Genomic DNA, 144,179 nt, shown 5'->3' with positions numbered 1-144,179 from the left:
GTGTGAGTGTGCTATTTCTACTTTGGGAGATTTTCTTTGGTACCTAGTAAATGAAAAATTTTAATATCTGCTACATCGAAAATTGAAAAGAAGGCCCATTTTATTTCAGGATATGGTAGATTTCCTTTACTTGATTTTTCAGCTGGAAGTGATTTTTAAATACTTAGTTTTATCAGGTAATGCAACCAGTTATCTTATTCTATCTCCCACCTTCTCTTCCCTTATCTTATCCATTTTTACTTGTCATATAATTTCTACATTATTTCTACATTGTTAGAACATATAACATTTACATTCTATCACTCTGATAAATTTGTTTACTCTTGAATTCAAGGGTTAAATACAGTGTTTACCACTAGTCTTTTGCCTGTTTCTTATTTTAGATATTATATATGTGTTTGATCCTTCTTTATTAATCATCATTGAATGAATTGAGTTTTCATGACAGGAAATGAATTGGTAAGAAATTTATGATGATATTTGGGGAGGGGTGACGAGATAATAAAGAGCCAGAATAGTATTCCAGACTAGGTGGCTCTTTTAACTCAAAGGTCCCTTCTGCTCTGCTGCCAGAGAAGCAGACTATTTCTTGCAAATATTTTTTGTATGTGTGGTTCTGAATTTACCTCCCCTGCTTCATTGAACCAAAGTGAACTGAGGAAAACTTCTGAAGCCAGCTGGTTCATCCACTTCCTAAAGTTGCCTTGAAAAGATTTAAAGGTGTGCTTTACTCTTCAAGTGTGGTCCTCATCTTTAGGGGCTGTGAACCCTATAATTAGGTCTTTCTTATTATTATTTAGAATTGCATCCTAATGTACTACATCCTAATTAATGTTTGGCCTATGTAATCTGTACTAGATTAAGACAAGTTAGCTGTGACTTAAAATCTCCCATTTCAAGTTTGTTTTGTCTATTTCTCCTCTAATTTTCTGTGTTTTCAGCTTTGCAAATGTTGCTATATTATAAAAAGTCATATATGTTGTTAACTCTTATGTCTTCATTTTGAGTTGTATCTTTTTTTGTTTGTTTTTTTTTAAAATTTATTTATTTATTTTCGGCTGTGTTGGGTCTTCGTTGCTGTGTGAGGGCTTTCTCTAGTTGCGGCAAGTGGGGGCCACTCTTCATCGCGGTGCGTGGGCCTCTCACTGTCGTGGCCTCTCCCGTTGCGGAGCACAGGCTCCAGACGCGCAGGCTCAGTAGTTGTGGTTCACGGGCCCAGTTGCTCCGCGGCATGTGGGATCTTCCCAGACCAGGGCTCGAACCCGTGTCCCCTGCATTTGCAGGCAGATTCTTAACCACTGCGCCACCAGGGAAACCCCTGTATCTTTTAGAATTTTAAGGTTCTCTACTTTTCCCATGATGCTCTTTTGCACCGATTTTCACCATGTCCAAAAGTAATAATTGCCTTTGCTTTTGTCTGTGTGTATACTTTTGCCCATCTGTTTGTTTTCAAAACTTCTTGATCATTTTGACATAACATTTATTTATTACAAAGCTGTGGTTTACTTTGTGATATAATCAGATATGTTTTTTAAAATATGAGCTAAACTCATTTATATTTATTAATTTGAAAATGAATCAACATATCAACTGTTTCCCTTACCTTTATGAAGCATCCTGGTTGGTACTCTTTGAAATCTGCTGTTTTTGCCACTTGTGAAACCTCTTCCAAGGAGATGTCTGTCCTCTTCCTCTCACTTTGCTCCTGCCCCATTGGTAGCCCTTACAATATATAGCAATTATAATTAGCTCCTAGTTTAATCAAAATGAAGTTTGTGTTTTGTTTTTACACAGGTTTGAACCTATTTTCTTTTATTTTAAAATAAGTAATACATGCATGTGATGCAAAATTCAAAAGTTTTACAACTTTTCACATTATTCCTTGCAGTCCCAATAGTACAGAGATTCCATATATCTTTTATCCAGTTTCTCTCAATGATAACAGTTTCAAAACTATAGTATATCACAACCAGGATATTGACATGCATACAGTTCATATACAGAACATTTCCATCAATATATTTAACCCTTGAATTGCCATTTTATAGTCACACTTACTTCCCTCCCACCCCCCATCCCTGCTTAACCCCTGGCAATCACTAATCTGCTTTCCATTTCTAAAATTTTTTCAGTTCAAAAAGTCATTTAAATGGAATTATACAGTAATTGACCTGTTGGGATTGGCTTTTCTTCCCTCAGCCAGTTCTTGCAGCATATTTCTCTGGAGATCTATCCCAGTTTTGCCTGTATCAATATTTTGCTGTTGAGTAATGTTCCCTGGTATGGGCGTATCAAAGTTTCATGCTTTTTTTTTTTTTTTTTTTTTTTCAGGCAAGGACTTACTGGGGCCTCAGCTGCACGTTTCATGCTTTTAGGGAAATCTGAGCTGTTTCCAGTTTGGGGCTGTTACAAATAAAGCTGCTATAAATATTTGTGTGCAGCTTTTTGTTGGAACATGTCTTTATTTCTTTGGAATAAATGCCCAGGAGTGTAATTATTGGGTTGGACAGTAGTTACTTGTTTAATTCTTGATGAAGCTGTCAAACTGTTTCCCAGAATTGGCTGTACCACTTTATATTCTCACCAGCATTTCATGATTATCCAGTTTCTCTGCATCCTCCAGCATTGGTATTGCCACATTTCTTTTTTTTTTTTAGTCATTCTGATAAGGGTATAGTGACATTTTATGTCTCTACTTACACCTCAGGGAGGAGGGTTTATTACTCGTTGATGAGAAAGAAAATTTTGGCTTCCTCCTTGGTGTTCTCTGTTACTACCCAAGTGGAGATGTTGGATCATCTTGTTACAGCCTCTTAAAGTGGAAGTGTAGGCTCTCTACTTTCCCTTGGCTAACAAGAGGTGGGCTGAACCACAGTTTGTTTGTTTTCTGTGTGGTTTTTTTTGGGGGGGGGCACTACACTTTAGTGGTTATTGTCTAAAATATCTCTGTCTTTCTGGGCTGCTCCTTAACGAGTTCTCTGCTATAGAGAACAATTTTTGTTGTGTATTTTCTCTTCTGTTCCTATATGACTTTCAAGGATGCCACCTTATTCAGCTCCTAGTCTAAGATCTATGAGGCAAAAAGAAAACCCAGGAAAATCACCACCATGTCATTCCTTGGGTCCCAAGTTCATAGCCTGTCTATCTTCTCTTCACCTTTCAGAGATTTTTTTGTTTGTTTTTTAAATTTTATTCAATGTTTTAGTTGTTTTTAATGGGAGAAATGAGGAAAAATATGTCTATTACATCTTCTGGTAGCACATCGATTTTTTAAATTGTTAAAAAATCAAATTATATTTTATTATTATTTTTATTAAATTATATTTGATGTATAATATCATGTTAGTTTCAGGTGTACAACATAGTGATTCAACATTTAAATACATTACAAAAATCACCATGGGGGCTTCCCTGGTGGCGCAGTGGTTGAGAATCTGCCTGCCAATGCAGGGGACACGGGTTCGAGCCCTGGTCTGGGAAGATCCCACATGCCGCTGAGCAACTGGGCCCGTGAGCCACAATTACTGAGCCTGCGCACCTGGAGCCTATGCTCCGCAACAAGAGAGGCCGCGATAGTGAGAGGCCCGCGCACCGCGATGAAGAGTGGTCCCCACTTGCCGCAACTAGAGAAAGCCCTCGCACAGAAATGAAGACTCAACACAGTCATAAATAAATAAATAAATAAAATAAAAAAGAACGTGAATTTCTAAAAAAAAAAAAAAAAAAATCACCATGATAAGTCTAGTTACCTCTTGGACTCATACAAATTTACTACAATATTATTGACCATATTCCTTAGGTTGTATATTACATCTCCATGACTTATTTATTTTATAATTCCCTCTGCACTGGGACCCAGAGTGTGCGAGATATTGCATGCACTTTTTAGAGCAGAGGCTCTATTTCCTATAGCCCTCTTGTTCTCCTGAAATTAAACCCCACTGGTTTTCAAAGTCAGACATCCTGGGGGCTCATTTCCTGGTATAGAACCCCAGGGCTGGGAAGCCCAATGTGGGGCTCAGACTCCTTGCTCCTTGGAGAGGACCTCTACTGTTGTGATATTCCTCCCATTTGTGGGTTGCCGACCTGGGGGTATGCATTCTTACTAGACTGTGTCTTCACCCCTCCTACTGTTCTCACGGTGGCTCTTTCTTTATATCTTCAGTTGTGTAAAATCTTTTCTGCTAGTCTTCAGGTCATTCTCATAGACAGTTGCTCTGTAAGTAGTTGTAATTTTGGTGTCCCCGTGGGAGGAGATGAGTTCAGGTGCCATCTTGATTCCACCCCCACCCCATATATGTTTATTATTTCTGAAACAAAGGTTCCTTTATGTATGTCTAGGTTTTGTCTTGTTTTGTTTTTGTTTTTGTTTTTTATAGTAAGCTACACCAGTGGTGTCTTTTTTTTTTTTTTAATTTTTATTTATTTATTTATTTATTTTTGGCTGTGTTAGGTCTTCGTTTCTGTGCAAGGGTTTTCTCTAGTTGCAGCGAGTGGGGGCCACTCTTCATCACGGTGCACGGGCCTCTCACTATCATGGCCTCTCTTGTTGCGGAGCACACGCTCCAGACACACAGGCTCAGTAGTTGTGGCTCACGGGCCCAGTTGCTCCGCAGCATGTGGGATCTTCCCAGTATGTCTAGGTTTTACTGTTATCTATCTGGTATCATATCCCTAAGGAACTTTGTTATACATTTCTTGTTGTGCTGATTTGATAGTGACAAATTCTCTCACCTTTTTTTTTTTATATGAAAATGTCTTTATTTTGCCTTTATATTTGAAAAGTAGTGTTACTGGATAAGGAATATTAAGTTAACTTTTCCCCGCAGCTATGTGAAGGACTTATTCATTTGTTTTAGGGTTTGTGTTGTTTTTGATAAGAAGTTAATGGGCATTCTTATTACTCTCTTCAATATGCAATGCTTCTTTTTATTCTTTGTCTCTTTTTAAAATTTTCTTTTTAAATTTGGTTTGAGCAATTGACTACATTATGCTTATGTGTGTTGTTCATTGTGTTGACCCCAGTTTTGTTTCATTCAAATTCTTGGGTATTTAGATTTATGGCTTCCATCAAATTTGTAAAGTTTGGGGCTGTTATATATGTTTAAATATTTGTTTTGCCAAAATGTCTCTCTCTCATTCCTATCTTTCTAGAACTTCAGTCGTTTGTTATACTGTTTGATATTATCCCTCAGATTACTGAGGTTCTTTCCAAATTATTTTCAGTCTTTAATTCTCTTTATGCCTCAGTTTGGATAAATTTTTTTTTGCTTTGCCGTCAGGTAATTTATTTTTTGTTCTTTAGTGCTTATTCTTCTGTAAGCCCTTCCATTAATTTTTATTAAATATCAGATTTTGTACCTTTCAGGTGTAGAATTTCCATTTGGTTACCTTTTTTGTATTGTTTTTCCATCTCTCTGTTGAGATTAACTATACATTCACTCATTATTTGAGTGTATTGATAGCCCACAATTTAATGACTTTGTTTGATAATTTCCAACATTTGTGTTAGCTAGGAATGTTTTTATTTTCTGAAGGAAAGAGTAAGACATACCTAGAACAGAGAAGTAAGCCTATGACATCAAGATTAGTGTTTGGCCAGAGTTAATTGAAACTATACATATTTCTGTGTCTCCTTTTCTAAGTATCTCCCTGTTTTCTGTACCCTGCCCTGAAAAATCATGCCACCTCCACAGCACTGAGATCTAACCTTTGTTTTTTTCTAAATAGCAAGATCCATAATCCCTGAGCTCCATTTCTCTGTGCTTAGCTTGGAAAGTGCTGCCAGGCAGAAAGTCATTACACTTGTGGGGCAAAACTCATGTGTTTTCTTCTTGCAAGGTTTATGGAATAAAAACTTTGCACAGTCTGTTATTAATTTCCTGAACACAATAGTTTCATATATTTTGTCCTTTGTTTAGTTGCTTATGAAAGAAGATAAGTCAGATATCTATTAATTCACCATGACCAGAACAAAAAGATGACCCCACTCTGGAGGTTGTAATTTAACTTTTAATCCATTTTAGTCCATTTTATTTTATGATGATTTCCTGAAAAGGAATAAGGAAACTACAGATCTTTGCAAAATATTTGTCCCAGAAGTCTTAGTAATTTCTTAATTTGTTAATTTAAGAATATTTATTGGGTACCTGGCATGTTCCATCAATATCTCATGTGATGGAGAAGTAATGAAGAATAACCCAGTTATGTTCATCTCCCCATTGAGTTTTAGAAAATATCAAGAGATGTTGCTAGAAATATAGGCAAAAAATGAAATAATCTGTATGCTTTGGAAAGGCTATACTTAATAATCTTAAAGTTATAGATAGGCAATGAAGACATTTGAGACCATATTCACATGGGAGGGTAGGGGTTGCCTGGAAAGTTCTATGGTCAATGGAAGACTGTGTTGACACACATAAGTAGCAGGTATCATGTGTTTGCTTCCTTTTATCCTTTTTTGAAGAAATGGTTGGGCCTTGGGCAAAACTAAAGGAACAGAGGGTAATTGGATAGTGCCAAGGGGGTCCAGGTTCTGTGTACTGACATGGGATAGGACTGAGAGTGTCTGTGCTATGGATAAAAATAAGAAATATAAATCAAGATCAGCTAAATTTAGAATGGGGGCCTGGACCTAGTAAATATGTGATACTTATGGTGAGTCATTGATGCCAAGAAAGCTCCAGGGCTATGGGTATGCATATGGGGGGCCTGGAAATAAATTGGTAGGGGATCATACAAACTTAATTTAGTCATCACTCACTTATGATATTTCCCCCCATCTCTCTGCTTCTTACTCTTTTTTTTTTTTTTCTGCTTCTTACTCTTATGTGAAGGTTGGGGCATGGCATAGCATGCTCATTTCAAGAGTGTGCATGCTGTGGAATGGACTTTGACAATGGAATTATTAGTTGGAGCTCCAGGGGTGGGACCATGGGAGTTAGGGGAAGGCTATGTAAGTGGCAGTGAAAGTATGATCATCTCAGCCTGCTTACTCTTTTTTGCAAGATACCCAGGGATTATGTTCAAATCCAGAAAGGAGTGCCTGGGCAGGAAACCTTTGATAGTAGTACAGATGAAAGATGTGCAGAAACAAGTAGTCATTTTCAAACTGGTGCAGAATTCCAAACAAACTATGGTGAAAGCTAAAGTAGGAATGGGGCAGAAGGGATAAGGAAAGCAAGAATGGCTTGGAGTATAAACTGAAAAGATGTGTTGAATGATTGAATTTGGAGAGTGATAAAGGGGTAGACACTCAAACTTGAACGTCTGACTGATGTCATTTATTAAAATTAACGTATATAGGCAAAAGTCAAAGTTTGGTACTAATATATTGAGTTCCATTTAGAAGTTGTTTAGTGCAGTTGTGAGACAGTTAAATGAAAATGTTCAGAAAATGACATTGAAGAGAATCACTTGATTCAGCAATAAAGATTTGAATGTCATCAGCATGTGTATATCACAGACTTTAAGGAGAGGACCATGAATTAAATCTTGCAGGACACTGATTTTCAAAAGTTAGGTGGAGGAAGATAACACTACCTAGGAAATTTAGAGTAAGGTAATAAAGTGAGGCAAATAACAAGAAAACAAAAGCTGAGGGAATTCATCAACACTAAACCTGCCTTACAGAAATGTTGAAAGGAGCTCTTCTACCAGAAACAAAAAGGCCAAAATATACAAAACGATGAGTGGGGTGATAAGTAGACACAAACAGAAAACTGCAAATTTATATCAGAAAAGGTTTTTAAACACTCCATTACAGAATAAATGTTAAAGGGATAAATAAAAGAAAACAGAGTTACAGAATCAGAGAACAAACAGGTGGTTGCCAGAGGGAAAGGGGTCGGAGGAGGAAAGAAATAGGTGAAGGAGATAAGAGCTACAAGCTTCCAGTTACAAAATCAATGAGTCAGGGGTATGAAATGTACAGTGTGGGGAATGTAATCAATAACCCTGTAATATCTTTGTATGGTGACATATTATAACTAGACTTATGGTAGTGATCGTTTAAAAAGGTACAGAAGTATCAAATCACTATATTGTATAACACGAACTAGCATAGTGTTGTAGGTCAATTATACTTCAAAAACAAAGAGAGAAAGAAAACAGTTAACAATGTCAATACTGCAGAGGAATCAAATATGATCAGAACTTAAAAGTTTCCGTTATAAATTGTAATTAGTGTGTGACGTTTAACCCTGCTACAGCAGTTTCACTGATGGGTGGGAAAAAACATCCAGATTACAGTGACTTGAAGACTAAATGAATGGTAATAAAAAGGGTAAAAATGACTATAGACACTTTTGTCATCTCACTTCATTATTAATTAGGTAATGGTTCTTTGCTGCTTTTTTAACTGGTTTTAATTTTAAGATCAAAGCTACTTAAACGTGTTTATATCTTCAAGAATCAGTAGAGGGGAAGAATGTAAGGAAATAGGAAGACAGGTCTCTGAAAAGGTACATCCAGAGTGAAGAATAACACCTCTTTTACTGAAATAGGAGGAAAAATAAAATAGAGTGATTTTTGATGTACATATACATATATGTGGGTGGCAGAAGAAAAAGTTGATGGGATTCTTGTCATCTTAGATGACAGAAAAGTCACCTTTTTTTCTGAAGTAAAATTAAAGGTATCTGCTAAAAGTGAAACTGAGGTGTGAGTGTCTTAAGGAGACTGGGGAAAGTTTGGAACGGCTTCAGCAGGAATTAAAGAGGAAGCAGAACAGATGTGCATGGACAGGATTGATGGTCATAACCAAGGTCCCAACTGAAGCTGGGAACTACAGTCCTACAGAAGTTTTAATCCACTCAGTTGTCTTTTATTTTTTTCTCAATGTTCCTTATACTAGGTAAAGAAGGAAATAGGTAGGCAGTTGGTATGATAAAGGGTTTCGATTTTTGTTGGGGAAATTTGGAAGGGATTAAAATGTGAAAAGATAATTTATGGAAATTGTTAATGATGTCAAATGCTACAGAAACATCATGGCACACGAGAGTTTGCAACAGCCCTTCTACTGACCCAACCCATGAGATTTTAAAACGTTCATGTTCCCCAAAATGACAGCAGAATCTTTATTATAGCATGCTGCTTACTGCCTGTCTTCCCAATAGCAATAACACAGTATCTTTTTTTATATCTTTTTATTGATATTCACACATAAAAGTGGGAAATTACTTTCATTTAGACATTTTAGTCTGAAAATGAAAGAGAAATATTTTATATACTGTTATTAATCTTATCTTAGCTCTGGTTCTGATAATTTAAATTTAATCTTCATTTCTCTTTATATTTGTAAGTAACACTTACTTTATCATCTTGTTATTTTCACCTCAGCTGAATATGCTCACAAGGCTGTCTTAAAAAGTATAAGATTTATGTTTGGATGGTCCACACACTATATTGAAATTTTCACTTATTGTTACTTAGTATGCTCATTACAACAGCTCTTAGAAGTATTTATTACTTTATGGATGGATAAGCAGTCTTACAGGCTTAATAACTTGTCTAGGATTGCAGCATTTTTAAATAATAATGGCAGTAATCAAGCCCAATCTTTTCGTTGCTGAAGTCAATGCTCTTTCAACTGTATCCTACCCACTGCCCTTCATTTTGCATTGTCATCATGTATTATCTTTTAATAACAATAAGTGATTTGGAAAATCCTTACCACATATTTCTCTCCAAGATTCTTCTTAACATTTGGTTTCTATGCTGAGTGCTTCAGCCCTCCTGCATATGAACCACCCCCTTCCTAATTCCTGTTCCCCAATTCCTAGTGGCAGGTATTGAGGCAACACAATTGAGACCCAAAACTCTATAAACAAAAGTTTTAGAATACACTTTTAGAATAAAAGTGATAATTTTTCACAAACATGTCAGAACTTGGGCTTATAAACATTTACGACCATTTCACCTTAAAAATCCAATACATTTGAATTTTAAAGATTAAGTCATTTTTAAAAACAATTTGGATCTCCTTATTTGAAATTCTCTTCTAAGCCTCCAATACATAGTTTTAATTTCCTTCAATGGTGGCATATCTGTATTTTTCTTTTAAGGGAGAGGTTATTTTTGAAAGCGTCACTCTTTCAGATATAATAGCTTATATTTATTGAGGTCATACTATTTGTCAAACAGACTGCTCAGCACTTGACATTTTTTGAACTTTAAAAAATTTAATCCTCACCGCAATCTAGATATCAACACTATTATTGTGGACTTCCTTTTACAGTTCAACAACAGACATAGAGAGAGTAAGTAATTTTTCACAGAGCTACTGACACAATGAAGCTAGAACTTAAACTCAGGCCTCTCCAGTTAAAAACCCTAGACTTTTCGTTCATTCTGCATGCCATCTCTCAGAATGGAAATCTTTTAGAGCAGTCCCAAAATGTTTTCAGACTGATAACACTTTGAGATAAGTGCAGGTTCTGAAGGTAACTACTCCAGAGAAGGATATATTCTTGTATGTAAATATTTCAGTGGATTTTTGAAAAATATTGACATAGATCCTTTACAAAGATATTCATTTTGCTTTTAGTATTTACCAGCTATGAGAAGGCTTACAATTCCAAAGTTAATAAATCAAGAGTTAAGGAAATGAGTTGGATTTGATGGGTTTGGGGGATTGTGAGGGAGGTATTTATTTCTCCCCTTATTAGGTTACTAGCTGTGATAGGTTTATAACTGTACTACAGTAGAAAAAAATACTTTATAAGAAATAATTGCCATTATTGAGGGATTAATATATTTTAAAATATAAATTAGAATGTTTTCCAGAAAGGCCTGCCTTCTTTTGTTAAATGGTTGAAGGGTTAACAAATATTTAGAAAATATCTATATTTGTAAATAATGTATTTGGTAAGTTTCACTCTTAAGCAATGGGAAGAAAAAAGAACCTGATGTAAGCTAAATAAGAATGTCCTATTACAGACAATTATTTTCTCTAATCTTTAAGGTCAAAGGAAACAAAATTTAGATGGAGGGCTATTAAGTAAATTGCTTATAGTTAATTGATACAGCTGTCAAGGTAAATCATTTTAGTCTTTGTGTTATATTTTAAAAAGGTAGCTGTAATGGTTACATATTTTTATATTAAAATAATACAATAAATCTTGATAATGTAAAAGTGTAAGCAAAGGGACGCCATTAAAATTCTTTTCCGATTGGAGAATACTTAATTGGGCACTGTCTTTGCCTAAAAGCTTTGTGATAATTCTAAACACAAGATTTTATTATGATTATTTTTATTCTATAAGTGCCTGAAAGTGTAGTGGTTTGCCAATGCAGAAACAGAGCTCTAAGATTACAAAAGAAAGCCATTTTTTTAAAGATTGTGCTGAGGGAGGTAAATTTTGAATAGAAGAAAAATTACTGAATATGTCAATAAACGTCATTCTACAGTGGGCTCAAATGATAGCTTTAGCCATGCAGAAGGCAACCTGATGCCAAACTCAGTGTGCAATTTTTATTTGCAGTGTGCAATTATCTGGATTTTCCATCTCTGTCTTAACTGGAAATGATTGTATGTATAAAATATGTCACAGATTATGATGATTTGATTTTGTTTTTAAATTTTGTTAGAATAAATACTGTGTACTTTAGCTAATATAGAGTCATTCAAACTCCTTGAGGCATATAATACACATATCCTTAATAAACAAAAAATGAAATTATAGGGCAACGTTTTCTTAAACATTTATGAAGTCTGTTTAAACAAAAATAACAAGTTGGTCTACTGTGGAGCTGTAGTTTGTATCTCCACATCTTAAACCATGAACAATCATTGTTAGATAGCAGTATCTGAAAGTTAGGGAAAAATTCGTATTTGTTTCTTTTGAATTTCTTTTTTTTTAATGAGTTAGTAGTGTCTGCGGTACCCATGGCTGATGTAAACCTGACAGAATTCTCAACTCATTTAGATACTGTCTCAATAGGCAAACAATGCCTGCTGGGAGTGATGATTAAAAAGTAACAACAGAAGTGGAACAGACATGGACAAACCAAATTTATAATGGGAACTGTCCTGACGTTGGGCTCTTCTGTCCTTGGAGAGAACATAGTGCTTTAATTATACCGTATCTTTGTTTGAGTGATAGCCTTACTAGAGAGGCAGCACAGATGAAGGAGTGGTGAACAAATCTCCCTCTCATCGTGTGCCCACAGCAGCAACTGTAAGAGACACAGTCCTGAGAATGAATAGCACGAACCATGCCTCTCAAGCTGTTAGGTGTTATTTATAAGGAAAGAAGGAGGTGATTACCTCATGCACACTGATAGGAAGTGGGACAGTGAAGGAGGAGAGTTATCCCTATAATACACAACTATTTTATGACTCTCAGATTCCTAATTCCATGGATTTTGTAATCGATGAGAAAATTAAACCTGGGGTTGCCCCTGAGATAGAGTCTGCATTTTGGAATTCATCTCAGAAACAAAGAATTACTGATTTCATTTTTACTTCCCAAGATACATTGACATCAGAGCCATGATTTAAAAAAATATATTACAGATAGAAAAAGAAAATTTCAGTTTGGGGCTGATTCCCTTATTCCACAGCCTCAGTTTGAGGCTGATTCCCTTATTCCAGAAGTGGACTGTCTGAAGTAACTAGCATTTCTGTTGAAAATCATTGAAGAATATATGGGTGTTTTTCCCAAGAAGAAAAAGAAAAATGAAGTTTTAGGATCAAAAAAATGATTTACAAAGTGATCCTCACAATACATAGAAGACAATAACTTTTGACTAAATGCACTTGAAGTGTGTGAATGTCAACATCTTTTCCTGAACATTGAGAAATACAAATTTATGAACATTTTATAAAAAGCACTTTTCTTTCTTTTGTGAAGCTTAGAATAACTACCTCTTTATTAAGATACTATATCAATAAACTTTAACACAATTATACTATTATGTTTACCTTCCTGACCTTAGTAAATTCATAGTGATTTATATTAAGAAACATTTAAAATTTTTATAATATCAAAGGTTATCTCTAATCTCTTCAGATCAAATTCAAACCCTCTCACTGAGTAAAGGATAAACAGAGAAAATATGTAAAATAATGTCACTTCGACATGATTGAATTAGGTTTAAAATTATAATCTGAGATCAAAAAGCAAAATAAAACATGTACACCCTTTTTCATATGACAGAAACAGGTCTGTTCTTGCACAAACAAGACAAAAATGGTTTCCGTAGGAACAAGACATCATGTGAAAGCTCTCAAAACAGATCCCCCTTCCAGAGAGTTTCTTTTTGAGCCTCTGCTTGTAGATAAGCTTGCATGGAAAATCAGCCATTGCCTCTCTCAAAGCTGACAGGTAAGCTCAAGCAGGTAGAGAAAGATGCCAACAGGTAATAGCATATGCATCACTCAGGCATGCTTCTATGTCAGAAATGATTTGTGTCAATTTGTTCCCAAACTTAACAACCTTTAAGTCCAATTGTATTTTAAAAAGAAAAAAAAAATAATGAGAAGAAAATATCTTTGAGCTTTGTCTTCAGCAATACATGTAAGACATGGGGTGGGGGAGGATTCTGAGACAAACGCTTCTGAGTACTTATTTGAAAGGTTTTCACTAAAACAAAAGTAGGAAGGCTCTGCATGGTAGCTGACAACCATTGTGGGTGGCAGGAGTCTTTTGAGTGAAATAAAATCTAGCTGGTGGGATAAATGGGGATTTTATAGTGCCTTAACTGTAGGGAAGTTAGTGGACATTCGTCAAGCTAGGTTAATGGTTGGTGACTGGAAAATGGTTTAAGGTAATTTCCTAAATGGCAAGCTATAGTAGGTGTAGATTTGTATAAATTGCAAAATGAATTAAAGTGCTCCTTTTTTGGGCCATGTGCATATTTTCTCATGATTTGTTTTGAATCCCTTAGATCAGTAGCTGCAAAATTATATCCATTCAGTGTGGACCCTGGGAAATACTTGAGAAGAGCAATAGAATTAAATGGACTTCCGCAGTTAAGCCAGATTGGGCAGTGCCTTTATTTCCTCATGTTTAATTTGTCTGTTTGCCATAAGGTCAAAAGCACAATACATTTGGGAAAAAAATATATCAGAAATGGCAGGAGAAGAGAAACAGTTTAAGGTAAAGTAAGGTGGTGTGGATTTAGATTAGAGATACAGCATCCTATTTTATACTTGACATTAACTGATCTAAGAGAGCTATGAGGGTGGGGCTGGGGGAGGTGGAGTGCCAGGCTGTAAGAGAGGGTTTGATTGACATGCAGTCCCACATGCATATACACTGCTGGATTTCAAATCAACAGCTCAACACAGTAGAAATAGGTATTATTTTGCTATCTACCAGAGAAAAATTATGATTTTCAAACTAGCTAGGAGATATAACAATCATTAATATCCAATGTTAAATATTTTAAAAATCAATAGATATGAAGAGTGAATAGTAGTTATGTATAAAATCACATATTCTTTTATCTTTCTATGTATGCCTGAAGTCAATAGCAAGTTTCTTCTATTTATATATCAATTAGACTAATAGTGTTTCTACTGATAAAGGTAATACAGTAAATATAATTGGGACTTTATCAAATGTGAACTCCATTAGGATAGGTAATGTTTTTCTCTTTTTTCTTTACTTGCAGTTTCCTGAGCACCTACAAAAGGTTTGGTACAGGATGTTTCATTGAGTGTTTACTAATTAATTAACTAGACATATAACATGACTCTACACATACCTGAAATAAGTGCTACTATCATTTTCATCTTGCATTTAGTATTGTTTCTTTCCTATTTCTACCGCATGTAGAAATTTGTATCACATGTGGCTGTGTAACTATAGACAGCTTTCTATGATTGGGTTTGGTTGTTGCTACTGTTATGTTCCCAAAGGCAGAGACAGGCATGGATTAACTTTTCTTTGGATCTCCAGTTTCTAATAAAGTATATCCTATAGTCAGCACTTAATAAATGAATGCATTGAGTATTACAAGTATGTATTTCTTTTTTTAAAAAATAAATTTATTTATTTATTTATTTTTGTCTATGTTGGGTCTTCATTGCTGAGTGCAGGCTTTCCCTAGTTGTGGTGAGCAGGGGCTGCTCTTCACTGCGGTGTGCGGGTTTCTCGTTGCGGTGGCTTATCTTGTTGTGGAGCACGGGCTCTAGGTGGGTGGGCTTCAGTAGTTGTGGCACGTGGGCTCAGTAGTTGTGGTGCATGGGCTTAGTTGCTCTGTGGCATGTGGGATCTTCCTGGACCAGGGCTTGAACTGTGTCCCCTGCACTGGCAGGCGGATTCCCAAAAGCTGCGCCACCAGGGAAGCCCCTACAAGTATGTATTTCTGATTCCAAAGTAGAATATAATCTTTTAGAATTCAGATGGTGTATATTAAAAAAAAAAAAATAGTGGCTAAGAATATAGACTTTGAGGTCAAATGAGAGTATTCACAGTCAGGTTTTTGCCACTTAGTAGATGGGTAGCATTGAGCAAGTTAATTAAATTATTAAGTCTTCATTTTTTAATCTAAATCATTGGATTATAATAATATCTATATAAAAATCTTGTAAAGGAATAAATAAGGTAATATATGTAAAATGCATAGGCTACTGCCTGGCAAGTAGTAAGTGTTCAATTCCTATTAGCTTACATAATACCTGTGCTCAGATGGATCTGGCATAAAATCTACAACATTACTTCTTATTAGTTGCATGAATTTAGAGAGGTTACTGAGCCCCTCTGAGCCTGTTTTCCCCTTTGTAAGATAATCAATAGTAAAGAAAAATTATCAGTAGTGAAGAAAATATTCTATTATATTTTAGGCCTGCAATGCATTGTAGCTGTCATGCTGAGTGCCTGTGTCTCCTTTACTTTTCTCTTTGACCATAGAGCATGCCAGTACTTTTTCCTGTTTGTTCTGGCTGCCTTCTTAGGATGAGACAACCTCGGAGAGCATTTCAGATTCTCAACTCAAAGGTGACCTTTGTGTTAGAGATGTAACATGTTTGTCATTCAAGCTTCTACAGCTTTGTTGAATGCTGGGTTTATTGTTTTTTCCTCTTCTTTTCCTTCTTTCATTAAAGTCGAGAGTGTTGATCATGTTTAGGAGCAAACAAGGGAAGCCAAGTGAGGAATGCTAATTTAGTGTACACTGAACTGAGTACCTCAAACTACAATTACTGCCCCAACCAGACAAACAAACAAACAACAACAGTGTAGGTATTGCTGAACTATATCAATGGTTAAGAAATACACTATATTTCAGAATATTTAAATAAATATTTACATGTGGTTGATTAGTTCATGTGTTTGCATACAGCATAGGCCTAAAATATGTTAAAGGAACAAAGTATTCTCATGAATTTTCCTGCTTAATTAATTGATGGATGGATAGGATGGTATATGGTTGAGAATCTATTCCTTACAGTTATCATGCCTCCTCTTAGAGCCAAAAATACTACTAGGATCATGATAGGACTCATTTCTTCATGACATTGGTACCTGATATATTTTCATTATAAACCAAGTATTTCAGAAATACCTGACCAGAAGTCAAGGTGTTGCCTGCCTGAGAAAATCATGGGGCTTCCCTGGTGGCGCAGTGGTTGAGAATCTGCCTGCCAATACAGGGGACACGGGTTCGAGCCCTGTTCCGGGAAGATCCCACATGCCGCAGAGCAACTGGGCCCGTGAACCACAACTACTGAGCCTGCGCGTCTGGAGCCTGTGCTCCGCAACAAGAGAGGCTGTGATAATGAGAGGCCCGCGCACCGTGATGAAGAGTGGCCCCCGCCTGCCGCAACTAGAGAAAGCCCTTGCACAGAAACAACGACCCAACACAGCCATAAATAAATAAATAAATAAATAAATAAAATTTTTAAAAAAAAGAAAAACAAAGAAGCTACATTTAAAAAAAAAAAAGAAAGAAGATCATGGAGGATGTGCCTTCTCCCTTCCCCCAGTTATGTCTGGTCCCAGCAAGCATTCAAAGATCCATACTGTTATTTTCATGGGTATAATTATTGAACACAGCTATACCAGGTTTCCAAAATCTCAAGTCACCCCTTGGTACAAAGGTTTAGACTGGTTAACCTTTCAGAAACTTAAAGCATCAAAGAATCTTCTTAATGCAGCAATGGATGCTCAAAAGCAAACAGAGGGGGAAAATGTAGCAATGAGCAGCTGTGTAGGAAATTCACAGAGTGGAATATAAGCAATATTGGACATTGGTGACTAAAAGTAGAAGCATTAAGTCTCAAGTCATATCCTGAAAACAAGCAAACCAGTACAAATTAGCTTTAGCACATACATGAGGAGCACTTCAGAGAAGAAGGATTATTAGAAAATAAAATTAACATAAAGCTTGGAAGAATCTGACTTCCCCATTTTACAGATCAAGTAACAGAGTTAGCACTTCATGGTCTTGTCAAAGGTTCAGATCTAATTTATCAGTGAGGATTTAACTAGATTTCAGTTCTTTTATTACCTATATTCTTAGTGAATTAGGAGAAGGGAAAGAAACGGACAAGAGATTAACAGAACTATCACAAGGCCTGACTATATTCAATAAGCTCTGTCCCTTCTTAAATGTGTCAATTCTTCCTTTTGACCATGGCCAGCTTGCAGAAACCCAGTTCACAGCAATTGTCTTTGAAGCAATTCATTCCACCTCACAGCTGGGACACTAAACTGTTTTTCTTTAAGCAAAGTTTATTGATATAATTTATAATTGAGTGCTCTGTTTCTCTAACTGTTTTGAAGTCAAAGACATAAAGGGACAACAGATTCAGAGTGCTTTTTAAGGACTGCTACTCAAATTTCTAGTTTATTCTTTGGCTCCCTTCTAGTGGATGACCACCTTTATGTATATATAGTCTTGTTAGGAAGAATCATTTGACTCTATTTTGTGGGAAAAGTATTTGCCTGCCTCATTTTTTATTGCTAGATTATTATGTCCATTAAAGAGAAGCATAGTTTTGCTATAACCACAACCTCTTAAACTTAATACTTCAATTTAAATGTGTCAAGCTTAATTTTTTTTTTTTTTAATTTTTGAATTTTATTTTATTTTTTTTTTATACAGCAGGTCCTTATTAGTCATCAATTTTATACACATCAGTGTATACATGTCAATCCCAATCGCCCAATTCAGCACACCACCACCCCCACACCCCCTGCTTTCCCCCCTTGCTGTCCATACGTTTGTTCTCTACATCTGTGTCTCAATTTCTGCCCCGCAAACCAGTTCATCTGTACCATTTTTCTAGGTTCCACATATATGCGCTAACATATGATATTTGTTTTTCTCTTTCTGACTTACTTCACTCTGTATGACAGTCTCTAGATCCATCCACGTCTCTACAAATGACCCAATTTCGTTCCTTTTTATGGCTGAGTAATATTCCATTGTATATATGTACCACCTCTTCTTTATCCATTCATCTGTCAATGGGCATTTAGGTTGCTTCCATGACCTGGCTATTGTAAATAGTGCTGCAATGAACATTGGGGTGCATGTGTCTCTGAATTATGGTTTTCTCAGGGTATATGCCCAGTAGTGGGATTGCTGGGTCATATGGTAATTCTATTTTTAGTTTTTTAAGGAACCTCCATACTGTTCTCCATAGTGGCTGTATCAATTTACATTCCCACCAACAGTGCAAGAGGGTTCCCTTTTCTCCACACCCTCTCCAGCATTTGTTGTTTGTAGATTTTCTGATGATGCCCATTCTAATTGGTGTGAGGTGATACCTCACTGTCGTTTTGACTTGCATTTCTCAAATAATTAGTGATGTTGAGCAGCTTTTCATGTGCTTCTTGGCCATCTGTATGTCTTCTTCAGAGAAATGTCTATTTAGGTCTTCTGCCCATTTTTGGATTGGGTTGTTTGTTTCTTTAATATTGAGCTGCATGAGCTCTTTATATATTTTGGAGATTAATCCTTTGTCCGTTGATTCGTTTGCAAATATTTTCTCCCATTCTGAGGGTTGTCTTTTCGTCTTGTTTATGGTTTCCTTTGCTGTGCAAAAGCTTTGAAGTTTCATTAGGTCCCATTTGTTTATTTTGGTTTTTATTTCCATTACTCTAGGAGGTGGATCAAAAAAGATCTTACTGTGATTTATGTCAAAGAGTGTTCTTCCTATGTTTTCCTCTAAGAGTTTTATAGTGTCCGGTCTTAACATTTACGTCTCTAATCCATTTTGAGTTTATTTTTGTGTATGGTGTTAGGTAGTGTTCTAACATGTAGCTGTCCAGTTTTCCCAGCACCACTTATTGAAGAGACTGTCTTTTCTGCATTGCATATCCTTACCTCCTTTGTCATAGATTAGTTGACCATAGGTGCGTGGGTTTATCTCTGGGTTTTCTATCTTGTTCCATTGATCTATGTTTCTGTTTTTGTGCCAGTACCATATTGTCTTGATTACTATAGCTTTGTAGTATAGTCTGAAGTCAGGGAGTCTGATTCCTCCAGCTCTGTTTTTTTCCTTCCAGACTGCTTTGGCTATTCGGGGTCTTTTGTGTCTCCAAACAAATTTGAAGATTTTTTGTTCTAGTTCTGTGAAAAATGCCATTGGTAATTTGATAGGGATTGCATTGAATCTGTAGATTGCTTTGGGAAGTAGAGTCATTTTCACAATGTTGATTCTCCCAATCCAAGAACATGGTATATCTCTCTATCTGTTGGTATCATCTTTAATTTCTTTCATCAGTGTCCTATAGTTTTCTGCATACAGTCCTTTTGTCTCCCTAGGTAGGTTTATTCCTAGGTATTTTATTCTTTTTGATGCAGTGACAAATGGGATCATTTCCTTAATTTCTCTTTCTGATTTTTCATTGGTAGTGTATAGGAATGCAAGAGATTTCTGTGCATTAATTTAGTATCCTGCAACTTTACCAGATTCATTGATTAGCTCTAGTAGTTTTCTGGTGGCATCTTTAGGATTCTCTATGTATAGTATCATGTCATCTGCAAACAGTGACAGTTTTTTTTTTTTTTAAACATCTTTATTGAAGTATAATTGCCTTACAATAGTGTGTTAGCTTCTGCTTTATAACAAAGTGAATCAGTTATACATATACAATATGTTCCCATTTCTCTTCCCTCTTGCATCTCCCTCCCTCCCACCCTCCCCATCCCACCCCTCTAGGTGGTCACAAAGCACCAAGCTGATCTCCCTGTGCTGTGCGGCTGCTTCCCGCTAGGTATCTATTTTACATTTGGTAGTGTACATATGTCCATGACACTCTCTTACCCTGTCACATCTCACCCCACCCCCTCCCCATATCCTCAAGTCCATTCTCTAGTAGGTCTGTGTCTTTATTCCCGTCTTGCCACTAGGTTCTTCATGGCCTTTTTTTTTTTTTTTTCCCTTAGATTCCGTATATATGTGTTAGCATACTGTATTTGTTTTTCTCTTTCTGACTTACTTCACTCTGTATGACAGACTCTAACTCCATCCACCTCATTACAAATACCTCCATTTCATTTCTTTTTATGGCTGAGTAATATTCCATTGTATATATGTGCCACATCTTCTTCATCCATTCATCTGTCGATGGACATTTAGGTTGCTTCCATGTCCTGGCTATTGTAAATAGAGCTGCAATGAACATTTTGGTACATGACTCTTTTTGACCTATGGTTTTCTCAGGGTATATGCCCAGTAGTGGGATTGCTTGGTCGTATGGTAGTTCTATTTGTAGTTTTTTAAGGAACCTCCATACTGTTCTCCATAGTGGCTGTATCCATTTACATTCCCACCAACAGTGCAAGAGTGTTCCCTTTCCTCCACACCCTCTCCAGCATTTATTGTTTCTAGATTTTTTGATGATGGCCATTCTGACCGGTGTGAGATGATATCTCATTGTAGTTTTGATTTGCATTTCTCTAATGATTAATGATGTTGAGCATTCTTTCATGTGTCTGTAGGCCATCTGTATATCTTCTTTGGAGAAATGTCTATTTAGATCTTCTGCCCATTTTTGGATTGGGTTGTTCGTTTTTTTGTTATTGAGCTGCATGAGCTGCTTGTAAATCTTGGAGATTAATCCTTTGTCAGTTGCTTCATTTGCAAATATTTTCTCCCATTCTGAGGGTTGTCTTTTGGTCTTGTTTATGGTTTCCTTTGCTGTGCAAAAGCTTTTCAGTTTCATTAGGTCCCATTTGTTTATTTGTGTTCTTATTTCCATTTCTCTGGGAGCTGGGTCAAAAAGAATCTTGCTGTGATGTATGTCATAGAGTGTTCTGCCTATGTTTTCCTCTAAGAGTTTGATAGTGTCTGCCCTTACACTTAGGTCTTTAATCCATTTTGAGTTTATTTTTGAGCATGGTGTCAAGGAGTGTTCTAATTTCATACTTTTACATGTTCCTGTCCAATTTTCCCAGCACCACTTATTGAAGAGGCTGTCTTTTCTCCACTGTATATGCTTGCCTCCTTTATCAAAGATAAGTTGACCATATGTGTGTGGGTTTATCTCTGGGCTTTCTATCCTGTTCCATTGATCTATATTTCTGTTTTTGTGCCAGTACCAAACTGTCTTGATTACTGAAGCTTTGTAATATAGTCTGAAGTCAGGGAGCCTGATTCCCCCAGCTCCATTTTTCGTTCTCAAGATGGCTTTGGCTATTCGCGGTCTTTTGTGTTTCCATACAAATTGTGAAATTTTTTGTTCTAGTTCTGTGAAAAATGCCAGTGGTAGTTTGATAGGGATTGCATTGAATCTGTAGATTGCTTTGGGAAGTAGAGTCATTTTCACAATGTTGATTCTTCCAATCCAGGAACATGGTATATCTCTCCATCTATTTGTATCATCTTTAATTTCTTTCATCAGTGTCTTACAATTTTCTGCATACAGGTCTTTTGTCTCCTTAGGTAGGTTTATTCCTAGATATTTTATTCTTTTTGTTGCAGTGGTAAATGGGAGTGTTTTCTTAATTTCACTTTCAGATTTTTCGTCATTAGTGTATAGAAATGCAAGAGATTTCTGTGCATTAATTTTGTATCCTGCTACTTTACCAAATTCATTGATTAGCTCTAGGAGTTTTCTGGTAGCATCTTTAGGATTCTCTATGTATAGTATCATGTCATCTGCAAATAGTGACAGCTTTACTTCTTCTTTTCCGATTTGGATTCCTTTTATTTCTTTGTCTTCTCTGATTGCTGTGGCTAGGACTTCCAGAACTATGTTGAATAATAGTGGTGAGAGTGGGCAACCTTGTCTTGTTCCTGATCTTAGTGGAAATGGTTTCAGTTTTTCACCATTGAGGAAAATGTTGGCTGTGGGTTTGTCATATATGGCCTTTATTATGTTGAGGAAAGTTCCCTCTATGCCTACTTTCTGCAGGGCTTTTATCATAAATGGGTGTTGAATTTTGTCGAAAGCTTTCTCTGCATCTATTGAGATGATCATATGGTTTTTCTCCTTCAATTTGTTAATATGGTGTATCACGTTGATTGATTTGCGTATATTGAAGAATCCTTGCATTCCTGGGATAAACCCCACTTGATCATGGTGTATGATCCTTTTAATGTGCTGTTGGATTCTGTTTGCTAGTATTTTGTTGAGGATTTTTGCATCTATGTTCATCAGTGATATTGGCCTGTAGTTTTCTTTCTTTGTGACATCTTTGTCTGGTTTTGGTATCAGGGTGATGGTGGCCTCGTAGAATGAGTTTGGGAGTGTTCCTCCCTCTGCAATATTTTGGAAGAGTTTGAGAAGGATAGGTGTTAGCTCTTCTCTAAATGTTTGATAGAATTCACCTGTGAAGCCATCTGGTCCTGGGCTTTTGTTTGTTGGAAGGTTTTTAATCACAGTTTCAATTTCAGTGCTTGTGATTGGTCTGTTCATATTTTCTATTTCTTCCTGGTTCAGTCTCGGCAGTTTGTGCATTTCTAAGAATCTGTCCATTTCTTCCAGGTTGTCCATTTTATTGGCATATAGTTGCTTGTAGTAATCTCTCATGATCTTTTGTATTTCTGCAGTGTCAGTGGTTACTTCTTTTTCATTTCTAATTCTATTGATCTGAGTCTTCTCCCTTTTTCTCTTGATGAGTCTGGCTAATGGTTTATCAATTTTGTTTATCTTCTCAAAGAACCAGCTTTTAGTTTCATTGATTTTTGCTATTGTTTCCTTCATTTCTTTTTCATTTATTTCTGACCTGATCTTTATAATTTCTTTCCTTCTGCTGGCTTTGGGGTTTTTTTGTTCTTCTTTCTCTAAATGCTTTAGGTGCAAGGTTAGGTTGTTTATTTGAGATGTTTCCTGTTTCTTGAGATAGGCTTGTATTGCTATAAACTTCCCTCTTAGCACTGCTTTTGCTGCGTCCCATAGGTTTTGGGTCGTCGTGTCTCCGTTGTCATATGTTTCTAGGTATTTTTTGATTTCCCCTTTGATTTCTTCAGTAATCACTTCGTTTTTAAGTAATGTATTGTGTAGCCTCCATGTGTTTGTATTTTTTACAGATCTTTTCCTGTAATTGATATCTAGTCTCATAGCGTTGTGGTCGGAAAAGATACTTGATACGATTTCAATTTTCTTAAATTTACCAAGGCTTGATTTGTGACCCAAGATATGATCTATCCTGGAGAATGTTCCATGAGCACTTGAGAAAAATGTGTATTCTGTTGTTTTTGGGTGGAATGTCCTATAAATATCAATTAAGTCCATCTTGTTTAATGTATCATTTAAAGTTTGTGTTTCCTTATTTATTTTCATTTTGGATGATCTGTCCATTGGTGAAAGTGGGGTGTTAAAGTCCCCTACTATGATTGTGTTGCTGTCAATTTCCCCTTTTATCGCTGTTAGTATTTGCCTTATGTATTGAGGTGCTCCTATGTTGGGTGCATAAATATTTACAATTGTTATACCTTCCTCTTGGATCGATCCCTTGATCATTATATAGTGTCCTTCTTTGTCTCTTGTAATAGTCTTTATTTTAAAGTCTATTTTGTCTGATATGAGAATTGCTACTCCAGCTTTCTTTTGATTTCCATTTGCATGGAATATCTTTTTCCATCCCCTCACTTTCAGTCTGTATGTGTCTCTAGGTCTGAAGTGGGTCTCTTGTAGACAGCATATATATGGGTCTTGTTTTTGTATCCATTCAGCCAGCCTGTGTCTTTTGGTGGGAGCATTTAATCCATTTACATTCAAGGTAATTATCGATATGTATGTTCCTATTCCCATTTTCTTAAATGTATTGGGTTTGTTATTGTAGGTGTTTTCCTTCTCTTGTTTCTTGCCTAGAGAAGTTCCTTTAGCATTTGTTGTAAAGCTGGTTTGGTGGTGCTGAACTCTCTCAGCTTTTGCTTGTCTGTAAAGGTTTTAATTTCTCCATCGAATCTGAATGAGATCCTTGCTGGGTAGAGTAATCTTGGTTGTAGGTTTTTCTCCTTCATCACTTTAAGTATATCCTGCCACTCCCTTCTGGCTTGCAGAGTTTCTGCTGATAGATCAGATGTTAACCTTATGGGGATTCCCTTGTGTGTTATTTGTTGTTTTTCCCTTGCTGCCTTTAATATGTTTTCCTTATATTTAATTTTTGACAGTTTGATTAATATGTGTCTTGGCGTGTTCCTGCTTGGGTTTATCCTGTATGGGACTCTCTGTGCTTCCAGGACTTGATTAACTATTTCCTTTCCCATATTAGGGAAGTTTTCAACTATAATCTCTTCAAAAATTTTTTCAGTCCCTTTCTTTTTCTCTTCTTCTTCTGGTACCCCTATAATTCGAATGTTGGAGCGTTTAATGTTGTCCCAGAGGTCCCTGAGACTGTCCTCAGTTCTTTTCATTCTTTTTTCTTTATCCTGCTCTGTAGTAGTTATTTCCACCATTTTATCTTTCAGGTCACTTATCCTTTCTTCTGCCTCAGTTATTCTACTATTGATCCCATCTAGAGTATTCTTAATTTCATTTATTGTGTTCTTCATCATTGCTTGGTTCCTCTTTAGTTCTTCTACATCCTTGTTAAATGTTTCTTGCATTTTGTCTATTCTATTTCCAAGATTTTGGATCATCCTTACTATCATTATTCTGAATTCTTTTTCAGGTAGACTACCTATTTCCTCTTCATTTGTTAAGTCCAGTGTGTTTTGAGCCTGCTCCTTCATCTGCTGTGTGTTTTTCTGTCGTCTCATTTTGCCTATCTTACTGTGTTTGGGGTCTCCTTTTCACAGGCTGCAGGTTCGTAGTTCCCGTTGTTTTTGGTATCTGTCCCCAGTGGCTAAGGTTGGTTCAGTGGGTTGTGTAGGCTTCCTGGTGGAGGGGACTAGTGCCTGAGTTCTGGTGGATGAGGCTAGATCTTGTCTTTCTGGTGGGCACGTCCACGTCTGGTGGTGTATTTTGGGGTGTCTGTGGCCTTATTATGATTTTAGGCAGCCTCTCTGCTAATGGATGGGGTTGTGTTCCTGTCTAGCTAGTTGTTTGGCATAGGGTGTCCAGCACTGTAGCTTGCTGGTCGTTGGGTGAAGCTGGGTCTTGATGTTGAGATGGAGATCTCTGGGAGATTTTTGCCGTTTGGTATTACGTGGAGCTGGGAGGTCTCTTGTGGACCAGTGTTCTGAAGTTGGCTCTCCCACCTCAGAGGCACGGCCCTGATGCCTGGCTGGAGCACCAAGAGCCTTTCGTCCACACAGCTCAGAGTAAAAGGGAGAAAAAATAGAAAGAAAGAAAGAAAGAGGCTATAATATAGTGAAGTAAAATAAAGCTATTGTAAAGCAAAGCTATACAGACAAAATCTCACCCAGAAGCATATACATATACACTCACAAAAAAAAGGAAAAGGGGAAAAATTAATATCTCCTGCTCCCAAAGTCCACCTCCTGAATTTGGGATGATTCGTTGTCTGTTCAGGTATTCAGCAGATGCAGGTACATCAAGTTGTTTGTGGAGCTTTAATCCGCTGCTTCTGAGGCTGCTGGGAGAGATTTCCCCTTCTCTTCCCTGTTCACACAGCTCCTGGGGTTCAGCTTTGGATTTGGACCCGCCTCTGCGTGTAGGTCGCCTGAGGGCGTCTGTTCCCCGCCCAGACAGGACCGGGTTAAAGGAGCAGCTGCTTCGGGGGCTCTGGCTCACCCAGGCCGCGGGGAGGGAGGGGTACGGAGGAGGCGGGGCGAGCCTGCGGCGGCCGAGGCCGGCGTGACGTTGCACCAGCTCGAGGCGCGCAGTGCGTTCTCCCGGGGATGTTGTCCCCGGATCCCGGGACCCTGGCAGTGGCGGGCTGCACAGGCTCCCGGGAGGGGCGGTGTGGAGAGTGACCTGTGCTCACACACAGGCTTTTTGGATGCGGCAGCAGCAGCCCCAGCGTCTCACGCCCGTCTCTGGGGTCCGCGCTGATCGCCGCGGCTCGCGCCCTTCTCTGGAGTTCGTTTAGGCGGCGCTCTGAATCCCCTCTCCTTGCGCGCAGCGAAACTAAGAGGCAAGAAAAAGTCTCTTGCCTCTTCAGCAGCTGCAGACTTTTTCCCGGACCCACTTCCGGCTACCTGTGGTGCACTAAACCCTTCAGGCTGTGTTCACGCCGCCAGCCCCAGTCGTCTCCCTGCGATCCGACCGAAGCCGAGCCTCAGCTCCCAGCCCCGCCCGCCCCGGCGGGTGAGCAGACAAGCCTCTCGGGCTGCTGAGTGCTACTCGGCGCCGAGCCTCTGTGCGGGAATCTCTCCGTTTTTTCCTCTGCGCCCCTGTTGCTGTGGGATCCGCGCTGATAGCTGCGGCTCGCGCCAGTCTCTGAAGTTCGTTTAGGCGGCGCTCTGAATCCCCTCTCCTTGCGCACCAGGAAACACAGAGGGAAGAAAAATTCTCTTGCCTCTTCGGCAGCTGCAGACTTTTTCCCCGGACTCCCTCCCGGCTAGCTGTGGTGCGCTAACCCCTTCAGGCTGTGTTCACGCCGCCAGCCCCAGTCCTCTCCCTGCGATCCAACCGAAGCCCGAGCCTCAGCTCCCAGCCCCGCCCGCCCCGGCGGGGAAGCAGACAAGCCTCTCGGGCTGGTGAGTGCTGCTCGGCGCCGATCCTCCGTGCGGGAACCTCTCCGCTTTGCCCTCCGCACCCCTGTGGCTGCGCTCTCCTCTGTGGCTCCAAAGCTTCCCCGCTCCGCCACCCACAGTCTCCGCCCGTGAAGGGGCTTCCTAGTGCGTGGAAACCTTTCCTCCTTCACAGCTCCCTCCCACTGGTGCAGGTGCCGTCCCTATTCTTTTGTCTCTGTTATTTCTTTTTTCTTTTGCCCTACCCAAGTACGGGGGGAGTTTCTTGCCTTTTTGGAGGTCGGACGTTTTCTGCCAGCATTCAGTGGGTGTTCTGTAGGAGCAGTTCCACGTGTAGATGTATTTCTACTGTATATGTGGGAAGGAAGGTGATCTCCGCGTCTTACTCTTCCGCCATCTTCTCCCTCCTTCAAGCTTAATTTTTAATATTGTCTTTTAACATTCAGGAAAAGAAAAATTATGCTCTTACACATGCTTGTTTAAAATATCATGATATTACCTTAATTTTCAATTTTCTTCAGCGTTATTCATTTTCTGGTAAGACTGCTAATATTGCATCACCTTTGCATTCTGCTCTACATCTTACAAAGTTCCTTCATATAATATATGATTTAAGTTTTATACTGGTATGCCAAGGTAAACAGGCAGCTGTCATCATCTGCATTATAGTTAAAGAAACCAAATTTAAGAGTTGGGGCTTTCCAAAAGTCACACAGCCAACGGAAAGGATAAAGTGTTGAAAATTAGGTCTTTGGATTTTATGCCTTATTTATTTTCAGCACATTGTTCTAAAATAACAAAGGAGATGACGCAGATGCCTTTAAAAAAAATCCTCCAATGGTTTACTTTTTAACCCTGTAGTTACCATCTTAAGAAAACTGACATCATAACTGGTTATGTGTGATGTATCCTTGCTAAAGCTTGTCTTTTGATTTTATGGGGTTTCTTCCTCTAAAAGTAGAGGAGAGACTCATAAAATGTGTGTAATGCTCATTGTGGTTGAAAGGCAAAGTTTATAAATCAAATAAAAATAGCGTGCAAAATCATCTTACATTGAGAATAATAAAGGATGAGTTTAATTGTTGCAGAATTACGACGTCAGCAATACATTGGAAAGATTATAGGAAGAACCAGTTTCCTGTTCTCATGAATAAATGGCTGCTTTGAATAGTTTGTTTGGTGCCTAGAAAGGAGTGTGGAAGCATCCAGTTAGTTTCATGCTGTGTAATATTGAGTAATGGATGATAGCATGGTAGTTTTCACTGTGATTATGAAAGAAGAGGTTTCTTCCACAGTGGAGTGCTATTCCGTGAGGGAGGTGGATGAGTCATTTTCTTATACCTAGTGATGAACAATGGACTTAAAAATGAGACTCTTTGCACTTAGAGAACAACAATAACAACAATATGAAGTACAGTTGAAACAACTTTGGAAAAGAGACTAAGCCTCAGGTTATTTAACAACAGTGGATTAGAAGTACTGATGGTTTATATGCTATATTTATTAATGATTTGGAAGAGGAAGTAGATATTAAGTTGGTAAAATTTGTCTATTATACTAAGTTGTCTCTGAGAGTAAACACTTTGGATGATTGTGAGAAACTTCAGATGGAGTATTAGATAGCATGCTCCCAGAAAATATTAGATGGGCCTAAAATAATGTGTGTCATTAAAAAAATAGCCTCATTTATATATGCAGACACTTTCAACCTTCTGACCATTCAATCAGTCCCTGTGGGAGCTAGAGTCAAATAGGTGTTTAAAGTGTGACAATAATGAAAATCAACAATACTTTGTAAGAAATTCATAATTCAGATGACAGCTGCCATAATTCTATGATCTCACCTCTCAAAAGGAGTGCCCTTTTTTATATGTGATTATTTCATCTGAGAAAAACCAGAGAGAGTAGGTGTTTCAAGTTAAGAGAAACACATAATGTTAAAAGATGGTTGCAAGCCAATTATAAACCATTTGTAAATATCATACTTATTTGGTGATAGCAAATATTCTTGAGTGAGATATTGTGTTCAATACTATAAAAAAACAATGTGAGCAAATTTTTATCATATTGTCCTAAATATTTAATCAAAAGACTACTTAATTCAAACTAAAATTAAATTATTAGACTAAAAAACTGTCCCCTCTTACCATGAAATAAAATTTTGAGAGAGATTTGGCACCCCACAATGATGAACTACATTTATTTTTTAAACATATTTAATCAGGTGACCAACTGTTTGAAAGTATCAGTCAAATGTGAGTTTAAGAAAGGTCTCTCTCATACACACAGAATTACAATTAGTACATTGACTCATTATATTTTCACTTGCCTGCCCTCTCTTAGGTTTTAAACAATCTTGTCTGGATAGATTACCATTTAACTGTGTACACAGGTTCAGGTAAGGATGAATTCTATGAGCAGTATTGGGAATATGGTGTGTGTCAGAAACTGCTTTGTTCTGGGAATACAAGACTAGGTCCTTGCTCAGACCATAAGATGCTAATCATATTTCAATGTAATACAATAAGGGCTCCAAGATACACAGATGTTTTAGGATGCTTTGGAAACCCAGGGACAATACTACTTAACTCATTCTAAAGTAAAGTATGGGAAGATATTTGGAGAGAGTAAAAGTGAAGTTAAAATTTGAAATATGGGTTGGATATTTCAAGTTAAAAGTGGGTATATATATTCTATGTGAACTTCATGAGGTGAAGAACAATGCAGTGTGTGTTACATAACTCCAAATGGAATTTATATTTATTTATATATTATATTTATTATATTATGATTGTATGAAATGTACATCTGTGTATGCAGGTGTGTGTATTTGTAGATTTGTAGAGGTGTGTGTGGGTGTGTGAGGTATGAACTGGAGTGGGGATTGAGAGAGGTTTCTAAGATACAGTTTTGTCATTTGTGGAGGGGAAAACGCTTAAAATACTTTGGACCCTTCATGATAAATGTTCTCTCCTCTCAACACACTCTTGTAAATTTGAATCCAGAGAGCCTTAATAGGCTTGTTTTATCCGATCTTGACTGCTGTGAAATAGTCTCAGACCTGAAACGTGGAATATATCAAAAAGCCTCTTTTGTTCATTTCAGGATGAAGGTCACATCCATATTAATTGCCCTTATAGTGAAACCTTCCTAGAGGCCACCTGTCAGAACATCTGGAGCTTGTGTTGCTGCCGTTTCCAACACGGCACCATTTCCATCTCTACTCTGACTTCAAAGACCCATCAAGGTTGATGGTAAGGATCTGGGAAGGGACATGGCAGAGATTTACTGGCCCAGGCTCAGTTCTCTCCTAGAATTCTAAAATTCTTTTTTCTGTTTCCGGACCTAGCAAAAGACAGGTCATTTAAATTTGATATTTTCCAAAATATCACAGATACTTACTAAAAAAAAGAATATTAATAGATTTTCCAGGTTTCCCCTCAGGTTTTAGATTGAACATGAATCCATATGATCTGTTTTACATATCAGTGAAATAAACAGCATCACTTCAGGGATATCACTGTACATTTAGGTTAAGTTTGAATATTGTGACCTTCGTCTTTTTTTGAATTACAGGGAAGAAAAGAAATATTACATATAAGATGTCATTGGGCATTATAGGTCCCCATCCAGAATCCAAACTCAGACCCAGCAAGTGGAAGTATCTGAAGATATACCTGTGAGACTGAATCTCTCAGGGTGGGGTCACATCTTTATAGCTTTAATTTGTGGGAAACAATAGCTTAAGTTACTGACAAAGAAAAGGGCTTCAAAGTCACTACTGACATGTTTTTCATTGGAGTCCTCCCAAAGAATTTAATTCCTCTCCTACTTGGCTAAACCTGCTGTGTTCTTAATTCTCCTTATTTACTTATTTCAAACTTGTTGTGAGTGCATGTGGTGTAGGGAAGAAGAATTAGTCATTGATGAAATAAGTGTGGAAAACAAGGGGTATTCAGGTAAGGAGGTTTCTTTGCTCCAAGATTTCTCATAGTGTTTGATGTGTTAATACCCAAAGAAAACCTTAAAGAGAGGTGTGGTTTGGAGGAATAGTTACTGATCATATTTTCTTACCCTATCTGATTTTTTATTTGTATTTTTTCTTTGTTTTTGTTTTCCAAAGCATTTCATAGAACATGCTTTAGGAAATGCTGGCCTAGGCTATGATATTCAAATAGATTCTTTTCATGTGGTTCTCAGTACCTGTTAGCATCCTGCTGGAGACAACCTCATCAATGAGTCTACCTCCACACAAGACCAGTCCTGACCCCTCTTTGTGAACCCTATCTTGGCCCATATTTTTTTCTTTTTTACAACCTTGCCTAAACCCTGGACCAGCATTCTGCCTGTGGTCTAAGTTTCTCACTGACCCAGGTGTTCTACTTGTATTACATTGGGTGAGGAGACAGATAATAAATGGATAGAATAGTATGCTGAATGGTGATCACTGCTATAGAGAAAAATAAAGAAGAATAAGTAGTAAAAGAAGTGAAGGACGAGTTATTATTTTATGTAAGGAGGCCAGAAATGACTTCTCTATTTAGGTGATATTTGGACAGAGAGCTACTAGGGGTACCTAAGTGAACTGATGATAACAGATGAAAGTAGATTAGATGGGACTGATGGTAACTTTGAGTGCAACGTTTTTTGGTTTTTTGTTTTTTCAGAACCACCATTACTCTCCATTTGAAAATCCCTAGCAGTAAGGTATATCATTATTTTCATAGTTCAAGTTCATTTATTTGGAAAGGTATGGATATGTCTTTCCCTCTTTAAAAAATGCATCAAGCCATTAACAAAATGCTAGTTGGTATCACTCTGATTTTTTTCAATAGAGCTTTAAGTCTAAACTTAAGCTATTCATAAAAGGAAGAATTTCTTAGCTCAGTGTATGCTTTTCTAAGCACTCATAACTCTAAGAATAGTTGCAGTCCAATTGCATAGTTTCTATTACATAACAGGTTTCTTCTCTGAATCAGCATCACCTTTATATCTTGCTGAACTGACATATGCATTCTTGAAGAAAATTTGATCTTCCCCTAGTTTTCTTCTTAAGAAAACCAGAGTCCACCTGTCTATCATTACTAATTTCTCCTATTTTGAACATTCTCATATTTTAAAGTAATAATAATAACAGCTCAGTTTACAGGTCTCATTACAATTTTATGTAACGTTTCATCAAATTAACTTCTACAACAAGCTTATAATTAATATATTTTTGAACAATTACTCTGAGCTGGTGCTGTCCAAGGTGCTGAGTATACAGAGTAATGCAGATAAGACTTTCTTTCAAGGTGTTTACATCCTAGAGTAGAAAATAACCAAACCACATGAGGTACTATTGATTTTTCTGTTCTATAGGTGAAGGAACTAAGGCAGATTGAACTTAGGTTTACTCCACTTTAGATCCTGTGATTTTCGTAGTTGTCATTTCTGCATTTTATCAAGGGAAATAGGGAAACTCATCAATAAAAAGAGTTCAATGAAGTATTGGTCCATATTTTGTGGCATGATGCCAAGTTCTGGAATCAACATTTCTCATTTCTCATAAGTTTACTCTCCAGCATTAGCTTGGAAAAAAAACACTTTGGGTACTGCTTAAAAGAAAGATTTTCAGCTCTGTCTTCAGACAGTAGGTCTGTGATAATCTGCATTTAAAAAAATTTCTTGAGTGAGTCTGATGCAGATGACTTGTGAGCCCAGCTTTGTGAAATGTATTTGATAGTAGTAAGGTCTGCAAAATGTTAAGGGAGACCGTCAGTAATTAAGCTAATGGGTCCATCAGACGAGACAGGCATGAACAGGGCCAAGAAAGTGCAGCATCAAAGAGAGCTCTTGATGAGTTAGAACACTGAAAAGGTAAGGATGCAACCTTGACCTTGACATTTTTTTAATCTCAGACAGTACTAGTTGATTTGTGTCTGTTGATCTATGTCCAAAGTCCAGTCGCTGGGCTCAGGACTCCATTGGATTTCATCACTCAGGGGATCCTCAGTTCCCTGCTCATCAGAGACACAATCATCATAAGCCTTGAACAAACCTCTTCCTAAACCTGGAGAACAGGTCATGACCACATTACTTTTAATGTCAATGACCACAGACTAATTTTAAATAAAGTGTAAGCATCCTGTTTTTATCCAATTCTAAGGGTTAGAAATTTTCAAGCATCACAGGCTTTGAAGAAGATGGCATACACAAAAATAAGAGAAACATTCAGGATTTTAAAAAAAAAAAAAACATTATAATGATCTCTTTGAATTCACTTGAGACATAATCCATAAACCTAAATATATTATTTAGTGTATTACATTGAATGCAAATACTTTTTTTGCTTATAAAATGTTCTTTGTTGACTTCATTCTAAATGGAAAAAGTCAGAAGAAAAATGTATTGAAGACAATTTGAAAGATTTGTGCTGCTCTAAAGTCTCTTTCGTAGATAAGTAGTAACTTATTCATAACTTCAAGGTTTTATATCAGGCCAGAGCAAATTCTTTGTGCAAATTTTAAATGACATTTAATTACACTGTTTTTTGGAGGCAAGCGGATTTTTAAATTCAGGTAGTTTACTTTATTGGTCTTTTGTCTTTGTATAGTTTGAGGAAAAGGATAGGCCCATTGTTTTTTTTTTTTTTTTCCTGTCTCTTGAGAGGGAATGATTTCTAGAAACTATTCATTTCAAAGATCTTTTGTCATGCTTCTACTGCAGCTAAGTCTTGAGAACTCCTTTTACAGACACCAGGGAAGAGTGTTGAAGAGGAATCTACTGACAATCCAAAAGCTCACTGAAGTCACCTTTTTTAGCATCAATGTCTGAAGGGTCTGATCTAGCAACAAGCTAATCGAAATAAATGAATCCTGCTAGTGAATTAATGTGCTTTTAACTGGAATTCACTCTTTTTAAATAATGTTGCTGCTTCTGTGGCCTAATAACTTGATACAAATTATGAGAATTACAAATTTTGGCAGAACAGCAGGTGTTTTGGGGAAACTCCCAAATCTCATCACATAGTTGACATCTCATTTAACTTATGGCAAGATTTAGAAGTGATTTTGAATATGTCAGTGTGTCCACTGGTGTTTCTTAAGAGCTTTAGAAAACCTTAAGCGTATATTTTCAGTGATTTAAAGGGGAGGAATAAGTGCTGATAATTTCATTTCATCTCATCTATGATTCTCTTGTTCTTTGAAAAAACAAAAAACAAGTATTTCCCCTATATTCTGGTAGTTATATCTTAGTATCTTTCTCTCCTGCTCTGTCTTTCAATTATGAATTTCTTGGGGCTTTTGTCACAGTACTTACTTCATAGATGCTTAACAGATATTTGCTGAATGGATGAGTGGATGAATTAATAGGAAATTTAGTTTGTGATTGCACAGAAATAATTTGTCTGTGGAAGGAACGAGGCAAAGAGGAGAAATGCACAGTAAAAGACTTCTTGGGACACATAATCTGGAAACAGGGTGAAAGCATGCCTAATCACCAGCCCCTGCTTTCATCGCATGTGCAGTGACCAGGTAGAAAAATCCACCGCATGTGCCATCACGAGGCCAGGGGTGCGGTTTGCAGGTCTTACACTTAATAACTGTTTGACCTTGGAAAAGACACTTTAATTCCTATTCCTCATTTTAAATATAGGTCTTTGTATAAAGCTACTCTCACAGACTCATGATAATGAAAGGCACGGACCATTCTGTTTGAACCTTTTAGCCCTTCTTCCCAAATAGCCAGCTGACCTATATCCTGTGCTTTGGGAGGAGGGTAATGATTTTATTTTAAAACTTTGAAGACATATTTCCTGAGTATCTGTCTGGAAGCCCTGCGATTCACTCAGGCTTAACTTACAAAGTGGCAGATCTCTCCCTTCAGGGCAAACACATCCACTGGCTGCTGTGTTTACAAAACCAGTGAAGGCATATTCCTCTTTCTCCTTTAAAGTTTATTCATGCCTCCACGTGCTCAAGGAGGCATGACTAAGCTGCATGGCATGAGGAAGTCTCAGGAAGTAGAAGTCTTTTAATAGCTATAGAGCCTAGTTCTAGCAATACAGATAGATTAAAGTAGCACAGCTCTTATCATTTATTTTGTGCATATAAAGGTAATTTTTACATATAAAAATGGAACCTTCCTCTATCAGGCAGCATCCAGGCACATTTTCACATTATTTAGCTGCATAAGTACTGAACTGAGAATCAGGAACTGTGGGTTTGGTTTATGTCTCTGACTTGTTTTTTTGACTTTGACTTAGCCCATGACTGACTATGAGGAAAAAAAAAGCATAACAAAAACTCGGTATGCTTAATAATGATCAAGTATGTACCACTTCCACTTCCATCAAAAAGAAAAGAAAAAAAAAAAAAAAAGAAAAGAAAAAAAAATCCCACAGTCTCTGAATTCATTTTACTCCTTTAGCAGCTTTTACTCAATTTAAAACTTCAAAAGCCAAAAGGGTAATATTTTTTAAACATAAATTTGATCATGCTTAAAAGTCTCTGATAATTCTGACACTGCATTGCCTATCGGAATAACTCCTAAACCCCATAGAATGGCATTCAAAGCCCTTCACAAATCTTGCCTCAGCCTACCTCAGAACTGAGCAAACATGGACAGAGCAGGGTCATTCTCTTTCTTCCCTCATCTCTTAACCCCCTGCCTTTCTCTCCTCTACCCTCTGTACTTGTTACGTTGAACTACTCTCTGTCCAGGAAACATTTCAAGCATCTCCTTCATACTTTCTTTGCTGATGCTGTTCCTTCAGCTTAGAATGTCCTTCCCTTTTATACCCCTTTTTTTACAGATGACCCAGAAAAACTCTTTCCTATAGCTTTCTCTTACATTTCTCTCCTTCCCCAGAAATACATGTTCCCTCAGTCATATGTAAGCTGCCATAATAGTGTGTATATAACTACATTGTTGTATTTAATGCACTTTAATGTAATTTTTACCTGTGTGTTTCCCTTGCTAGACTTTGAGATCTTTAAGATCAAGGAATATTTCTTGTTTATTTTTAATTTTCTTGTGCCTTCCACAGTTCTTATTTGTACTAAGTGACCACTCAATATTTGATGGATGGTACTGAATTTCTGGTAATTATTTTAATGTTGTTTTTGTTTGTTTTTAGCAGAATTGAGACAATGGAACTGATTTGAGACAATTGTGATTCCAGCAAAAAGTCACAATTTAATTGGTACTTTTCAGTATGAGGTAAACATAGTATTAATACTAAAAACTACCTTTCTTGAATGCTCACTATGTACTTGGCACTATGCTCATGATTTTAGTATTATTTAACTCAATCCATTTATTATATCTGAAAGTGAGTATTGTCTCAATTTGCGGTTGAGGAAAATGAAGCTGAGAGGGGACAAATTGGTTGATCAAGATATCAGAGTTAATTAATGGTATAGCCTGGGTTGGAATTCAAGCTTATTTGGTTCCAATCTATATGAATCCTCCTCAATTCCTCTCTATTCTTTACTCTCCATATCCAATGCATTGGCAAGTCTTGTTGATACTACCTCTCTGGATAAAGTCCCAAGTCCATGTGTTTTTGCCCATCTCTATTTTAGTCCTAACTACCATCATTTCTTACCTAGACTATGGTAGTAACCTCATCACTGATCTACCTGTACTTACTCTTGCTCCTTACTCCACATCTTATTCTTTACTCATTCCTAGAATATTTAAAACACACACACACCCAGAGACACAGATATTCCCATGTTACCTTCTGCTTAAAGCCTTCCAGTGGTTTCCTACGGAGATTACAATAAAATACAAGGCCTATGTAAACTGGCCCCAGCCTTTGTCCCTGACCTCATGTCATGTTATCTTGCTCTTACACAGAATTCTCCAGTTGCACGGGCCTCCTGCTTGTTTCTCAAATCTTTCAGCCGTGTTCTTATCTCAGGGCATTTGTACTTGCTGTGCCCTCTGCTTGCAAAGCTCCTCCTCTAGGAAACTCCATGGTTGGATCTTACTAATCATTTAGGTGTCAGAGAGGCTTCTCAGATATATATAACAATTCTACAACCTCCATTACTTTCTGTCATGTTACTGTTTTTTAATCTTTTTGGCACTTATTGCTTTTTGAAATCATCTAATTTATTTACTCTTTCTTCCCATAAGAATCAAATCTCAGGATGGCAGAGATTTTGCTAGTACTCTTCACTGCTCTAACCCCAAACCTAGTCAAAAAACATATTTCAAATTATTTCATGCCATTGATAGGTAGGGTTATAAAAAAACACACACTTGATTTCCAGTTGCAATTTTCAAGCTGATTTGGACGTCTGAATCATTTTCTTCTATCTATGCTATATTGGAAAAGGAAGTCAAACAGGCCTGATCTAAAATTCTAGTTCCACCATTTACCGAGTTTGTGATGTTGGGCTCTTTGACTCAATTTCTTTATCAAAAGACTTCCTAAACATAGTATGACAATCTGACAAATGACTGGCATACTGCCTGACACTCAATATTTCAGAGCTATTTTTATGTGTAATATCACAAAAGAGATTCAAATAAGTACCAAAGCCTAGTCCTGGAAAGATAGCCAAGGAAGGCTCAGGGGTGAAGTAAAGGGGCAAGCTGGGTTGAAAGGATTTCTATAGAGAATAGAATAATAAATTTTAAGCAGTGAGAACTGTGCTATTAAGGACACATGTGTGGAAAATGAAAGACTTCTTTGGTGTATTAAGGGTAAAAAAGTTTTACCAGATTAGAAGACTTTATTTAGAGTATAACTTAAAAGATACTTATGGGAAATATGGCAAAAAATGAGGCAGAAATCAGGGAGATTCTTAATTCTTATGCTAATCTACCTACAACTTGGAGTTTGCTAATGTGCTTTATTTTACAAAAGAAAAGAACCTGAATTTTGCAAATTACTATATCCATATATTAATTTAGTTTCTGCATTCACATGAATATACTATATTGTATTATCATTGCCATGGTAGTAAATAACTAATTTTGTTATAAGTATTATAAATAAATTATAACCATTAAAAATATTATATATATCATATATAAAATATGTATTATGTGGTTGTTTGTGTACATATACATGTATACTAGCCATGAATAAATGATGAGTTATAGTTGTTGGGGGAACATATATCTTGAATCTGCAAATCCAAGACTGAATCCCTTGAATAAATATTCAGATTCAATTGTACTTAATTCATTGTTAACTGGAATATCAGTTCATACAGTTTCCATGGATACTGTTTCATTTTTTGACTCAAATCAGGTACTGTTAAACACAATTTATGAATTGTTTATATTTTAGGAAAAATTATCAATTAATAAGATCTGTTGTTTTATATTTTTATTTCTTTTTCCCCTCCCTAAGAAATAGAATAGATACAATAATTTTAGTTGCAGTATTTTTAAAGAAAATATTTGGATTAAATTTTTGGTGATCAGGTTGGGGAGTAGAGAAAGGGAAAAAAGGGATTAACTAGATTATAGGGTCTCCCTAGGTGCCAGATACTGTGCCAGGTATTTTCACACATTATTTTAATTCAGCTTTTATAGCTCTGATGACATGAACACAATTATAAGCTTAAAAAGATAATGAGTGTCTGAATTCAGAGGCAAGGATCCATATAAGCCTTTCAGGCTGTGTTGTTTTGTTTTGTTTTGTTTTCCTGAATGATCAATTCAGGCAATGTACTAGTACTGTTTCATACAGTCTTAGAAAAAGACTTAGAAAAAATTAGAAATTGATACTGAGACAGGTGGTTATTCCAAAGGTATCAGAGACATACAAATATCTGGGTTTAAATATCCCTAGGAAAAAGACATTGAGCAGTGTTGAGGAATATAATCAGAATACCTGGAGATAACTGCTGATTCTGCCTCTGACGTTAGTCAAGTCACTGCATCAGAGGCTCAATATCTTGATTTAGAATAAAGGTTTATTAGGTAGAATAATGGCTAAATTGCTGCAAAAGCACCTATAAATATAGTGGTTGCAGTGCAATAGAAATTTATTTCTCATCCTAAAAATTTTGCTCTAGGAAGAATTCAGGGACCTGCGTTTCTTACACACTTTTGCTCCACTATCACCTAAGGGATTTTTCACACCTTCTTGGTTGTAGTTATGTTCTTATGTTGATACCATGTCTGAGCTCCAGACTGTAAAAAAAAAGGGGGTGGGGGGAATGGAGTCTAGGGCAAACCATTTCCCTTTCAAGCATCTGTGGTGTCCTTTGCATTCATTATTTCTTTTTTCATTCCATTGGTGAGAACTTAGTCATTTGACCATACTGAGTTACTAAAGAGACTAGGAATTGTTAGACTAATTGGATGGTCATATGTCCCAATAAAACTTAATAGTTGTAGAAGAAGGGACTAATTGACTTGGGGTGACAATATGCAGTCTACCACTACAGAGCTGATAGTTCTCTCATTGACTTGTAAAGGCAAGGAATTTCTAGCAGGCACCAAGAACAAATGCCTAACTATTTCTTGCTTTTTAGGAGGCAAGACACTTCTGCCTCAAGACGACATTTCTGGGGTGTATATATATATATATATACACACTATTTTAAAATCTCTTTTATTTTAGAAAAATCATTTCACTAAAAAGGATTTGTCCTCTTCACCCTCTCTACATCCAAGGTCATATTTTACAGTTGTATGACTCCTGGTAGGCAGTGTACTGAAATGGTTCTGTAGTATTTGCAGAGCTGTGGTCAATTTCCCCAACATTATCTGGTATGTGTTGGCAACTGTCCCCATCCCCACCCCCAATTGCTTACACAGTGAAGTTACAGTTAGCTAATTACTTTCATTTAGCCAATTGTTTTTGTAAAGCCTGAGTTAGAGACAAAACCTGTAGGTTTCCTCTTGATGGATAAAATTTTGCTTTTGATAATGGGTATTAACTATAGTGAAAAACAAATAATCTCAAATATTAAATATGACTTTATTCCAAGTATTTCTACTTATATAATAATTCTAAGTAATCATACATAACACTAGTACATGTATTAGACATGTACTGTGCAGTTTTTCAGCTTTCATAGTCATTTTATATGTGGTCAACTCTAAATTTTAGTGTAATCAAGTTTTCTTTTAAAATATATATTAAAATAAATGTGACACATGAAATTTAACCAATACAAACATAATGCAATGGAAAAGACTTTTGTTACCCCAGACTTCAGCAGTACAGCTCAAAGATAGATAATTTTAATAGTTTGGTGGTTTCCAGTACAGAAAAGTTTCATGCTTAGATATGCATTTCTGTCATCTTTAATGAACATGGAGGAATATACCACTGGCATTGTTCCATACCTTGTTTTTTTTTTTCATTTAATCACACATATTCTAGTGCAACAAGATTTAATCCAGTTTACCTGAAGGGCTACATTATTTCATTGTATAGATGTACCATCATTTATGTAATTAGTCTGTATTAATACGCTTCTAGATTGTTTCCAGATGTTTGCTACTATGCATAGACCTACCATTTACATCCTTGTGCATAAATATTTTCTACATGTACAAATATACTTGTAGGAGAGATTCTTAGAAGATTTATTGTTACAAAGTTTTGTTTTACTCTCTGAATTTTTTTTTGTTTTCGTTGTTTGCTTAAAATTTGAGAGGAGTTTTAAAAATACAAAGTAATATAATAAGATATAATACAACATTGCATGTGTGTGCAAATCTATTTATCTATGTAGGTATACCCATATTTACATAATTTTTATTCCTTTGTCTTTATCTACCTCCTGTAAATTCCAGTACAGAGTGCTTCTACCACCACCTCACCCCTAACTTGGTAAACATTGCTTATGGCTGATTGCTCCCAGGGGTATAGTTTCCATCTAGGAATTCCTTTATGCAGTCACCCATTCCTGAAACACTCAACTGTTTACATTTTTATGTGCCTGTCCCAGGACCTAGCCTCACTCTTCAAGTTTGGCTGGGATAGCAACGTTTTAACTGTCTTCTTCATTCTCCAAGATATTCTTCTCTTTTAAATAAGGGAGAGAATGAGAATAAGTCCTTTGTAGTTCTTCAGTATGATCCTATTTTTACCTTAAAAAAAAATTCTTGCATTCTTTCTTAGTTTTCAGCAAGTATTCAGATTTTTCATCTTTTTTTTTTAATATATTTGTTGGTCACTTTCTTGGGAACCTGAAAATGAATCACATTCTATAGTGATTTTGAAGATAGAAACCAGTTTTTAACTCTCCTAGTGACTGCCTTAAATTTTAAAGTGAATGTGTCCAATGTATATCAAATAATCACGTTGTACACTTTAAATATCATATTATACCTCAATAAATCTGGAAAAAAAAAGTGAATGTGTCCAATTCAACATAGTTCCCTAGTTACCAAAGCAAAAAACAAAATAACTACTTTTGACTCATATTCATGTAGAATAGTTTATTTGATATACTCTTCTGTGGCCCTCCACATAATTCTCAGATTTTTAACCTATAAATCCACATTATTCTATTTTTTTTAAACATCTTTATTGGAGTATGATTACTTTACAATGGTGTGTTAGTTTCTGCTGTGTCACAAAGTGAATCAGCTATACATATACATACATCCCCAATATCTCCTCCCTCTTGCCTCTCTTTCCACCCCCCCCCCCCATCCTACCCCTCTAGGTGGTCACAAAGTACTGAGCTGATCTCCCTGTGCCATTTTACATTTGGTAGTGTATATATGTCCATGCCACTCTCTCACTTCGTCCCAGCTTACACTTCCCCCTCCCCATGTCCACAAGTCCATTCTCTACGTCTGCATCTTTATTCCTGTCCTTCCCCTAGGTTCTTCAGAACTTTTTTTTTTTGATTCCATATATATGTGTTAGCATATGGTATTTATTTTTCTCTTTCTGACTTACTTCACTCTGTATGACAGACTCTACGTCCAACCACCTCACTACAAATTACTCTATTTCATTCCTTTTTATGGCTGAGTAATATTCCATTGTATATATGTGCCACATCTTCATTTTTTTTTAACATCTTTATTGGAGTATAATTGCTTCATAATGGTGTGTTAGTTTCTGCTTTATAACAAAGTAAATCAGTTATACATATACATATGTTACCATATCTCTTCCCTCTTGCATCTCCCTCCCTCCCACCCTCCCTATCCCACCCCTCTAGGTGGTGACAAAGCACCGAGTTGATCTCCCTGTGCTATGCGGCTGCTTCCCACTAGCTATCTATTTTACATTTGGTAAAGTATATATGTCCATGCCACTCTCTCACTTTGTCACAGCTTACACTTCCCCCTCCCCATATCCTCAAGTTCATTCTTTAGTAGGTCTGTGTCTTTATTCCCGTCTTGCCCCTAGGTTCTTCATGACCTTTTTTTTTTTTTTTTTCTTAGATTCCATATATATGTGTTAGCATACAGAATTTGTTTTTCTCTTTCTGACTTACTTCACTCTGTATGACAGACTCTAGGTCCATCCACCTCACTACAAATAACTCAATTTAGTTTCTTTTTATGACTGAATAATATTCCATTGTATATATATGCCACATCTTCTTTATCCATTCATCAGTTGATGGACACTTAGGTTGCTTCCATGTCCTGGCTATTGTAAATAGAGCTGCAATGAACATTGTGGTACATGACTCTTTTTGAATTATGGTTTTCTCAGGGTATATGCCCAGTAGTGGGACTGCTGGATAGTATGGTACTTCTATTTTTAGTTTTTTAAGGAACGTCCATACTGTTCTCCATAGTGGCTTTATCAATTTACATTCCCACCAACAGTGCAAGAGGGTTCACTTTTCTCCACACCTTCTCCAGCATTAATTGTTTGTAGATTTCTTGATGATGGCCATTCTGACCAGTGTGAGATGATATCTCATTGTAGTTTTGATTTCCATTTCTCTAATGATTAATGATGTTGAGCATTCTTTCATGTGTTTGTTGGCATTCTGTATATCTTCTTTGGAGAAATGTCTGTTTAGGTCTTCTGCCCATTTTTGGATTGGGTTGTTTGTTTTTTTGATATTGAGCTGCATGAGCTGCTTGTAAATTTTGGAGGTTAATCCTCTGTCAGTTGCTTCATTTGCAAATATTTTCTCCCATTCTGAGGGTTGTCTTTTCGTCTACTTTATGGTTTCCTTTGCTGTGCAAAAGCTTTTAAGTTTCATTAGGTCCCATTTGTTTATTTGTGTTTTTATTTCCATTTCTCTAGGAGGTGAGTCAAAAAGGATCTTGCTGTGATTTATGTCATAGAGTGTTCTGCCTATGTTTTCCTCTAAGAGTTTTGTAGTGTCTGGTCTTACATTTAGGTCTTTAATCCATTTTGAGTTTATTTTTGTGTATGGTGTTAAGGAGTGATCTAATTTCATACTTTTACATGTACCTGTCCAGTTTTCCCAGCACCACTTATTGAAAAGGCTGTGTTTTCTCCACTGTATATTCTTGCCTCCTTTATCAAAGATAAGTTTACCATATGTGCGTGGGTTTATCTCTGGGCTTTCTATCTTGTTCCATTGATCTATATTTCTGTTTTTGTGCCAGTACCATACTGTCTTGATTACTGTAGCTTTGTAGTATAGTCTGAAGTCAGGGAGCCTGATTCTCCCAGCTCTGTTTTTCTTTCTCAAGATTGCTTTGGCTATTCGGAGTCTTTTGTGTCTCCATACAAATTTTGAAATTTTTTGTTCTAGTTCTGTGAAAAATGCCAGTGGTAGTTTGATAGGGATTGCATTGAATCTGTAGTTTGCTTTGGGTAGTAGAGTCATTTTCACAATGTTGATTCTTCCAATCCAAGAACATGGTATATCTCTCCATCTATTTGTATCATCTTTAATTTCTTTCATGAGTGTCTTATAATTTTCTGCATACAGGTCTTTTCTCTCCTTAGGTAGATTTATTCCTAGATATTTTATTCTTTTTTGTTGCAATGATAAACGGCAGTGTTTTCTTAATTTCTCTTTCAGATTTTTCATCATTCGTGTATAGAAATGCAAGAGATTTCTGTGCATTAATTGTATATCCTGCTACTTTACTAAAGTCATTGATTAGCTCTAGTAGTTTTCTGGTAGCATCTTTAGGATTCTCTATGTATAGTATCATGCCATCTTCAAACAGTGACAGCTTTACTTCTTCTTTTCCAATTTGGATCCCTTTTATTTCTTTTTCTTCTCTGATTGCTGTGGCTAAAACTTCCAAAACTATGTTGAATAATAGTGGTGAGAGTGGGCTACCTTGTCTTGTTCCTGATCTTAGTGGAAATGGTTTCAGTTTTCACCATTGAGGATGATGTTGGCTGTGGGTTTGTCATATATGGCCTTTGTTATGTTGAGGAAATTTCCCTCTATGCCTACTTTCTGCAGGGTTTTTATCATAAATAGGTGTTATATTTTGTTGAAAGCTTTCTCTGCATCGATTGAGATGATCATATGGTTTTTCTCCTTCATTTTGTTAATATGGTGTATCACATTGATTGATTTGTGTATATTGAATAATCCTTGCATTCCTGGGATAAACCCCACTTGATCATGGTGTATGATCCTTTTAATGTGCTGTTGGATTCTGTTTGCTAGTACTTTGTTGAGGATTTTTGCATCTATCTTCATCAGTGTTATTGACCTGTAGTTTTCTTTCTTTGTGACATCTTTGTCTGGTTTTAGTATCAGAGTGATGGTGGCCTCCTAGAATGAGTTTGGGAGTGTTCCTCCCTCTGCTATATTTTGGAAGATTTTGAGAAGGATAGACGTTAGCTCTTCTCTAAATGTTTGAAAGAATTCCCCTGTGAAGCCATCTAGTCCTGGGCTTTTGTTTGTTGGAAGATTTTAAATCACAGTTTCAATTTCAGTGCTTGTGTTTGGTCTGTTCATATTTTCTATTTCTTCCTGGCTCAGTCTCAGAAGGTTGTGCATTTCTAAGAACTTGTCTATTTCTTCCAGGTTGTCCATTTTATTGGCATATAGTTGCTTGTAGTTATCTCTCATGATCCTTTGTATTTCTGCAGTGTCAGTTGTTACTTCTCCTTTTTCATTTCTAATTCTATTGATATGAGTCTTCTTCCTTTTTCTCTTGATGAGTCTGGCTAATGGTTTATCCATTTTGTTTATCTTCTCAAAGAACCAGCTTTTAGTTTTATTGATCTCTGCTATTGTTTCTTCAGTTCTTTTTCATTTATTTCTGATCTGATCTTTCTGAGTTCTTTCCTTCTGCTAACTTTGGGATTTTTTGTTCTTCTTTCTCTAATTGCTTTAAGTGTAAGGGTAGGTTGTTTATTTGAGATGTTTCTTGTTTCTTAAGGTAGGATTGTATTGCTATAAACTTCCCTCTTATAACTGCTTTTGCTGCATCCCATTGGTTTTGGGTCATCGTGTTTTCATTGTCATTTGTTTCTAGGTATTTTTTGATTTCCTCTTTGATTTCTTCAGTGATCTCTTGGTTATTATGTAGTGTATTGTTTAGCCTCCATATGCTTGTATTTTTTACAGATTTTTTCCTGTAATTGATATCTAGTCTCATGGCATTGTGGTTGGAAAAGATACTTGATACGATTTCAAATTTCTTAAATTTACCAAGGCTGGATTTGTGACCCAAGATATGATCTATCCTGGAGAATGTTCCATGAGCACTTGAGAAGAATGCGTATTCTGTTGTTTTTGGATGGAAGGTCCTATAAATAGCAATTAAGTCCATCTTGTTTAATGTATCATTTAAAGCTTGTGTTTCCTTTTTTATTTTCATTTTGGATGATCTGTCCATTGGTGAAAGTGGGTGTTAAAGTCTCCTACTATGATTGTATTATTGTTGATTTCCCCTTTTATGCCTGTTAGTATTTGCCTTATGTATTGAGTTGCTCCTATGTTGGGTGCATAAATATTTACAATTGTTATATCTTCTTCTTGGATCAATCCCTTGATCATTATGTAGTGTCCTTCTTTGTCTCTTGTAATAATCTTTATTTTAAAGTACATTTTGTCTGATATGAGAATTGCTACTCTAGCTTTCTTTTGATTTCCATTTGCATGGAATATCTTTTTCCATCCCCTCACTTTCAGTCTGTATGTGTCCCTAGGTCTGAAGTGGATCTCTTGTAGACACCATATATATATATAGGTATTGTTTTTGTATCCATTCAGCCAGTCTATGTCTTTTAGTTGGAGCATTTAATCCATTTACATTTAAGGTAATTATCGATATGTATGTTCCTATTCCCATTTTCTTAATTGTTTTGGGTTTGTTATTGTAGGTCTTTTCCTTCTGTTGTGTTTCCTGCCTAGAGAAGTTCCTTTAGCATTTGTTGTAAAGCTGGTTTGGTGGTGCTGAATTCTGTTAGCTTTTGCTTGTCTGTAAAGTTTTTAATTTCTCCATCAAATCTGAATGAGATCCTTGCTGGGTAGAGTAATCTTGGTTGTAGTTTTTTCCCCTTCATCACTTTAAATATGTCCTGCCACTGCCTTCCGGCTTCCAGAGTTTCTGCTGAAAGATCAGCTGTTAACCTTATGGGGAGTCCATTGTGTGTTATTTGTTGTTTTCCCCTTGCTGCTTTTAATATTTTTTTCTTTGTATTTTATTTTTGATAGTTTGATTAATATGTCTTGGAGCGTTTCTAGTTGGATTAATCCTGTATGAGACTCTCTGTGCTTCCTGGACTTGATTAACTATTTCCTTTCCCATATTAGGGAAGTTTTCAACTATAATCTCTTTAAATATTTTCTCAGTCACTTTCTTTTTCTCTTCTTCCTCTGGGACCCCTATAATTCAAATGTTGGTGCATTTAATGTTGTCCCAGAGGTCTCTGAGACTGTCCTCAGTTCTTTTCATTCTGTTTTCTTTATTCTGCTCTGCTGAATAGTAGTCATTTTGCTTAACTTACTGTATTTGGGGTCTCCTTTTCACAGGCTGCAGGTTTGTAGTTCCCATTGTTTTTGGTGTCTGCCCCCAGTGGCTAAGGTTGGTTCATTGGCTTGTGTAGGCTTACTGGTGGAGGGGACTAGTGCCTGTGTTCTGGTGGATGAGGCTGGATCTTGTCCTTCTGGTGTACATGTCTGTGTGCGGTGTTGTGTTGTCATGTCTGTGACCTTATTATGATTTTAGGCAGCCTCTTTGCTAATGGGTGGGGTTGTGTTCCTGTCTTGCTAGTTGTTTGTCATAGGGTGTCCAGCACTGTAGCTTGCTGGTCTTTGAGTGAAGCTGGGTCTTGACATTGAGATGGAGATCTCTGGGAGATTTTCGCCATTTGATATTACGTGGAGCTGGGAGCTCTCTTTTGGACCAGTGTCCTGAAGTTGGCTCTCCCACCTCAGAGGCTCAGCCCTGACACCTGGCTGGAGCACCAAGAGCCTTTCATCCACATGGCTCAGAATAAAAGGGATAAAAAATGAAAGAAAGAAAGAAGAAAGAAAGAAAGAAGATAAAATAAAATAAAATAAAAAGTTATTAAAATAAAAAATAATTATTAAGAAAAAACATTTTTTAAAGTAAAAAAAAAAAAAAGAAAAATAGATGGACAGAACCCTAGGGCAAATGGTAAAAACAAAGCTATAGAGAGAAAATCACACACAGACACATACACATACACACTCACAAAAAGAGAAAGAAGGACAAAAATATATATCTTTGCTCCCAAAGTCCACATCCTCAATTTGGATGATTCGTTGTCTATTCAGGTATTCCACAGATATGGGTACATCAAATTGATTGTGGAGATTTAATCTGCTGCTCCTGAGGCTGCTGGGAGAGATTTCTCTTTCTCCTCTTTGTTCGCACAGCTTCCAGGGTTCAGCTTTGGATGTGGCCCTGCCTCTGCTTGTAGGTTGCCTGAGGGCATCTGTTCTTCGCTCAGACAGGACGGGGTTAAAAGAGCAGCTGATTCAGGGGCTCTGGCTCACTCAGGCCGGGGGGAAGGGAGGGGTACGGATGCAGGGCGAGCCTGCAGCGGCAGAGGCCTGCATGACATTGCACCAGCCTGAGGCGCGCCATGTGTTTTCCCACAGAAGTTGTCCCTGGATCACGAGACCCTGGCAGTCGCAGGCTGTACAGGCTCCTGGGAGGGGAGGTGTGGATAGTGACCTGTGTTTGCTCACAGGCTTCTTGGTGGCGGTAGCAGCAGCCTTAGCATCTCATGCTCGTCTCTGGAGCTCCTTTAAGCAGCGCTCTTAATCCCCTCTCCTTGCGCACCAGGAAACAAAGAGGGAAGAAAAAGTCTCTTTCCTCTTAGGCAGCTCCAGACCTTTCCCCGGACTCCCTCCCGGCTAGCCATGGCGCTCTAACCCCTTCAGGCTGTGTTCACGCAGCCCACCCCAGTCCTCTCCCTGCGATCCGACCAAAGCCCCAGCCTCAGCTCCCAGCCCCTGCCCGCCCCAGCGGGTGAGCAGACAAGCCTCTCGGGCTGGTGAGTGCTGGTTGGCACTGTTCCTCTGTGCGGGAATCTCTCTGCTTTGCCCTCTGCACCCCTGTTGCTGAGCTCTCCTCCGTGGCTCTGAAGCTCCTCCCCTCCACCACCCACAGTCTCCGCCCATGAAGGGGCTTCCTAGTGTGTAGAATCCTTTCCTCCTTCACAGTTCCCTCCCAGATGTGCAGGTCCCGTCTCTATTCTTTTGTCTCTGTTTTTTCTATTTTTTTTTTGCCCTACCCAGGTACATGGGGAGTTTCTTGCCTTTTGGGAAGTCTGAGGTCTTCTGCCAGTGTTCAGTAGGTGTTCTATAGGAGTTGTTCCACATGTAGATGTATTTCTGATGTATTTGTGGAGAGGAAGGTGATCTCTGCGTGTTACTCTTCTGCCATCTTTAAGCTCCTCCCTTTCCCTTACATTTTATCTTAATTTTTAATGTATCATACTTTTTTTCCTCTCTCTGTTGAAAGCTTTCCATTGGAAATATCAATTAGATGTACCATATTTTCTTCTTTCAATTTATTTGTTTTTTTTTTTTTTTTCTGCTATTCTCTTATATAATATAAGCCATTTCTGGGCAAGACACAAAAGAGGGTATGGGATTTTTCTCCTCTGGTTAACTTAGTGGATGGAAAGAACATCTTTTTCTATTCCAAGAGTGCTTCTACTACTGTTACGCTAAGCTAAACCACTCACTATTTGTTGTAGATAAACTCCATCACCCACACTCCAGCAATAGACTTGCTCAGTATTTTTAAAATTTCAGGCATTGTACTCATACAGGGAGAGTCATGTTACAGCTGCTGAAACTACATGGTTTGGGCCATGAGTAATGGCCAGACACTAGCCAACTGGTCTGCACCTATTGGTGTTTCCTGACCACTCTTCCCATGCACCCCCTCTGGTTTGCCTACTGCCTCTTTTGCTGTTACTGTTTTACTGCTATATCAGGTAAGGTGGACATCTATTGTGTCAAGTGTTGAGGAGAGCTGCTAGTGCTTCTGATTCATGGTTATGACCTTTTGGGTAGCTATTTAGTAATGCCCCCCAACACTACCACCATTTGGAGAGTGCTAGTTGGAAAATATGAGCTGAATGCTTACCTTTAATGGCAAGGATGCCCACTAAAGAACCTTTCCAAATTACATTGCTAAGCTCTGGACAACCTAAAGCAGTGAGAGAATAAGGAAAAGAGATGGTTAAAATTCGCAACTGCAACCAGTCAATCGTCTTTGGCCCTTTTTCATGCCTGGTTGGGTACCTGCTAACGTTCCTTCTTAAGCTTCCTAAGCTTTCTAAGCTTGGATTTCTCAGTTTTTATGGCCATATCTGAGTATGGATATGCATTAACTAAACTTGCTGTATTATTTTTGAACTCAGTGGTTTTTTATGAAGTTAGAAGACTACAGCTGATACTCAGTGCATTATTTTTCCTTGATGCCAGTAAATCTCAGATAGTGCCCTGTCTGAGTATCTTTTTCTGGTTCTACCCGCCCTACCCAACCTAGGATAGAGTTTCCTGTTTTCGCCATATACACTGTGCTTATCTCAAAATTAACATTTAAAACACTGAATGTTTCTGCCTCTTGAAATGGGTAGTATGGTCCTTGATGGAACAAAACAGTACCACTCAAGTGCATACATAGCATCAACCAAATTTCCCAACACAAAGTTGGCTAAATGATTTCCCTACCAAACATCTCCGGGAAGATAAATGGCAAATTATCGCAGGACAAATAGGTGTCAACCATTTTATGAAAAATCCTGAAACAGAGAATTTATTGTTTTCAAATCTATGATTTTGAGAGCTGGAAAATATTCTTTTTTCTTAATTTTCAAGTTGCATAACTTATATCTGCTTAAGGAAGTAGCACAGCATATACTTACTTATCTTTGCTTCTAAAGGCTTATCTGAAAATCATGCTGCAAGAATGGGAAGTGTGGTTAATGGCTGCTTCCTACAGGGATAAACCAAACCTAGTTAGAAGAAACAGAATAAAAATAAACAGATTTAACAGATACTGTTCCTGAGAGGAAAATTTAAAGTAAACTTTATTAAAATCAACTCTTGTTGTTAAAACTGGAGAAGAATTATTATACATAAAGATGAGAAGGAATAGAAAGCTATGAAAAGGAATCAAAACCATGCAATGTTCAGGGATGTATTTACTTACCTCAGTCTAAATTGCCAAGTAAGGGGAGGAAATAAGAATTTTAAAATAGCAACCTTCAACTTGGCAATTCTCCATGTGAATTTTGACTAAATTTGTTCTGAAAGTAGAACAAACTGATTTTTCCAAGTGTATTTGATTTTTGTCTGTGTAATACACATCCCATCCTCGTCCAGCTTCAGAAGATCTAAGGGAAATAAAGCTCTTAAAAAGTGTTAGGTATCTAAAGGCTATAGCATTAGCTTATACATGGTTCAATAAATTATATAAAATAAATACTTTTCTAAACAACTCTGACTCAACTGCTGCATTTGTACTAGATAACACTAAAAGAGTCTACAGTTGCTTCCACCCCATCACAATGTCTCAACCAATATTTAGTGAATATTATCTGACAATGACAATAATGATCTGTAACATGACTGGAAAGTCAATTTTTTAGAAGCTAATTGATCACTTTCAAATCCATGAATAAACTGCAACCACTTTTTTTCTGCAATAAAGCAAGTAAATCATCCAGATGTAGCTTTAGTTGTTGAACTAATGCTTTGATTTTGTTTGAATAAAATACTGCTGAAATTTTTAGGAGAAAGAAAATTATATAAATGAATGCAATATCTAGCCAGCAGCAACAATGTATATTAATGGAGATGATTATACAATTCACACTTCTCATTTCAGAGCATTGGTGCCTTAACAAAGTCCATCTAAAATGCTTACTGAAAAGGTAAAGTTTCAGATTTCTCTATTTGCTATATTCTTCTATTGCTAATACAAGTTTTGTTCTCTTTATTCTGCCCTCTCTGTTTATATTCAGAAGTGATAAATTTTCCCTGTTTTACATTTTATATTTGCTTTATCTATTTATTTGTATTCATTTTGCATGTAGAATGGGATAAGTCTATAGAATAATGCAGCTGATATTGATTTTATATTGCTATTGGGCATATACTGCATATGAAGGTTATCTGATCTCTAACTTAATCACAGGGAACTATTGTTAAAGGGAAAGCTTGCTTCGTAACAAGGAGAGACCTATGCCTTTGTGAAATTTATTTAACTATAAACCCATTATATAACATTAATACATAATTTTCTTATTTTCTGCCATAGTTAGATGAGATTTATTGTATATAGCTAATGAATTTGAGCAAAAGTGAATATATAAGTAAAGAAGTCTTTATGTGATATGACTTAAGCATATCTAGGTAAGCTATCAATGTCTTGATAATGTTGTGGATACACAGAAAATAATGAAAACATATTTCAGAGGAATACATTTTTATGCTATTTAAAATTAAAGTTATGGAAATAAAATAGCGTTATGTGTTAGTTCCACCACCTGAAGTAGTAGTTTGTTGAAGGCAGATGAAAAACTATATGTTAAAAAACTCACAAAAAAACTTCCTGCAACATTCCATGAATCTATGGCTATATTTATCTTCTTTTGTGCTTCATCTAGGCCAATAAAAAGAGATATATCATTTTCTCATTATAATGCCATATTCAAAGTACTCCATTTATATTTGTAATGTCTTTCATATCTATTTCTGTATGTAGTTTAATTGCATACTTGGGCTTTGTAGGCCAAGAAAAAGAAATAATTAAGGACAATAGAGTGCCCTACAGCTGACTAAATGTCTGTGTTTGAAATGGGCCAGTTAGCATAGAAAACAATAGGTCTTTGTGAAAAGACCTACAAGTGTAGTATATTCCTTTCGTTATTATTTAAACTAAACTTAAGATGGTATTTGCTCCTACTAATTGAGTTAAATAGATCTACTCCAAATCAACTTCACGATAAGTGATTAACTTTATTTTCCTTCTGGGATCACTTCTTGCCCATCTTTTATATAAAAAGTTGCCATGGCATATTTTAATATTACCTGCTTTAAATAGCCAGAAAATCTGGGATCATGTCTTACTCATCTCGCTACATTTTCACAACTTAGCTGAAGTTCCAGCATAGTCATGTATCAAAAAATGTTATGCATTCATCTTTGCACATAAATTATTTCCCCAGAAGACAATAAGATGCCGCTCATTGCAACAATTTTACCACATGTTTTTTTACATTCACTGAAATATTAACCAAGAAAGAATTTACTGAAGAGAAAAAATATTGAAGCAGCACTTTGTAATTATTGCCTCTTATGAAACTTTTCCAAAAAATCGTAATTTATCATTACATATTTTCATTTTTTAAAAAAATTAAGCATAGTCATTTCTTTGGTAAGCCCATTAAGTTATTTTATTTTCCCCCACAAAACTGTAAATGAATATTTTCTAGTTAAAAAAAGGAGTTTTGTCAGTAAATACAGAAGAAAGACAAACTATAGAAGAATCATTCAAAGTTGCACTCCACTTATAGCATTAATTGACATGACATAAATTACTGCCAGGAGTCTTAGAAAACTAGACAAATATGCTCAGAGAGAAAACAGAATTAGCAGTTGGCAGGATTACTGTATCAAATGGTACTTTGCCATCATGCACTATCAGTGGAATATAATATAGAAGAAAAATTAATAGCCCATATGTGTCTTAATAAATATATCAAATTAGGGTTGTCTAAAACAACTAATATCAAAAATATGAATCAGCACTAGGTATATGTTTGGAACCTATATAAGGTTCAAGGATTTATTTTTTAAGTTTTTATTTTGAAAGAATTTTAGATGTATAGAAGGTTTGCAAAGATTGTACAGCGAGCTCCCCTATATCTCAGTTTCCATCTCATATAACTATAATAAATTTATCAAAATTAGGAAAATCTTACTGGAAAGTGATATTAACTAAATTATACTTTATTCAGATTTCAGTCTTTATTTTTTCACTCCTGTCCCTTTTTATGTCCCAGCATACAATCCAGTTTACCACGTTGCTTTAAATAATCATTTCACCATAGTTTCCTTGAATCTGTGAAGGTTTCTCAGTCTTTACTTGTCCTTCACAACACTGACAGCTTTGAAGATTATTGGTCAGGTATTTTGTAGAACGTCTCTCAATTTGGGTCTGTTTAATGTTTTCCCATAATTAAACTGAGGTTAAAAATTTGGGGGAAGATTACGATAGAGGAGAAATGTCCTTCTCATTGCATGAGTATATGATTTCAACATGACTTCTTGCTGGTCATTTTAACCTTGTGGATATGGTTAACGTGATGTCTGCCAAATTTCTCCACTGTAATGTTATTACTTTTTCCTTTCCATATTCTATTTCTTAGAAGTCAGTCACTCATTCTATTCCACATTTAATGTGAGGGGAATTAAGCTCCACCTCTTGGAGGGAGAAGTATCAAAAATTTATGGATACAGGTTAAACAACCATAGTAATTTAGAAATATTTGCAGGGAGATACTCTGAGGTTATGAAACTATTCTGTTTTTCCTTAAAGTTTACTTGCTAATTATATCATTCATTTTTGGAATTTGCCTGAAGCAATTATTACTGTGGTGTTTTAATGGTGATTTTTCTATTTCCCTCATTTCTTCTACATTTATTACTTGGAACTCATCTGTAAAGATTTTTCCCTTTCCTCTATTTTTTATTCAATGATTTATTTATATCAGTATGCACTCATGTACAATTGACCTTTGAACAAAATGAGTTCGAATTGTGCGGGTCCATTTACAGGCAGATTTTTTTCAGTAGTAAATACTATAGTAGTACTACACTATCCCCGGTTGGTTGAATCTGCGAACGTGGAACCTCAGATACCTAGAAACCATGAATATGGAGGGCCAACTATAAGTTATACGCAGATTTTCAATTTAGAGCTGGTGTCCCTAAGCCCCTAGTTGTTCTAGGGTAATTGTATATTTATTTTATTCTTTGAATTATAATACAATACTATAATGAGTTATTTTGCTCATTAGATATTCCAGCTTTGGACATTGGGAGCAATTTCAGGTTGACTGCTGCATCCTTTTGAAATGTACTCAGTCTTTTTTTTTCCTTTTCAGTATTTTCTTATTCTTGACACTACAGGAGGCTGGGTTCATCTTGTATATTGCAAGTCACTGCCTTAGAATCAGCCATTGCTCTAAAGAGCCCTGCTCCTTTTATTGGCAATTGGAATTTTAGAATCCAAGGTCTTGGCACTAAGTGCACTCACTTCACTTGGGGAGTCACAGGTTCTAGGTCTCTCAGATGATAGAGTTAAGAAATATATACAGGGGCTTCCCTGGTGGCGCAGTGGTTGAGAGTCTGCCTGCTAATGCAGGGGACACGGGTTCGCGCCCTGGTCCGGGAAGATCCCACATGCCGCGGAGCAACTGGGCCCGTGAGCCACAATTACTGAGCCTGCGCGTCTGGAGCCTGTGCTCCCCAACGGGAGAGGCCGCGACAGTGAGAGGCCCGCGCACCGCTATGAAGAGTGGCCCCCGCTTGCCGCAACTAGAGAAAGCCCTCGCACAGAAACGAAGACCCAACACAGCCAAAAAATAAAAATAAATAAAAAAAAAAAAAAAAAAAAGAAATATATACAGGTATTCTAACCTATGTATATACTTAGATATATATGTATATGTATATACATATATATTTAATTCTGCATCTATTTATCTGTTAGTGTATTAAAATAAACATGAGTTCATGCTGATATATCCAACTTTAGTCCATTACCAAAGATAGGGTTCATTCAGGCTTTCCGCCTTGCTTATATATGTATTTATATAACTTTTTTCTCTGATTATGAGAAACCTAGTCCCCATCATGTACAATTTATTTATCTATTTTTTCAACCCTAGTATATATGTAAATTAATTTCAGAATTGGTAAATGAATCCCTGTGAGTAACAAATTTACCAACTAAAGTATACTGTTATTATAGAGTTTTATTTTTTTTAGTCTTCAGCCTTTATCTTGTCAAAACACTGTTTTCTAAAGTTACTTAGGTCATCCATCTCCCTCTTACCTTTCTGGAAGCTATGGACACATTTGTCATAGAGTTAGATTCCTTTGTCACATCTTAACATTCCATACAGTGATTGATATATCATGTTTCATTTTCTTTATAATTTACATAAATTTCATTGTTTGTGTTGTACTGCTCTATCAGTTTGAAAATGCATAGAGTCATGTACCCAGAATGAAAGTATCATACAAAACAGTTCCATCATCTAAAAATTCTCTGGTGTGGCCCTCTTTTACTCAGTTACTACCCAGTAAACCTCTGGCAATCACTGATCAGTCTTCCATCCCTATTGTTTTGTCTTTTCCAGAATGCCATGTAAGTGGAATGATACATTATGTAGCTTTGGAGTCTGGCTTCTTTCAAATAGCAAAATGCATTTAAGGTTAATTCATGTTGTTGTATGAACCAGTAGATCATTTTCTTAAGCCTGAGTAGTAATCCATTTTATAAATGTACAACAGTTTATTCATTCACCTCATTCACCTGTTGAAAGACACCTTGTGATTCTCAGACTTTGGGCATTATCAATAAAACTGCTATAAATATTCACATGCAGGTTTTATATTAACAGAAGGTTTCAATTCACTTAGGTAAATATCTAAGAGTGGGATTGCCAGACTGTTTGGTAAGTGTATGCTTAACATCACAGTGTAAAACTGTGAAGCCATTTTCTAAAGCGCCTGTATCATTTTGCATTCCCACGAGCAATGAATAAAAATTCCTGATACTCTGCACTGTATTTTCCCCAGAATTTCATATTGATAGTTTTCTCCTTAAAATTTTTTTTGTCCTTTTGAAGGTATGCTGTGATATATCATCGTGGCTTTAATTTATATTTCCTAACGAGCAATCACGTTCAGCATTTTTTCGTATGCTTATTGTTCATCTGTGTATCTCTTAGAGCAGTGTTTATTCAGATCTTTTGCCTATTATTTACCTTGAGTTTTGTGTGTGTGTTTTGTTTTTATTGTTGAGTTGTAAGTGTTCTTTTGTACTTTTGGATATAAGTCCTTTAGAATACAGGTGATTGGCAAATACATTCTCCCAATACGTGAGCTGTAGTTTTATTCTCTTACAAGTTTATTTTGCAAAGCAAAAGATTAGTCCAAACTATTGATATTTTCTCTGTGGATTGTGCTTTTGCTGGTATACCTAAACACTAATTATCAAATCCAGAGTCATGGCAGATTTTCTTCTATCTCTTCTTCTTGAAGTTGTATAGTTTTACATTTTATATTGAGGGCTAATGATCTATTTTGAGTTAACATTTGTATAAAGTATGAGACATGTATTGAAGTTCACTACTTTGCATATGAACACTTAGTTGGCTCACAACATTTGTTGAAAAGACTATACTTCCTCCATCAAATTGCTTGTGTATTTTGGTCAAAAATCAGTTGACTAAAAATATTGTCTTAATAACAAACATTTTAAAAATACATCACACAAGGCTCATCTGAGGAGAAGTCTGCAAAATATATGACCAGTACTCCTTGAAATTGTCAAGGTCATTATAAACAAGGAAAATTTGAGGAACTGTTACAGCCAAGAGAATCCTAAGAAGACACGACAACTAAATGTACTTGGGATCCTGGAAAAGAAATAGGACATATGGTAAAAAGTATGGAAAACTGAATAAACTATGGACTGCAGATAATAACAATATCTAGCAATACTGGTTCATGAATTGTGACAAATGTACCATTTAAGATGTTAATAACTGAGGAAACTGTGTGTGGAATAAATGGGAACTTTAAAATTATCTTTGTGATATTAAAATTGTTCTAAAATTAAAAGCTTATTTTAAATATGTAAAAGAAAATCAGTTGCCTATTTTTTTTCCTTCTCTTGAAAGATTATTTTTTAGAGAAATTTTAGGTTTACAACAAAATTAAGAGGAATGTTAGAGAGATTTTGAAATGCCCCTTGCTCCCTCACATGGTTAGCCTCACCCATTATCAACATCACTCACCAGAATGGTACACTTTATTGCAAAGGATGAACCTACGCTGACATCCCATAATAAGCCAAAGTTTAAGTTTACCTGAGGGCTCACTCTTGGTGGTGTGAATTCTATGGGTTTGGAGAAATGTTTAATGATATATATATATATATATATATATATATATATATATATATATCATACAGAGTATTTTTATTGCCCTAAAAATACTCTGTTCTCTGCCTATTCATTTCTTCCTGCACCAACCCTGGTAACCACTGGTCTTTTTATTGTTTCTGTAGTTTTGCCTTTTCCACAATATCATAGAGTTGGAATCACATAGTATGTAGCTTTTTCAGATTGGCTTCTTTCTCGTAGTCATACATATTTAAGTATCTTCTATGTCTTTTCATGGTTTGATAGATCGTTTCTTTCTAGTACTGAATAATATTTCATTGTATGGCTGTAAGACTATTTATGCATTCATCAGAAGTGAATGAAGAATATCTTGTGTGCTTCCAAGTTTGGAAATTATGAATAAAGCTGCTGTAAACATTCATGTGTGGGATTTTGTGTAGACATAAGTTTTCAATTCCTTTGGGTCAATACCAAGAAGCACAAACACTGGATGCTATGGTAAAATTATGTCTAATTTTGTAAGAAAACACCAGACTGTATTCCAAAGTGGCTGTACCATTGTGCATACATTCCCACCAGCCATGTATGAAAATTCCTTTTGCTCTACATTCTCATAAGCATCTGCCATTGTCAGTGTTCTTGATCTGGACATTCTAATAGCTGTGTAGTAGTATCTCATTGTTGCTTTAATTTGCATTGCACTGATGACTTTTAATGCAGAATACCTTTTCATATCCTTATTAGCCATATGTATGCATTCCTTTTTCTTGAGGTGTATATTAAGGTTATTGAACCATTTTCAGTAGAGTTGTTTGTCTTCTTATTGTTGAGCTTTAAGAGTTCTTTATATATTTTTGAATAACAGTCTTTTATCCCATGAGTCTTCTGCAAATATTTTCTTCCAGTCTGTGCCTTGTCTTCTGTTTATCTCGATACTGTCTTTTGCAGACCAGATGTTTTAATTTTAATATTATCAATTATTTCTTTCATGGATCCTGCCTTTCGTGCTGTATCTGAAAAGGCATTTTTAGTAAGCCTGTGCTTCTGGACTGTAAATATTACAAATGTTTCTCAGTATTTTTCTCTTCCCTTAAATGGGACAGGGTGGCTAGAATGGGCTGGAGTTGGGTGTTTCTTTTCCTCCAAGTCAGTTATGCCCTGATAATACCCCAGAAGGTTAGGTTCTGCTTAACTAGTTTCCCCTGAGGGTTGGCCTTGTTAAAAAGAACAGAGTGCTCTCTGATCAAAATGGTTCCTTTTCCCCTTCTCCTGCCAGAAGCCCAAGGGGATTTTCTCAAATATTTCCTTAGTTAAACTGGTGGAGCTCCTAGATGTAAATTTCACAATATTGTCCTGCTGGAGTTTTTAACTCTCAACATTATTCACACTGAGCTTCCAGCAATTCATCAATTCCAGTTCAGGTTTTCCTACCCCAACACTGGTTCCTGTGGTGGTTCAAGCTCATGAATCTGATCCCATGAGCCGTGACTCATTCTATTCCCCTGTCTGTTTCTCAATTCTTGGGGACAGCAGTTTGTCAGGTGTTCTCCTCTCTTATGGATCCAGGAAGAGTTGTTGCTTTTTCAGTGTGTTCAGCTTTTTACTATCTTTCAGATGGAGTGGCAGCTTCCAAATATTTAACATGTGGAGCCAGAAAATGGCAGTTCTGCCTATGTTTTCATGAGTCTATTCTTGACTTTTTTATTCTGTTCCATTGATCTATGTGTCTATACTTTCACCAAGACCATATCTTGATTACTTGATTACTGTAGCTTTATATTACATCTTGAAATCAGATAATGTGAATCCTCCAAAATGTTCCTCATTGTCAGAATTGTTTTAGTTTTTCTACTTCTTTCACATTTCCATATAAATTTTAGAATCATCCTGTACATAACTAACAAAATTCTAGCAAGGATTTTGTTTGGGATTGTGTTGAATATATGGATCAAAGTAAGGGAGAATTGGAATCTTAATAACACTGAGCTTTCCAATCCATGAACATTGTATGTATCTCCATTTTTTAGCTTTCCTTTGATTTCTTTCAGTAGTGCTTTGTTATTTTCAACACACTGATCTGCCACATGTTGTGTTAGTTATATCTAACTCCTTCATTCTTTGGTGCTATTATAAATGGATTTTTAAAACTATCAAACTCCATTTGTTCATTGCTGGCATCTAGAAATAGAATTGTTCTTTGTATATTGACCTTATATCTTATGGTCTTGCTAAACTCATAGTTATAGGAGATTTTTTATGAGTCTTTGGGATTTTTCTACATAGGCAATCATGTCCTTTGTAAATAGAGACAATTTTACTTCTTCATTTTTAACCTGTATACCTTTTTATTCTTGGCTAATTGCATGGATAGAACTTCCATTATGATGTTGAATATGAGTGAGGAGAAAGGAAATCTTTAACTTGGAGGGAAAGCATTCAGTATATTACCATTAAATATGATGTTACCTGTAGGTTTGTGGATGTCTTTTACCAAGTTAAAGAAGTTCCCTTTGATTCTTAGAATTTGGAGAATTAAATTTTTTTGTCATAAATAAGCATGGATTTTGCTAATGTTTTTTTCTGTCCCTAATGAGATGATCATAAGCATTTTTTTAAAATTTAGTCTGCTAATATGGTGAATTACATGGTGTATTAATTTGCTACATCTGCCATAACAAAACACCACAGGTTTAAACAACATAATTTTATTTTCTCACAGTTCCAGAGGCTGCAAGATCAAGATCAAGGTACTGACAAAGTTGGTTTCTCCTGAGGCCTCTTTCCTTAATTTTCAAATAGGCAACTTCTCTCTGTATCCTCACATACCCTTCTCTCTGTACATGCACATCTCTGATGTGTCTTCCTTTTCTTATAAGGACATCAGTCATATTGGATTAAGGTTCCATCCTTATGACCTTATTTAACCTTAATTACTTCTTAAAGGCCCTATCTCCAAATACAGTTACATAGATAGCTAAGACTTCAATACATGGATTGTGGGGACACCCAATTCAGTCCACAACCCATGACTTGGTTTCTAAATGTCAAATTAGCCTTGCTTTCCTGTGCTGAACTCCACCGGATTGTAATTTATTTTACCCTTCTTAATATATTGCTGAATTGGATTTGCTTATATATTGTTGTGAATTTTTGTGTCTATGTCCATGAGGGTTATTGTTCTATAGTTCTTGTCTTTGTCTGGTTTGGGTAGTAGGGTGAATCTGACCTTATAAAATGAGTTGGCAAGTATTCCCACCTCTTTTCCATTCAGGAAGAGACGTGTAGAATTGGTATTATTTATTATGTAAATGTTGGGTAGAATTCACCAGTGAAAGTATATGGTTCTAAATTTTCTTTTCTTTTTTTTTTTTTTGGAAGGTGTTTACTCTAATTAAATGGCTTCTTTATATATGACTGTTCAGATGATCTATTTCTTCTGGAATTTCTGATAATTTGTGTTTTTCATGTAAATTGTTGATTTTACAGAGCTAGAGTCATCTATAGTATCCACTTACTATGCTTTTAATGTCTGTGGGATCAGTAGTAAAGTCTCATATTTTCTTCCTGGTATTGGTAATTTGAATCTACTTTTTCTTTTCTGGGTTAACCTGGCCAGAGGTTCATTAACTTTATTGATCTTCTCAAATAATCAGCCTTTGGTTTTATTGATTTACTCTATTGTTTCTCTGTTTTATTTTTATTGAGATATAATTGACATATAACATTGTATTAGTTTCAGGTGTACAACATAATGATTCAATATATGTAAATATTGTGACACAGCAAACACAGTAAGTGTAGTTAACATCTGTCACCACATGTAGTTACAATATTTTTTTCTTGTGATAAGGATTAAGATCTCTCTTAGCAACTTGCAAATATATAATACAGTATTATTAACTATAGTCACCATGTTGTACATAATATCCCCAGGACCTACTTATTTTATAATTGGAAGTTTGTACCTTTTGACAACCTTCACCTATTTCATGCCCCTCCCATCCCCCACCTCTGGCAATCGCCAATCTGTTCTTTCTCTCTATCTATGAGTACAGGGTTTGGTTTAGTTTTTTTTTTTTTTTAGATTCCACAAATAAGTGAGATCATACAGTATTTGTCTCTCTCTGTTTGACTTATTTCACTTAGCATAATACACTTAGAGTCATTCCATGTTGTCACAAATGGCAGGATTCCCTTCCTTTTTATGGCTACATAATATTCCATTGTGTATATTATATATAGAATTTTGCATGGTATTTCCTTATCTATTCATCTATTGATGTACCTTTAGGTTGTTTCCATGTCCATTCCTTGGCTATTGTAAATAATACAGCAATAAACACCGGGTTGTAGATATCATTTTGAGTTAGTGTTTTCATTTCCTTTGGATAAATACCCAAAAGTGGAATTTTGAGATCATATGCTAGTCTAGTTTTAATTTTTTTAGAGACCAAATAGCTTTGGCTATTTGGAGTCTTTTATGGTTCCATACAAATTTTAGGATTGTTTGTGAAAAATACCATGGGAATTTCTGTGAAAAATGACATGGGAATTTTGATAGAGCTCGAATTGAATCTCTAGATTTCCTTGGGTAGTATGGACATTTTAACAATAGTAATTCTTCCAATCCATGAGCATGGACTATTTTTTCATTCATTTGTGTTTTCTTGTTGTATCTTCTTATTATGAAAAATTTCTTGCATCAACATCTTTTAGTTTTCAGTGTGCTGATTTTTCAACTCCTTGGTTCAACTTATTCCTAGGTATTTTATTCTTTTTGATACAGTTGTAAACGTGATTGTTTTCTTAACTTCCCTCTGATAGTTCATTATTAGAGTATAGAAATGCAACGGATTTCTGTATATTGATTTTGTGTCCTGCAACTTTACTGAATTTGTTAATCCATTCTTAGAGTTTTTTGGTGGAGTCTTTATGATTTTCTATATGTAATGTCATGTTATCCACAAACAGAGGCAGTTTTATTTCTTCTTTTTTGATTTGGTTGTCTTTTATTTCTTTGCCTTGACTAATTGTTCTGGCTAGCACTTCCAGTACTATGTTGCGTGAAAGTGGCAAGAGTGGGTATTCTTGTCTTGTTCCTGATCTTCACCATTGAGTATGATATTAGATGTGAACTTGTCATATATGACCTTTATTATGTTGATATACATTCCCTCTATACACAATTTGTTGAGTTTTTATCATAAATGTATGTTGAATATTGTCAAATGATTTTCTCATCTATTAGATCATATGAGTTTTAGCTTTCATTTTCTTAACATGGTAATTTTTAGGAGGAAAATTATAGATTCCCAGGATGTTGTATTATTAGTATAGAGATGTTCATTCATCCAATTTCCAACATGGTCACATCTCATGTAACTATAATAAATATTAAAACCAGGAAATTGACTTTGATATAATGTATATATGTATATAGTGCATACAGTTCATGCTATGTCATTTTTATCACAAGTATAGATTCATATAGCCATTACAGCAATAGATAGAAAAATAGTCAATGACCACCACAGAAATCTCTTTTGTGCAACTCCTTCCTGTATACTCAAATCTGCACCCTGCCCTGCAACATCCCTAACCCCTGACAACTGCTAATCTGTTCTCCATCTGTATAATTTTGTCACTTTCAGAATGTTATATAAATAAAATCATACAGTATATAACCTTTGAGATTTTTTTTTCACTCAGCATAATATGCATGAGATCATTATATTTGAGGTGAATTTCTTGTAAACAGCATTTGGTTGGATCGCTCATTTTTTAAAAATCTACTTTGACAATCTCTCTCTCTCTCTCTCTTTTTTTTTTTTTTTTTTTGATGTGGACCATTTTTAAAGTGTTTATTGAATTTGTTACAATATTGCTTTTTTTTTTTAATGTTTTGTTTTTTTGGCCCCGAAGCATGTGGGATCTTAGCTCCCCAACCAGGGATTGAACTCTCACTCCCTGCATTGGAAGGTGAAGTCTTAAGCACTGGACGGCCAGGGAAGTCCCAACAATCTCTTTTAATTGGTGCACTTAGACCATGTATATGTAATGTAATTATTGCCATGTTAGAACTTAATTTAGCCATTTATGTTTGTTTTTTGTTTGTTTGTTTGTTTTTCCTATCTTCTGTTGGTTACTTAAGTATATTTTAGTACTTTATTTTTACTTATCTATAGTGTTTTTCAGCATATCTCCTTGTATAGATTATTTAATGGTTGCTCTACATATCAAATTTCACATATAATACATAATATCACAGTCTACTGGTGTCAAAATTTTACCAGTTCAAGTTAAGTTTGGAAATCTTACCTCCTTTTCTGCCCCTTGACCTTCTCTTATTTATAATTGTCTTGATATATTTCATCTACATACTTGGAGAGCCATAACACAGAGTACTGAAATTTTTGTTTTAAACACCAAACATTTTAGTAAACTAAAGCAGAGAAGGATAGTCTATTATACTTATCCATATGTTTGCTCTTTACACTGGTCTTCCTTCCTGACATGCCAAGATGTCTTCCTTTATTATTTCCTTTGTGTTTAGAGAAATTATTTTATTTATCATTTTAAGTTAGGCCTGCTGGCAACAAATTCTTTTTACTTTTCCTTCATTTGAAATGTATTGATTCCCCCTTCTTTCCTGGAGGATATTTCAGTAAATATAGAATTCTAGATTGACAGCTGTTCTCTTTTAGCCCTTGAGAGATGTTGTCCATGTTTGCATATGACATGATACTATACATAGAGAATCCTAAAGATGCTACCAGAAAACAACTAAAGCTAATCAATGAATTTGGTAAAGTAACAGGATAGAAAATGAATGCACAGAAATCTCTTATATTCGTATGGACTAATGATGAAAAATCTGTAAGAGAAATTAAGGAAACACTCCCATTTACCATTGCAATAAAAAGAATAAAATACCTACGAATAGACCTACCTAAGGAGACAAAAGACCTGTATGCAAAAAACTATAAGACACTGATTAAAGGAATTAAAGACATTACAAACAGATATACCATGGAGAGATATATCATGTTCTTTGATTGGAAGAATCAACAATGTGAAAATGACTATACTACTCAAAGCAATCTACAGATTCAATGCAATCCCTATCAAACTACCAATGGCATTTTTCACAGAACTAGCACAAAAATTTTCACAATTTATATGGAAACACAAAAGACCCCGAATAGTCAAAGCAATCTTGAGAAAGAAAAATGGAGCTGGAGGAATCAGGCTACTGGACTTCAGACTATACTACAAAGCTACAGTAATTGAGACAGTATGCTCCTGGCACAAAAACAGAAATATAAATCAATGGAATGGACTAGAAAGCCCAGAGATAAACCAATGCACCTATGGTCACCTTATCTTTGATAAAGGAGACAAGAATATGCAATGGAGAAAAGACAGTCTCTTCAATAAGTGGTGCTGGGAAAACTGGACAGCTACATGTAAAAGAATGAAATTAGAACACTCCCTAACACCATAAACAAAAATAAACTCAAAATGGATTAAAGACCTAAATATAAGGCCAGACACTATCAAACTCTTAGAGGAAAACATAGGTAGAACACTCTATGATATAAATCACAGCAAGATCCTTTTTGACCCACCTCCTAGAGAAATGGAAATAAAAACAAAAATATACAAATGGGACCTAATGAAACTTAAAAGCTTTTGCACAGCAAAGGAAAACATAAACAAGACAAAAAGACAACCTGCAGACTGGGAGAAAATATTTGCTATCAAAGCAACTGACAAAGGATTAATCTCCAAAATTTACAAGCAGCTCAATATCAAAAAACAAACAACCCAATCCAAAATTGGGCAGAAGACTTAAATTGACATTTCTCCAAAGAAGATATACAGATTGCCAACAAACACAAGAAAGGATGGTCAATGTCACTAACCATTAGAGAAATGCAAATCAAAACTACAATGAGGTATCACCTCACACCAGTCAGAAGGGCCATCATCAAAAAATCTACAAACAATAAATGCTGGAGAGGGTGTGGAGAAAAGGGAACCCTCTTGCACTGTTGGTTGGAGTGTAAATTGATACAGCCACTATGGAGAACAGTATGGAGGTTCCTTAAAAATCTAAAAATAGAACAACCATACGACCCAGCAATCCCACTACTGGGCATAAACCCTGAGAAAACCATAGTTCAAAAAGAGTCATGTACTAAAATGTTCATTGCAGCTCTATTTCCAATAGCCAGGACATGGAAGCAACCTATGTGTTCATTGACAGGTGAATGGATAAAGAAGATATGGCAAATATATACAATGGAATATTACTCAGTCATAAAAAAACAAAATTGAGTTATTTGTAGTGAGGTGGATGGACCTAGAGTCTGTCATACGGAGTGAAGTAAGTCAGAAAGAGAAAAACAAATACCATATGCTAACAAATATATATGGTATCAAAAAAACCAAAAATGGTTCTGAAGAACCTAGGAGCATGACAGGAATAAAGACACACATGTAGAGAATGGACTTGAGGACATGGGGAGGGGGAAGGGTAAGCTGGGACAAAGATAGTGGCATGTACATATATACACTACCAAATGTAAAATAGATAGCTAGTGGGAAGCAGCTGCATAACACAGGGAGATCAGCTTGGTGCTTTGTGACCACCTAGAGGGGTGGGATAGGGAAGGGGTGGGGGAGATGAAAGAGGGAGGAAATATGGGGATATATGTTTATGTATAGCTCATTCACTTTGTTATAAAGCAGAAACTAACTCACCATTGTAAAGAAATTATACTCCAGTAAAAATGTTAAAAAAAAAAAATTGTTTGTGGTCAAACCATAAGTTCTTAACTTGAGTTATTTCTTTCAGTTTCTTTTTTCCTGTCATTCAGAAAGAGTGTAATATTGGTGTTGGCATCTATTAATTGTCCTTTCTCATTCAAGTTGAGATTTTCCTTGTTTTGGTATGATGAGGAATTTTTTTTGAAACCTGAAAATTTGAATATTATGTCATGATGTTCTAGATCTTATTTGAATCTTTGGTTTTAGCAGGACTCCTCTAACAATTCTGGCAAAGGAAATGTCTCTACCTCATAACTGCTAGGAGACCATGTTCCCAATGCAGCTTCCATTGACAATGCAAGGGGGTCTTCTTACCACTGGGTGGTGATAGTCCTGATTCTTCACTAGGCCTCTTCTGACATTATCCCAGCAGGGAGAGGGAGAAGTACCTTATTCCTGCCAAATGATGGAAAGCCACACTTCCCAAGTAGTTTCTGTGTATATCATGTAAGGTGGGGGGTTTCATCATCACTAGATAGGGATGAAAATTCTGGCTCTGCACTCAGTCTTCTTTGACACTATGCTGGCTGAAGCTTGGCATACTTCCTTAGAGTTTAGCAGGAATGGAAGTCTAGGTTTCCCACTTGACCTTTGCTGAGGTGGCTGTAAATGAGGCCACAGTTTTTTCTGGGGTATATGACTAGAGTAGAGTGGTTAATTTCTAAAACTTTTATATTTTGCTTGACAACTCCCCTTCAGGGCCTTTATTTAGCACAGTAGGTTTTTCTTGTGGCTTTTTATTGTCTAGACTCTTTGGCATTTCCAGGTGCCTACTTTTCCTGCACTCAGTCTGAATATGTGAGGCAAAAAGAAAATCCAGGAAAAACATTGCCATTTTGTTTCTTGTGTCCTGAGGTTGCTAGCCAGTCTTCCTTCTTCTCTCCACATTTCTGAGTCTTATTTATGTTTGTTTTATACAGAATATCCATAGTTTTTAGCCATATTTAACAAGAGGAATAGGGAAAAGTAGTCTGCACCATCATTTTAAAACCCAGTGTCCATGTTTTTAACCTGCCTTTTATCCTCTCAGTGAAGTTATGTGCAGAAAGTTCTTGCTCAATATATGATAATATAAGAATTTGCTAAATCTCCTTACCTACATTTGTAAAATTGGGATAATAATATTTATAGCCCAAGATTGCTATGAATAATAAATCACATGCATTAAGTAAAGATTTTGGCACAGTGCCTGGAGTTTAATAAGTATTCAGTAAACTGTAGCTCTACAAATAGGAATTGCAACTTCAAAAGATTTCAGTAGAAAAAAAACTGGAAGAGAGAAAGAGCAAAAACTAATGTCAAGAATAAAACTAGATGGGAATCCAACCAATAATAATGATCCTTATTCTTTTCAACTACCAATTTATGTTCCAGGGTTTAAAATTGTTTATGTTAAATTCTGAATACCATCTTATGAAGCAGGTAATATTATCATGTTATTTCGTACATGAAAACACTCAGGAAAAGAGAGGTAAGTCTAATTACCCAGCTTTCAAAGAAGACAATATGTGGACAGAGGTTGTAACTTTGTCTAGGCAATATCCCTCCAGAGGGATCTGAATTTGCAATGTCTCAAAAATTTCATACTGACCTCTTCAAATTATACCATGTTAAGTATATACCCATGACTTTTGGAATTACATGAACAAAATGACCTAGAGCCTTTTGAATTCATCCAAATAAAAGTGTAAATATAAAATCCATATCCTATGCACTGAAATTATATTAGCTCTTTACATTTGCTCCACAGAAAATATGATACAGGAGAATAAATTGGATTATTTAAAACACAGTAGAACAAAAAATAATGGCTATAATCCTTAAAATGAAAAAAAAAACCCACCTTATTTGAAAAGCAGAAAAATAATCACTACTCTAGGATAAATTAGAGAATTGCAGTATCTTGTAAAAAAAAAAAAAAAAAAACTTTGTGGATTTATCATTGCTATAGATATTCAAGGTAAGGCATAAACTATGCTAATGCTTTGAGACTACAAATTCCCTCCCACAGTAATTCTAAAGGAAACATAAATTGAGACCAAAAATACCCTCCTACTCTAATTCCTCTCAGCTGCGGACTGTATGATTCACTGTTGGTGTTACCTCTCTAACCTCAAAGTAAAACTCCCTGTTAGTGTCTTAAACCTTATTCCATTTGTTTTCTTCCTTATTTAAAATGTTGGGGAAGGAAGGCAAGGAATGAAAGATTAGAGAATTCATGCAATTCTACTGAAACCGCATGTCCAGTAAAGAACAGTGTTTGCCAAAGTGTGGTCTCTAGATAAGCAGCAACTGCATGACCTAGAAAATTGCTTAAAATGCCAGTCCTCAGCCTCACCTCAAACCTGGCTGAATCAGAGACTCTGGGAGTGGAGCCTCCAAATCTGTTTCAACAAATCTATGTAATTTTATATATGCTAAAATTTGAAAACCCCTGGTGTAAAAAGTATGCACCAGCTTCCTATCCTCAATTTCTGTCAGGTGATGCCATTAATTTCAACATGTCAGTTCAACCAAGTGCAATTTTAAAACCAGCTCTATCAAGGAAAGAGAGAAAATAGGTGTGTCCTGTAGTAAGTCTTATTGCGTGGACCTGAAATATGATTTCCCTTCCATGAGCACTGGACATTCCTTTTCCCACTAGCTCATTCCTTGTCAGTGACCTTCACCACCACCTTCATCAGTGCTTTGGCTTAGCCCACTGCTGAGATATATCTCAACTTCCTCCACTGACAATCAATTCTTCTTTCGAACTTTACTTCTTTCTTGAAACACTATTCCTTCTTTGAATCTCAGCCGTATTGACTGCTACTCTGCTTGATATTCTGTCAAGACCCAACCAATCTTGGAAACAGGGTAGGCTCCTGCCTTTTATTGATTGTCCACTATATGCCAGTCATTGAGATTACAAAGATAAACAAAACATTCAAATTTTATATGTTCCTAGTGTTTGTAATTTAGAGTGGATGACAAATATTGATGGAGAACTTTTAAGTGTCAACTGTTATAAAGAAGAAGTTTATGAAATAGGAAGATGTCCTAGGAGAATAACACATTCCAGATTGGAAAGTCACAGAAGGTTACCCTGATAAAGTGCATTTATGTATCACCCTACAGCAGGAGGAGCAAAAATTATCTAGATGCAGGGTATACGAGGAGGAACAAGTGTGAATTTCCTAAAGGAATAGGACGGGATATTTAAGTATTTGAAATAAGTGTAGTTGGAAGAGAGTGACATGGGGAGGAGGTGGGGAAGAATATGTAGTTGTACTGTACTCAACTTGAGAGTTAGGTACTCAAGACCTTGTATGCAAGGTAAAGGCTACTGAACTGAATTCCAAAGGCAATTAAAACAACAACAACAACAAAACATTGAAGATGAGTGGTATTAGGACATTTGACATTAAGAAATATTGCTCAGAAGACTGCAGATAATGAATTTAAGGAGAATAAGAGCAGATGTGAGGAAAGGAGCCAGGAATCTATTGGGGTTGAATGAGGGAGAGATGAGGATGCCTTGGACTAGAGTAATGGTATTGGAGATAGAGTGTTGCAGATGGATTTGAGATATGGTTAATTGTTGGCAGGGAGGAGTCAAGAATAAACTCTGGTTCCTATTATATGTGAATTGACAATATCAGTATTCTTACTTCAATTTTTGTTGTCATCCATTTATTTCTGGATGTATTTTTCAAATTCATTTGCAACATTTCAAATTCATATATATATATATATATATATATTCTCAATATACCTCATTTAATCTAGGAGTGAAAAAAGCACCAATTCTTAGGAAAGAATTAAAGTCTTTCTGATTGTGATTTGCATCAGAATCAGTATTCTTTAGAAACACAGATATTCTCAGCAGTATGCATAACGATATTTTTGACTTGAAGTGAAAGGCTTAGATTCTTTAAAATATGAATGTATCAGGGCTGAATAATGCATTCTTATTTTAAACATTATTCAGTCATGGGAAAGAAGGTAATCGTGCCATTTGTAACAACGTGGATGGACCTTGAGGGAATTTTGCTAAATGAAGCCAGATATGGAAAGACAAACACCATATGATATCACTTATATGTGGAATTTAAAAAATTGAACTTGTAAAAACAGAGAGTAGGATAGTGGCTATCAGAGGCTGGGGCTGGGGGAATTGGGGATATGCTGTTTAATACAAACTTAGAACTGGTAGATAAATAAGTCCTGGAGAGCTAAAGCACAACATAGTAATTATAGCCAATAATACAGTATTATTCAAAGATGCCAAGAGACTAGATCTTAATTGTTTCCACTGCAAAAAAGAAATGATAATTATGTGACATGACAGAGGTGTTAGCTCAGCTACAATGGTAATCATTTTGCAATATATGTGTATTAGATCAACTTAGTGTACACCTTAAACTTATACAATGTTGTGTATCAATTATATTTCAATAAAAATAATAAAATAAAATATCACATTGGAAAAGTATTTCTTCATTTTTGTTTCCTATTTCCTCACACAGCACACTGAGAAGTAACCCTAGTGGCCACTGTTTATATTTTACAACTACACAATAATATAGTTAAAACTGACTCAACTCAGGAGGTATGGTTTTGACCACCAATTGTTTTCCATGACTAAATTTAACTCATAAGACCAATTATCCTCATTGCTGCTGTATAAATGTTATTCCATAAGTACCAATGCCTATGAATTTTTTGCATTCTATTCACAAAACGACCAACTAAATGGAAATCTCTTCTTTTATAACATGGATTTTGAGTATTAAACTGAACAAGAAATCGATCGTTCAGTTTCAGTTTCAGCTTTGAGACGTAGATAGCTGAAAGAGCATTGCTTCCACACATTACTAGAACGTGGGTGAACAAACTGCAATTTAATTTTCTTGATTCTATTAGGGAATTGAGATTTCAGAGCAAATAAATAATCCCAGAATATGGTGAGAGACAGGAACCTGCAGGGAGAAACAAGACTTAAACAGGTGCTTACCTAAAGCAGAAGACACAGACCATCACAGAACCTAGAAAAAAGTTTCAGCTAGGAATCTGAAGAAACTGTTAAGGTTGAGTGGGCTAGCATGAGAATGTGAAAAGCTTACAAGTTTCAGACAGGAAATTTACATCCTCTTTCAGGCTTTTTTCTTTAGTAATCCTCTAAGAAGTCACAAGCTCACATGAAAGAGAAAAGAGAATCCAGAGAAAGTTTTCTTTGAGGTGTTGATGGGACGAAATGGAAGCAAACTTTGTTGAAACTTCACCCATGACCATCTTCCTGTTTCTTAAGGAATAAGAGCTTTAATATGTAGTGGAAGAACCAAAAAACTTCAAACAAACAAAACGAAAAACCCCAAATCTCTAGCGTGTGTGCACTGGTGGAAACCTACTGCAGCTTGGAGATGGCAACAGGGAAAAAGAAAAAGTTCTATTTTTAGGAAATGGACAAGAATATATGCCAGCATTACATCTGGAAGAGGATAGGAACATTTGTGAAGGTCAAAACTAAGAATCAGGTTTACACTGCCTGCCTAAAACTGTGGCCTAATCAAAGAATGTCATTCCATTCCCACCCACCCCCAGCACAATAAAAAGTATCATATAAAACTAAAGTGGAATACAGGAGAGCTACAAAAGAATTTTCTCTGGGAAGCAGTACACAGGGAAGATCCAAAGTCAAGTGAGCAGCAAATTCATCAAAGGAATCTGAGGCCTCAGGTGCACTGAGGATAACCATAGCAACAATAAGCTTCAAACCTAAAGCAACTTCTCAATAGGAGAAAACAAACCCCTACACTAAAGGCCTAGAAGAAAGAAAGGTACAGTCAACTCCAAGTATAAAAATATTTCCCTCGTATCTACTATCCTACATAACATGTACAGCTTTCAACAAAAAACAGAAAATAAAAATTTGAGGCATACAAAAAGCACAGTCTGAAAAGATAAAGCAATCACCAGAATGAGATTCAAATATGGTACAAATGTAGGAACTGTCAGGCAAATGTATAAAATAATGACAAATATGTTAAAGGCTCTAGAGACAAGGTAGACAATATGATAGATAAGTAATTTCAGCAGAGAGAAGGAAGCTATAAGAAAAGTCAACTGGAAATATTAGAAATATAAAACATAGTAAGAGAGATAAAGAATGCCTTCAATAGGCTCATCTTGACTTGACCCAAGCAAGGAAAGAATCAGTGAATCTGAAGATAGGTTAATAAAAATCAGCCAACTGAAATGCAAGAAGAAAAAGAGGAGAAACAAGCAAGCAAAAAAAGAGAACAAAACAGCCAAGAAAAAAAAAAAAGCTGGAGGCATCACACTTACTGATTTCAAACTATTTACAAAGCTATAGTAATCAAAACAGTATAGTATTGGCATAAAAACAGACACATAGATCAATGGAACAGAATAGAGAGCCTAGAAATAAACCCATACATATATGTTCAATTAATTAATGGCAAAGGATCCAAGATTATACAATGAGGAAAAGATAGTTCTTCAATAAATGGTATTGGGAAAACTGTACAGACACATGCAAAAGAATGAAACTTGACCACTATCTTACACTATATACAAAAATCAACTCAAAATGAATTAAAGACTTGAATGTAAGACTTGAAACCATAAAACTAGAAGAAAACATAAGGGTTAAGCTTCTTGACATCACTCTTGGTGATGATTTGAGGCAACCAAAGCAAGTGGGACCACAACAAACTAAAAGGCTTCTGCACAGCAAAGGAAACCATCAACAAAAAGAAAAAGCAACCTATGGAATGGGAGAAAATATTTGCAAATCATGTATCTGACAAGGGGTTAATATTCAAAATATATAAAGATATCATACAACTCAATAGCAAACAAACAAACAAAAAACAACAACAACAAAATAATGTGCAAACGGTTCAGTTGAAAAATGGGCAGAGGAACTGAAGAGACAATTTTCCAAAGTAGATATACTTATGGCTGACAGGCACATGAAAAAATGCTCAACATCACTCACAACTATTAGGATGGCTAACATCAAAAGGAGAAGGGATGACAAGTGTTGATAAGGATGTGGTGTAAAGGGAGCCTTTGTACACAGTTGATGGTAATGTAAGTTGGTACAGCCCCTGTGGAAAACAACATGGAGATTCCTTAAAAAAATAGAAATAAAACTATAATATAATCTAGCAAGTCCACTTCTGGTATTTATTCAAAGGAAATAAAATCACTATCTTGAAGAGAAATCAGCACTCCCATGTTTATTGCAGCATTATTCACAATAGCTCAGATAGGGAAACAACAGAAATGTCCACCCACAGATGAAAGGATAGAGAGAATGTTGTATATATGTGTAATGGAATATTATTCTGCCTTAAAAGGAAAGGAAATCCTACTTTTTGTGGCAACATGGATGAGCCTGGAAGACATTATTGTAAGTAAAATAAGCCAGTCACAGAAGGACAAATACTACATGATCCCACTTATATAAGTTATACAAAATAGTCTAACTTATGAAAAAAGAAAATAGAATAATAGTTTTCAGGGACTGGAGGAAGGGGGAAATGCAGAGTCATTTGTCAATGGATAAAGTTCCAGTTTTGCAGAATGAATAAGTTCTAGAGAGTTACTGTACAACCTAGTGCCTATAGTTAACAATATGGTATTATGCACTTAAAATTTATGAGGCTGTTTATCTCACATTAAGTGTTCTTACACACACATACACACACACACACAAAGGGACACAAAAAACTTTTGGAGATGTTTGATACATTTATTATCTTGACTTTGAGGATGGTATCACAGGGTATGTGTATGTCCAAACTCATCAAGTTATACGCATTAAATATGTACAGTTTTCATATATGAGTTATACCTCAGTAAAGCTATAAAAAATAGATAGAAACCACCCAGAAAATCACAAGTGGGACAAAAATGAAAGAAGATAAATGATATAACCAAAAAACTTAATTACAAAAAATGCAAATGGACTAACTGCTCTGGTTAAAAAAAGAAAGATTTTCAGAATAAAAAGTATTGTTAAAGTGATTGAAAGAAAAATAATGGGATAGGTCATATTAAGCCAATCCTAACAAACATTAGTTGATTCTGTGCTATTAACATTAGAGAAAATAGATTTAGAGCCAAATGCATTACTATAGACAATTAGCATCTTATTCTAAAGTAAAAATAACATTCACCACAAGGTTATAATAATTTTACTTTAGTATGTAAGTAATGACATATCCTCCTTGAAACAGAGTAAATGAAAATAAATTTTTAAAAGTGGATCATAAAAGGAAGAAAAAGCCTGCATTTATTTGAATATAATATTATTAAAATATTAAATGTGATAAATTGCAAGTTTACAAACTACAAGACGAGTGAAGAAAAAAATCTATGTCTTTCTGTATACCATTAAAAAAGAGTTGGGAAATAAAATTTTATAAAAGATATCACTTTAATACCATCAGAATATGAATTCAATAAGAAAAATTCTAATATGTGTGCAAGTCTTTTACAGAAAAGATAGTGAAGCTTTTGGAAAACATTAAAGAAAACCTAAATCAATGTCAGTGTGTCCAATGTTCATAACTTGGATGACTAATGTTGTAAAGATGTCAATACTCCCCAAATTGATACACAGATGCAATGTAATCCCAATTAAAAACTAACATTCATGTACAAAAATTGATAAACTGATTACAATATATATTTAAAATGTCAAGGATGAAAATAGACAAAATATCTGTAGAACAAAGTAGGTTCATACCTATTAGAAATCAAAACTCTTTTTAGAACTAATTAATCCTGTTGGTGTATTACTCCTTCAGTAATAGGCAAATAATCCAATGCAACAGAATATAGAGCCTAGTAAAAAGCCTACACATTTTTCAATATCTGCTATCCATTTCTTAATAATGGTGCTGGGGAAATTTAGAATCCATATTTATAATGAAAAAAATTAGAATCTTACCTCCTACTTCACACAAACATCAGTTCTAAGTAAAGGAAAACATCCCAAATGTGAAAGGCAAAACTAGAAAGCATTAACAATATAATATAGGATAATATCTTCTTAAGAAAGACAGCATAAGCATAGACACAAAGAGTATGTTAATAAATAATGGTATGCTAAAAATAAAAACTTATATTTACTAATAGATAGCATAATAGTGGAAAACAGAAACAAAATCCAGAGTGAAAGAAATTATTTGTAACACAAATAAATGGCAGAGGATTGGTACCTATATTGCATTTGTAAAATTTATGTGATTCAAAAAACCTAACAGACAAATGAGAAACATCATTTTGAGTGATTAGATATTTCACAAATAAAAAAATCAAAATGGGCCATAAATATATAAAAACACCCTCCACCAAATTAGTAATCAAGGAAATTGAAATTGATAACAAAAATTTTTTAAATGCCACGTCCATCAGACTGGCAAACATTAAAAATTCTAACGGTTTCAGGTCTTACTATGAGTGTGCAGTAATGGAAACTCCCATACATCATTAGAGTTCGTGTAAACTGGAGCAACAAATTTGAAAGAAAGCTTGATATAATCTAATAAAAGTGAACATATACAAAATTTTTGGCCAGCAATTTCACTTAGGTTTTTGCCTTAGAAAAATGTTTGCTTTTATGCAAAAGAAAAGAAAAAAGCACATATATGTTCATAACAGCTGAGCTCATAATAGTGAAATACTTTTAACAATCCAAATGCTCATTAATTGTGGATTGGGTAAATGAATTTTAGTATATTCCTAGAGTGTAATACGACACAGCAATGGAAACAAGTAAAATACAACCACATGTGGCAATATTATGACTCTCATACTCATTAAGCAAAAAGAATAAGATAGAGCAATTAATATGGTACATGTTTTTGCTTAAATTTCAAAAAACAGAATACATTAGCCAATATATTAAGTGACCTACAAAAATGACAGTTTTATATGATTTGTCTTAATATGAATGGCGGTAAATCTATAAAGAGACTGAAGAAATTATTATTATAAATATTAGTATAGTGTTACTTCTGGGGTGGAGAAAGAGGGATGCAGGGCCAGCTGGGTGTGCAACCTGACAACTTCACAGGGCCCTGTGTTCAGAAGAGCCTCTTTAGTTTAGTGATCTGCTATTGGTATCTTGAAAGTCACAGTAATTTTTAAATGAGAGACCCCAAATTTTCATTTTAAACTGGGCCCCACAAATTATGTAGCCACTCCTGGGGAGATCCCATCATGGAAAAGCATGGGAGAGGTTTCTGACATATTGACATTATTCATTTTGATCTTTGAGTAATGGACTCTCAAGTACTTATCATTTATTTTTGTCTACATGCTGCTTATAATTCTCTTGGGTATATTATTATTTGTAAATAAAAAGAGACAAAGATAGTATTTTATTACACACTGTTCAAATATTTATTTATAGTGAAGCTCCACATACATCACATGCAACTTTGACTATTTCACTATTTGACTATTTCAACAATTTCTAACACCAATGATAAACTTTTTTCTTCTTTAAAATTTAATTTATCTTTTAGTCATTTATTTAATATTTGTTACATAATTACTTTACAAAAAAAGCATTAACTACGACCGGACAAATATTTATGTGCTCATTGTTTTTCTCCCTGATTCCCAACTGAAATATAAGCATCATGAGATCATAGACTTAATCTGTTTGGTTTACTTCCACACTCTCAGAGCACAGATCAGTCATTGACATGTACTACAAACACTGTAAATGTTTGTGGGAAATGTAAAACATAAATCAAGAAGATATATATATATATATAAAAGAGCTTTGACATAAAGAGAAGCAGAGAAAAAGGATAGTAGCTGGAAGGGGATGGGCGTGTGAGAGGGTTTGATTAGAAATGGGTGTAAAAAAGTATTTGTTTGCCAATGTATGATTCTGTAGAGAGGGAAAATTTGAGAATTAAGAGACTGGGTAAGTACAGAAACAAATCTTTGAGAGACAATCAGAGATGAAACATGAGAGACAATCAGAGATGGGATTGATTATGGTAGTGTAGGGGGGGAGACTTGGTCTTAGACGCATGCAGGAAACTTTCTCCATCGAAACAGGAAGTAAATTAGATACAGGTACCCGTAAACTCAAGTTATTTTCATTTTGTGAATAAATTAATGAATGGCTCCCATGTCTAAATAATACTACCCTGTGCTCACGCTCCTGTTGATTCCTGTTTTCCTATCCAAGTTAAGTACTGTGGTACTAAATAAAATGCTCTCTGTTGCTCCTAGCTCTACCACACCTTGTCCTCCCATTTTACCTACTCTGTAGACTCTCACCTTGGATCAAACTATTTGACTTTTCTCCTACATCCTGGCTTCTAAAGGTTGTTGAAGAAAATATATCATGGTAGAAGATCACCAGTGGCAGTTTAATTGGGAACCTTTCTAATCTACTATTTAGTTTCTTTACTTTTACCTTGTTAGCTATTCATGACATTCACCTCTCTCCTCAAACATCTGATCTATAGTGTTTTCTTTTGATCTTACTAGAAAACTTTGCCCTGTATTTATCTAGATAATTAAAGATTTTAGTGAAGAAGTAACATGACTTCTTTTTGTGATACACACACATACACTTTTATTTGCATTTATGCTTTTCTTCTTCTTCAGCATAAGAGGTGCTACTTCCTCCAACTATGCTTTGGATTCTAATAATGATATCTCTAAACTCTGCTGCTTCTGTTAAATATTCAGGAATTTTTAAGAGGTGAAAACCTCCATAGTGGGAATACTCATATTACCAAAATCAGCAAATGGTAAAGATTGGGGTCTTTATTTATTTATTTTAGAGCCATCAATGGCTATTTATTTTTAGTATGTAAACATGTTAAATATCTACCATGCTTAAGAAATAATTCTTTCTTAAACTCCATATCTCTTTTAAGCTACAGATCTCTCCCTTTTCCAGTATAGCCAAATTTCCTTTAATTCTTACCTATTTCTTACACATCAATGAATTTATTATACTTTGCTCTTTTTCTCCCCTTTTTCTTATTTCCATTCTTCATATTTTATCATTCCATTTACATAGTTCTCTTCTAGCCCCTTTGCAAACACTGCTTTAATCTACAATTAATCTATACGTAAATATGTTAAATGCTCACCCACAATCATTTTGCTAAAGTCTTCTGCATACATCCTTAGTTGGATGAAGTTCATTCTCCAACAGATTTTTCAGGAAAAATTCTGCAGTTCAGAATGTCTTGAATTTTTGCATGCTTAAACTGCAGTGTTGAAATAGTCTTCTATAGTCTTGAAATATACTGAATATATAAAATGTTTGTCTTACACTTTCCTTGAGTTTCTTGAAAATGCTGTTTACCTTCTAACTTTTTGAATTGTTGGTTTTGAGTTATTATTCTAGTCTTATTTATGTACTATTACTAAAAAATTATCTTTTCTCTTTAGAGGCTCTGAAGAATTGTTTCCCTGTCTTTAAAGCCTAAATTGATTATAGGATGTGTTTGTAGTGACTGTTCTGGGTCAATTATCTCAGATATACGATGGATCATTTCAATATTTAGATTTGATTTTTTCTCTTATTTTTGGGTAATCTTTAAAAATTGTAGCTTAAATATTATTTCTGGGTTTTTTTGTTTGTTTTCTCATTCTGCTTTAGTGACTCCAATTTTATGTCTGCTTGATCTTCTTTGTCTGACTTATTCAATTATTTTCTTTCTAATTCTTTCAACTTATGTTTACCACTCTTTATTCAATGACCTTATTAAATTTTTAGTCAAATATATTCTGGTTTGGATATCTTGTATTTTATCCTTTGGCATTGATGTTGTTTTGCATTTACAAAAAATTCTACCTTACTTTGAGATGATCACATGTCATTTATTTCTTTTTTTATCCATTCCTGTTCTTATTATTGGAATATCTAACTCAACATTTTTTCTTAGCATTTATAATTTTTAAATTTATGTTCAATTTTGTTTGGAGAGCTATGTTACAGTTTCTTACCTTTATATTTGGTTTTGTGGAATGGATTGTTTATCAGCTGAAAATGATACTTCCTCCTTTCTGTTTTATTCTACCCCAAAACTGATGCTTCTATGAGACTGCTGCTTAGTCCTTTGCATATTTTTATTATCTCCCTGTAGTCAATGTTGTATATTACCAAGTTCCAGAACTGTATTCAGTATTTTAGCACTTTGATAAACTTTGTCTTCCTGGAGGTTTTATCTCTGCTTAGCTGTCCTTCAGTTCCATGATCTTATTCTCCATGGCAAAGTCTTTCATACACCCTCTCTTTCCATCCCCTGCTGTACATTCATGTAGTGACTGCACAAGCTCTATGGATAGAAGTGTTGGTGTGTTTATTTCTCAACTTTTTGTATATTGAAATTCATGTGTTCTTTCTCCTTGGAATAGGGAAAGTGTGGATTATGTGTGATTTTATTTGCATACTTCATTGATAGTTTAGATTTGGGGGGAGAAGGTGAGAAAAAGATTTACATTTAGCCAACCACCATTATCCTAAGGCCAAGTGGGAGCTCCTACAATGAAAATTGTAAATCTATAATGTGGAAATTTTTTCATTAGCAAAAAATAACCAACTGCTCTTATATTCCAAGATTTGCTTCATCTTTTATGTAAATTCCTCATGTGTTTAAAATTTATCACTATGCGTCAATAACTGCATTGGACCTGGGAGATAAATTCATAAATTATTAATCCAGTTTGGTTGAAATATAGGCTATAAGTATAGGGGTATGAAAATAAAAATGAAATAGACGTTTGAGGTAAGTAAATGCATGGCCTTGAATTTTAGAACCAAGCTTTATTCTACTTAAATATAAGAGACAAGGCAGAGCCTTTCAAGACACTTTAACTTTTGAGACCTAAATAAGTTAGGGTAGACAATTTAATATAAATGATGAAAGTGGGATACTTTAAAACCAGTTTGGCCTCTTTTGATATTCTTTATTCTCATAAATATTTCCTGATCTTTTTACACATAGTTTGCTCCAAATTTCTAGATAAATTAAAGTAACATGAACTGTATATACTTTATAATAATTAAGGAATTAGACTGTTATAAAGACATATACAGACCAAAAAAGTTTCTTAAAAAAATAAAATGTTTGGTTTTTTAAAATAAATTTATTTATTTATTTTGGCTGTGTTCGGTCTTCGTTGCTGCACGCAGGCTTTCTCTAGTTGTGGCGAGTGGGGGCTACTCTTCGTTGTGGTGCATGAGCTTCTCATTGTGGTGTCCTCTCTTGATGTGGAGCACTGGCTCTAGGTGTGTGGGCTTCAGTAGTTGTGGCTCACGGGCCTAGATGCTCCGCGGCATGTGGGATCTTCCCAGACCAGGGCTCAAACCCATGTCCCCTGCATTGGCAGGCGGATTCTTAACCACTGTGCCACCAGGGAAGTCTACAATGGTTTTATTATTAGGAAAAGAGAACAAGTAGGCATTACCTAGCCTCAAACTTACCAATAAAATTAGCTAGAATTAGACTAGATCAGCAAAATATGGAGCACATATTACTAGTGATGGAATGAGAATCGTGAAAACAGCTAAGGCAAAGAAAGTTTTGGCTATTTTTCAAAGTGTTAGTGTAATTCAAATTCATTCCCCCATGTTTCCCCTCCTTAGGAGCAGGAGGTCAAGAGCTTAACACTTATAGTTTGTTTGTTTGTTTTTTGACAATCTATTCAAGATATTTTTTCCCTCTGACTTCCTCCTCCTCCATCAAAAACCTAAAAAACAAAATAAATAAAATAAAGCTCCCAAAGTCACTTCCCCTAAAATGAAAATCAACGCAAAAAATAGAAAAATTGGATACTAGCCAATGTCATTCTTGGGGTTGAAAATTTCTAGTGCTTTTGGTCAAGTAAATCATAAACAAATTCAGCAACCCATAATGCATTGTCATTTACACATTCATAAATTCTATCTTAGTAACTACATGCCATTTTTTAAAAAGAATATCTACATAATGCTAAAAGTATCTTATTCACATACCCATGTGTCTTACTGGTTTGGTTGTCATGGATACACACTTTTTGTTTGTTTGAGAGATCTATAAAATGTGTGTGCATTTTAATTCCTGCTTGCCATATCTGCAGTGATGTTACAGGTATTTTACAGTAGTAAATAAAATTAAGCATCTATGCAATTTATGATGAAAGGATAAATGCATTTACTTGCATGAGTTTTAATAAATCAGTCCTTACTGACATTTAAAATACAAGAAACTGAATATTATATTATTCAAGGAGGAATATAGTTTACAAGACTCTGCCTTTGCCTTGTAAGATTATATTACATAGAGTGTAGGAAATCATCAAACTTTGGGAAAAAAATAAAATAGGACACCATACGTATTTAAAAATAATATTCATTCCTCTCAAGAGGGAGTGTTTTTATTGTAAAAATTCAACAATGTATGTATTTTACCCTCAAAGTATTCAAAGTCTTATTCTCACACTCATTCTCTTTCTGTTTCCCATGTGTCATAATAACATCATCTTTATGTGTTAGTAGATGTCATGAAAAAATATATATTACAATCTGCAAGTGCTAAAAGAGCAAAGCTTAAAGCTAGGGCTATATTTTTCCTATCTAAAAGTCACTGACACAAAAGAAGAAGATGAACAAAGAGCTATGAATATATGCATTGGATGGGAGCTTCTGGAAGTTATATGTTATTTTGTTCAAAAGCACAAACCACAAAAAATTCTTAATGTCACCCCTATTGAGAGGTCAGTGCTGGTTTGGCAGTCACTCAGCCTTGATTTAAACCTATATATGTACAGAGAGAAAGTTCAAGCTAGAGTAACTTGGCATTGATGTGCACTATTTATGAAAGAAAAGAAATAATCTTTTGAGAATATGGTCTTATTCTGCCATTATCTGTTGCTCAGTTTGCACAAGCTAACAGGTTTAATAATTTAAGCTAAGAAAACTAAAATATGGAGTAAGCTAAGTAAACTAAAGTATGTCATACACCTGCAGAGGTATATGATAATATGCATTTACTATTTGCATTCAATTAACATTTCTATTTAACATATGGCATGGCAATATTCAGCATGTCTTCTTGAAAGTAATGATGCAATGGTGTGAAATGTTTTTAATCCATAGTTTATCATTCTGTGTCCAGACATCAATCCTGTATTTCTTTATATTAAAAGGAGAACTATTAAGAGGATCCATGTACAGAAATGAAAAAGCATGATAAAGAAATATTTGTTAAGGCTCTACTATCTTAATGGACATGGAAATTTAGTTTTTCTAATAAAAATAAATAAAATGAACTGTGTAAATATCAAACTGGTTAGAAAAGTTCACTGCTGATTTGATAATATGAAGTTTCATGTCCTTTGAGGAGTCTTGCTGATTATAAAAAACTTACCTCCTTTTTAATGAAAATTATTTAGGGACAAGTTTTCACCCTTCATAAACATGAGCTTATTCAGTGAATAGCTTATCCATTTGGAGAATTAAGAAACCCATTTAGAAAGACAGTATTTACTGCAGTATTTGTCCTGTGAATAGCTAGTGATTAAACACTAGATGTGGGTCTCTGAATATATTCTAGGAAATATATTTTTATACATATATTTTATATAAAAATTATATTTTTCAGAAGCCCTATGGTTATGAGGACTATAGGGAGATGTGGGATGCCTTCTCATTCTATATGAAACAGAAACGCTTTAGGCTCTATAATATTTATAGCTTATGAAAGGTGTTTTCTAACACTATCAGGAACAAGCTTCATTTAGGGAGAAGAGGAAAGGTAAAACAAAGTTCTTAAAAGTTCTGTCTTCAAATCAGCTAATACCTAAAATTGGAACCCATACCACTGTCCATTTTTTGTTTCTCATTGGAAAATGTGACAAATTTTCATGCAAACTTTATAACCTAGCTTAATTAAAACTAAAACTTTAAAAAATAAATTTAGTTAAAACCTAGTCTCATGCACTTTTTTGTTTTTTTGGCCGCTCCTCGCACCTTTCGAGATTATAGTTCCCGACCAAGGACCGAACCCAGGCCCCCTCAGTGAAAGCACCGAGTCCTAACTACTGGACCACCAGGGAATTCCCCTCATGCACTTCTTATTAATAGATTTTAAACAACTACAAAAATCTTAGCAATACAAGTATATGAAAACTTAACGTATCACTTTCTGAATGTATAGTACTTAGACGATGGTGACATGTGGCTGTGAAAGAAACCTACCAAAGAAAAAGTCAAGTCATAACTAGATGCATTCAGAAAGTACCATGATATTTACAAATCAAATTGTTTTCATTAAAGTACGCCTCATATATTAACAAATGAAATTTAGTTAGCCCAGACGATATCAAACCTATCATAATCTTAACTACTGGAACCATCTGTTTCAATGACAACTGATTCACTGAATGCATTTAAATGCAAATAAGTACAGTTTTTATGAAAGCAAATTTTAGAGGTTTCCAATAGAATCCCTATATTGGATAACCCTTTTGGAACATGAGAGTACTAAAAACAAATAAAAATAAAAAGGAAGATAGATATTCTCAAGATATTTATTAAAATAATTTTTAAATGTTGATGAAAGAATAACTCAGAATCGGTCCTCACAAAACTTAATGTAAAATCCTTCAGGAAAAAAATAAGTTTTCATGTTCTATTTTTCACATTGTGAGGAAACAGATTGAAAACACTCAGTCAAGACTTTCGGGCTTCCCTGGTGGCACAGTGGTTGAGAGTCTGCTTGCCAACGCAGGGGACACGGGTTCGAGCCCTGGTCTGGGAAGATCCCACATGCCGCGGAGCATCTAGGCCCGTGAGCCACAACTACTGAGCCTGCGCGTCTGGAGCTTGTGCTCCACAACAAGAGAGGCCACGACAGTGAGAGGCCCGCGCACCGTGATGAAGAGTGGCCCCCGCTCGCCGCAGCTAGAGAAAGCCCTCGCACAGAAACGAAGACCCAACACAGCCAAAAATAAATAAATAAATAAATAAAAATTTTAAAAAAAAAAGAAAAAAAGAATTAAACACACACACACACACTAAAGCTGTAGAGAGAATATTAAAATTATTTTTGTTAAAGAATCATTGATCTGGCACAAGATGAGAGAATATTTCAATCCTCAAAACCATGGGAAAGCAAGGAATCTGAGAGTAAAGTGAGATTCACAGCTTGCCTTCAACCTGAAATTTTGTGATGAATACAGGTTACCAGAGGTTCCACACTGGCAGCTTCACGATATGCGAATAACTGAAGATAAAGTCAAAGGTCAGTTCAAAGTGAAGAATCTGAAAGTAGAATCCCCACATAAAGCTGAAAATTAAAAATGATACACTTATATTACAAAATTAAATGAGAAATAAGCCCTAGTATTTAGGAAATGACATTGGGAAACTTGCTTGTCTTAACTCTGACATGGAAAGAAGCAGAAATATGTCCTTTGATGTTTGAAACCACAAATCCTCAGTTGTAGTTGGAGTTTGAATTCATACCTCTCTTTTGATCCAGACAAACAAACAAATAAAGATCAAGCAGGCAATTTTTTTTGGAAAATTTCTTAGGTTGCCTGCATGCCAGAAAGGAGCAGAAAAAAATTCCACAAATCCTCTCTGGAGGAGCTCAACTTTAAATCCAGATCTGAAAAAAAATTATCACATTAAGTTTGAGAAAAATGAGTAGTTTTCAATCAAAAATCACCACAGACATAAAAAAAAAAAAGAGCCACATATGAGAACCAAAACCAACAATAGACAAAGAATAGGCATATGAAGCCTTCATATGTTGGAAATCTACATATAGACTCTTTGTACTGATAGTATAGAACACCAAAGACAAATATATTTTAAAGTTAGCTAAAGAAAAAAAAGACAAATTACATTTGAAAGAAAAGTTAATTTAGTTGAAAGCTAAATTCTCAGCTGTAAAAAAGAAAATCTAGAAGAACTAAAATAATAGATTAAAATGTTTAGGAAGAAACAAAAATTATCAAACTAGAGTTTTATATCTGGATAATACATCTATCAAGAATGATGAAAAAACATTTTCAGATTTAAAAGAAACTAAGATATTTTATCATAAAAAATTTTAGAAAAATTAACCTCAGATAGAAAAAATGCAGATATCAAAAAAATGCAGATATCTTTTTGTAGAAAGCCCTACAAAAACTTAACAAATTATCACCATAACTGTTTTATCACATCTCTCATGAATGGGTAATAAAAGTGACCAATAAAAAAAACAATGAGAACATAGAAATTTTCACCTCCACAAATAATACAAATTGCTTGCTGCACAATTTTATAAATGTATCTAAAATTGCATCCAATAGTTAGAGAATACACATTCTTTTAAAAATATTTTAAAATATTTATAAAAATAGACCACATATTAGTCCACACACCTATCTTCAAAATATTAAGAATTGGTTCACACAAACCACTATAATAAAAGTAATTAGAAAAAAACTCATGTTTAAATTAAAAAGGTCTAAACGACCCCTGGGACAAAATACCCACCATAATACAAATTAGAAAACAATTAATATTTGAAAAATATGAAAAAAACAGCAAATCAAATTTGTGGGATACAAATAAATCAATATAGAGAGGAATATTTTAAAATATATGTTCTTAGATTAGAAAAGAATAAAAGCCCAAAGTTAGTCAAGCCACCAGTTTAAGTAGTAATAGAAAGCTCCCTTATGGTATCCCTTTTGTTAATTCATTTGTTTTCCATTCCAGAGGAGCATAGAACCTGGGCTTGGTTAATAATACAAATCGTGAGCATCTATTGAGTTCTTGGAATGTTCCAGGAAATATTATAAGATTTAGATTATTCACAGCATCACATTTTTCTAACCACCTGTAAATGAGCATAAGCAGCTGTCTCAAATCAAGCCTAACAGGATTATCTCAAGAAGAGGTGCTTTATATTTTGATTGACTTAAACTTGGTAGGAAACAAACAAACAAACAAACCTCTTTCTCAATGTTAAGGAGTCTCCACATGGATCCTGAGAATGCGGCAAACATAACGGAATGCAAAGCCTAGGGATGAGAAATAGGTGCTGATAATATTATTTGAGCTTCTAAATCAGATGGTTAGTTAGCCCTTACGATACATAAGCCAACACATTGCTTTAAAAAAAAAAAGTTTTTATTGAATTTGTTACAATATTGCTTCTGTTTTACGTTTTGATTTTTTGGCCCTGAGGCATGTGGGATCTTAGCTCCCTGACCAGGGATCGAACCCTCACCCCTGCATTGGAAGGTGAAGTCTCAACCACTGGACCGCCAGGGAAGTCCCCAATGCATTACTTTTTAATTTAAATCAGCTTGAGTTGAATTTTCTCTCTTTGTAAAGAAATGTCATAATAGATAAAACTTACTTATTGTAAATTATATCAAGTCTCTTGGTTAGTTGAGTTCTACTGCAGAACTCTAGGAAATTTTGTGATATTTCTGGATACTAGTTATCTTTAATTAGGAAAAAGATTCATTTTTTTCAAGCTGTTGAGAGGTGGGCCTAGAATTTAATATAGAAAAAGTAATATATTTTATGGTGATAGTTTTATATTAAATATCTTTTTCAGATATATATGGTTTTAAAAGTGAGAACTAAGCCAAGTGAGTATAGTGAAATGGAATCCTTTTAAATAGCCAAAGAGGTATGAAGGTAGAAAATATTGCCTTTATTGAGGCATTAAAGGAAAGGTTAAAGAGCCATTTTGCAGGAATATTGCTCAGGTTATGCAAGTGTAAGTTGAATGATTGGAACTTATGTCCTTTAAATTCCTTCTGTCCCTGAAATTTTAAGAATTTACTGAAAAAATTTTTATTACAGTTCTAAACAACATTTGGGTAAATCACATTTTATTTGAAGTTAATATTTTCTACAATTTAAAGAGGTTATATATGTAATAATAATAATGAACATATGTCAATATGCAATTATGTGAAAGGACAAAAATATTAACCATGAAACAAAACAAGCAAATGTTCCTCAATGACATTTTGAAAGACTCTATTAAGGGAGGAGGTGTAAGCAATGTAAAAACCCCATGTTTTAAAGAGAAACCATCAATAACTCAATAATAGCACTTCTAATGTAACATGCAGAGCATCTGATTACTCTAGAAAAACAGCATATTAAACATACTACTTTGACAAAAGGTCAATCAAATGTAGTACAATTGAGAGTGTAAATAGCTGATATTTTAAGCCAACGTTATCATATCTTGTAGGAGATAATGAATCTAGCACTTTAGGAGCCTTGTATCTATAGAATCTTGATAGTTATATGTATGGAAATTATATTATGTTATCATATATCATTCAGAATGTCAACAAATCTATCAAAACCTTAAGTGAATGTTTATCAATAATCTTATACTTTTGTTTGTCTATTGCCCTATAAGACTTAAATGCAATGAATAACTGTGTATATATATTTTATGATATGTTCTGTTTAGAAAACTCCAGGATCAAAGAAAAAATACTTAATATGCTACTCTGTTATATATGATCCAATAAACATTCTAATAAAAAAGTGTTGGAGTGAATATGTACAGATCATAAAGTGTACATATCATGAAGTGAGGGCAGTGGTATGAATGGAAAGATTTCAGTTTAAGAGTCAAATTTGGAAAGTCTTTTCCTTTGAGTGAACATTGAAGAATTTGCTTTTTGCTTAGAAAATCAGGCGGAATACAGTACCAATTAAGATTACAAAAGTGGAATGAGACAGCAAGGTTTAACCTATACTAGTGGTGCTATACTGGCCAAGTTACTTATACCTCTGTGTTTGGTTTACTTATCTATAAAATGGAACTAGGGTCTACTTCATAGTAACAGGAAATAGTAGCTATTATCATTTATTATTGAAGCTAATCTTTCCTTAGGCAACTAAGATAAAAGACCATTAAAGTAGGTATTCCTCAGTGACTTTACCTAAAATAAACATTATAAGTAAAATTCCATAATATTTTAAATAAAAATCTGTGTTTTGGGGAAGACCACCTTCACTAACACATTTCAAAGAAAGATCAAAACCTCAGTAAAATCCAAATAGTTAACAGAAATCTATACCATCTTTCCTCTTAGCATATACAGAATGGTGAATGCAATTCTGTTTAAATTGTGGGTACATCAACAAACTAGTTTTATAAGTAATTTTACATCCACTGTAATCATTGATAAATGATTAGGTTTTTCTAAAATATCTAGTGTCGAGATCACAACTAACATGACCTGATTTTGGAAATTCATGTTTCAGCAACTTCAGGTTTCAATAATGTATGTGCAAAACTTGAACAAAAAAGCACACAACTTATAAGCTTTGTGATATTACAATTTTTATGATGTAGTAGTTTTGACCTTTGGAGAATATAAAAAATTCAGAGATAACATGATGTTTATCTTCTCAGCATGGCACATTGATATATTCTTATTTCAACTTACAGTCACTGATAATGAGGTATGTTTGATCTTTATGCTTGTTTTTTTAGTGTCTCATTATTAGAATATTACTTGGTGATCATTTTGGAGTTGGCACATTAATTTTACGTATAAAATAACTGCACTTCCATATGCAAACAAACCCTTCTTTATTAGCTTTGGTTTGGGGAATGTCATTGATACTATATGTTATTAATAGCTCTGTGTGTTTTAGCTTATTCTGTAGAGAAGGCATACTTCACTGACTTTCACCAACATTTATTTTAAAATGTTGAAATTTATGTCTTAAAAGTATTTTTAAATTAATATCAAAGTTAGATCTTAATCCTATACTTTTGCTTTTCTCAGATTGTCATATAAATGGAATCATATAGTAATTAGACCTTTATGTATGATTTCTTTCACTTAGCATAATGCTTTCAAGATGCATCCACCTTACTGAATGTATCAACTGGTACATTATTTTCACTGCCGAGTAGTATCCCATTGTATGGATATGCCATAATTTATCCATTTATCAGATAATGAAGATATGAGTTGTTCTAGTTTTGGCAGTGATGGATAAAACTTCTATAAGTATCATGCTTAGATTTTTGTGTGGATATATATCTTTTTTCTATTGGGCAAACACTAGATATGAGATTTCTGGTCATATTGTAAGATATTTTTATTTTAAATTATTTTAAATGACTATACCAGAATTTTTATTATATTCAAGCTTTGCAATAATGATATTTGCATATTTTTAAAATTTTTCTATGGAATTTTAAAAAGGTACCAAAACCTGGAAAAATACCCCCTATTCCTGCAACGATTTTTACTTTCTCTATTCTACAAAATGAGGAGGTAATTTACTTTCCCCCAAATCCACTGTTTCATTTGTTTACAGATAACTCTGAGACAGTTCATTAAAATATCCTGGCATTTTATGACATAGATTTCCAATGTTATTCTTAACTATGCAGAAAATCTGTATTATTGTGTCACTCTATGAAATAGCCAGGATCTTTTGTTGGAATACTATGTCAGAGAGATGTCCAATAGGATGGCATCATTTCTCCTCTTTTATGAATATCTGTCAAATTTGGTAGCCAACAAAAATCATTTCTCTTCAATGTAGAACATTGATCTTCACTTTGGAGTCATCCCTTATCCATTTAGCCAGGGAATTGAACTCTAGCCCTAAACTAATCATTGTTATGAGTCATTTCTTGTAGAAGCCCCAAGTTGAATTGAATTTTAAAATGTATTTAAGTCCCAAATTGTTTTAACCTAATACTTGTAGACTTACATCTTTTGGAAAAATACTGAGATATAATGAAATCAAATAGTCTCTTCAAGGTAATATGTTAGCCAGCTTCAGTTACTTCTTTGATGGATTTTGTTATTTTTCTTTGAATATCTTATGGCCAATGTATATTTTCCACCAATATAACAAAGAATTTTCTCTTTCTTAGTTTCTTCAGGAACTTATTACTGGCTACGAAGCTAATTTACCTAATTGTGGAAGTGAGGAGTATTCTTCCTGGAAAATCTGAGAGGCATTGTGTGTTGTCTGTGGGGTGACAGTGTGCTGCTGGTGGTAATGGTGATGGTTGTAAAGCTCAGTGACGGAGGGTAGAGGAGCTTAGCCCAGTGTTTTCGCACAGTTTTATTGGAAATGGTGAAACAAGGTGAATGTAGCAGAGTCTCAATAGCTTTAATTTCTTTACTTACATTCCAGAAGTCTGAGGGAGGAACAAACTATCTGAAAACAATGTAGATGACCTCTTGCTAAACATTATAAACAGTGTAACTCCTAAAAAATGTTCCAGACTCTGGGAGAACATTTTATTAAAAGGACAGCATAGTGATTGTAGAATACACACAGAAGTGAAACTGTATTAAAGGTTATGTCAACATGGAGGAAAAACATATATTCACTAGAGGGAATTTAGAGAAATATAAACATCATTAAAGGGTGAATGATGACTTAAAAAGGAAAGGATAACATAACCAAATTTTGCTCATTAAAGTCGGTAGAGGAAATAGAGAAAGACAGCTTTGGTCTTTTAAATGCCCTTTCTTGTGTCCATTGATCAGGATGAACTTGTCTTCAATTCTTCATAACATGCTGCTTTAAAATATATGATCTAGAAACATATTGGCTCTTGTCCCCACCAAAGCATGTTGCCAAATAACATTAAGTTGTCGTCCAGATCTCAAGAAGTATATGTGAACTTGATTTGCTCATGCCAAAACTTGTTACAGCTACTGAGAAACCACAATAGTAAAGCTAAAGATTTCAAAAACTTTTAACGGGAATGTTACACTTGGTTTTTAGAGTTAAGTATTCTTTTCCCTGGTCAGTCGTTGTGCACAAATGACAAGCAAACGTATAACATTTGGAGAGATGCCACTAACATAGAAGGCACTTCCTGATTGTACATTCAGGAGAATCTCTAAGCTCCAGTTTCCAATTGCAATGAGTGTCCTCTAATACACTCTTACAGTCTCCGTGTCAGTTATGCAACTGACTTTGAATGTAGAAGAAGAATTTGCCTACTGACAAATGTTGCTTGAAAGGAACAGTTAGTTTCAATTCCTCAACTTGGCATCAGAGGAAAAGATTCAACTCTAGGTTTAAAAAAATCAAGATTTTAGGCAACATTCATTGGCAGGAAACAGTGAGACTATATTTGATCTCTTTCTGTCACTAAAAATGCTGTCTGAGAACTAATATTCATGTGTTCAAGCACTGAAAATTCAACTAATAATTGAACAAGTATATGATGACTTCGTTCTCGTATTTAGTTTAAAACTTCAAGATTTTAATCTCCCAAATACCCAGTAAAAGTGATTCTTCCTCTTTTTACCCATCTCTTACAAATAAAAGCACCATGCAGTTGAAGTTCTGGATACAATTATTTGTCAGACTATGCAATATTAAGGTTGTTCAACAAAATTTATAATGAACTTAAGTTTTATTCCCTCCTCAATATTTTCTCAGTTAATGAAGGGTTTACCAACTTATGAGAACATATGTTCTATTTCAGAATAGATGAAATCTGATTTCTTATGTGACTGTTGTTTGCAATGAAGATAAATCCACAAATGACTATGACAAGGTATCAGATTATGCAAAATTCTGCTAAATATATTTAGAGCAATTTTATGTGCCCTACTTCAATTATATTCTTCAGCTCATAAAATAGCAATTTATTTTACTTTATAACTAAAAGAGAATATTATGAAAGAAGAGTAGAAAAGGTCATCTTTTTATCATAGATTTAAGAAAAACTAACTTAGAATATGAATGTTAGTGTACCTAATAGTTTAGTTTTTTACCACTTGAAAATCACTTTTATTAATAGAGTTCACCAGGCTTATCAATATATATATATCTGAATCACTTTGCTGTACACCTGAAGCTAACATAACATTGTAAATCAACTATACTTCAATAAAATTTTTTTTAAATCAATTTTAATTCAAAAATAAAAAAAGAATAAATGACCATGTGTTCTTCAATCTTATAAAATTGGGTCTCAAGTTTTCTGACTTTCAAGGTTCTCTATCATTTCTTTCTTTCTTTCTTCTATTTTTTCAAAGTCATTTCTTATTGTTTCTTAAGAATAACTGTTTTTCTCCCATAAACTACAAGATTTTTTCCATTTCTCTTGCTTTGTTTAGTTGCAGTTATCATTTTGTCTTTTTCCCATTTAATGTGTCTTTAATGTTTAAGAGCATACACCAGGGATGGTCAATCTTTTTTTCTGTTAAGGGGCAGATAGTAAATATTCTAGGCTTTGTGCTCAATACTGTCTGAGTTACAGCTACTCAGTTCTGCTGTAGACAAGCCAAGTTTTTAAATTTTAATTTTAAATGCAATTATTTTTGTTTATGTGTTATTGCAGGTAGCATTAGCCCACTTACTATAATATAGGCACCCAACCCAGTATTGCAGGCTTCTTTGAGAAGGTGACATCTTTGATGAATTATCATGCAAAGTGGTTGTTACATAAATAAACATGAGTGTAAGTATCTCTTGCATGGGTTCTTGCTGGAAGCTGGAGATCAAAACCAGGACCAACCCAGTGGAGGCCAGTCTAAGAACATCTTCTTGGTGGGCTCCTCCTGCTAGCCTGGTCTTCTGACTCACATCTTTCTTCTTATTATAGAGACTCAGCAACAAACAACACCACCTTCTAACATGGGGTTAGAACCTGAATAAGAAAACAATAGACAGAATGTAAACTATAAGAATGCAGCTGCGTTAAATTAAACTTATTTACAAAAAAAAAAAAAAAAAAAAAAAAGGCAGAGGGCTGGATTTAGCCTAAGGACCATGTTTTGCTGATCCCTGACTTAGATCTAAACTCATCGTTTTAAAAGCCTTTTTGTTATCTCCCCACCATATTGCTATCATTCTTTACCAACATAAAGTTTAGAGAAGATAAACATATGCTTCGTTTCAAATACTTTTGATCCCTTCCTATTTCCCTCCTTTTTTCTTCTTGCTCTTCATCTTTCTAAATCAGGTTTTGAAAACTCCTACAACATATATTCAAGGTATATGTGCCTTCTCCCTTCAGTCGAATTGTAAGAAACTCTATACAGGAAACCAGTTTCTGTCTTACCTAGAACTGGTAACTATCTTCTTTCTAGACTCCATAAGCTTTCCCTTACACTAAATTGACCTTTTGCACTACACAAATCAAAATGAGGTACATAGTATTTGTTGTTATAGAATAAAGTGGAGTTTGTCTGGATCTTGACTTTTTATGCCAGATGAGTTTCATCTTGTTCTCCAAATCTCACATATCAGGGTACAAGACAAATTCCAAATCACAAGAAAATACTAAGAAACTTTACTGGGAATTTACAGAGGTCAAAGGTCAGCAGGAGAAGGCATGGGTGATCTTGATTTTCTCATCATCTCCTAGAGAGTATATAGTTAGGGACAGGGACCAGCAGAGTTTATGTTCCAGGGGAAGGACTTTACTGCATTGGGTTCTCTAATCTTTAATACGGATTGCTGTATGGTATATACATAGGAGTGGAATTTCTAGGTTGTAGGGTCTGTGCATCTTCAACTATTATTATAAGTGGTTGTAATAATTTGTCTCCCCACAAGCAGAGTATAATTAGAGTTCCTATTTCTTCATATTTTTGCTAACGCTTGGTATTTCCCTCACTTTTACTTTAGAGTCATTTGGCGGATTTTTTTTAAACCAATTTCTTAATCATTTTGTAGCATTAAATTAAGTCCATAGTAACCTGAGAAAGAAGACAACAGGCACTAAGAGAATGCACAACAATTTATGATATTTTAAAAACCTTTACACGATTATAAATATGTACATAAAAATATTCTTAATAGTTGATGCAATGTGTTACAGATTTTGAGGATAGGAACCTTAATTCCTCTTTGTTATTTCAAAGTTGATGGTTGTCACAGCCATCACAATAGATTATCTGCATATGTTTCCACTCCTGTTGAGTTTGATTTGCATCAACTAAAACGACAGCAAACTGTATGTACACCTTCTTGACCAGCTCTTTCCACATCTGTTTGTTACCTTTGAGAAAGACACATTAACAGCTTGCCCTGAGCAGCAGATTTTGTCAGTGACTTGCTGCCAATTGGGTATTAAAGGGAATTGGGAACACATGTTTTGTTTTAAAAATTCCTAACATTTTGGACTGGTTGCCTTTGGACTGGACTAATTGACACTCAGTCATTGTCATGCTGCTTAGCCCATGTGTGATAGTCATTTGGGGAACAATGGTTTGCAAGTTGCACTTCATGACTTTGGATCTGAATGGCAGTATCAAAGTAAATGCTGCCATCTGACCTATTTCACAGTGGAGTAGGAAATGCAGCACTTATTGAAAATCTCCTAACTGTACTAATTTATATTCATCTGATAACCCATTGAGGGGAAAATGGGAATAAGCTGGCAGGTGGCCTTTCAGATATAAAGGGCACATGGCAAACTGGTTGTTTGTTGCTTACTCACACTGGAATACTAAAGATATCACAGAGTATGCATATTTCTAGAATTTTGTTTTTTTTAATTCTGATCAGCACTCTATTCACAATCTAAAAATTATAATTTAGAAATTGCCTTACATAAGTGAGACTCATTTGTGTGTATTTAATACATTTATGAACATAACATATGGTTTGTTCTTAACAGCTCATGTTAAAATTAGAGCTAGGATTACCGTATTATCATTTATGCAGTTTTAATGCATACAAAATTTTGTGGGATTTTTTTCCCAGCTTAATGAATGAAGACTAAGTCACTTATTTTTCTTTAGGCACTGGTTCTAATGTTTTCTCATAATGCTGGCACAAAATGACAGAAAAAACATCCTTTTGAAGCAAGAATTTGGAAAGATATTCTTGAGAACACATTTAGATCAAAGTGAGAAAATATTTTTTTAAAGCTGAAAATTCAAATGACCAAGTGTCTTTCTTTTATTATATGTGCATACACACACACACACACCTAAGTCAAATAGTTCCAAATAAAAATAGTACTCTATTAGGCCTTTAATCTTTAGAGATTATTGTTGGATTACAACCAAAGCTTGAGATATTTCCTTTGTTTTTATTTTTTAGAATTATAGTGATCTGATAGAATAGAAATAACCTTTATTGACTCTTCAAGGTGTACTTTCTTCAATTTCTACAAGTCAGTCTGTGAAGGAACTCTGTTTAATTGATGAGTTGTTTTCCTAATTAATTTAAACCAATTCTATACTTAAAGTAACAATTGAAAGTGTCAACATCTTAATTTTTAAAAATTCATACTTATTCATCTGCTTCTAATACATACCTAATAATTTGATTGATCTTTTAAAAATACAATATGACTTTCTATGGGCCAATATTGATATATTCAGGTAGCCTATCTTAGAGAAATTGCAATTTTATTTTTAAATATTAAAAGGTTCAAGGTTAATAATTAATGCAAAATATGAAAAGAAAAAAAAGGGAAAACAACTTCAAACCTCTCACTAAGCGGTATAATATGTTCTAGTAGTGCTGGAGAAATGACATTAAACAGGAAGAAGCATATAAAGTAACAAATTAGATTAAGAGAATTTGAAAATTAGGCATAGCAATAAGGGCAATTGTTTAAATTTTACTGTGTCCCTGGAACTCTACTAATCCTCTTACATGCTTATCTCATTCTGTCCTTGGAAGAACTCTGCAAAGTAATTTTTATTATTTATGTTTTATGTATATTTATATAACTGTACATTACTCAGGTATATAGAAATAGTTCTATACATAAATATTTATATTTTACAGATACAATTGTGGGCAACTAACTTGCCCACAGTCACACAGTTGACGAAGAACTGGGGTTTGTCTAACTTCAAAGCCCAGATTCCATCTTGCTTCATTGTCAATGATCTGACGGCTACGGAGGGGAAGTTTGTTGTCAATATAGACTGAAAGACCCTAAAATGGTTGTAGAAATGAGAATTTCTGGACTGCTCAGAACTGTTTTGGACAATAAAAAGGATATTTACAAATAAAATAAGACTAAATTTATGCTTATTTTCCTGAAATAAAAATCTCAGACTAAGAAACAGCACGAGCTTACTTTTTGTAGTAATCTAAGGCTGTTTTAGGAAACAATATAAAATTGATCATTTCATAATATTAAAGTCATTTTGAACTTATTAGTAAGTCCATTATCTTAACCTTACTCTAACTACTTTGGTCACTTTAAGAAATTGCATTGCTTGTGGTTGGAAAGAAAGACTATATATGAACCATAAAGTTTTCAGGTAACAGGTGTTCAACTCATGTTTGTTGAAAATTGAATGAATGAATGAAGATAACTGAATCAGTTATTTAGTAATGCATTTTACAAAACAATCATAAAGTCATTCATGATCCATTTTCCTTCTATTATCTGACCCTGAAATTATCTTTGCCAGTTGTTTTAATTACTATGTGTATTCATGTTTCATGCATATAAGATATTTGAATTTCCATACTTTTGTGCTGCAAGACAATTTTGCATTGGACACAGATTTTTAAATTGTAAAAAATAGAAGTACATTTCACACAGTATCACTTGGACACTATGATTACTGAATACAAATTTACTGAGGAAGTATGCAACATAGCAACAGCTTAAACAGAATTACTTACATTTTTAGTATATGTTTATGAATATATATATGAAGTTTATAATAAATAATAGTATTTTTATAGTTATTCCAATGAAATTTTTATTATTTTAATCTGAAACCTTTGGAGACCCTTCAATTATTATTATATACTCTACTTTTTAAATGATTTCTGTGTTTATAATGGATATATATTTTGCATAGAAAAAACACAAGGTATCCAATAGAAAGAATACTGGACTTGAAGGATCTCAGGTACAAACTTATTAGCTGTATGATCTTGGGCAAATCTTTAATTTTGTGTGGTTTGATTCCCTTGTCTTTAACAAAAAACCTATGATATGTACTGAGTAGGTGGTGTGAGATTTAAAATGAAATTGTATGCTATATATTTCAAATAAATTAGAGAAATGGATCACTCTAAAATAATTTTCATTATATAAAGCTAATAAAATATCAAAGCTTGCAGATTACTTTTATTAGCACAACGCCTTATTGGTTCATCAACCATCTGATATTTACTGACTCATATAAATATGTGCAACACTATGACAAGCACTGTGAGGGACACAAATATTTACCAAACATATTTTATCTTTAAGGTAACTGTAGTGAAAATATCAAAATATGTCACTTTTAAAAGTAGATATAAAAAAGAATGAAAAAATAAGCGTTTCTGACAGGATCTACAAAAAGTTATAGGAAAAGGTTAATTTCAATTCAGAAATTTGTTTGAAGTGATTCAGTTGAGAGCTAAGGATAGTTCTGGCTGGGATAGAGTTGGCGAAAAGACAGTACTATATGAGAAAAATAAAATAAGATGTGGTGCTGGGAGAAAGCATAGTAGCAAATCAGGAAATGGGATATGGCCTTTAACGTAGTTATGTTGACAAGGTAACTTTAGTGCAAATGTTTGGTACAAGGAATATTTTAATACTTACATTTATTTTCTACAGCTTAAAAGAAACTGGTCTATAAAACTGATTACCATATGAAATACACAATTAACATCCTGTATCACACTCCTCAACTCTTCGCTTACCCTCTCCCCAACCTTGAACCTTTCCTTTTGCCCAGATTTTTTCCTTAAATTAAAAATGTCATAAGAAATTAGCCAAGATGAACATTACTGAAATTGAAAAGACCATGTTAAAAAGTCCTATTTTGACAGTAACTGGTCTGGCTAAAGTAAAAGCTATAGATAGAAAAGAATTGAAAAAATAAGATTCAATAGCTAGAATAGACTTTATTGGTGTAGGTTTTGGAACAGTAATATGATTAAAATAATATTTCAGGGTAAGAACTATGGCAATAATAGTAGAATGAATTTGGAATGTAGTCCATCGCTGATGTGGATATCTCTTGGGAGGTCCTGGTAGAATCCACAAATAATTAAACCTGGACAGAGTGGTGGATGTTAAAATTGAGAAAGGACACATGTGAAAGACATTTCATGGGGACAGTAGGAGAGGAAGAAAAAAAGAAAGAAGATGATCATTTGAATTACAAATATTACAACTATTAATAAAAGTAGTGAAGTTAAGAAAAACAATTATTTTTTAATGAAGATAATGATTTTAGTTTTGAATGTTTGAAGTTTATGTTAGGAGAGCCATGTACTGATTTTTCATGTGTATTGTCATTGTTAAAATTTATGACAGCTATTCTTCAAAAAAAAGGATTTGATTTTTAAAAAATACCTCAAAATAAATCAGTTAAAATGTTACCAACTACAAAAAGTAAAAACAGATACGAAATGTTTGACTTTATTTAGGAGGAGGGAGAATTATAGCTTGAAGGTATTACTTTTAGTAATTAAAAATTGACTAAATTTGGCCCTAAAATAAAATATTTTATTAATCAATATAATACCTAAAATATATTCCGGTTTTAAAAAGTCTGTCTTCAAACTTTTTTTCCAAGAATCTACTTAGAGAAGAATTGACCATATTACCGTTATGCAAGTTGCATGATGCATACCCTTTCCAGCCATGATTTTTTGATAGATAAGCAAACACATTACAAATTAATATTTTACCCTTTATAAATATAATTTAAATTACCCTTCTTTAAGAAATATAAAGCTGAAGCCATATCATCAAATTACAATTCAGGGATAGGAAAGGTTAGATAACGTACCTAAAATACATTGCATATGTGATTTAACTTAATACAAGGGTAGGGTTTACTGAATATGCTCTTCTCTAAAAGCTGTTGGAGTCTCAGCTGAGCTTTTGGCAAGTGCTAGATCAATTTAGTTGCAAATACATTGGCAAGAGACTAGAGTAGTGGTATTCTTCACTGTTGGGTGAAGAGTTATCCATATGTTTTAGATTGTAAACATGCAGGTAGAAAAGCTAACTTTCTATCATGGCATTTAGGAAGCCTTAGCTGTATTCTTATCCTGATTATGGACTTCTTTTTAAGCGAGTTGGTGGTACAGAAATAAAATGTAGGTGAGAGTTCGAACCAGCAAAAACAGACTTGAGAGTGGGATGGATAAAGAACACAAAGCAAATAGGCGACGTGATTATTTTTAACGTGTCAGAAGATGGTATAAATGAAGGATGAGAGAGGCACTACTGGAGACAGAGAAAAGACTATTGCATTGTGATAATAGAGGGAATGCACCATCTAATTATATATGAGAGGGATAAATATTTTGTAGATCTTAGGAGAGATAATCAAAAGATTTAATGATTATCTAAATGGATATGATGGAGAAGGAAGGATCTTAGATAACTCCAAAGATCCCAGCTTGGCAACATACTATCAGTTTGTTATTAATAGGAAGAGAATTGGATAAAAAGACACATCAAAGTTATGGAAAATTTCCTTAACAAGAAATCAGCAAGAGTCAGTGGATAGGCAAATGATCCAAAGAAAAGAAAATATATATAGTGTCTAGATAGAAAGATATGTCTATCAAATAATTTTAGATAACATATAATGATTAAGGGATAAACAAGTTATTGTATAGTCACAAAAGTAGGAATAGTCATTTTTACATAGGTAATTAGAATGGTTTAGTTGTGGCATTTGAGGAGGGATTGTGATGAAAATAAGGAAAGTTTTTACACAGGAAGTTGCTCTGTGCGCACACGTATGTGTGTGTGTGTGTGTGTGTATGTGTATGTGTAAGAATGTAGCATTACAAGAGTTAAATGGTTAAATGCTATAAAATATATGAGTAGGATATTCATTACATGTAAGAATCCTTGAAATTTAAACCTCTAAAAATATTTTTTCTTAAAATTACATTATATTTTCCTTCTGTCTCATGAATATATTCTCATGGTTTCAAGTGCTGAATCAGTATTATCATAGCTCACAAGAAGCTGAACTTATAACTGTGCTTAAGAAAGTAGACCAATGCTAAATGAAAATAATAATAAAAAAGTAGTCAAGTGTAGTGAAATCTTGCTAGTCCAAGGATAGGAGATATAGCGTATGTACCACATTTGTAATTAAATGAGAATTTGCCAGAATAATGTATTTAGACTAGATGTTCATTTTAGCTTATATTTTTTCTATTCCTACTTTAAAATGTTTATAGCCTAGGAAGGAATTTTATTTGACTTGAAGAGTTCTGTGTAGAGAAATATATAAGATTCAAAACTGATCTTTATGGCATATAGTAGGAGACAGGAAATTCCAGGTTCAGCAGCAAATACTTCTTTCCAGATGGTATTAGGGACTTGACTGTGCTTTCTGCACCCTTTATCTCTACCCTAACCCCCTGGAGGACTTTGTTCATTAAGCATATTATTTACTAAAAGAGGATCTTATTTAACTCTTAAGGAGGAGATGCTTCTATGAAGGTACTGCTGCCCATTGGAATTGTCATTTACTTTTTCATTGCAAAGTTTAATCTGGGATCCCCTGGATCAGTATATTCCAGAGTTCTTATTAAAATGAAAGTCCCTGATGTCTATCTCAGTCCTACTGATTTAGACTCTCTGATGGTCAAACTCTGGGATCTGATTTCACAAACCATCCGGGTGATTCTTGTACACATGAAAGTTTGGGAGTCACTGTTCTAGGGTAGAAAAATTTAGTTGCTTTCCTTTTTATCACATGTAGGAAACTCCTTTTAATAAGTAACAAATTATTTCAAGGTAGGTATTGTTATGAAATAACAAATCCTATTCAATTTAATCATATGTATTGATTAGGGATGTGCAAAGTACTTGAACTGTGGAGGCACAGAGATGCATAAAATGTGGTACCACCTAAAGCACTCTGTGAGTTCAGGGGTGGGCGTGATTAATGTCACCTGGAGAGGATGGAGTTAATTTCTCAGAGAGTGCCTTTGAGCTGAGAATTGAAATATGAGGAAGAATTTAATAAACAGAGAAAAGGAGAAGGATTCTGAGTGAGAGTATGGTTTAAGTCAAAGGAAGAGAAATATTAATGAGACATAATTTGTTCTGGAAACTGAGATAGGTGTTTCATGGGACTAGAACTTAGCAAGGAGTGTAAGAGGGTTTCTTCATCAGTCCTTGGCAGCTTTCTCCTAGTGCATGACTCCTGTTCCTCCTTAACTGAATACTTGTTGAGTGGAACTGAATAAAATCGTAAATGTCTAACTGTATGTTCACTTTTTACACAACTGTAACCTACTAACTTAATTGACTGCTGTGGAGCTCACAAGTTCAAGGGTGTGCATCCAAGCCTCATTTCAGCCAGTGAGCCATGTTCTGTGCATGGTTGCAGATCATTCCTATCAGAAGAAGGACCTGCTGAAAAGCTGCAGCTGACACACATGTCTACCTGATTCCACAGATGAAGGGGGGTTTAAAGTATGTATGCCATTCACAATTGTTTGGCAGCATCCCTTTCATATCTAAAGGACACCTAAATGTATTTTGTGAACATCATTATTAGAGGTATGTTGAGTCCTTTTCAGTTTTTCTTTTTGTCTCTTCTTTATCTCCTGTCTTTTTTGATGTCCTTGAAACTGAATTCCTCCCTCCTCTGTAGCGATATACATACATAAGACTATTTAACATATAGTTTGTGGTAGACAGAATGTCTGCCCCCATCCCTCTGCCAAAGGTTTCCTCATCCTAATTACCGGAAACTGTGAATATGTTACCTTATGGCAAAAATGACTTAAGGATCTTGAGACGGGAAGATCACTCTGGATAATCTAGATGGTCCAATGTAATCAGAAGGAACCTTACAAGAGAAGGCAGGAGGGTCACAGAGAGATGGTAACAATGGGAGGACAAGTAGGAGTGATGCACTTTGAAGGTGGAGGAAGGGGCTAGGAGGCAAAGACTTCATAAAGCCTCCAGCAGCTGGAAAAGGCAAGAAAGTGCATTCCCCTAGAGCCTCAGAAAGGAACACAGCTCCGCGGTCACCTCGAATTTAGCACATAAAATCCATGTCAGACTTCTGACCTCCAGAACTATAACAAATGTGTGTTGTTTTAGCCACTAAATTTGTGATGATACTTTTTACATTAGCAATAGAAAACTAATACATCATTCAAGTCAAGTAAGCACTTTGGGAGGGAGAGATCTCAAAGTAGCATTCATCCCATCCAAAATATGGCTATCTTCTTCCCTTAGGTGAAGTTGCTTGGAGGCAGACCTGTTCAAGAGTGCACTTAGGGCTGAGTGATTGAGATCCACTGATTTTGCTTGCTTTGGCTGCCAGACTGGCCTGGAAGCTGTCTCACCCAAGATGGCCTGGAAGACTGTGGAGGGGTCAAGGTCCTGGTACCTCTTTGGCAATGTCAATTGCAAATTTTCTTGTTTCTTGGCAAGATCAATGTAGTACAGATGGCCTATCCATGCAGAAGCTGCTCTCTTTGTCCCACAGCATCTAATTCATTTTGCTGAGGATAGCTTGCCCTTAGGGTTTCCAGCAATTAAAACTGCCATTCTCTCTTTTGAATACTCTCTTCTGTCTGGATTGTAACAGCAGCTGTTTTCCAACTCTTGACTGGACAACGATGTTTATAAGTGCTGGGTGCCTTTATCTTTTTTGATTGTAGGTGTATTTAAACAAGTAAACTATGTGACTGAGTTCTCATACTACACATCCTAGCTGATTAATATTCTCTCATTCTCTCCCCAGTGCCCTACAGAAATGTTTTCTCATGGCTAACCATGAATTCACGAGGCACTTTAGATTAGTTTCTACTACCTCTCCACTGGTAGCCTCAAAGCTTTTTTATGTTCCTGTTGGCACACACATTATGGTTCACCAACCATAGGAAAAGACCTGATTGTGGTTTTGTACCTCATAGTTCTCATTAAGCCAATGCCATCTCTCTTCACAACAGTGACAATTAGAACCAGAAGAGTCCCTTAAGTTCACCCAGCCTGCAAGCCCAGAAAGGCTTAATTACAAGTCAATGTCAATCTTCAAGTTGAGAAGCAGAAATTGTAGCAACACAGAATTAATGGTAAGACTAAATTTGAAAGCCATCTATAGGAAGTCATAGGGTCTCACTGCCTTGTTAGAGAGGACTTTTTTTTTTCATTGAATTTACTTGCTATATGTCATGTATAGCTGCTCTACTAGAAAAATTGATAACTGATTTATAGAATAATTATTTCATAAAGAAATAACCATGCTGTAACCTGGAACAATCCCATACTGTGAGCTTTCTAATAAATTACAGAGAAACAATAGTTGAACATGGAGCTCTTGTTTTGGATTGTAGGATGGGTATTTGGTTTGCTCTATTGTTATTTGTGTGGCAGGATGGGGTATTATATCCACTTAATCCTTTTCTTTCTTCTTCTCAGTCTTGGTTGAAGTAAAGGGAGATGGTCTTTGGAAAGAAATAGTAAGGAATTTGTTAGCCATAATGGCTCATAAGGTGTATTTAACATTCAGTAAATATTAGTGGAGGTTGGTAGGTGGGGCACATGGTAGGTTTTGTTAGTCTTATAGATTATGGTCTGAAAAATCTGAAAGATGCTTCCTTAAAATTACACAGTAGGGACTGACTATTGTCTGTTTAGTCAGTAGGACTTCAAGAAACCCAGGAAGAACCATAAGAATAGGTGACAGGACTAGGAAGATGAAAGAGAAAGAGCAGGAAGAAGATGCCCATAAAAGGCTGGCTGTAGGTGAACTGTAAAATGACCATGATCAGAGAGCTGAACTATTTTGCACCAACTCTGCATGTTTGCACCAGGCTGAGAAAGAGTAACACTATCACTCTTAATGGTCTGCATCTGAAAAGCCTTTCAGGCATTAAGCAAGAGTGAGGAATCACAAATATAATATTGTAAGACCCTTTCCTAATTCAGTGCTTGTCTCTCTCCTAAGCGTAACACCAAGAAGTCAAAAAGAAACAAAATATTCTCTTTTTTAAAAAAGTTAACTATCACTGAGTGAGCTACATGAAATAGACTTTGCTCTAGTGCTATCAGATTTGTGGTACTGATCAACTTGGTAAATAAACTACAATTCATCCCATTCACTCAAACTTCTATAGAAAAGATTTCTGTAAAGCTAAAATATGGACTTTTAGAAGGGGAATAATAAATAGAACTCTTAGAAAGGATATTAAGGAGAAGGAGAGGTATGTTATAATGACCTGAAGAACCTTGTCTAGTCTCACTTTTACCTTCCCCACCATCCTTTCTGATATACCCTATGGAAACATGTGAACTAGTCAGTTTGAGAACACTACACGAGTGAAGGTTATTCCTCCCTTCCACCTCTCTTGAGAACCTATGTATCTGAAACATTAAACAATTATAAAGCAGTGGAATAGTATTTTTCTATGGGTTTAATCTTGGTCTCTTCATCCTTGCTCTCTCCCTGGAGTACGAGATATGCGATGGCAAAGGAGTAACAATTATAAAGGAGTCTGTAAATTCTAATTTTTAATATCCAGTAGCTAGTTTCAGAGCTAACAGCTGCACATAAGTTATCTTAAAGGAATACATTTACTAATCTCAGAATTAATTTACTAAAATTAATTTACTTATTGAGGATCTGTTATACAGTAAGTTCTTTGCTAGATTACTTACGTGTACCACTTTATTCAACCCTCAAAATAGTCATTTGCATTAGGTGGTGTAACTATTTAAAATGATGTTCCCTTTATTCTTAATGCAAAAGTAATTCATAATCATAATAAAATTTTGGAAAATACAGAAGAATGTAACAAAGAATATAAAAATAATCCATAATGTTATCATCCAGTAATAACTACCAATAACATCTGGCTTATTTTTATATGTGTGTGTATATGTGTATTTTAACCCATATAAAAGTGCAAATACAATGCAAGTACAATAATTATGAACCATAAATGCAACATAAAGCACTTAACAAAATACAGCCAAATGTTTCCACATATAAAGACAATAGATTATTGTACCAGTATCACATTTTCTCCTGGAATTTTCCTTTAATGATTATGGAAACTGGACTCTAGTTGGAACGTTTTGCTTATAGAGTCACCCCCTCACTCTTTCAACCTTTTCCTAACATTTTCATTTCTGCAAACAGGATGCTGCAAAACTGGGCATAGTACAGTTTGCCCTAATTTTTACCAGCTGTTTTTAAATAATTTGACTTAATATTAGTTGGAGGGCAGGGATTTACATACTATTATGTATTCATGAGGTATGGTTTGTAGCACTTGCAAAGTATCTCATTTTCAAGACATCTGATCATTTATTTACCTACTCCCATATTGTTAGTCTGTTTCCAACTTTTCAACATTGTTAATAGTACTGTTATATACATACTTCCGCAAAAATCTTCATCTGCATATCAGATTTTATCTTAGGATAGATTTCTGGACTTATTTCTCTTAGCATAATTCTAAGTATATTCTAATTCTTAGCATATTTTATGGCTCTTAATGTAGATTTGATCATTGTTTCTACAAGTGTATCAATACATAAATCCACGAAGAATTAATGACAGAGCTTATTTTATTGCACTAGCTAACACACAACGTCATTAAAAACGTGCTCATTTTCTGGGGACTTCCCTGCTGGTCCAGTGGTAAAGAATCCGCCTTCCAATGCAGGGGATGCAGGCTTGATCCCTGGTCCGGGAACTAAGGTCTCACATGCCACGTGTCGCAAACTACAGAGCCCAAGCGCTCTGGAGCCCGTGTGTTCGCATGTCACAACTAGAAAAAAGCCCGTGCACCACAACAAAAGATCCCGCATGCTTCAACAAAGATCCCCAGTGCTGCAACTAAGACCTGACGCAGCCAAAAACATAAATTAAATAAATTAATTAATTAAATAAATATTTTAAAAAGTGCTCATATTCTAATTAGTCAAAAAAGAGTAAATGCTTATAAGAAGTTTAGTGGTTATTGCTAGACTCTGAAATTAACCAGATTTGGAGTTGGGAAGACTTGGAAAATGCTAGGTATCATTTCTTCTTTAAATAGGGAAATATACTTACCTCATAATGTTGATGCATGGAAACCATTGATTTGTTTATGTAAATAATCTCATTTAAGAGATAAAAGTATGAGCTCCATAAGTACTCCATAATTGATAATTGTTATAATGAACTTATTATATTATTGAATTATGTATATAAATTTTTGCATTACATGAATTACCAGTGAATTTTAACTGCACTTATTAGTAATAAGGTTGAACATTCTCAATAAGCTTACCAGGTATGATATGTCAATTGCCTGCTTTCTTTCGCAATCTTTATTTTTTAATTCCAATCTTAACAAAGTCTTTATATATCAAGGTTGTAAACTCATTGTTAATCTGGAAATAGTTTATCATTTTTATTACCTTTTTGCATTATTGATATACAGAGTTTTGAATTTTATGTAATCAAATATTCTAATTTTTTCTTTGAAGTTTATTCTATTGCTTTAATATTAAAGAGACCATCTCTTTTACAAGATTAGATGAACCTTAACTTTTTTATTGCTGCTTCTTTTTCATTTTCTTGGCTGAAAACAGCTAAAGGCTTTCCTGGCACCCATTCTATCCCTAAAATATAGGAAAGAATTTGTGTGGGGTTGGGTCATGTGCACATTTGGGACAAAATGTGAGGTAGTGGAGCATTTATTGGAAAGGGGGCAAGAAATTTAGTTCTCTCTCTCCCTCTTTCATGTGGAGTTGTTTTGTCTTTTTTTTAAGTTAACATCTGTGGATTTATTCTGTAGAAACCCTTCTATAGAAGTGAGGGTTCAGTGAGTCAGAACTTGGTATTAATTTGTCTCTTTCCCATCTTTCTTTCTGAGAATGGGTATCACTGAAAATGTGCTATGCATATCCCTATCCAGAAATGGAGACATCAGAGTAATTTGGTACATATCTGTACTTTAGGAAAGAATCACTTAATAGGCTTTCTTAGTGTTATAAATGGAAGGACACCAATTGTCCTTGTAGAATACAACAACAGGATATTTTTTGACTGGACAATGGAGTATATAAGCAAGTTTACATAGAATTTTTGAGGTGTAATATTCTTAGAGCCTCTGTTAGGAATCAACATGTACTTCTGAGATCAACTAATGGAAAGAACACCAAGTTTTCCCATAACGAAACTCTTAGTTGAGGAAGAGAGTTCTCTAAAGGTGATCAGGCTCGTTGCCAGAGACTCGTGCCCAGGATGGAGAGGTTGGCCATTTGAGGTTCAGAATGTGCTGAAGCTTGGATCAGCTCTTGAGAAAGCTACCTTAGCATTATGAATACACATTGGGAATAATGACTATGAATACAGGGGAAAAAAAGGAAAGAAAAGATTGAAGCACTTGGGAAAACTTATTATCAATAAAGAAGAGTTTGTTGGTACAAAGCCAAGCACACACAAAATTTCAGATAATGGAATTATCATATTCAGACAATAACATATGTATGTTTCCTGTGTTTAAAGAAATAAAATAGGTTTTACAAAATTATGATTTTATATATATGTATATAAGTTTTAAATAACTTACAGAACCAGAAATAATTTTAAAAATTAATAAATGTATACAACAAAAACTACTAAAATATTTCATAGCAAACATTTGAATTACGGTGTAGGCAATACTTATATCAATTTAACATTTTAATTACTATCACTTCATAACATATTTTTATTATATTGTGAAGCAAATTTTGTTTTACAAACCTTTATTTTTGGAGTGGCTATGCTTTATTTTTCTTGAAAACTATTTGTCTTTTTATTCTAAAAAAATGATGAATCAAACACAAAATTGTTAAAAAATTATGAGCAGGAGAAGAGAAAAATAAGTAAAGTAACAACAATAAAAATAAAAGTAAAATTACCACTGTAGATAAGTATGGAGATTAAAATTTCATGGCACATAAGGAAAGCTAGCTTGGTGAATTCACACATGTGTGCATGTACACACACATTATTCAGAGAATTTACTTAACAGAAAATGGAAACAATAGATATCTTCAAAAGATAAACTAAATCATAGGCTCCTTCATTCTTCTCTTTTTATTTCAAAATACTTTTGGTTGGAGCCAAATCATATGTTGGGATGTCCAGAGGTAGTTTTGTTGAGCTGAAGAAATGGTCCACATAGCCAGGAGGTTAACTATATATATACGAGGAACTCTCAAATAAGTAAATATATTGAAGACAAGGTGTGGGGGAACAGCTTTCTTAATATTGGAAATTTCAAGTAAAAAAAGCTAGAATAAAACTTATGGTGTTGAATTGGGATTGAAAATACTAGTGAAAATGTGAGGTTTTTACTGTATGTAGATAGATGTCTGTAGAAATAGGTGTGTGTGTGTGTGTGTGTGTGTGTGTGTGTGTGCGTGAGAGAGAGAGAGAGAGAGAGACATGTACATATTTTTCCTAGCTTTCTCCGTTGAGAGGTTCCAAAAACAATCATAAATCTCTATCACTATGTAGAACTTTGTCGTTTTGAGATACTATTTCCTCTAAAATCAAAAATCAATCAGTACCTCTTGGAGAAATAGCTTAGTCCAGGGCTGAAAACAGGGAAATCCATCAATCCTCATTTATATAAATTAATGAATGAATAAATGAATCAATCAGTTAATCAAGGAGAAGGGAAAGCTCTGTATTATAGCAGTGTACTATCTCATAAATGGAAAAGGAATGATGGAATTAAGTAAAATATTATTTAGTGACCATCAAAAGAATGATTGATTCAATCAAGAATCTTTAATGGATGTTAAAACTTATGGCTGAAAGTTTGATAGGGGACGGAATATTTTAAAAACTGCAAAGTCTCTCCCTACAAAGTTGTATAAATAAAATTATACTTATTAATAAGCTATTAATTAAGACTTATTAATAGTCATTTATTAATACATTAAAATATTATTAAATTTCACTAGAAAAACCTGACAGAAATGACACCATTTTAAGCAATTGCTAAAAGTTAACATTACTGGCGATGGGACAAATTGACGTTATATGTTTCCTGTTGGGAATTCACTGAGAATAACTCAACATAACTTTTTGGTATTTCTCCTGAAAATATAAAACTTGTGAGGAAACATCAGGCAAACTGAAGTTGATAAACAATCTACAAAGCAATTTCCTTTTTACTGAAAAATATTAAGATTATGAAAGATGAGAAAAGACTTAGGAACAATTTCAGAATACGTAAAAAGAGGTGAAGATACATAACAACTAAATATGTGTGATCTTGGATTGGATCTTGGATCTACAGAGAAAATTACTGGGGAAGTGCAAGATTTGAATAAATGTCTGGCTTGGGGGTAATGTATCAATGTTAATTTCTTGCTTCTTATATTTTACTCTGGTAAAGTAGGGGAATATTCTTGTTTTAAAGAGACAGGTGTTTAGGACAACTGGGACATCATGTCTGCAATTTAGTCTCAAATCAAACATTTGAAAGAGATAGAGTAAGAAAGAGAGGAAACATGTGCTAAAATTTATAATTGGGAAACATAGTTGAAGGATATGTAATAGCTCTTTGTGTTATTTGAGAAAATTTTCTTTAAAGTTGCAATTATTTCAAACAGGCTGACAAGAATGACAAGTCTGTGAAGGATCTGGTGATCCTGCTGTACGAAATGGCTCTCCTGTCTTCCAGCGTCAGTCTGGAGGATCCCCAGACACATGCTAACAGGATCTATAGGATGATCAAACTTGGTCTTGGTATTGATGAAGATGACCCCACTGCTGACGACAGCAGTGCTGCTGTAACTGAGGAGATGCCGCACCTCAAAGGAGATGATGACACGTCCCGCATGGAAGAAGCAGACTGAGCTCTGCCTGAGGATTACCTGGCTGCGTGTTCAACACTCTACCTTCATTTCCTCTCATAATATGTTTTCAAGTATCTCTTTATTTTTGTTAACATTTAAAAACCTGTATGGTATGACAACTACTTAAGGGGAAGATAAGATTTCTTTCTACTAAGTGTGATACTGTGATACTTTAGGCACTAAAAGCAGAGCTAGTTTTTCTTTTCTAGTTTCATGTTGGCTTACTTTAACAGATGGAAGTAGTGTTCGTTGTAAGGTGTATGTAACCTATGTTAACTTCATGGTCTGAAGTGTTTAGCTATCAAGCGGATTTTTTTAGTAGAACAAATCTTCTGTCACTGAAGTGTTCTGAAGTATATACCTTGATGTTTAAAAGAAAAATACTTGTTAAAGCAACTTTCATCCTCTGGGATTTACTTTTTAAACCTTCCATCGCCTGTAGTTATTGACTGCATGTGCCAGGACTCTAGAAATTAGTCTGTTCAACTGAACCAACTTGATGGGAGTCACTGTCCATACATAGGGCTTGTTTTCCAAACAGAAATAGTGTTGAGAGTAGCAAAATTATAAGCCTATCGAGGCATGTTTTAAAGCCATTTGAAAAGTGACTCGGAGCAAGTGTGAATGGAGATGTAGTGCTCAAGTCACATTCTGCTTTAAAAGTTGTAACAAATACAGATGAATTAAAAAGAAAAATAGGGCTTCCCTGGTGGCGCAGTGGTTGAGAATCCGCCTCCCAATGCAGGGGACACGGGTTCGAGCCCTGGTCTGGGAGGATCCCACATGCCACGGAGCAACTAGGCCCGTGAGCCACAATTACTGAGCCTGCGCATCTGGAGCCTGTGCTCCGCAACAAGAGAGGCCACGATAGTGAGAGGCCCGCGCACCGCGATGAAGAGTGGCCCCCGCTTGCCACAACTAGAGAAAGCCCTCGCACAGAAACGAAGACCCAACACAGCCATAAATAAATAAATAAATAAATATTTAAAAAAAAAAAAAGAAAAATAGGTTTTTAAAAAGCACAATACAGTATCACCATACACCTCCTTGAACTGCTAAAATTAAAAAGACTGAAAACACCAAATGTGGATTAGCGTGAGAAGCAAAAGGAACACTCAGAGTTTGTTTATGAAAATATAAAATTATGTAACAACTCTGGGAATTGACAGTTTTTAAATAAAGTTAAACATAGATATTTGCCTAAGAGAAATAAAAACATATTTACAAAAAGACAAGAGTACAAGAATGTTTGTACTAGCTTTATGCATAAAAGTCAATGCTAACTCGTCAATCCAGAACTGTGAAGGGTTTTGGATTTTCCCCTATCTGTTACCTAAATAGTTAGTCTTCTACAGTTTCATTGGTACTGGAAAGACGACATGAGGTCCCTTGATTAGAGGCAAAGGATAGTTCATTACTTATAGTAACAGCATTTGTCAGAATAATATCTTGGCACATGTTTGAGCATCAGTTCCCACAGGGTGACATGGTGATGGGGCCAGATGTTGCCTACACATGCAATGGAATGCATTACAAGGGAAATCCCTTGAGATTAGGAGTCCCTGATCTTATATAGAGGCTGCTAGCAAACCTTTCTCTCTGGAAAATACATTATCTTCATTATCCTTCAATGTAAGCAAACCTGCTCCAAGGAAAAAATGAGATATCTCTATATATGTTACTCTGGAAAGTAAATGAATCTGTTCCAGAGGAAATCAATGTCTCTTTTCTCCAATGGTTGTTTAATTATACAAACATTTTTGAAAGTTCAAAATAAATTGACCATTAATGACTAGGTATATGAAAAGGAGAGTGATTCATGGATAATTACACCCCAATATCTCAAACCTTGAAATAAGTTAAATGTCCATCAATGGGAGAGTGGATTAAAAATATATTTGTACGATGCATGATATTAATACATTAGACAGCTACTCAACAATAAAAAGGAACAAATTTATGATACATGTAAAAATGAATGGGTCTCAAATACAGTATTCTAAGTGAAATATGTTGGACATAAATAACTCTATTTACATGAAGTTATAGAACAGGCAAAATTCCATGATACAAATCAAAGCATTGGTTAGCTCTGTGGGATCAGGAATGAGAAAACTTTCTGGGATAGTGGAAATATTCTGAATCATGGTAGGCGTGTGTATGAATTTTAGTGTATGTATTTGTCAAAACACCCCAAATAGTAGTTCTTAAGATCTGTGCATTTTATACTATGAAAATTATGTCAGTAAGAATAAAAGTGTGTTTTACTCAATTAAAATAGCATTCATATAAAATAGGCATCTATGAAACAAAAATAATCAATTATAAATCATGAAAAAGCAAATTATGGTCACAAATTTATAAACTCAATAGTTGAAATAAATGCTGAAGTGAACACATTAGAGAAGAGAGTTAGGAAACCGGTAGATGGTGCTATAGAAATCTCCTTAAGTAGAGCATAGAGAGATGAACAGAATATTTTAAGGATAAGTGATGAAACATAAAGAATTAGTTGAAAAGCACAACCTTAAACTCAGATATCTCCAAGTTAGAAAATTTAGAGAAAAGTACAGAATAAATATTTAATGAAATAATGGTTGTGAATTTCCCATAATTGCAGAAAGACACAGTGTTTAAACTGAATGCAAACAAAACAATAAATGAACTATATAAAAGACAGGGAAGAAGCAAGCAAGAAAGAAAGGTATGAAAGAAGGGATCTTATGCTTTTGTACATCACAATAAAACTTCAGAATAATGAGTTTACAGAAATATCCCTTATATTTCACTTAAAAGTAAAAAAAAAATAGCCTTTTAAAGGTTTCTATTCAGCAGTAATAGATGCCAAAAGATAATGAAATCTTACCTTCAAAGTGCTAAGGGGAAATAACTGTCAACAAAGAATTCTCCATATAGATGAATTACTATTTAATAGTGAGAATAAAGTTAATAATTTTTCAATTGTACAAAAACTAAGAAAATAACCACTCATACATTCTCACTGCAATAATTTAAAAAGTGGGTACTTTACATGTAGGGAAAATAAAATATCAGGTAAGGAGAAGGAAATAAGAAGTGATAAGGCACATAGGAAAATGACTCAAATAAGTTAGTAGAGCTAATTAACACTTATGTGTATATATGAATGTTTTAAAATTGAAACAAAAAGTTTAGATTGTAATATAGAAAATGGGGGAGGGATTTTGGAAATGGTCATATATTCAAAGGTTATTATTTTGTTCATAAAAGACGAGATGGTGAATAACTTTAGAATGTGTTAGGAAAAGATAAAATTAGCTATATACACAAAATCAATTTATAACAACCAAAAAAAAAAAAAAAAAACTAGAATGTAAAACTTTTAGGTCATCAGGAAATTTTTTCAGGCAAACATAAGACACCATTGGGGGAGACTGAAAGGTAGATGGGACCTACCGTATGTTTTTTTTGTGTGTTTGTTTGTTTGCAATTTTTCATGACTCTATGTCCAGAAAAGTTAATATAATTTGTATATGAGTAACTACATATCTAATGTCCTTGTCAAATACAATGAGAAAAGATAAAAAAATCAGAAAATTAATATGGAAAGGAAGAGATAAAATTATATTATTTACACCATGGGAATGTCTACTATGTAAACTACTAGAAATACATTGAAACTACTGTATACCAAAAAAACAAGGAAAGGATATAAACATCAACTACAAACAACAGATTACTTGTGTAGGGATAATAATTAGATTGATTGCTTACATAGTTATGATAATTAGACTAAATGTTGATTTCAACAGTTACAATGGAAGCCTGAAGAAAATGGAATAATACCTTCACTATGGTGAGAGAAAATACCTGTTAATGAAGAATTCTGTACCCAGTAAAACTATTAAGAGGAAAAGAGTAATAAAGACAATTTCAGATAAAAAAAAACAGAGAAAGTTTACCAAAAATAGACTCTGAAAAAAAAAAAAATCCAAGGAATATATTTTAGACAGAAAGAAAATAAGACAATGAACCAAGACGGAAGAACTGAAATTTGATGAAAAATAGTAAGTCCAGAGACTGGTTAAAAAAAAAAAAAAAGATGGCAAAATAAAATGAATATTGGTGATATAAAATAATAATGACACTGTTTTACAATGAGAATTAAAAATATATCTATCTATACTGTAAAATAGTGCATAATTTGGATGGGTCTTTATGGGTTCAATTATTGTTTCGTGTGAATAAAGACCGGCATGAGAAAAAGAAGTATTTCTATGGTTTTCCTTCTCACAGATAGCTTTAGTTCCATCACTGCCTACAAAGTATGAAGGGGCCTTTTATTATGTTACACTGCACATGTGCATTAACTGACTGTTCATTTGTTGGAATGAATAAATGCACTCCACACACACCACACATACACACACGAATATCAGAGGCAATGACGCAAGAACTATTCATCATTTAAAATTGCACACCAATACCTCATCTGCTGAATGAGAGTCTCTTTTTAAGTATATTCCTTTCTTATTAATCTCACATTTAACATAGAGTCACTTATCATGGGTTGACAAACACTTAAAAAAAAAACTGTATTCTTAAGGCTGATCAAAAATACACCTTAAGAAATCAAGTGTAACCAAAGCAGCCAATGATAAAGTATTTTCTAACCTGCTTTCATTGTTAGTAAAAATCACTGTAAACAAGTACACTAGTACCTCTCTAAGTGTAGTTGCTACACTTTTATTAGCATTTAGAGGCCTTTAAAGTTGCATACTTTTTGAAAGATTCAAACTGCATTTACTTTCATTATCACATTTGGGCTTAATAATAAGACAAAACCAAAAGTAAAGTTGTTAGTCCCATTATGTTGTTGAGGATAATGAGTTAAGGAGAGTTTTAGGGACCTGCTTGAAGTCACAGAACAAGAATGCAGCCAATCTGCATCTGGAATCCAGATGATCTAAATCTTGACTAAGAAATAGGCTGCATTGTTTTTTCCTTGGTTTGCTTTCCTTTACACATTGCTGCTTTGACAATACTACTTCAAGTAGTCTGTAAAATTGGCAAAAGATATACTTCTCAGAGACACTACCAAAAACCACTTAGTTCTAAAATTACATATATAATTATTTTTGCTAACTTTCTATGTTTACAGCATACCCATTAGAAGAAAGATACTAGCTCTAAAATTAAGACATTTATCTTTTCTGATAATATGCTATATAATCGTGTTCAAGCGTTCTTCAGGAAAAAAAAAAGCACATCAGTCTTTAGAATGAATGTTAAGAAAAATTATTTACAAGTAGTTAGTGAGAATAAACATAAAATCCGTACTTTGAGTTACCGTGTCTCTGTGTAATGAATTAAATATATTTTGCAGCCTGTTATGACAATATCCCCCAAATTTCTATGCCTCACCACATGGTTGTAGCAATCGCAATTAAATCACTATCCAATAAATTTTATTGAGAACTGTGATGTTCCAGTGCTATGTCAAGTGTTGGAAAACAAAAAGACACATAAGGCAGTCACTGTTCTCTACGAGTTTGCATATCAATGGGAAATAAAGGAACAGGGACAAATACATGCTGCGTTCTTATTAAATGCCTTACTATATATATCACATGTTCTGAGACAAATTATTGCATCAAATTAATGATTTCATGATAATTAATCCCATTATCCACATGAAGAAATGAAGGCTGAGATAGTGTATATAATTTGCTCAAAAATTCACATCTAATAGTTAGAGGAATTACATTTCATAACTGTCTGTTTTTCTCAAAAATCCACCATAGTACAGTGCCTCTCCAAGGAAGTCTACCAACAAATAAACTGAAATGTGATCAGTTCAGTATGCTATAGTAATCACTGAGGGGAAGGCCTGCTAAAGTGTTGGGTGAGGGTGAAGGTAGAGATATTACTCTAGGAATACATAGGAGACGGTCACATGTATTACAAAAAAAAATAAAAGACACACTAGCATTTCAAGAAACAAGAACATATGTGAAAAGTTTCAGAGACATGAATGCATGGTTTATTTCAAACAAGGTAAGCAGTGTACCATGCCTACCTAGTACATAAGATGCATGCTGGGAGGCGGGGTGGATAAAGCTGAGAAAGAAAAGAGCCAGGCTAAGAAGAGCCTTGGGGGGGCACTATAGATCAATCCTGGTGAATCAATGACGTGTTTTAGGCAGTGAAGGGTGGAGATCAATTTGTTACTGATTCAACTTTTATTTTAGATGAAAATCAACTCTCCTTTACATCCTCCCATTCCATTGCATCTTTGTTTTTGATATAACAATCATGGTATAGGGGATTTGTATATAATAGCACATATATATGTATATAATTCATGTTTTTTACTACCCCTTGTCAATGCTTAGCACAGTTAATGACGTAGGGTGAGAGATAAATGTTACTTGAAGAAATCTTGGGGTCATTTTGAGATTTTTAAGAAATACAGTTTAGCTATAGAATAGTCAAGAGGCTGTTGAAAATGTTCTGATGTGAGAGGTACAGAAAGTCAAAATAAGAAATATACCTACGTCTTTTAGCTCTTTTAAATTGGAGGAATAATTTTCTCTGGAGTTCCTGTGGTATTGCCTTAATCCCATTTGCCTCATGCTGAATGGCGTATATTAGTGAGAGTGAAGGATTCTGAAATTGTCTTCCTTATTGACCTCATTTTCAAGCACTGGTTTTTCTTGAGTTCTTTTCCTCCCAAGAATAGTATATTTCAAAAACACAATTGTTGTCTTGAAATTGTTACCACAGGGCTTGAAAAATTATCATCTTAAAGCAAGTATGAGTAGCTTATATGAAATAGAAAGTGTAGGTTACTGTAGAGAATAGTGTTGTGTTTTAAATCTTCCCTGGATTTTATTCCGTCAATTTTCCTTTCTCTCCTTTATATATTCAGCCTATCCTCATATATATAGGCTGCTTCCCAACAGCACTGAAAATGCAAACCTCTCATATTTTACAAAAAAATACAAGCCAACAAAAGTCCTTCGTCCACAACCCCCTCGGGCACTGCTCTCATTCATCCATTAATTCATTTATTCAATAAAAAATTTGTAAACACCAGCACTGTGCAATGTACTCTGACTATAACAGTAAATAAACAAAGCCCCTGCCCTTATGGAACTTCATTCTGGTGGGGAGACCAACAACCAAGAGATAATTAGAATAGTGGAATAAAAACGCTAAGAAAAATAAACAGGGTAGCAGTTGAAGTGTCTTTTGAGCTGAGATGGGAATGACTAAGAAGAAGTTAGTAGGGAACATTAAGTTCAAAAAGACAAAAACAGAAATAAGCTTGAGGTATTTTTGGAACTGAGAGAAGGTCAATGTGGCTGGAGTGGAGCAAACGAGAGGAAGCCTGGTACAGGTGAGTTGGGAGAGTTAGGGAGGGGCTAGATTATCAGGCCCTTTTACCCTGCAGGATTTTCTTCCAATTATGGTGGAAACCCACTGGGAAGTTTTAAGCTGACTTTTTTAAAGATATCATTTATATATTTAAAAGACAATACTTTGCCCTTAGCAAATGAGCTTTTGTGGATTGGGAGGATATTTTTTTTCTCATTTTTCTATTGGTGGCTGAAAGGTTTAGGAATATGTTTGCATTTTGAGAATTTAATGTAAACAGTAGAAAAATCCTTGGAACATTTATTACAGATATATAATTAATATATATTAGGTATAAAGAGCTGTTTAAATCAATAAGGAGATAAACCCTCTAAAACAGAAATACGAAAACCATTTCTTTCAAAGAGGAAAAAGCAATATTAAAGACCTAACATAGTAAAGAGTTTCTTGTTTTATAGAGATGCTAAGAGATCAGTGAGAAGCACTCTAAGTACAAGACAGTATTTTAGGATGAGTTTGGGGAGGCCGTAATAAAGAGAGAATATTTTATTTCATGTGTAATGGAAATCTACCAAATTTTTAAGAAGAAAAAAGATTAATATGTGTCTTTAAATTAAAAAAATCAATCTGGTTGTTATAACCTACTCTGCAATCTAGAGCAACCCTACTTCTATTTTCATCACTTTACTGAAACAACCTTTCCCTATGTCAGCAATATTTTCCCCATTATCATTTCTAATGGACAGAACTCACTCCCTATCTCATTTTCCTTTCATTGACATTTGAGAAGAGTGACAGTCTTCTCTTCCTAGAGCACACTATTTTCTGGACTTCCAGGAAGCCAGTGTCTCTTAGTGCATCTCCAATCTCCTGTGAAGCCTCCTTTACTCTGCACTCAAGAATTTTGCCTTTTTTCTGAGATTATCTCATTCTGTACACTCTCCTTGAGTGAAGTCATCCACTCTCATGGTTCCCATTTCCATAATGGCAGCTTCAAAATTCTATCTGCAGTCCAGAATATCTCGTATTCTTCAGTTCTGAATACACAGAGATCTTCCAGTTATCTCAATTCTGAATACCCACCCCAGACACACCTCAGGTATCTCAGACACAGCAGGTACAAATGTGGAGTTATAACATTTGCCACCATATTTTCTCCTCAGCCTGTGTTCTCCTAGTGACAACTCCCTATGTTTCTCCCTCCTGCTTCGTGTCCATTTTAAAAATGTGTATTCAACTTTTGTCAGTTCTATTTTCTAACTATATCTCAAATCTCTTCTCTGTCTACTTCTCTCTAATCTCACTGCTGCTACTATTCTGGTTCTAGAAAAACACCATTTATATTCTCCCATGATATTCTGTGGCTATTTCTCATATTACTGATTAAAATTTTAACTATTGCATAAATATATGAATGTATCACTATACTTTAAGCTTTGTAAGGCTACAAACATATCTCTTTGGTTTCTGTCATTACAGAGTTTGACACATCCTGTGGACTTAATAAATATTTGTTGAATACATTGAATAAATATGAATACATGAAGAAATAGAGTTGTGAATTATTCATAGACCAAGATGAAAAATGACAAAGAACCTGGAAAGAGATTTTTGCTTAGGTGATGATTTCCAAAACTGTACCTGAATCCAGCCTATGTGCCCATGCTACATAGTTATCTTACCTGTGCAATCCTTACTTCTTAAGATAAGGGGTTATTATTAAAACCAAGTATTTCTCCTGGTAACTCAGAGTATGGAGGGATAGAGAAAAGGGCAGTATTATCCTCAAAGTTATTATTACCAGGAAATTATTTTTAGTAATAGCAAGAAGTCAGTGATCAGTAGGGACATAAAACAGTTATCTCTAGATGATTTATTGTAGACATTCTTTGAATACAACCCCTTCTTAAGCATACACTTTTTATGAAAATATTTTGTGTATCAGTTGGTAATTGTAATTAGTTTATAATTAAAGATATATTTTAGGAATATTTTATTAAAGGTATATTTTAAATCGCAATGACAGTTAAATAAAAAGGCAAAAGCTTTAGTAAAATATTGGCTTGGAAATATATCCTTCTGACACTAAAATAGAAAAATAATTTGTAGGTGCTTAGAATATAATTCATACTTAGTGAGTGAGGGCTCTCTCTGCACCATCTTGCAAGGAAAAGGTAATTGAAATGCCTGTACCCATTCAGTAACTCACTCAGGATTCAAGAATTCATTATAACTATCAAAGCTTTATTACTTTTTTAGTAGCTAAGGTGGAATTTGTTTGAAAGTACCGGGTGATATAAAGTGTACTTGTATAATGTGACACCCTTAGTCAGAAAATATAGAGCCTTGCAATGGCACCATTATGTTCAGATTATAGCTTGTCTGCTCTTGCTATTAGAAAAAAAAAAAAAAAAAAAACCCTGAATTTTGACTGTAATTTTCACCAAGGGGCCACATGCTTGAGATTTTTATCCTTAACAAAAGGTTAAATCTGTAATTTAGAATGCATTGTGCACAATTACTAAACAGTTTACACATGTATTAAAAATGTTAAGTTCTGGTACGAAGGCTAGCTAGTTCAATAACAACAACAATAAATATATGTCTCTGTTAATATTTTATATTACTTGACTCTGTGTTAGGAAATGTGTAAGTTTTTAAAAATATGTTTCATTTAACTTCACTATAATACTAAACAACTTATTCAACTATGACTCAAAGAAAGTGACTCTCCAGTCCTGTCTAAATCTTTTGTTTGTTTGTTTTGGTTCTCAGTTCCTAACATTTGTCTTTGTATACAGGATAGTCTAAGTCTTAAGCTGGTCTGAATACAGACACAGAAAAATCTTACTTTGCTAATACATTCATTTCAAAGAACTATAAGGTTCTTTGTTGCAACTGTCAAATGTCTAGACTTAAAATGCAGAAGCGTCAACTATGGAAATATTTCTAACTAGTTTGTTTCTGCCAGCTATTCTACAAATGTAGGAAGACTGTATTTCTGTACCAGAAATGGTACCAAATCCTGTACCAAAATTTTAAATGGCTTTTTTTGTTGTGGTTTTTTGCTTTTGGCCATTGTGTGTTTATTTTACCGCCAAACACTTTACCAGCTACCCAGGAAAGTATCTTTCCCATCTACATTCTTTCTCCTCACTGTGGTTCAATTGCTCTGCTGTCTCTAATTCTTGTTTTTACAGTTTTATTGAGATATATTTCAAATGACATAAGATTCATCCATGTAAAATGTACAGTTCATTCTTTCTTAGTATATTCACAGAGTTGTAAAACCACCCCCATAATAGAATTTTAGAATATTTTCTTTTTTTTCTTCAGAGTTTCTTACATTTTATTTTTTTAAACATCTTTATTGGAATATAATTGCTTTACAATGGTGTGTTAGTTTCTGCTTTATAACAAACTGAATCAGCTATACATATACATATATCCCCATATCCTCTCCCTCTTGTGTCTCCCTCCTGCCCTGCCTATCCCACCCCTCTAGGAGGTCACAAAGCATTGAGCTGATTTCCCTGTGCTATGCGGCTGCTTCCCACTAGCTATTTTATATTTGGTAGTGTATATTAGTCCATGCCACTCTCTCACTTCATCCAGCTTACTCTTCCCCTTCCCAGTGTCCTCAAGTCCATTCTTTACATCTGTGTCTTTATTCCTGTCCAGCCCCTAGGTTCTTCAGAACCATTTTTTTTTTGATTCCATATATATGTGTTAGCATATGATATTTGTTTTTCTCTTTCTCACTTACTTCACTCCATATGACAGACTCTAGGTCCATCCACCTCACTACAAATAACTCAATTTCGTTTCTTTTTATGGCTGAGTAATATCCCATTGTATATATGTGCCACATCTTCTTTATCCATTCATCTGTTCATGGACACTTAGGTTGCTTCCATGCCTTGGCTGTTGTAAATAGAGTTGCAATGAACATTGTGGTAATGACTCATTTTGAATTATAGTTTTCTCAGGGTATATGCCCAGTAGTGGGATTCTTGGGTTGTATGGGGGCTCTATTTTTAGATTTTTAAGGAACCTCCATAGAGTAATCCATAGTGGCTGTATCAATTTACATTCCAACCAACAGTTCAAGAGGGTTCCCTTTTCTCCACACCCTCTCCAGCATTTATTGTTTGTAGATTTTTTGATGATGGCCCTTCTGACTGGTGTGAGGTGATACCTCATTGTAGTTTTGATGTGCATTTCTCTAATGATTAGTGATGTTGCGCATTCTTTCATGAGTTTGTTGGCTATCTGTATATCATCTTTGGAGAAATGTCTATTTAGGTCTTCTGCCCATTTTTTGATTGGGTTGTTTGTTTTTTGATATTGAGCTGCATGAGCTGCTTGTAAATTTTGGAGATTGATCCTTTGTCAGTTGATTCATTTGCAAATATTTTCTCCCATTCTGAGGGTTGTCTTTTGGTCTTGTGTATGGTTTCCTTTGCTGTGCAAAAGCTTTTAAGTTTCTTTAGGTCCCATTTGTTTATTTTTGTTTTTATTTCCATTTCTCTAGGAGGTGGATCAAAAGGATCTTGCTGTGATTTATGTCATAGAGTGTTCTGCCTATGTTTTCCTCTAAGAGTTTTGTAGTGTCTGGCCTTATATTTAGGTCTTTAATCCATTTTGAGTTTATTTTTGTGTACGGTGTTAGGGAGTGTTCTAATTTCATTCTTTTACATGTAGCTGCACAGTTTTCCCAGAACCACTTATTGAAGAAGCTGTCTTTTCTCCATTGTATACTCTTGGCTCCTTTATCAAAAATAAGGTGACCATAGGTACATGGGTTTATCTCTGGGTTTCTATCTTGTTCCATTGATCTATATTTCTATTTTTGTGTTGGGATCATACTGTCTTGATTACCATAGCTTTGTAGTATAGTCTGAAGTCCGGGAGCCTGATTCTTCTACCTCCATTTTTCTTTCTCAAGATTGTTTTTGCTACTCGAGGTCTTTAGTGTTTCCATACAAACTGTGAAATTTTTTGTTCTAGTTCTGTGAAAAACTGCCATTGGTAGTTTGATAAAGATTGCACTGACTCTGTAGATTGCTCTGTGTAGTATAGTCATTTTCACAATGTTGATTTTTCCAATCCAAGAACATGGTACATCTCTCTGTCTGTTTGTATCATCTTTAATTTCTTTCATCTGTGTCTTATAGTTCTCTGCACACAGGTCTTTTGTCTCCTTAGGTAGGTTTATTCCTAAGTATTTTATTCATTTTGTTGCAATGGTAAATTGGGGTGTTTCTTTAATTTGTCTTTCAGATTTTTCATCATTAGTGAATAGGAATACAAGAGATTTCTGTGCATTAATTTTGTGTCCTGCTACTTTACCAAATACATTGATTAGCTGTAGTAGTGTTCTGGTAGCGTCTTTATGATTCTCTATGTAGAGTATCATGTCATCTGCAAACAGTGACAGCTTTACTTTTTCTTTTTCGATTTGGATTCCTTTTATTTCTTTTTCTTCTCTGATTGCTGTGGCTAAGACTTCCAAAACTATGTTGAATACTAGTGGTGAGAGTGGGCAACCTCGTCTTGTTCCTGATCTTAGTGGAAATGTTTTCAGTTTTCCACCATTGAGAACAATGTTGGCTGTGGGTTTGTCATATATGGCCCTTATTATGTTGAGGTAACTTCCCTCTGTGCCTACTTTCTCGAGGGTTTTTACCATAAATGTGTGTTGAGTTTTGTTGAAAGCTTTTTCTGCATCTATTGTCATGATCATATGGTTTTTATTCTTCAGTTTGTTAATATGGTGTATTACATTGATTGATTGGCATATATTGAAGAACCCTTGCATTCCTGAGACAAACCCCACTTGATCATGGTGTATGATCCTTTTAATGTGCTGTTGGATTCTGTTTGGTAGTATTTTGTTGAGGATTTTTGCATCTATGCTCAACAGTGATATTGGCCTGTAGTTTTCTTTGTTTGTGACATCTGTTTCAGGTTTTGGTATCAGGGTGATGGTGGCCTCGTACAATGAGTTTGAGTGTGTTTCTCCCTCTGCTATATTTTGGAAGAGTTTGAGAAGGATAGGTGTTAGCTCTTCTCTAAATGTTTGATAGAATTTGCCTGTGTAACCATCTGGTCCTGGGCTTTTGTCTGTTGGAAGATTTTTAATCACAGTCTCAGTTTCACTACTTCTGATTGGTCTATTTATATTTTCTATTTCTTCCTGTTTCAGTATTGGAAGGTTGTGCTTTTCTAAGAATTTGTCCATTTCTTTCAGGTTGTCCATTTTATTGGCTTAGAGTTGCTTATACTAATCTCTCATGATCCTTTTGATTTCTGCAGTGTCAGTTGTTACATCTCATTTTTTATTTCTAATTCTATTGATTTGAGTCTTCTCCCTTTTTTTCTTGATGAGTCTGGCTAATGATTTATCAATTTTGTTTATCTTCTCAAAGAACGAGCTTTTAGTTTTATTGATCTTTGCTATTGTTTCCTTCATTTCTTTTTCATTTATTTCTGATCTGATCTTTATGATTTCTTTCCTTCTGCTAACTTAGGGGGTATTTTTTTCTTCTTTCTCTAATTGCTTTAAGTGTAAGGTTATGTTGTTTATTTGAGATGTTTCTTGTTTCTTGAGGTAGGATTGTATTGCTATAAACTTCCCTCTTAGCACTGCTTTTGCTGCTTCCCATAGGTTTTGGGTCATCCTTTTTTCATCGCCATTTGTTTCTAGGTATTTTTTGATTTCCTCTTTGATTTCTTCAGTGATGTCTTGGTTATTAAGTAGTGTATTGTTTAGCCTCCATGTATTTATATTTTTTACAGATTTTTTTCCTGTAATGGATATCTAGTCTCATAGTATTGTGGTCAGAAAAAATATTTGATACAATTTCAATTTTCGTAAATTTACCAAGGCTTGATTTGTGACCCAAGATATGATCTATCTTGGAGAATGTTCCATGAGCACTTGAGAAGAATGTGTATTCTGTTGTTTATGGATGGAATGTCCTATAAATATCAATTAAGTCCATCTTGTTTAAGGTATCATTTAAAGCTTCTGTTTCATTATTTACTTTCATTTTGGATAATATGTCCATTGGTGAAAGTGGGGTGTTAAAATCCCCTACTATATTTATGGTACTGTCAATTTCCCCTTTTATGGTTGTTAGCATTTGCCTTATGTATTGAGGTGCTCCTATGTTGGGTGCATAAATATTTACAATTGTTATATCTTCTTCTTAGTTTGATCCCTTGATCATTATGTAGTGTCCTTCTTTGTCTCTTCTAATAATCTTTATTTTAAAGTCTATGTTGCCTGATATGAGACTTGCTACTCCAGCTTTCTTTTGATATCCATTTGTATGGAATGTCTTTTTCCATCCCTTCACTTTCAGTCTGTTTTTGTCCCTATGTCTGAAGCAGGTCTCCTGTAGACAGCATATATATGGGTCTTATTTCTGTATCCATTTAACCAGACTATGTCTTTTGGTGGGAGCATTTAATCCATTTATATTTAAGGTAATTACTGATAAGTATGTTCCTATTATCATTTTCTTAATTTTTTTGGGTCTGTTATTGTAGGTCTTTTGCTTCTCTTGTGTTTCCTATCCAGAGAAGTTCCTTTAGCATTTGTTGTAAAGCTGGTTTGGTGGTGCTGAATTCTCTTAGCTTTTGTTTGTCTGTAAAGGATTTAATTTTTCCGTTGAATCTGAATGATATCCTTGCTGGGTAGAGCAATCTTGTTTGTAAGTTCTTCCCTTTCATCACTTTACATATGTGCTGCCACTCCCTTCTGGCTTGCAGAGTTTCTGCTGAAAGATCACCTGTTAACCTTATGGGGATTCCCTTGAATGTTATTTGTTGTTTTTCCCTTGCTGCTTTTAATATTTTTTATTTGTATTTAATTTTTGATAGTTTGATTAATATGTGTCTTGGCATGTTTCTTCTTGGAATTATATTGTATGGGACTCTCTGCGCTTCCTGGACTTGATTAACTCCTTCCTTTCCCATATTAGGGAAGTTTTTAAGTATAATCTTTTCAAATATTTTCTCAGTCCCTTTCTTTTTCTCTTCTTCTCCTGAGACCCCTATAATTCGAATGTTGGTGTGTTTAATATTTTCCCAGAGGTCTCTGAGACTGTCCTCAATTCTTTTTATTCTTTTTTCTTTATTCATCTCTGCAGTAGTTATTTTCACTATTTTATCTTCCAGGTCACTTATCTGCTCTTCTGCCTCAGTTATTCTGCTATTGATTACTTCTAGAGTTTTAAAATTTCATTTATTGTGTTGTTCATCATTGTTTGTTTGCTCTTTAGTTCTTCTAGGTCCTTGTTAAACGTTTCTTGTATTTCTTCCTTTCTATTTCCAGTATTTTGGATCATCTTTACTATCATTACTCTCAATTTTTTTTCAGATAGACTGCCTATTTCCTCTTCATTTGTTTGGTCTGGTGGGTTTTTACCTTGCTCCTTCATCTGCTGTGTGTTTCTCTGTCTTCTCATTTTACTTAACTTACTGTGTTTGGGGTCTCCTTTTTGCAGGCTGCACATTCGTAGTTCCCTAGTTTTTGGTGTCTGCCCCCAGTGGCTAAGGTAGGTTCAGTGGTTTGTGTAGGCTTACTGGTGGAGGGGACTAGTGCCTGTGTTCTGGTGCATGAGGCTGGATCTTGTCCTTCTGGTGTACAGGTTTGTGTGTGGTGTTGTTTTGTCATGTCTGTGACCTTTTTATGATTTTAGGCAGCCTCTCTGCTAATGGGTGGGATTGTGTTCCTGTCTTACTAGTTGTTTGGCATAGGGTGTCCAAAACTGTAGCTTGTTGGTCATTTAATGGAGCTGGGTCTTAGCGTTGAGATGGAGGTCTCTGGGAGAGCTTTCACCGTTTAATATTATGTGGAGGCAGGAGGTCTCTGGTGGACCAATGTCCTGAACTCGGCTCCCCAGAGGCACAGGCCTGACACCCGGCCGTAGCACCAAGACCCTGTCAGCCACACAACTCAGAAGAAAAGGGAGAAAAAAAGAAAGAAAGAAAGAAAGAAAGAAAACATTAAAATAAAAAAACATAATTATTAAAAACAAAAAAATTAAATGTAATAAAAGAAAAGAAAGAAGGAAGAGAGCAACTAAACCAAAAAACAAATCCACCAGTGATAACAAGCATTAAAATCTATACTAAAAAATCCAAAAAAAAAAAACAAAAAAAAAAACGGACAGACAGAACCCTAGGACAAATGGTAAAAGCAAAGCTATACAGACAAAATCACACAAAGAAGCATACACATTTGCACTCACAAAAAGAGAAAAAGGGAAAAAATATATATATCTTTGCTCCCTAAGTCCACCCCCTCAGTTTTGGGATGATTCTGTTGTCTATTCAGGTATTCCACAGATGCTGGGTACATCAAGTTGATTGTGGAGGTTTAATTCACTGCTCCTGAGGCTGCTGGGAGAGATTTCCCTTTGTCTTCATTTTTTGCACAGCTCCTGGGGTTCAGCTTTGGATTTGGCCCTGCCTTGTGTGTAGGTTGCCTGAGGGTGTCTGTTCTTCGCTCAGACAGGACGGGGTTAATGTAGCAGCTTATTAGGGGGCTCTGGCTCACTCAGGCCCGGGGGAGGGAGAGGTACGGAATGCGGGGTTGAGCCTGTGTTGGGAGAGGCCAGTGTGATGTTTCAACAGCCTGAGGTGTGCTGTGTGTTCTCCTGGGGAAGTTGTCCCTGGATCACGGGACCCTTGCAGTGGCGGGCTGCACAGGCTCCCGGGAGGGGCGGTGTGGATAGTGACCTGTGCTTGCACACAAGCTTCTTGGTGGCTGCAGCAGCAGCCTTAGCGTCTCATGCCCGTCTCTGGTGTCTGCACTGATAGTCGCAGCTTTGCACCCGTCTCTGGAGCTCGTTTAGGCGGTGCTCTGCATCCCCTCTCCTCGCGCACCTTGAAACAATGGTCTCTTGCCTCTTAGGCAGGTCCAGAAGTTTTCCCGGACCCCCTCCTGGCTAGCTGTGGCACACTAATCCCCTTCAGGCTGTGTTCACGCAGCCAACCTCAGTCCTTTCCCTGGGATCCGACCTCCGAAGTACGAGCTTCAGCTCCCAGCCCCCAGCCCCCACCCATCCCAGCCGGTGAGCACACAAGCCTCTCGGGCTGGTGAGTGCTGGTCCGCACCGGTCCTCTGTGTGGGAATCTCTCTGCTTTGACCTCCGCACCCCTGTGGCTGCACTCTCCTCCGTGGCTCCGAAGCTTCCCCACTCCACCACCCGCAGTCTCCGCGAAGGGCCTTCCTAGTGTGTGGAAACCTTTCCTCCTTCACAGCTCCCTCCCACTGGTTCAGGTCCCATCCCTGTTCTTTTGTCTCTGTTTTTTCTTTTTTCTTTTGCCCTACCCAGGTACCTGGGGAGTTCCTTGCCTTTTGGGAAGTCTGAAGTCTTCTGCCAACGTTCAGTAGGTGTTTTATAGGAGTTGTTCCACACATAGATGTATTTCTGATGTATTTGTGGGGAGGAAGGGGATCTGCATGTCTCACTCCTCCACCATCTTGAGGTCTCCCTTTTCAATTCTTGAAAATATTCAAGAATTTTAGAATATTTTCAACAGCCAACAAGAAACATTGAACTATAAGCAGTCGCTCTCCATTACTCCCAATCCTGCCAGCAAATGGCGACCACTATTCTACTATCTGTCTCTATAGATTTGCCTATTCTAGACATTTCATATAAATGGAATTATACAGTATTGTGGTATTTTCCTATCTGACTTCTTTCAATATGCATGATGTTTTCAAGGTTCAGCCATATTGTAGTATGTGTCAGCATTTTATTTTTTTTATTGCCAAATAATATTCCTCTGCATGGATAGACCACATTTCATTCACCCATTAATTGTTAGATCTTTAGACCCTTTCCACTTTTGGATATTATGAATAGTACTCTTATGAACATTCATGTCCAAGTTCTTTTTTGGACATGTCTTCATTTCACTTGGCCCTCTACTAAGAAGTAAAATTACTAGGTCATATTGTGAAATTTTGTTTAGTATTTTTAGAAGTTCTTAACTTTTTAAATAAAATGATAATACATTTTCCATCCCTCCAGTAATGTGTGGGATTCAAACTTCTCCACATCTAGCCAATGTTCGTTATTGTCTGTCTTTTTGTTTTTAGCCATTCTAATAGGTGTGAAGGGGTCAAATGCTTTTCCTGTCTATTGAAATTATAAAGTGTTTTTTTAATTTTGTATTTGATTAATATGGTGTATTTCTTTGATTAATTTTTGTATGTTTGTCCAACTGTGCATTTCTGGGATGAATCCCACTTAGCCATGATGTGTAGCCATTTTTATATGTTGTTGAATTCAATTTGCTGGTATTTTATAGAGGATTTTTAGGCTATATGCATAAGAGATATTGGTTTGTAGTTTTCTTTCCTTGTGATGTCTTTGTCTGTTTTTTATTTTTGTTTTGTAATAAGGGTAATACTGGGCTTATAGAAGAGGTTGGGAAGAGTTAGCTTCTTTTCTGTTTTTTGGAAGCGTTTATAAAGGAATGACATTAATTATTATTATTATTTTTTTAATGTTTGCTAGAAATCATCAGTGAAGCCATCTGGAGTTAGAATTTCTTTGTGGGAAGTTTTAAAATTAGGATTTCAATGCCTCTGCCAGTTAGAGACCTATTTAGATTATCTGTTCTTAGTTTCAGAAATTTGTGTTTTTCTAAGGATTTATCTGTACAACTAGGCTAATTTAAGCATATAGTTTTCTATAGCATTCCCTTATAATCTTTTTTATTTTTATAGTAATAGTAGTGATACCTGTATTTCCCTCCTGATTTTACTAATTTGAGTCTACTTTTGGAGAGGAAGAAGTAGAGTAACCAAAGATTCCTAATTTTGTTGATCTTTTAAAAGCATCAACTTTTGGTTTCATTGATTTTTCCCTATTGTTTTTATATTCTCTATTTCTTTTATTTCTGCTCTATTCTTGACTATTTTCTTTCTTCTGCTTGTTTTGGGATTAGTTTGCTCTTGTTTTTGTTGTTTATTAAGGTGGAATATTAACTTATTGATTTGTCATTTTTCTTCTTTTTTAACATAGGAAATTATATATTTTAAATTTGTCTCTAAGGTTCAGCTACATCCTACAACTTTTTGTGTCTTTGCTTTCTTTCCTCTTAAAGAATTTTCTAATATTTTTGTGATATCTTTTTGATGCTTTGTTTACTTAGTAGCACATTAATTTCCACATATTTATGAATTTAAGTATTTGTGACTTTTCCACATTTTCTTCTGTTGTTGACTTCTAATTAACTTCCATTCCACCCACAAAGGAGCATACTTTAACACATTTTGTATGATTCCAAGAAATATTTTAGAGCAGTTTTAGGTTCACAGCAAGTTGAGAGGAAGGTACAAAGATTTACAACGTACTTCTTATACCCATACATATGCATAACTTCCCCCATTATCAACATCCTCCACCAGTGGTACATTTGTTACATTGATAAACCTACTTTAACACATCACAGTCAACCAAAGCCAATAGTTTACCTAAGGTCTCACTTCTGGTGTTGTATACTCTATGGACTTAAACAAATGCATAATGACATGTATCCATTATAATGTCATACAGAGTATTTTCACTGCCCTAAAAACCCTTTGCATGATTTCCAGTTTCTGGGTCAGAATATAAGGAGCTTGGAAGTTGCCACTAAATTCTAACAACTGGTAAAAAGCTTAAGGGACTGAAAAATCAACTCTTCTAGGGTCCATAAGAGAAGTAAGGACACAGAGCAAACCACTGCCCCCAAGATTGGAGAGATTGACAGGAGAACACAGAGAATAATAACTTACCAGAACAGAGACTCAAGAACAGAAACCACCTCAGGAACCAGAGCAGGGGTAGGAAAACCAGAACTATAATTGACACATTACTGGAGGCTAAGTATGGACAACTCTGAGAGTTAAAAACTCCAAGGGGTCTCAATCATAGGGATCCCCAATTTTGTGTGATTTACCTCCAGGAGGTTGAGCAGGTTCCCACAGTAAATGTCAGAGAAAAATCCACTCTTGCCTCTGTCTGGGGGAGAGGTGGGAAAAAATCAGTTGAAATATACAGAGCTCTAGTTAAAACTAGTTAACCAGAACCTAACCTGCTTGGGTATTATCAGAGCCTAACTGACCCAGGGGAAGGGAAATACTCAATTTCAGCCCATTTTAGCCATCCTCTTTCTCATAAAGAGTGACTGAAAAAAAAAAATTGAAACAATTGTGAAGTTCATTGTCCACAGGCAAAGGCTCACTAAAAGACTGAAACCTAATCATAGGACAATAGAACTCTTCCCTTCCTCAACACCTCGTCACCACATTACTAAAGGCCTATTTACAGCAATTCCTCTTACCTGGTATATCACGTCTGGCTATCAAAAAATTACCAAAAGACAAGAAACACAATTTGAAGAGACAGAGATAGCATGAGAATCATACACGGCAGGGATGTTGAAATTATCACACCAGGAATTTAAAACAGCTATCATTAATATGCTAAAGGCTCTAGTAAATAAAGTAGACAGCAAGCAAGAGCAAATGGGCAATCTAAGCAGACATGGAGATCCTAAGAAAGAACCAAAAAGAAATGCTATAGATCAGAAACATTGTAGCTGAAATGAAGAATGCCTCTGATGGGCTGAGGAAAGAATCTCTGAGTTGGAGGTATCTCAATAGAATCCTCCAAAAATAGAATCTAAGACAACTAAGACTGAAAAAAACAGGACTGACTATCCAAGGACTGTGAGACTATCCAAGGTATAATATATGTGTAATGGGAATAACAGAAGAGGAAAAACAGAAAGGAACAGAAGAAATATTTGAAATAATAATGACTGAGAATTTCTCCAAATTAATGTCAGGCACCAAACCACAGATCCAGGAAGCTCAGAGAACACCAAGCAGTATAAATACCCCCCAAAAACTATACATTGACATATTATTTTTAAACTATAGAAAATCAAAACTAAAGAAAAAGTCCTGGAAAAATCCAGAGGATAGGGGGAAGGGGACATCTCACCTATAGAGGAACAAAGATAGGAATTACATCTGACTTCTCAGAAACCAGTTCTAAGGTACAGAGTATCGATTAATCATTAAAGAATATAAAGAGAGTGAAGGCAAATATGAGAAGGGATCTCAATTATCTCCTCTTGTGAAACCCTGAAATTTTAATTAAAGTAGACTTAATTTTATCTCAGTGGCCAAAGATCCATATTAATCCATCTGATGCAGCACATTTTGACCATTAGCTCTTTCTCTCTCTGTGACCCAGGTGTGTTAGTCAAATTGCTGTTTTCATATCAAGTCAGAAGTTTATGTAGTGATTTTATATTTGCACAATATTTCCTTTTGCCATTTCCTAAGAATTAATTGTACAGTGACTGAAAACGGTGCTGTATTTTACAATATGCCTGGGAAAGACACTTCATACTGACACAGAAAAATCGTGCTAGATCCTGTTCAGCAAGCACTGAAACAAAAAACACACGTGATTCGGCCATGCCACACTATTCTTAAGGTGTTGGATCCACTGTCACCAATTGCCAGACTAGAACAAAGACCTTGGAAAGTAAGGCATTCATTGATTTGTTTCTGAAGCTTTGATTACATGTCATGAGCCTGGGTGAGTTTGGTGAAAGGAAAGATGCAAAATGCAGCATGTTCTGGGCAAGTTGCTGACAGGAGCTGAGGTGGATGCTGTGGGGAAGATTGCTCAGTGAGCTGTGACTTGTGAGCGCAAACATTTGTCCACATGCTTTTTGTTATGTGACTGTTTATCTTCTGTCTCAGAAGCTGATTTATGAAGTTTGACATGCACTATATAAATGCAACACTATGCTACTCGGAAAACAAGAGAAAATGATATATTAAATCACAGTGGGCAATTGTTTTGAGATCTTAAGTCCCACGCCATAGGAAGACAAATGAAAACTCATTAGAATATCGCTGTCCTTCGTACTTGAAAATGGCCTTTTGAGCAACTGCCAGGAAGATCTCTGCAGACTCTGAGAAGTCTTGATATCCTGTGCATAAGTATTCTCTACTTATGCTAACTGACACTCTAATGCTATGTTCTATTTTATTTTCTGATAATCCAATCAATCCATCTAAAAAAATAGATTGAAACTTAACGTGTATTTTCATAAAGTTACACATGGAAGTAGGTGAGAGGATTCAATTTAGCACATTCCCAATTATATGTACAAGCTAGTTTATCTAACAATGAGAATAACTCTTTAAACTGATCTTGTGGTAGGCTGTGATAAGGGTTTCCAAATCTGATATCAGAACTATGACTTGATCTATTGAAAAACTGTGGAAAAAATTTGTAATTACATTGATTTTGGATGCATATTCACCTGATACAAATCTAAGCAAGAAACTCAGATAGAAAAAAATGTTACATTCTTTCCATTATTAAATGAAAATTATTTTTTGAAGTCTTATTCCAATAAGAGAAAGACTTCTAATCTCCATCAATTTAGTATCTTACCTGACCACTCTCTTTCCCAGGATTGTGTCTTTGGTCCTATGGAACTCAAGGAATGGTGCATGATGGGTAGAGTAGTGTCTCCAGCCTCCGATCACACAGCCATGTTGTCATTTGCTAAAATATGCTCTTTCAGACGTGAGTATTTTTGCAATGCCTGAACCCAAACACAAGTCCTCTCCTGGTCCGGTTTGTTCTCTCAGCTACATCCTTACCCCACTCTGGCACATGGGAAACATTTGCTATTTCCACATGCTAAGGGACAGAAAAATTGGGCATGTTCAATTTTCCATAGATCTAGTTAAGAATATAACAGATTTTTCTGCTTTCCATTATCACCGAGGTTATCTGAGATTTCCTCATTCACCCCTCACTGTGCCTAAAGGAAAGTTGGGAAGGGCATAAATTTATTGAAATTTCCTTGCATCCTTCCACCCTTGTAGGATGGAGACTTGAAATAGAATTCAAATTCCTTTATAGAGAAAATAAATTTGCATTTTCTGTTCCCTAAGTTTATAGTCCAAAATTTATAGTCCATATTTGCTACATTTAATTGTTCTCTGGATATAAGAGGAGTAGTTACCATATATTTAACAAGTTATACCTTCCAGCCTTCATACTAAGCATTCTCAATGCACTATATTATTTAAACCTCAAGCCAGCAATAAATAGCTGCTTCATAACCACTTATGATTATTCTATTTTACTAACAAGTATATTGAAGCTCTGTAATATTATCCACTACTATGTCAAAGTTATACAGCTAGTAATTGGTGGAGTCAGGATTTTAACACAGGTAAATTGACATTGAAATCTGTACTCTTACCTTCTATTTTAGATATAAGGAGTTTACAACATGGGGATGCATATACATGCAAATAGATCCTTTACTTTAGATTCCTATAACCTATCATATCGCCAGAGGGTTCTAGGGATATAGTGTACAAAGAGAAATAATTCTGCTACAGTGAGTTATTGTTTGTTTTCTCATTTTATATTTACCAACTATAGTTTGAAATAATTGGAGTAGAAACTATTACATGAAAATAATTTGATGCAGTGGGTTTATAGTCAATGTGGTAGCTAGTCTACAATTCCCCCCAGTTAACCCCATCTCTAAGTATTCATGCCCTTATGTATTTCTCCTCCACACAATATCTGGGCTGGTCCTCTATAACCATAAAATATAGTGGAAGTGACACTGCTTAAGTTCCAAGGCTGGATCACAAATGAACTTGTAGTGTCCTCCGTGGTCTTTTGGAACTCTTGCTTTTGGGAATCTTTCCCTTGGAAAACAATCATCATATTATGTGAAGCCCAAGCAACGTGGAGAAACAGTGTGTAGACATCCTATTTAACAGTCTAAGTTGAATGACCAGTCAATAGACAACATTAGCTCTGCTATGTAGGAGAGCCACCTTTGATATTCCAGCCCAAGCATCCACCAGATAATGGTAGCACTAGCTGATGTGAAGTGGAACAGCTGATGCCAGTCAATGTACCAACTCATGAAAAATAAAACAGTTGTTCTTTTAAGCCATGGAATTCTGGTTGTTTAAGTCAGGTTGTTAGGCAGAGCTAAATAACCAGAATTGACAATCTGATTCTGTCTCTAACTCTCTATGTGTCCTTAAAAAAATCACTAAACCTATGCAAGCTTCTTTATTTTAAATCTTTAAAATAGAGAAAATAATAGTATTTGAACAAGAGTCGAATAAGATATCATGTGAGTGTATTTTTGAAAACTCTACAGAAAACTCTAAGTACATATTAACTACTTTTTGTTTTTTATGTGGTTTTTCTGATAAGGCGCCGTATACAGAAAGATTGAATGACTTTTCCAAGACCACCAGCTAGTAAGTAAGCAAAATGGAACTTAAATCCAATGGCTTCTAGAGCAATACTCTTTCGTTTTCTTTATGTGTCCAGTAATAACTTCTATTTGTAAATAGATGTTTTATAAATTTTATGATGTCCTTCACACACAGTGCATTTCCCCATAGATAATGGAAAGTCATTTTCTTTGTCAAGGAACAGATAAGTATTTCATTTTGAAATGCATGCCTTTTGGCACATTACACTGATGGTCTTTGAATATAATTTTGTCTAAAGCAAAAGCAAAATATCTCTTTGTCAGTGTACAACAATAATATTGGTCACAATATTTTCAGTCAAAACTTCACACCATTATTGCATATTTATATTATGTTTTCACATATTAGTGTATAGATAAAGATTTATTTCTTGGCTTAGAATTACATGGCCAAGTTATCATAGATAGTCTTTAGGAAAAAAATAATAAATTTAAAAGGGTTTTGAAGAATATGTTTATCTTGCATATTTAAAAACATAAAATGAAGCAATTATGTTAAAGTATGATTTTTCATATAACACATGGAACTCTGTTTTTTGTTTTTCCTTTTAGTGAATTTTACCCTTTTGTAATAGTTTAAGGAGCATTATGAACTTTTTGTACATGCAGAGCTGATCATCAGGCTTGGTGCTTTTGTGGTTTTTATAGCTAAAATCAAGTATAACCATTATGTTGAAAGTATAGGTTTCTATGGTGCTCAAATAGAGAGCATTTTTTCATTTAAAATCTAAATCTGTAGACTCCTTCTTTGCATCTTGGGTGAAATATCAGTCTGCTATAAATTTTTAGTCATTCTTATATATCAAAACTTATTCTGATCACTTTAGCCAAATGAACATCCACAGTTTAGCTATTACAATACCCACCAGCAAGGAAACTCTGAACATCATGTGAAGTTGTATCTTCTCATTTCCCCGAACTTGGAAGAGCTTGGGTCTGGGGAGCCTGCAGTGGAGAGCAAGCTGATTCCTGCTGGCTCCCTACAAAGTGGCCCACATCTGGTTCATGTGTCTTGCTTATGTTTGCCATGCACTGCTTCTGCCCAGTGTAGCCACCTCTCCTCCCTCTGCCATTACACTGGCCTTTCCAGTCCCAGGTTGTTACCTTAGTCTTTTGGATGTGGGCCAATTACCATTCTTTTCAGCTCTTTCATCCCATCACCTCTCCCCAAAAAAGACTCCAGGTGATAAATATAAAATTTTTATGTGGCCCTCTGAAAGTTTCTTTCACTAGACTTGAGATGAATTGAAAAACTCCCTTCATACAACCCTGAGACCCTCACATTCTTCATGGCAGCAGGGAGGGTCAAAGGGAAAATTCATCTAGAAAATTATTTTAGCCAAGTCTCAACTTTTTTAGATATTCAAGTTCAGAGTTGTGTTAAGTGTCACAAATTTTTCTTACATTCTCAGTAGATCCAGCAGCAGTGGTCTGGCACCTCCCTTTGGATTGAGAGAATACTTGCCACTTGGTATTTAGTTCTCTAGCTACTGTGCCTTGGCCAAAGCTGACAGATAATGTTCACAATAACATCCTGTGACACAAACATTTGTAAAAACAGAATGTAAACAATTCTTCCAAACCCTTTTCAAGAATGGTCACCAAAAAGAGTAAGAAACATGACAGGTAAGGATCCTACAGCCTGAAAAATTTATCAAAATCAACATTACAAAGTATTCATGATGGTAATAAATATTGATAAGTAAGATTGTTCATCACAATGTTAAAATTGCAAAGGTAAGAATCAACTAAATATATGTCATGTATGACATAGTTTAACATATTGTGGTACATCTGTATAATTAAATACTGTACTGACACTATCAGAATTCAGGGGATAAAAACAGGTCTTATATTCATATTATAGGAATAATGAATTTATTACAAGAATTTGACATAACAAATATGGAAACACTGAGGCAGTGAAGATCTGGAAGTTGGGAGTGGGAGATCAGAGAAACAGTCAATAACCAGTGTGTCTAAAGCAAGAAGCCAAGTACATTTGGACACCAGAGAAGGACTATGAAGAGGGACCTTCCACAAAGCTCTGTTGAAACTGTCACGTCTGAGGAATTGATCCCTGTGTTTAGCTATCACTTCTGCAGATTCTCAGCCAAGCCTTTAATGGTGGGTCTAAGTCACTCTTGGTTAGCATGGCCAGCAGTCAGGAAGATAAGCTGAAGGTGAAACAGAGAAGAGTGAGAAATAGCCAGATGACTCTGTCTGTCACTTTGGCTGATTGTGACAATTTTTTGAGAATAATGATTTCTGATTTCCTTCTGCCAAATCTCATGCACTGTCCTTGTTTGGCCAACTCTTACCCATTAGTGTACAGGGAAAATGACTGGAAAACAGTGTTCAGCCTTATCCAGTTTGACATAACATGATCCAGTACCCTCTATTTTTTTGTTTTAATTTATTTATTTTTTATTCTTTTGGCCAAGCCACACCGCATGTGGGATCTTTGTTCCCTAACCAGGGATCAAACCCATGCCCCCTGCAGTGAAAGCTCAGAGTCTTAACCACTGGACCACCATGGAAATCCCCAGTACACTCTCTTTAAACAAGCTGACTTCAAATACAACTCAACAATTTAAGAATAAGTTTATAACTAAGCAGCTTAACTTTTCAAAAGTTAATTGATTACCTACTATGTGCTAATCACTGTGTTTACGTGGTTCAAATATGTGTAAGAAATGGATCTTATCCTCACAGGATCTATAATCTAGTAGAGGGGAGGAACACAAATAAAGATGAAATCCCATTGTAAAAAGCACAGTGATAGGAGAAATATGAGGAGATCTCAAAGTACATAAAAACTGCATCTAATCCAGACATAGGGATCAGAAAATGCTTTCCAGATGCAGTGACTTCTAAACTTGGAATTGAGTAATAAGTAGAATGTATCAAAAGCATTTGTGAGAGTCTATGTGTGTATATCAGGGGACTATTTCAGGGATAGTATATGGAGCGAATGACACAGAGTGTTTCATAAAGAACAAATATTTTAACAGTTGCAAATACCTGTAGCAGGTGCTATAATGTCTTATGTTATGCACCCATGAGTGTCTGCCTGAAGGCTTTCTTCCTGTAAGAGCATGTTTATCCTAGGGCCGTATTATGACTTCTGTGGGCCCTAGGCTAATTGGTTCTCATAGTCCCCCAGAAAATGTATTAAACATTATAGTTAATGACTGTGTTGACATAAAGGTAAGTATAATTTGTACTGTATTATATTTATTTTTTCTTAGAAGTTTAAAAGAAATTAAAACTTCTTTGAAGGCCTCTAAAATAATCATTGGTTATAGGTATTACTTAATGTATAAGTCGGCCTGGTTTGGCCCACACTCAGACCAGGCCAGAGTTAGTTGTCAGGGAGCCTGTTGCTTCTAAAGCCCAGAAGCTTCCCTGGTGTAATCTGACACCTGCCTCTATATGCAAAGGGCAAGGAGAGACCAGAGAAAGAGTCAGACCACTCCAGATGTAGGTTGGAGGTTTAACAAGCAAGGGAACTTACTAGACTTGTCTTAGGAGGCTGAAAGCCAAATAGATCTCTGCATCTGCCTGCCAAACCTAAAAGTTTATATAGAAGCCTTAACTGGGTTCAGTCACATATACCATACAGATAGTCTCAACACCACATTGCTATCTCAAGGCAGTATCCTTGGGGCAGTTTCTGGGAACAAGGAAGGCAAGTGAAATACACATTCCAAGGATGGGGAGTGGGTGGGGAGCCCAAGTCCAGATCATGGATCAACCAGTGCTCACATCTTCTCAGTGACCTCCCTCAATACCCTACCCCTCTTGACTGACTCTTACAATATCACACATGCCCCTCTTCTGCAACGTTCCCTGAGCGGTCCGCAAGGGGTTTCACTAGCATGAGGTGGCTCATTTAGCAGATATCTGGCCATATCTGAGGCAGATGTCACAGCAAAAATACAGGAACATGCAAGAGAAAACATAGGTTAAGACAATAGTTTCCAAAATCAGTGACAACTTTTTCCACCAAAGCCCCATAGTCCAAGCCATTGATTTACTAAGTCCCCTAGGCTAGGGCATTCACTCAGGCTATTCACGTGTATCTTCATGTTATTTAGGGAAGACGACACATTTACAGACTCATCAGATATAAGCACACAACATTCTGTTTGGATAGTGGCACAGATGCTTTCTTGTGGGGCAATAATAATGTCTAAGGCTATACTATTTTGAAGGACAGCTTTTCTTATTAGGGACATTCCTGTGTTCAGTAAGGGCAAAGTTTGTTGGTTCTCATTTGGGGTTTGCTGGACGAATTTAGTACGGGCTATAATGTCTTCTAAGCCAATGGAGGAAACACAGATGGCAGCCAAATGATTGTATCAGCAAGAGACAGAATGTGCCCACTTGGCCTTGAGAAGAGGGAGATTGGCAGCTTTAGGAAATTGACCTGGTTGTACATACAATACATGTTGTCCAGGGGAGGCAGCCCTGTCAGGTGTGAGGAGATGGACTGGGGGCAGGATGTACCAGACTAGAACCCCCGCTTCCTCCTCTCTTTTGATTCTGTGTGTTCCATTCCAGGTGTGATGCATTTCAACAGGTCTGGCTCACAGCAGGATAATGGGATCCCAGTGGCTATTGAGTAGTTCCTCCTTAACCAGGAATGTGAAGTAACTCACCCATCCTGGGGCAACATCCCATTGCAAATTCCAGTAGATAACTCCTTTCCTGTTGTGATGGGACTTGGTGTTCTCAGCAGCATAGCACGTTGATACATGGTGACGGTCATAACAATGGCCATTTCCTGAGACTTCCATAACTGTGTCTCAGCAGAGATCCCCAGTCTGGCTTGTGAGGTGATAGAACCTACTGGTTGATTAGTCAAATATATTAAAGCCTGAGTCAATACTTTACTCCCCCTGGCCAACCTGGATTTACCTTTAATAATTTAATCTGCTGCTTTCATATTTCATTTTTTTTTTCTGTCTACCAACACTGCAGGCTGAAGGTTATGGGGGAGATGGAACTTCCATTCAATGCCAGGGTCTTTTGTCCAGTCTTGCATATCATGACCTTAGAAATGTGACCCCAAATTGCTGTCTATTCACTGAGGGTATCCGTACATGATACTCAGTTTCTCTAGTCCCTTAATAATGACAGACTGTTTTGTGCAGTGACAGGAGAGAAAACTTGGATGAAACCAGACTCAGTGTCTACACAAACCAGGAAAAATTTAGAACCCTCACTCGCAGGGAGGAGGCCAATACAGTCAATTTGTCAGTCTTTCACCAGTTGGGAACTCCAGTTAGTGGGCCTAGACTCCTTGGGCAGTTACCTTGGATGTTGCTTAGAACACACAGGACATACTGTTAGTGCATTAACCAAGTCAATATATTTCAAGGGCAATCTGACATTCTTGGCAATATGCCATCTCACCTGGATACTTCAGCGTCCACTCTTTCTATACACTCAATATGCTATATCTACTGAATCATCGGTTGCTAGGGCTCATATCTGAGCTAGGGCATCAGCTTCCTGATCGTCCAGGGGTATCAGTGCCTTATGAACCAGAACATGGAAAACAGTGAGGACTGGCCCAGGATCTTGCAGCTGAACCCAGATATCTTCACATACCCTGACCCCACAGGGCTCATTCATGGTCATCCGCCTCTCAGCTTTCCATTGTACAAGTCATAGGGTTAATCTCTTTAGAACAGCCCAACTGTCAGTGCAAAGGTTTAAAGACCAGGGTTCATGAGTGGTCATCTGCCAAAGTGCTCTGAGTTCAGCCCATTGGCTGCTGCTCTTTTTTACTTTCTGAGAAGCTCCACTGGGACGATTGCTGTGCACTGCTAGAAAATGTTGCTCTATGGGGGTATATTGGGATTCTGTCCCCTTCCAGGACTGGAAGTGACATCCTAGGGTCACTCCCCATTTCTGTTGTCTCTGCCATAGGCTCTGACCCATACCTTCTGGAGTCACAGACACATCTAACTCAAATGGTAGCTGTGCTTGGGAGATGTCCAGAGCTTTATTCTGCTTCACTAGTATTTTTTTCCTTTTCAAAGGTGGCTTGTTGCTCTGACGTCCAGTCTCACACCTGCCCTTTCTTTACCAGGGGACATAAGGAGTTGAAAGCACGGTGCCAAACGGGGAATAAAAATCCTCTAAAATCCCCAAATCCCTACGAAGGCTTGTAACTCCTTTACATTCTTAGGGGTTAGATAGGTTTGCATCTTATGAAACACAAATTCTGGGACAACACACATCTTACCTGACCAAATGACTCCCCAAAACTTACAGCAGTACCTGGGCCTTGAATTTACTCTTATTTCACACCCAGTCTTCTTCCTCGAAGATGTTCCAGCAAAGCCTTGTACAGCATCCTGAAATAGAGGCAAATCATCACATGTTAACATATCATCCATGTAATGGGCCCATTCTACTGATGTGGGGAAGGAGAACAGGGACAAGTCTCAGGCTACCATCTTTACTGTGGGGCTATGCAGGTAGTTTTGGGGAAGCACTTGAAAGATTCATTATTGTCCCTCCCACACAAAGGCAAATTGATCTTATCAGAAACCTCTACTTGTCAAAGTACAGTAAGTCCCCTACATATGAACTTTCAAGTTGCGAGCTTTCAAAGATGTGAATGTGCGTTCACCTGTCCAATCACGTAAATTAGTTCACGCGTCTGGCATACATTGTCATGTTTGTGCATCCTCAACAAGTGGTTGTGCTTTTGTGTAATTTACTGTACAGCACTGTATAGAGTACAGTAGTACAGTATCTATTTGAAGCCCAGGATGTCCAGAAGCTAGAGTAAAAGCAGTGGTGATGTAGGTGGTACTGCTAAGAAGCTCCAGGAATTGGAGGCCCAGAGAAAGGATGAAGAGAGACAAGAGGAAGAAGAAGTAACTGAAGAACCGAAGATTCACGATGCAGGAAATGGCAGGGGATTTTCTTTATTTGAAGAGGCACTGTTAGTTTTTGAGGCACAGTATCCGAACATAAAACGGTACACGAAGGATGCAGCAGCTTTTCAGAATGCAATCCAGTGCTACCGTGTCATCTATGAAAAGAAAAAAAGAGCTACTACCCACATGTCACTGGATTGTATTTTTCAAGAGGATAAATAGAATTGAATCCAGCGAGGAACCAGAATCTGTGCCGTCAACGTCAGGTGTGAGTGAAATTGCAGCTTGCACTCCGTCTCCTATACCATCTCCCACCTCCTCTCCCTCCTCCGGTCAGTAACTCTTCTTGCCTGTTCACTCGATGCCAGCCCCTGTATGCCAGCTCTTGTACAGTACTACTGTACTTTTCAAGGTACTGTACTGTAAGATTAAAAATGTTTTCTTTATTTTTTGTGTTTCTTTTAATGCATTATTTGTGCAAAAAGTACTATAAACCTATTACAGTACAGTACTGTATAGTCAATTGTGTTAGTTGGGTCCAACTTTGTTGGACCCTACAAACAAACTGGACTTATGAACACACTCTCAAAACGGAACTCATTTGTACGTAGGGGACTTACTGTATTTTCCATGCTTCTCCTTGAAGATGAAGCACTTTTGCAAGAACACATTTTGCCAAAGCACAAGAGTAAAACAATAATTATCTGAAAATGACAAAAGACTTAAAAAAGCCATTGTTAAAGATTTGATAAGAGTTTGTTATAATGCAATTGAAAGGGAATTTGATTATTTCTGTGACATATATTTTAAAATTATGACTGATAACATATACCAGGACATATCAAATTTCTAGGAATTTCATACAAATATACCCTAAAGAAAGTTTAGTATCATTTCTTAGACAATGAAATTTAACAAATAGAAAAAGTTACATAGTTGTAAAAAATTTAGCTCTTTTATTGGAGAAGACTCAGTTTTATTAAATAATTGCTAACAACAAAAAACAACCTGATAAAGGCAAAACATGGAATCTTTGTTCTTAGCAGATTACATTAAAAGTAAAGAAAAAACTTTGTTTACAATTTCCTTTTAACAGCACACCAATAATCTAAGAAAACTAAAAGAGAAAACCAAATTCTAATATTGCACCAGAGTACTTTTTGATATTAAGATTCTCCTTTTTTTCTTTTTAATTTCAATAAACCCATTCCAATTTTAGTTTGACTACACATAAAATTCCTTTCTCAATACTCTTTATTCACAAACCTTGTCTTTTTTAAATCTACTTTACATATATAGTCATTTTCTTTCAGCTTTAGTATTTCTAGTAGTTTTGTAAAATGCTTATCTTTTTTACAAATCAATTTTGGTAATACACGCTGAATGTAGAAAAACATCACATATATACACCATACATCTGCAGACATACGTAAACAGGTATAGACAGACACAAACAGAAGCCCCATAGATTTTATTCCAAAACTTTAGCCATGAATCAGCCACTCACCTGGCTAAAGCTTTTTACTGATATTTGTGATTTCATGGAGGCTATGGACTGTATTTCTGGGCAAGGGAACTTCTATAGCAATCTGTATTTTAAAAAGCCTCTCCCTCCCACCTTTTTTTTTTTTCTTTAACCTCTTTGGGCAATGTTTTTGTTATCTCCTGGGGTGTATACATTTCAAAGGCATGGTAAGAGTTACAACTTCAAGAGACAGAGAAAGAATACAAATTTTCTTGTAGGCATTTTGAAGTAATCACTATTTAAAATTTTCCCGTGTATTAAGGGTGGGACTGCAAGGGGCGTGTCCTCTGTTTTCTCAACAATCATCACAACATCCTCCTCTGCATTCTCATCACTTTCCCAGAGATCTCACCTCTTAGTATACTAATCAGGTTTTGTCACAAGTGCCCGGATCTTAATCCACAGCATTTTGTGACCCCCAGCTTTGCAAAAGATCCTGCTAAAGTCTCAAATTTATAATCCTGCTCTTCCACCTTGTCTGCTAGCTCAGAAGCTAGCAGAGTAGTGGACAATTGCATGTCCTTCTCTAATCTCAGGTCTCTTAACTTTCTAACTTGAGTTTCAACTTCTAGTTGGATGTGTGTCCAGTCGAACTGCCTGTAGTAGAGGCCAGCTCACTGCAGCAATCACTTGTTTCACTTCTTTGTCACAGGGTGCAATGCACAGTTCCTCAAACAGATGCATTATAGCAGTTGGCATCTTCAAGACATTCCTATACTCACACAGCAGTTCACAAGCACTAATATAAGATCCACCCCTCTCCATACAGAAGTCAAGGGCCAACTCAGGATTTCCCCCAAGGATGCCTCTATCCCATAGCTCAATTTTTTGGTCTCTTAGTTGGCTCACCAATTGTTGCTTTGCAACCCCGGGAGCTTCCCAGGTGTAATTTGAAACCAGC

Source organism: Balaenoptera acutorostrata, chromosome 1 (genome assembly GCF_949987535.1).
Source record: "Balaenoptera acutorostrata chromosome 1, mBalAcu1.1, whole genome shotgun sequence".
In the NCBI taxonomy this organism is placed as follows: Eukaryota; Metazoa; Chordata; class Mammalia; order Artiodactyla; family Balaenopteridae; genus Balaenoptera; species Balaenoptera acutorostrata.
The sequence above is the reverse complement of the archived record's forward strand: the minus strand, read 5'-3'. Positions refer to the sequence as shown.